Here is a 141,266-nt window from a genome sequence, read left to right on the forward strand (position 1 = left end):
GGTAGTGAGCAGGGGAGTGACGTGGGAGTGTCTGGGGAGGTTGAAGACCAGACGAGCTGCAGCATTCTGAATGAGTTGCAGGGGTCTGATGGCAGATGCCGGTAGTCCAGCCAGAAGAGAGTTGCAGTAGTCCAGGCGGGATAGAACCATTGCTTGGACCAGGAGCTGGGTTGAGTAGGTGGTGAGAAAGGGGCGGATTCTCCGGATGTTATACAGGAAGAATCTGCATGCCCGGCTTACTGCTGCGATGTTCTTGGAGAGGGACAACCTGTTGTCCATCACCACTCCGAGATTCTTGGCACAGGGTGATGATGTCACTAAGGTGTCCCCTAGGGAAATGGAAAAATCGAGGAGGGGAGAGGATAGAGCAGGAATAAAGATTAGCTCCGTCTTTCCCGGGTTGAGCTTCAGGTGGTGATTGTCCATCCAGCTCTGGATGTCCCTCAGGCAAGCGGAGATGCGGGCAGGGACCAGTGTGTCCGATGGGGAGAAGGAGAGAAAGAGTTGCGTGTCATCGGCATAGGAGTGATAGGACAAGCCATGGGCAGAGATTACAGGGCCAAGGGATCTGGTGTATAAGGAGAAGAGAAGGGGTCCGAGGACTGAGCCCTGGGGAACTCCGGTGGCGAGGGGACGGGGTGGTGATACCTTACCCGCCCAGGCAACCTGGAAGGAATGGTCAGAGAGGTAAGACTCAATCCAGTCAAGGACTGTGCCGCAGATCCCTGTTGCTGCCAGGGAGGACAGGAGGATAGAGTGCTCCACAGTGTCAAATGCAGCGGAGAGGTCTAGAAGAATCAGGACAGAGGAGAAAGAGTAGGAGGACGAGAGGGCAGCAGGAGTGGCAGAGTTGTCTGGTGTGATCCAGGTCTCTGTGAGGGCAAGGAACTGCAGGGATAGGAGGGAGGCATAGGCGGAAATGAAGTCCGCCTTGCGCGAAGTTCTCACAGGGGGTCAGCGGGGGGTAGCCGAGGATAGAGAGGTTCCATTGTTGAGGGGGGCCACGTCGGAATGGGGAGCTGGCTCATAAACTAGGAGGGAGCGACGCTAGCGTCGCTCTGAGTGTACCTAATTAGCAACTGAAAACCTGAGTCGAATAACGCGCTGATTACACAAGTTCACAGTCTGTAATAGTACAATAATCGCAATCGCTAAGCCCAAGTAGGCAATCTATCAATTCTAAGAATCAAAAGTGGTAGATAGAAACCTAACACAACCTAAAAACAAAGAACAGTTACCACACAGGGAAAGGTTTAAATCTAACGCGATATGTAATTAGCAAATCAACGCAGATACTTATCCAACTCTAGCAGGACGGATTTTGGCAGTTCTACGCACCTGGACGAATTATACACTTACAGATCATGCTACAATAAAATATTTTTGGAGAAAGGTATTGATATTCATACGTTTATGTCACTATGCATGTTGAATGAAGATGATTTCCATCTGAATAGAGACTAGAGAAAAGACAAATTCACTTTCTTTCAGTTTCTGGAGGTAAGGCTAGTCTTACATATTTTGCTGTTTATCCAGTGAAATAGATTTTCCAACATAAATATCTTCAAATACCTTTTTACTCATTAGGTTCGCTCTGGTTGTCTCTCTGTGTGGGATAATCAGAAATCTAGAATTTCTGCTTTTTTCAGGTTTTAGGTAAGACTATGGATCAGTAATGTTTTGAACATTTCCTTTCTCCGATTTTCAGTTGCATGAAACAACAGACAAGTTTTTGGTATCCTATACAGTTCCCCTTACGCGCCTGATCGCTTCCTTACTGTGAGATGGACGGCGAAGATATGAGAAGACAGGGGTGGAGAATTAAAACCACAATTAGTTTCCTGTGAAGCTTTTATTTGTTCTCGGTTTTATTTGTAATAGTCGAATAATTGTGTTAATATATGGTTTTTATTACACTGCATACTTTATCCTGAGTAGGATAAAGGACTCATACCCTCACTGGCTTCCCAATCGCGAACACTGCCACGTGTGTTTGTAGGAATGTCTGACCTAGCCGCAAGTACTGCTGCCGGGGATGGAACCTGGGTCTTTGCGGTGGTAGGGGAGTGCCCAGACAGCCCCTCCATTGCACCTTTTTAGGTTGCAGTTCAGTTTGTGGCCAACATGCTGGCCTGGTTCCCCAATGTACTGTACCTCCTCACCTGCTTTTTTTCTTTTAAAAAAGAACAATAGATTTAAACAATGTATCAGTCTGGTATTATACTGACTACAACCGCCACAAGCAGTCCGTAATAGCTTGCCGTGATCGTATAGTGGTTAGTACTCTGCGTTGTGGCCGCAGCAACCCCGGTTTGAATCCAGGTCACGGCATTTCTAAAATGGGCCAGCTGAGGACTTTTTATAATAGTTGCATTTGTCCATCTGAAACTATAAATAAATATGTCCATATTTCCTTGCATTAATGCATCTAATTAGCAGGAACTCTTGAAGTCCTGCAATGACCTGGAATTCTGTAGAATTCTGAATTCTGAAACTGATCCAAATATGAATTGGAATTTAAATATAAAAAAACTCCAGGATGGAGAACTTAAATTGGAATTACATGAAATTGGAATTTCATTAAATTGGAATTTAATTCAGTGACATTCAAAGAAATTGTGCTTATATTACAAAAAAGTCTAATTTACTTTGACAATTATGCCTGTAACAGCTTTTAAAGACATTATTTATCATGACATACAGTACTAATACAATAGGTAAGGAATTCTGGCAAATGTGTTTTTAAATATTTAACAAACCTTACATTTTCACAGACTATATACAAACAATTGAAAAAATTTTGCAAAATAAAGGGCTTCTTAAATCAAATTTTAACAGTTTTAAAATTAGACATACTCATTGTAATACTATTGATTTCAAAGTAAAAGTTGTTTAAAGTGATACACTGATTAGGCAATGGAATTAAATTCAATTTCCATTCAAAGTAAAAAAAAAGAAAAACAACAATTTAATAACAAGCATATGAGGTAAAATAAAATAAATAAAAAACTCCCAGTGTGGAAAAACCCTCAAAATGCTGCCAAGAAATCTTGGCAGGAACCGGATAACAACATGCTTTCTGAAGAAAAAGAAAACCTGTTGAATAATGTTCACTGTAAAAGGTTTTCACAAAGCATGCCAAAAGCAGTGTTCAGTGCTGAATGCATAATCCCCAGCGCTTAATTTGTGTCCAGGAAAGGATTTACTTTGTGGAAATAACACGTGCCTCAGATAAAATGGCGTCTATCACGTAACAGTAGGAGGTTGAAGTTCATTTTGATTTACTTTTTTATTTTTTATCTTATTTATTAATATAGGCATACTTTTTCTCTGGAGACCACATTCATAAAACGTATCTGTGTATACACAGTAAGATTGGGCCACCCAGCCACCGACCCACCCACGCACGCGTGTACTCACACACAGAGCATTGAACTCACTGAACTGTGTGAGGGTTCTTGTGCAGTTCATTGGTTGAACCACAGTGACCTGACTGCTTAAACACGCAAGATACCACAAGAGGTTTATTGATCTTCCACTTCTCGACCAGCTGCAAAACCAGGTATGGCATTTTTGAAAACTTCTCTTTAAATAGTGTGTGTGTGTGTGTGTGTTGGAGCACATGGTTGTTTTATTGTTGTAGAAAGCCTTAGACACTACAGAAATCTCATTCATTTCTGCCATGTATTGTTTGGGTTAAATTTGATCAATAATATTAGTTCACTTAACTATAGTTACTGTGAAGGCTATACAACTCACCAAGATCAAACTTGTTATTTACATTACAAACGTAAATGTAAATGCAATGAAAAACATCAACAGAAAAAACTAAGTCCTTGAAGAGCAAAGTCTCTTCTGTTTCCCTGCCTGTGCTCTTTCGTAATGTGCTTAAACCTAATTTCTGCAGTAAATACCACATTTTTAATGGATAACAGCTAAAGGAGCTCAAACCATGGACACAACTCTTAAGTAAACAATAAAACCAGCCATAATTCCAACCTACCACCATATATCAAATAAAAATTAATAATGCATATTTGTATTGCCAGGTCAAATCTAGCCAGAACATGCAGTTGCTCCAACTACCACATACATATTTCAAACTAACAATATATTTCCAAGCTACATACTGTACAGTAATGTTCAGGAAGTCTAATTTATTTGATGCATTAAGGTGGCTAAAACCTATCCTTGCAAATTTGATTGCCAATCAGAACGTTTAACTTACATAAACTAAAACATTGTGGATGTAGTCAGTGTGTTCCCCTTTTGTTCTGCAGGACAGGGGATGGAAAAAAATATTGGTTATGAAATGAAACATGACTGTAAGTAAACAAATACAACAAATGTATAAAAGCTGTTTCTAGCTGCAGGACATTCAGGTTACAGACAGGTGATTATTTCATGACCGTTGTACCTGGGCCAGGAGAGTAATTACGTAAACTGTGGCTGTACCTTTATGGGCAGTCCTGAAAAGAACAAACACATCATTTCTAGTGTTATGGTTATGCCCTTGTGCCCTAGTGGCTGATTGTGGTGTTGCAATATTCTTTTTGATTGTCTTCCTAATAGGAAATTGGTGTCACCTGGAAGGGGTCCTACTTAAGGGGGCCTCTGGCTGATGCTCTCTTTCTCTCTCTCCATTCAGAGGACAACCTGCAGTCTGGCTACACTGCTCATTCATTTTCTTTTGTAGCGTTCTTTAATTAAAAATATTTTTGAATTGCGACTATTTTGTGTGATCTCGTTTATGTTGCGACTGGCCAGGGGCTGATCGTAACATAATTGGGGCTCGTCCGGGATCTGCTGATCCGGTATTTATTCTCTCTAGTTTGTATCTCGCTTGAGCACAGTTTTTATATTAAAGTTCTCCGCGTTTGCGTGGTGCGGCGGTAGGTTGAGTCAACTGACGGTGAAGCCACACTATACGCGGCGACGGCCGCCTGTCGCCGCGCCGCGTCCCCACAGTCGGCTGTTTGTGGGCGTGTCACCTATTTTTGACAGTTGTGTTCGTTAAATGTTGACCGGGTTTAATATCGTGTTTCATATTCATTCTCCTGTCTGAATAAAAATCATTTTGCAGTAACCTAGATCTGAAAGATGTTAGTCAGCTGCCTAGATAGGCTGTTTAATGTCTAGCTAGTGAGTAACAACCAACAACAAAAACATTGTCTGACGAATTAGCCAGATAATTCCTTCAAAGTTGTATCTGATTAGCTAGCTAGGTGGCTGGTAGAAACGAACAACTAGCAACTAATAGGAAGATTTTTTTTGTTTGTTATTGTTTGTTGTTGTCACTATAGCTACACATTAGTTAGACTAGCTAGGCAGCTTATTAACATTTTTCAGCGCTAGATTACTGCAAACATTTTATTTTTTTTCAGACTGGACAGTGATAGTAGCTAACGGCGATAACTAGGCTACATTGCAGAGCCACCGACAATTTTAGAGACTTTTCTCCACGCTGCGTTCCTCTAATCAATGTCTCTGTAGGAGATTTTATTAAGTTGGGAAACCCGATACGGAAACTAAGAGTTAGGTCCTCCATTGTGGAATGATAGAATGTGGAATTAAAATTAGGGACAATTTACTTGACGGATCATTAGATCAAATCAGATTGGTTACCGCGACGCGGCGAGGGGGTCAAAGTTGAATTTTTGTCATCTCCCCCGCGGCCTCGCCGCCTCTCGCCGCGCCGCCGGCAATCCCAACATGCCTTGCGGGGTCTGGCCGCCACCTCTCATTCAAAATCAATGGAGGCGGCGCCGCCGCGCGGCGGGAAAGCGTAGCCTATAGTGTGGCTTCACCGTGAGTGTTATTGGTTTGCTGTGTTTCCCTCAGGCAATTGTAGTCGTCGGGCATGTCCTTCGGGCTTGTCACTTTGTTATTTTGCCTTTCTTATTTTTGGTGTTAACTCTGGGTGGGGGTACGCTCCGGTTCGCCGTGAATGACTGTTCAATTGGTCTCTCATTTGCGTTCACGGGTTTTGCGTTTAAAAGCCGCCACAAGCCCGGTAAATACACTGAAGACTATATTAGGTTTTAGTTAGATTTTCGTTGCTACTAAGTAGTTAGGACCTGGGGGAAGTCAACGTATAGTGACTCAGCTTATTGTTGTAATTAGTGTGATTAGTATCACTTGTGATTTTGCTCAAGCGGAGGACGCTAGGACGAGAGAGCTTGTGGTTGGGTGAGTATGGAAATTTGCTACATTTCTACCTTTGCAGTTTGTTTTTGATTATGCAATCGGTAGCTGTGTTTTCGCATGTTAATTAGTGACATTTCCATGTTCATGGCCGTTCGTTTGTTCGTGCTCGTAATAGTAGCAAACTTAGCATGTTCACATTTCGACTTGCGAACTGTGACGCGTGTTCTTTCAAGCCGTGGTGGCTGTGTACTTATTAACAATCATGTGTGCTGCTACTCGCTTCCCAGAGGCTGTCCCTTTGCGGAAGATTACTGCAAAAGCAGTCATCACAGCTTTAATCAAGTTCTTCTCTGTTTTCGGCCTCCCTAGGGTCATTCAAAGCGACCAGGGAACCAACTTCATGTCACATGTTTTTGCCCAAGTCCTTCAACAGCTCCAAATCAAGCATAATGTCTCCAGTGCTTATCATGCTGAGAGCCAGGGGGCCTTAGAAAGGTTTCTCCAAACCTTTAAGACTATGCTTTGTACTTACTGTTTGGAGCTGGGGAAGGATTGGGAAGAGGGCATCCCCTGGTTGGTTTTTGCATCCAGAGAGGTAGTGCAGGAGTCTTTAGGGTTCAGTCCTGCGGAATTAGTGTTTGGTCACACGGTGCGTGGTCCTCTGGCCCTGTTGAGGGACCAGTGACTTAAGGAAACGCCTCAGCATAATTTGTTGGAGTACGTCAGCAAATTTCGCTCTCAATTACACCAAGCCCGTGACTTGGCTAAGCAGAACCTAGAAGTTGCTCAGAGGAAAATGAAACACTGGTTTGACCGTAAAGCCCAGGTCCCAGTGCCCTCCAAGTTCGACCCCGGTGATGAGGTGTTGGTTCTGCTGCCCATTGCTGGTTCTGCTCTGCAGGCACGGTATAGTGGTCCATACGTGGTGGAACGTAGAGTATCTGAACGTGACTGTTATCATCACCCGATAGGCGACGGCCTACGCAACTGTGTCACATCAACATGTTAAAGCCGTACCATGTGAGGGGGCCTACTGCAAAGCCTGTGTAGACGGGAGTCAAACCGGGACCCAGAAAAGGCTGGCATTTGAACGAGCCTGGGGGCTGGGACTCATCCTGTGCTTCAAAGGACCCGAGAGCCGTGTGATAAAACAATAGGTTACTCGGACTTCCTCTGGATGAGCAGGCCATTGGCTCTCTGGAATGTTACCCTCTGGACAAGACTGAGATAAGGGGAACTGAACTAGTTGTCTATGGTTGTGTGAGCAGGCCATTGGCTCTCTGGAATGTTGCCATCTGGACAAGACTAAAGCCACCGCAGGAACTTTACCCTGGAACTAGGAACCTTTTGAGGAACTCTGTGCGTTTCGACCGCAGGAACTAGGGTCTAAATTAAGTTCTGGGGTCTTTATTTTACCCCCAAAAACGTCCCTGCTCGGGGGGTAGTACTTTCCAAAAGTACCGGAACCTTTGGGGTGGGGCGCAAGCGCTGAAAATTTCTGATTGGTCGACTACTTGCAGTGTTTTATTTCAACCGCCATGTTTAAAAATCTGCAGCCGCAAACCGATTTATTTTCATAATAACTTCAAATCAAACTTGTATGTTATGCGGCGCAGTAGCCTAGTTTTGGTTATAGCCTGCCAACATCTTGGAATTATAACATGTGCTCTTCTGTTCTTTTCTTGCTTTAGTATTCATTTTATAAAATGCTAAGCATTCGTGCTGGGACAGCATATTACATACCAAAACATTCAAACGGATTAATTCGGTTGCTGAATATTTTCTTCCGGATTTTCTTTGTTAGCCCGTTGTAATTGACTCAAAACGTTTGATACAGTTATGTGAGGTATGCGGTAGTTCTGCGTAATTCACATTGGTGATACAGTAAAAGCAAACTGGAAATCACCATCCGCACTTTTTGTCCGGGTAAAATAACAGGTTAATTCTAGTAATCGTCCCTTTTGCTTTTTCAGACTGCCGTAATTTTACTCTGCCATTCTTCGATTCCACAAAAAGACCAGGAAGACTATGGACTAATTTATGGTGCATGGTTCGCATCTGGAGGGCACACTTCGCTGCTCGGCTAGCAGTAACTTGAACTGAAGGAAAGCAAACGGTGGCTGTACCACTGCTAATTTTTAATTTAAAGTCCGAGTTTTCGTTCTATTCTTGTCATTTTGCGATTAGCCTATATGGAATTGATGAGGAGAAAGTAATCAAACAGCAAATTGTTTACTGGCTGTTGTTGCCAGTTATATTGGAAATGTGAATGCATTCTGTCGCCTCGGATGTCAAGACATGAAAGTGAATGTTCGCATAAAAACATAATGAATGTGTTTGAGAGGATATATAAAACAGTTACAATCTGACTATTGGCCTGTTATATCCTATTTGTTGCATAACAACGGTCCAAGTTCAACTACCAATGACAGTTTGGGCATATTTTACCGTTGTCAAGCAAAACGGCTGCGGAAGAATATTTCAATTTCAGGTGATTAAATCGATAAAAATCAATAAATACAAAAGTAACCATATATAGTCATTGTTGGTAACCCGTTGTATATAAGTGGAATAAACCCCTCCGGGCTGTCCCGGTTATTAGAAAATAATGTAGGCTACTTCGGTGGTAGTATGGGGTTACAGAAGAAATCATAGAACAGATGGACCGACGACAACGTCGCTTTTTCATACGTCAGTGGGCTAATTTGCCTAATCTTCGCGGGACTTTAGACCGCAGTGGAAACGCAGACAACAATGGGCTGAAGGAACCTTTTAGTTCCTTGAAAAGTAGTACTTTTGGTGGAAACGCGGCTTAAGATAAGGGGAACTAGTCTCTTTGTCTATGGTTGTGGGTGTGTTTTTTGATGCCATTAAGGGTGAAAAGATCATCAGGCCTCTGGTAAAATGGTGGGGCAACTACTCTTGACAAGTACCACAGTGCCCTTATGTGGGCCCTTCTGTCATTACACTTTTTATTTCTTTTCTGGATCTGGACTCTAAACCATCTGTTTATCGTATTCACAAATCCCGTAGAACCTTACAGACTATGCACATGTTTTCATTATATTGCTGTATTATGCCTTATGTATTAATAATATGGATTGCATGTAAAACGGTTCAACAAAAGGGTATTTTCATGACAACTGCACCATAATATTACATCCCCTTGACATGTTTGGTATGGACGTATCCAGGGAAATTCATAAATTGAATGAAATATGTTTCATACCAAATAAAATGTAATAAAACATAGTTTCTCAACTCAGGGAAAAACCATCACAATGGAATGTCCTCTCTGGTAATCATCTCCTTTTTCCAATCTCCCCACCAATTGTTTTGACAACAGCCTCCAAGTGGTGGGGGCCTAAATTCCAGATTTTATCATTCGTCCAGGTTAATTTATGGCAATGCTGCCTAGATAAAACGCGGGATTTGGCTTAAAAGGCAGGGAGACAATCCGGTCGAGGAAGATCGTAATCGACTTCCCACACTGCACATACTCTGTGTTCTGTGCGTAGCTGAACAGGGAAGATCGTAATAGACTTTCCACACTGCGCATACTATGTGTTCCGTGTGTAGCTGAACAGGCTGGGTAAGAACTTTTTACTCTGTATATATGTTCTAGAAGTTTCGTATTTTATAATTGATTGTGAATTCTAAGCTAATGACCTACCTGCCTGTTAATAAATTCTTATTTTTAACTTGCGTGGTCTTCATGACTCTAAACCATTTAATATTCTTTTCAGCCGAAATTCCTATTAAATACTCAGGGGGACAATTCTGACTAGGACCTACTGATCAGGGGTCTAGTACAAAGTCTTTAGTGAGGTCCTCAAGTTAGATAGGCGACCACGATCTGCCCGCTAATGGGATTGGTGTTGTATTGGTTCTGGAGTTTTGGCTTAAGAGGGCATTATACGTTGGTTCTTGTCAAATTCGCCTTAAAGAGCCCGATAAATGCACACTGTCCTGGGCTCATAACTGTCTATGCAAAAAGGAATGCATGTATTATGGTGGTCAGCCTCCTACCCCTCTGTAGGCTTCACCGAACTGAGATTTAGCAATAGTGCTAATCCCGGGAGCATATATTGAGGAATGATGGCACAAGATAGAGTTGAGTGTAACCACTCCAAGCTCCACGTATAGTTAAAACCAAATTTTTAATTATAATTTCATTTGGAGTCAGATCATTACGAGAGTAAACCATAGTAACTGTTACGCTTATTTGCTGTGGTCATGGATATAGCCTATTTGAGTCCGGCGACAGATCAGATATATCTCTGATGACAACATAGCCCCGTTTGCGAACGGAGAGTAACAAGAATGTTACTGGTCCGTTTCAGGCCAGTCTTAAGCGGGATATGAAGCAGCGCATTCATATCTAACCCGTGGCGACGGATCCAGTGCATTCTTAAGTATAATTGTGCCCTGTTCTTACGAACAGAGGATAAATAAGTAACATCTATGATTTTAACTCACACCAGCCAAGGGAAAAACACGTGGTGCCTTCCCCTCCAGCTACAAACCCTCATTGGTCTAGCTGTGAGGTGTTTACACCTGTATCACTCTCCGCTGTGCTCCCACATTTACCTTCGCCTTCCTGCACCTTCCCAGGGCTGACTGTTGCCTCATCTCCACTCCTGGAGAGGAGTGTTGGGGATGTGACTGTTCATTCCCAGGGTAGGAATGTTGCATTGACCTCACTCTTGGAGGAGAACGAGGAGGGTGTGACTGCTCCATCTCGGTGTGTGATAGAGGGTCGCTTACAGAATTCTGAGTATGTTCTGAGAATGTTTTCTTCTTTTCCTGATCATCTCCCTCACCTGTCAGGTGCTGAGAAGGCTGACATTGTCGCTCTAGTTCAGTCTTACCCTTCTCTTTTTCCTGATGTGCCCAGCTGTACATCTGTCATGGAGCATGACATCGATGTAGGTTCTGCACTCCCCATTAAGCAACATGCTTATCGGGTCAACCCCTTGAAGCGTGAGCTCTTGCAAAAGGAGGTTGATTATATGTTGTCACATGATATTGCTGAACCGAGCTCAAGTCCATGGAGTTCTCCATGTTTGTTAGTCAACAAACCGGATGGATTGTATCGTTTCTGTACAGATTATCGAAGGATTAATTCTGTCCCTAAACCGGATTGCTATCCCCTACCGCGAATGGACGATTGTGTCGATAGGGTGGGATCTGCCAGATTTGTCAGTAAATTTGACCTTCTGAAAGGCTACTGGCAGGGTCCATTGTCCGCTCGCGCTAGGGAGATATCTGCATTTGTTACGCCGGACTCTTTCCTCCAGTACAAGGTAATGCCATTTGGCATGAGAAATGCGCCTGCAACCTCTCAACGTCTTATTAACTACGTTTTGTCTGGTCTTTCCAACTGTGAGGCATATCTGGATGATGTGGTGGTTTTTAGCTCCTCGTGGTCCATGCATTTGGGTCATATACGGGAGCTTTTTGACCGTCTGTTGGCTGCTAACCTTACCATTAACCTTGCCAAGTGTGAGTTTGGTTGAGCTACTGTAACCTACTTAGGTCATTAGCAGGGGGCAAGTGCGTCCCGTAGGAGCAAAGGTTGAGGCTATTTGTCAGTTTCCTGTACCAACCAACTGCCGAGAGGTATGGCGATTCTTAGGTATGGCTGGATATTACAGGAATTTCTGTAAAAACTTCTCTTGTCATCGCCCCTTCGACCGATCTCATTAGCCCCAAGGTTAATTTCCACTGGTCTGACTCCAGCCAGCATGCATTTGAGAATGCCAAAGCTCTGCTAGTTAGTGCCCCAGTATTAGTGGCTACTGACTTCTCGAAGCCTTTCCGTCTTGCTGTGGATGCAAGTGATTTTGGGGCAGGTGCTGTTCTTCTCCAGGTTGCTTCTAATGGCGTTGAACATCCTGTCTGCTACTTCTCTAAGAAGTTTAGTCCGCAGCAGCATGCATACTCAACCGTGGAGGAGGCGGCACTCGCCCTGGTTCTCGCTGTCCAACACTTTGAGGTTTATGTTGGCTCCTCTTCATGCCCGGTTCTAGTATACACAGACTATAATCCGTTGGTCTTCTTGAACCGCATGCGGAATTCAAATCCACTGGTCAGGGGCTGATCGTAACATCTAGGTACTCGCTGTGCTCTACCGGGGGTACCTGCCTGAACTGTGTCACGTTGAATTGCAAATTCTTACATTTACCTTGCGTCTTCCTCCACTTTCCTCCCTCTGCTTCAGAGTTGTGATGGCGCAGGCTGGTGCCATCTTCCCCCATTCTTCCCGACCTGATGGTTTGGTCCTCCTGCTGATTGGCCTGTGCGCGCTCTGTGGGGAGGAGTCTCATGCTGGGCGGATCCTGGTGTACCCGGTGGACGGCAGCCATTGGCTGAACATGGACGTGCTCCTGCGGGAGCTGCACAGAAGGGGACACGTCCTGACTGTGGTGCGCTCCTCCACCAGCTGGTACATCCCCGAAAACTCCGCCCACTTCTCCTCCGTCACCGTGCCCCTCCAGCAAGCCATCAACCTGGAGAACCCCGAGTACATGGCCGACTTCCTGCAGAGGAACCTGGACCTGCGGCGGGGGTCCGTGCTGTCCTTCCTCGGCCTGCAGAGGGAGCTCATGTCCATGCTCTCGGAGGCCCACCGCTCCAGCGCCCAGATGGTGCGCCTCGTCCTGGAGAACTCCACCCTGGTGGAGGAGCTGAAGAGGGCGCGGTTTGACCTCATGCTCACTGACCCCGGCTTCGCGGGCGGGGTGGTGCTGGGACGTTACCTGGGGCTGCCCATGGTGTTTAACGTCCGCTGGATCACCAACGGCGACGGGCACTTCGCCATCGCGCCCTCGCCCCTCTCCTACGTCCCCACCATCGGCTCCCAGGTCTCCGACTGCATGAGCTTCGCCAACAAGCTCAAGAACCTGCTGCATTTCGGGATTGGGGTTTACTTGGACCTTGTGGTCGCCAGACCGCACTACCAGGGCGTGTGCGATGAGTTCCTGGGCGGCAACACCAACGTGTACGAGCTCATCCAGAGCGCCGACCTGTGGCTGATGAGGGTGGATTTTGTCTTCGAGTTCCCGCGCCCCACCATGCCCAACGTGGTGTACATGGGTGGGTTCCAGTGCCGCCCCGCCCAGCCCCTCCCCCCTGAGCTGGAGGAGTTTGTGCAAAGCTCCGGGGAGCACGGGGTGGTGCTCATGTCCCTGGGCACCCTGCTCGGGGGCCTTCAGCCCCACATTTCGGAGGTCATCGCCTCGGCCTTCGCCCGCCTGCCTCAGAAGGTGGTGTGGAGGCACCTGGGGGCGAGGCCATCCACCCTGGGCAACAACACCCTGCTGCTGGACTGGCTTCCCCAAAACGACCTGCTGGGCCACCCCAAGACCCGCGCCTTCGTCACGCACGGGGGCACCAACGGCCTGTACGAGGCCATCTACCACGGCGTGCCCGTGCTAGGCCTCCCGCTCATCTTCGACCAGAAGGACAACATGGTGCGCGTGGAGGCGCGGGGCGCGGGCATCGTGCTGGACGTGACGGCGCTGGAGGTGGACTCTCTGACCCAGGCTCTGCAGGACGTCCTGGACGAGCAGAAGCCCTACAGGGAGAACATGCGCAGGCTGTCCCGGCTACACCACGACCGGCCCCTCGAACCTCTGGACAGCGCCCTCTTCTGGATGGAGTTTGTCATGAGGCACGGGGGGGCGGCGCACCTGCGCACCGAGTCTTACAGGATGCCCTGGTACGCCTACCACAACCTGGACGTGCTGGCCTTGCTGCTGGGCTCCGCCACTGCTCTCCTAGTACTCATCGGCGCCACCTGCAGGTGTCTGTTTCAGAGGCTCTGCAGGACCAGGAAGGTCAAACTGCAGTGAACACACAAGTATGACATTGATGTTTCTACTTGCAGTATATGGGGTATTATTGTCTCAGAAATAAATGCAGCTGGTTCACATTTGTCACAGCGCCTGTCATTGGATTCACAAATAGGTTTTTTTTCCCGCACTGAGTCTAGTACAGCCAATCAGATTTTTTAAGGCTGTATTCAATAAGTGCGCAAATTAGCAAACCATAGACTGATGTCAGGATTGCTTACCCTTTTGCAGCTTGACACAAGTGCTGCAAGTTGCTGGCGAGATTGCTGATTGGGGGCACAAACTTTGGGGGGATGGTGATTGGAGCCCAGTGGCGGGGTTCCCTTTCATCCGGACGGATGACACCCCAGGCCCTCGCCAACTTGAATTTCTACGCCGTTATGTGCTTAAATAATAGGGGCGACATAGCTCAGCAGGTAAGATCGGTTGTCTGGTAGTCGGAGGGTTGCCGGTTCAATCCCCGCCCTGGGCCTGTCGAAGTGTCCCTGAACAAGACCTAACCCCTAACTGCTCTGGTGAATGAGATGTAAAGCGCTTTGGATAAAAGCACTATATAAATGCAGTCCATTTACCATTTAAAAAAAGTTCCTGACACGGTTGTCACGTCCAAGCATGAAAACTTGAGTGGCGGTTTCCAGAATTCGACCGTTGTTGAAGTTTCAATAAAACTCGGTTTCCCGGTTTGGTACACAATAATCTGACCGTTCGCTTGTAATAGAAGATGTTTTATGAAGTAATTGAAAAGCTGCATATCGATCCTTTGCCGATGATGTGGAGCACTGTAATTTTTTGAGGACGATTCGAAGTTCTATTTGCTTATGTGAAACTGTCGCTGTTGCCGTCTATGATTGCATACGCCAGCATAGCATGTAGCTGTGTACCGGAAATGCCTTACAGCGTGACTTCCGCTATACCGGTACGTCCAAGCAGCTCAAAAAATTCACACAAGATTTTAGTGCCAAACTCTGGCCACTAGGTGGCGGTATTGCTCCAGAATAAAGCTGGTTGTCCATCTGTCTGTCCACTCCCATAGGGTTCCACTGATTGGATAAATCACACAACAGCTGCAGGGAGGAAAGCTTTGGGGTTCCAGAGAGCCACACGTTAGCCAACAGCTGTAGCGAGGAAAGCTACAAACAATCAGTTTCAGCCTCAGTCAGGAACTCGATTGTCCAACATTTTTATTAATTTTCTTAGACAATACATGTTTTTTTTTTCTTTTTTGTATCGACATTCAATGCACCTACTATTATACACGTAGAAATAATCACACTGAAATACACAATCTCTCTCAGTCAAAACCATTAAAAATTATATATTTAAAAAAAAAATTGTAAATGTATAAGTGGTAAGGCAAGTATCTTTGAAGGTGATGCTATGATGCAGTTTGAGTCGTGGGCAGGACTGGAGTTGAAATAAAGTGCTCTCCCCTCTTTAGTATCAAGAGGAATGTGTGTGTTTACAGCCTCATAACCACCTTTCCCCACATCCCTCCACGTGACCTTGTCTACGGAGGAAAAAAATATATATTTACAAAATATGTAAGAGGATCATCCTTTAGATCTACAGTTATGGAGACAACAGGTAGAAGTCTGGAGTACAGCTGTTCGTACCACACATTTCACAGTCTCATAAGTACTGTATACTTCACAGACTGGGTTAATCAGCATATACAGCACACACTCACACTCTTATTTATAATTTTTAAAAAGCCTATATAATAGATACCAGTTTTTGCAACTTTTTTGTCATCATATTCCATTAGGAAAACAGGAACTCGCCAAGTTTATCTGTGATTGAGCCTCTTCTTACTGCGCCTTGGGTCTGTAGATTCCCCATCATTATGATTGTACTTTCTTTTTGACTCAGACTTGGAAGCACCTCTCGCTAGTTTCTCCTTGGCTCTGTGCTGGCAACTGCCATTGATACCAGAAATCCAAAGAAAACCGATGCATAACCAGAACACCAAAGCATCACCCAGCCAAGCCGGTGTAACCCTTCTCACGCAACCCTGAACGACTCGTGTTCCCACAATGCAATGCTGTACACACCAGCTGAGCAGGCGGAAACACACGCTCGGGTCAGTGGCACTGCTGATTTCAGAGAGGAAACTGAAACGGGACAGAGCAGTGGAACAGCGTGAGGACTTCAGCATGGATCCTCAGCCTCTTTCCCACACACAGACACATAAACACACACCTGCAAAACAAAGACAAATGCGCACCCCTTCTGAAATTGACCAACAGGCTGCGATTACTTAGTTACAAATGGGAGAGGACTGCAGGACACAAGGAGCACATGGCCACAGCACCGCAGTTTAAAAAAACACTGTGTACAAGTTTGAAAATGAGAGAGTATGTGTGTGTGCGCGCGCGTGTGAGTGAGTGTGTGTGAGAGAATGAGAGTATATGTGTGTGTGTGTGAGAGAATGAGCTTGTGAAAGCGTGAGTGCAAGACTGAGTTTGTGTGTATGTGAAAGAAAATGTGTGAGTGAACATTAGTGTTTATGCATCAGACAGTGTGTGTGTGAAAGACAGAAAAATGGGAACACAGCTGAGGCTCACTGTTTCCTGTCACCACCCAAAACAGCAAAGCTCAGCTTCACTCTTCCTCATCCACACACAAAAACAGGTGAAGAGCGCCCCCTGGTGGAGACGCATCTCTCATACGCTGCTCTGCTCACACACTTGCCTATCCCCTCCTGGTGCCCAAGCCCACGTTTCACCATCATAGTGCCAGGAGAAGAGCACCACATTTTTGGAATAAAGCTGTCATTGGAGTATTTGGCAGTTCTTTGTTCCACACAGAGTGGTTCTTTTTCACATAGTCCTGAAACATTCAGTCTAAAAAAAAAAACCAAACATGCAACATGCCTCCTCTGTTCTGTAACACTAATTGCAGCGAAAATGGTCAGTTTTAGAAAAGCAAGAAAACGCAAAGGTTTCACCAGTTCACCATCAAATCAAAATGACTGTGCTTTATCTCAAATCATGTCCTTGGAAATGGGAAGCAAAATAAGAAACTAGGAAAAAAATGATGGATGTGTATGGGCAAATCAACAGTCAAAAATTATTTGAGCAGCACAATATTCCAGGGCAGGCCTACACAGGACTGCAAAACCAAATGTATCCCTTTTACCTCCACTCTGAGTAAGAGAGGGCTGACAAGATTATTCTGTAAAATCCTTGAAATGAAAAAAGCTTCTGCCATAAAGTATTACAGGTTTGCGCATGTAGCCAGCCAGATAATCCGGAGCACTAATCAACACACTGCAGTCAGATAGCCACTGTGATGTCATAACTGCTACCCGAGCAACAGTGACAGGAAGGCCTTCAAATCCTGCAGGAAGGACACCACCTCCCAGAGGTCACTGCAGTCAGATAGCGCGTGATGTCAAATGCACCGAGCAACAGTGACAGAAGCCTCACCCTGCAGGACACCCTCCAGAGGTCACTGCAGTCAGATAGCCGCTGTGATGTCATAACTGCTACCCGAGCAACAGTGAGAGGAAGGCCTTCAAATCCTGCAGGAAGGACACCACCTCCCAGAGGTCACAAGACAGGAAGGGATCAGCAGTTTCTTTTTCACAGGAGAGGGACTATGACCATGTACTGGATCGTATGACTGCAATTCCTTGCAAGGACAGCTGCCCCCTGGGGCCTCCTATGAGTCACTTGGAAAACAACAACTTGTCAACTAGAATTTCAACTGCTGTTTATAAGTTATCAATAATCAGGTTAACTACATGCTAAGTAACAGCAATGACAGTAGGGTGGCAGACTACTGATTTTCAGTTTTAAGGTGACAGCATCCATGCTTGTCAATCAGTAACATGTGAGCTAGCAAACTAGCTATCACTTCTAAGATGAGTATACTTGCTTGTTTGCCAAGTACTGAAACGATAACCTGCCGTTACTTAGTGCTGCCAGTTTACCCTGGGTCATGCTACCGCCAACTACGCGTCACCCTGCGGGACCCCAGGCCACAGTCAGCACCGACACGGCCGGGGTTTGATCCCAGACTGCAGAGCCCGTCCGCACACCAGAACAGAGCCTCGAGAAGACAAGCAGCAGTCTTAGCATGGCATCATCTTCATAGGAATCAGAAGACACCACACAGTCTCATACAGAATGACAGCACATCCATTTTAACATTTAACATAAGCTTGTGAGATTTTACTGTACGTGGGGGTGTTTTGAAAATGAATGTATTTACAGTAAGCACCACTTTACTGTTCCACAGACCACGAAGACGACCCTAAAGCAAAAAATCTGAAGAGAATATACTGTTAAACATCTCCATAATGCTAAACAGCATTTGAAGGAAATTTACATTAAAAAATGTAATTTACAATCACAACAGCTTAGCCTCTCACCATTGTGTTGAATGTCAACCAATAAGAACAGGAAGCAACCTTTCCACCCGGAAATGATTTCTGTGGTTTGCCCTACCGATTCGGGAGTTGAAAAGGGCAGTCTGAGGTCACAAGAGCCCCGGCCAGAGCTTCATGACATCACAGCCTTGTCGTTCTTTTTGTGACGCACCTACTGCCGGGGTCCGCTACTGTCACCGCCCCAAAGACACAGCCCGCTCTCCTCCCAATAACATCCTCCGCACCTCAGAGGACGCGTGCCGGCACAGGAGGGATTCATCAAACCCCTTAATTGCCGGAGCTAACCATTGTGCTGTCAATCATGAGCTCGTATGAACCTACCAAAATACTTTGCTCTCTGTAGCAAAAATAAATAAATAAAAGACCATTAGTTCAAACCATCCACTGACAACACATGATGACTCCACCCATTTTGGGATTCATGAAGCCTCACTTCACAATTACTTTCCACAAGCTGACCCCCCCCCCCCCCCACTTTTTTTTTTATCTCTGATCCTCGCCCCCGATGGGCTCTGAGGACCACGGCCCACCCTGGGCTTCTCCACGGCTACAAGGACAAAGCAGCACCACAGCCGTACTCTCTGGTGCCCCCTGCTGTCTCCAGGTTACGACGCGGTCTGTCGGCTACCAACAGCGCCCCCTGCTGTCTCCAGGTTACGACGCAACCTCTCTGCTACCTCCAGCGCCCCCTGCTGTCTTCCAGGTGACGACGCAACCTCTCTGCTACCACCAGCGCCCCCTGCTGTCTTCCAGGTGACGAAGCAACCTCTCTGCTACCTCCAGCGCCCCCTGCTGTCTTCCAGGTTACGACGCGGCCTCTCGGCTACCCGCAGCGCCCCCTGCTGTCACCAGGTTGCGGAGCAGCTTGCGCCTCCCGGCCTGGTAGTCCTCCTCGTCCACGTTGACCAGCAGCTTGATGGCCTCGTGGCCCACGGCCTGCTTGAGCGAGTCGGTGATGAAGACGCCCTTCAGCGCCTCCAGCAGGGAGCCGTTGATGTAGTCGCGCCAGAAGGCGTCCAGGTAGGTCAGCTCGGAGAACTTGATGTCGCAGATGATGGAGCCCAAGTCCCGCGACTTGAGGATGGTGTTGGCCTGGTTGAAGCGCTCAAACTGCCTCTCCAGCGCCTCCTGCTTGTTGGAGAAGACGTTGCCCTGCAGCGCAGACTCGTGCTGGCAGTACTCTGCCCGGACTCGGAGTCGGATATCTGCGGGAATGACGGACGGACGGGAGAGGGACGGAGGCAGGAAAGAAGGGAGAGAGGATGGGAGGGAAGGAGAGAGGATGGACGGGAGAGGGAGGGAAGGACAATACAGGGGGATGGGAAAGGGGTGTAAAGTTAAAAAACCAGTTCAAGAAAAGGAAAAAAAAAATAAGGTTCACAGTGCAGGTTCCGCAATATTTAATGAAAACCAAAGGCAAACGGGTAAGATTTTAGCTCCTGGGGCAAGTCTCAGATCTTCTGGAAGCTTGTTCGGGATACATGCAGCAGAGCAGCTTCACAGAGTTTTGTTTCGACTCTCGGAACAGTAAGCACGCCTGTCCCAGGCAGAGACCTGGGGAGGTCTGGGCGGGGGGGTTTGCATTTTAAACGCATATCAGGGGCGTTTTTAGACCCTGAACCACTCAGCGCTTTACGGACGAGAAACAGAATGTTAAAACCAATCGTGTAACACACAGCTATGGAGGGGTGCAGAAGGAAAGGGAATCATTCAGACTGACCTGGGAGAGTGCAGGCAGGCCTGCCACCCACCCCCTCCTCATAGCTCAGTGGGCAAGAGCGGTTGTCTGACAGTCGGAGGGTTGCCGGTTCGATCCCCCGCCCTGGGCGTGTCAAAGTGTCCCTGAGCAAGACACCTAACCCCTTTCACCGTTGGCATGTGAGTGTGTGAATGGATGAATGAGAGGCATCAATTGTAAAGCGCTTTGGACATATATATATATATACACAAAAAAACGCTATATAAATGCAGTCCATTTACCATTTTAGTAGGGCAACTTACATAGCATTTATATTACATCCATATATACTGAAGCAATGTAGGTTAAGCACCTTGCTCAAGGGTACAACGACAGTAGTGTCTTACCCGGGAATTGAACCTGTGACCTTTAGGTTACAAGACCTGATCCATACCCATTACACTACACTGCCGTCAAACAGACACCTGATCAAAGGTTATGGCTAATGACATGCTACCCTGTGGGGCTGCCAGCTAGCTTCTTCACACATTCAGTCTTGGTGTTGCAGAGCTCTTTTCTACTGCCACAAGCCAAGCTTGCACAGACAGGAGCCAGAGGAGGACACGCAGGAGGTCACACGCAGCTTTAGAAAGCAGGCCGCAGGATGCTGATCGACCACCGGGGGTCTCCAGTGAGCAGGCAGTCTGAACCCTCCCTTACCCCGGGCCGTGCTACCGCTCGTTACGGGCGCCAGCGTCTGTCTCTGGGCCCCAGCGAGAGGCCGTTCTTACCGCAGGTCTGCTTCTCCCGGCAGTCCGCTGTGGCGTGCACTCTCCTCCTCTTACGGCTGGAGGGAGGGGGGGCCGGCTTGGTGCGCGGGGGACACACCTGAGGCCCTGACGGGGAGCAATGGATCACAGGCTGCGGTCCTGGGGGGAGGGGGGGGGGGTCACACAGACAGGAACAAAGGAGTGAGCGGGTGGGGGTGGGGGATGGAAAGTATTAATGGTGATGAAGGACTTCCATTAAACTGTCAAAAAACACTCCCAACACTGACAGGATGTGGTCTCTCACTCCTCTCCACCTCCACACTGCGCACTCACTCACTCCTCTCCACCTCCACACTGCGCACTCACTCACTCCTCTCCACCTCCACACCGTGCACTCACTCACTCACTCCTCTCCACCTCCACACTGCACACTCACTCACTCCTCTCCACCTCCATACTGCTCACTCACTCACTCCTCTCCACCTCCACACTGCTCACTCACTCACTCCTCTCCACCTCCACACTGCTCACTCACTCACTCCTCTCCACCTCCACACTGCTCACTCACTCACTCACTCCTCTCCACCTCCACACTGTGCACTCACTCACTCACTCCTCTCCACCTCCACACTGCACACTCACTCACTCCTCTCCACCTCCATACTGCTCACTCACTCACTCTCTCCACTCCACACTGCTCACTCACTCACTCCTCTCACTCCACACTGCGCACTCACTCACTCCTCTCCACCTCCACACTGCGCACTCACTCACTCCTCTCCACCTCCACACCGCGCACTCACTCACTCCTCTCCACCTCCACACTGCTCACTCACTCACTCCTCTCCACCTCCACACTGTGCACTCACTCACTCCTCTCCACCTCCACACTGCTCACTCACTCCTCCTCTTTCACCTCCAGTGCACTCATCACACTCTCCACCTCCACCTGTGCACTCACTCACTCCTCTCACCTCCACACTGCTCACTCACTCACTCCTGTCCACCTCCACACTGCTCATCACTCACTCCTCTCCACCCAACGACTGCTCACTCACTACTCTCCACCTCCACACTGCTCCATCACTCACCTCTCCACCTGCACACTGTCTCACTCACTCCTCTCCACCTCCACAGTGCACTCACTCACTCCTCTCCACCTCCACACTGCTCACTCACTCACTCCTCTCCACCTCCACACTGCTCACTCACTACTCTCCACCTCCACACTGCTCACTCACTCACTCCTCTCCACCTCCACACTGCTCACTCACTACTCTCCACCTCCACAGTGGGGGTGAAGGCTGGGAGGCGCGTGCCATGTGAGGAACTCCACATGTAAAAGGTGAATGTTTACCTGTGCGACCCCACCCCTCGCCTGCCCTCCTGTGGGGCGGGACCCCACTGCTCTCCCCCAACCCCCGGGGGGACACATAACGCACCGACGTCTCCTCCAAGTACTTATCCACGGGGTCAGGACACACTGGAGGGAGGGGGAGCGAGACGGAGAGAGAGAGAGAAATCACAACATGAATTATCTACATGATATCTACAACAATAGGACTACAAAGCTCAACACTGCACTGGTGTTACAGGAGCCGTGTGCTTGGTCTCTGCTCAAAGGGAACGGCACATATACCTACCTGTCCTCCACGGAAACCCTTCAGCACTGTCACACCCAACCATCAGTACACTACATGTCCACTCTACCATTTCACTTTCTTTCCAAAATAATTAAAACCATTTCCACACACCAACGGCCTCATCCAGGACTGAACTCTCTCTAACTCCAACATTTCATATGAAAAGCATATTGCACAAATATGCCATACGTAACAAAATATCCACATTTTAATAAATATCCTCCCAAGACAACTATTGTTTCAGAAACTGCTGCACATAATTTAATTTATTATCACACAAAAATGGACCGATGAGGTTTTCTTTGGCTGTTATATCACCTTGAATTTCTACATTGAATTCAATGGGCAGCAAAGCACTTTTGCCATCACTTTTGCCATGAAGCACGAGGCCGTTTCCCACTACTTTCTAGGTTTCACCACCTGGCCCCTCCTACCCTCTCCAGTTCCTATGTACACTCTATGTTGCCACCCTTGCCATCCTCTAACATTTCCTCATGCAGACGTCCTTCCACATGAAACAACTGCATTCCTATACCGCCTCCAGCTGTCTATCATCCTGCAAGCTCGCTGAACTAAGCAAATGCATACAAATGGAATCTGGATACATTTGAATGAATGTATACAAAAATAAATATGCATTGTGCATCTAGTAATACCCAAAATGTGAAAGAATTCAGAGTCGGAAATAAGTGGCTTAACTTTGATGGTCTTGATCAACAGAAGCAGGCTACCAAAGTGTTCTGATTTGGGAAAAGGCTGTACTTTGTGGCTCTGAGCAATTCCCCAAATAAAGGCTCCAGTTACAAAGTTTTAATAGACAAGGCTCACGATTTCAGTAATTGGCTTGAAAATTGGAGAAAAGCACTTTTGCACTAACAATCTACTATATACCAACCTAACACCACTGAATATACCAACCTAACGCAGCTGTATACACCAACCTAACACTGCTGTAAATACCAACCTAACATCACTGTATATCCCAAGCCAACGCTGCTGTATACACCAACCTAACACTGCTGTGTATACCAACCTAACGCCGCTGTATACACCAACCTAACACCTCTGTATATACCAACCTAACACTGCTGTATATACCAACCTAACACCGCTGTGTATACCAACCTAACACCGCTGTATATACCAACCTAACACCGCTGTGTATACCAACCTAACACTGCTGTATATACCAACCTAACACTGCTGTGTATACCAACCTAACACCGCTGTGTATACCAACCTAACACCGCTGTATATACCAACCTAACACCGCTGTGTATACCAACCTAACACTGCTGTATATACCAACCTAACACTGCTGTGTATACCAACCTAACACCGCTGTATATACCAACCTAACACCGCTGTGTATACCAACCTAACACAGCTGTATACACCAACCTAACACTGCTGTAAATACCAACCTAACATCACTGTATATCCCAAGCCAACGCTGCTGTATACACCAACCTAATACTGCTGTGTATACCAACCTAACGCGGCTGTATACACCAACATAACACCGCTGTATATACCAACCTAACACCGTTGTATATACCAACCTAACACCGCTGTGTATACCAACCTAACACCGCTGTATATACCAACCTAACACCGCTGTATATACCAACCTAACACCGCTGTGTATACCAACCTAACACTGCTGTATATACCAACCTAACACTGAAGTATATACCAACCTAACACCGCTGTATATACCAACCTAAGACCGAAGTACGCCAACCTAACACCGCTGGATATACCAACCTAACACCGCCGGATATACCAACCTAACACCCCTGTCTATACCAACCTAACACCCCAGTCTATACCAACCTAACACCGCTGTGTATACCAACCTAACACCGCTGTATATACCAACCTAACACCGCTGTGTATACCAACCTAACACTGCTGTATATACCAACCTAACACTGCTGTGTATACCAACCTAACACCGCTGTATATACCAACCTAACACCGCTGTGTATACCAACCTAACACAGCTGTATACACCAACCTAACACTGCTGTAAATACCAACCTAACATCACTGTATATCCCAAGCCAATGCTGCTGTATACACCAACCTAACACTGCTGTGTATACCAACCTAACGCGGCTGTATACACCAACATAACACCGCTGTATATACCAACCTAACACCGTTGTATATACCAACCTAACACCGCTGTGTATACCAACCTAACACCGCTGTATATACCAACCTAACACCGCTGTATATACCAACCTAACACCGCTGTGTATACCAACCTAACACTGCTGTATATACCAACCTAACACTGAAGTATATACCAACCTAACACCGCTGTATATACCAACCTAAGACCGAAGTACGCCAACCTAACACCGCTGGATATACCAACCTAACACCGCCGGATATACCAACCTAACACCCCTGTCTATACCAACCTAACACCCCAGTCTATACCAACCTAACACCGCCGGATATACCAACCTAACACCGCCGTATATACCGACCTAACACCGCTGTATATACCAACCTAAGACCAAAGTACGCCAACCTAACACCACTGTATATACCAACCTAACACCCCCGTCTATACCAACCTAACACCCCTGTCTATACCAACCTAACACCGCCGGATATACCAACCTAACACCGCCGGATATACCAACCTAACACCGCCGTATATACCAACCTAACACCGCTGTATATACCAACCTAACACCGCTGGATATACCAACCTAACACCGCTGAATATACCAACCTAACACCGCTGTGTATACTAACCTAACACCGCTGTATATATCAACCTAACACCACTGTGTATACTAACCTAACACCGCTGTATATATCAACCTCACACCGCTGTATATACGAACCTAACACTGCCGCATACACCAACCTAACACCGCAGTACACACCAACCTAACATCGCTGTATACACCAACCTAACACCGCTGTGTATACCAACCTAACACTGCTGTGTATACCAACCTAACACCGCTGTAAATACCAACCTAACACCGCTGTATATACCAACCTAACACTGCTGTATGTACCAACCTAACCTTTGTTTCTGGCGCAGCTAATTTAAGCAAAAACTTTTTTTTTTAAATTAGCGGCTCATCTTAATATAAACCAAACCTGTTTATCTTGCTTGTTCTGTAACCTCCAACGTATAGTCCTCCTACTTCTAAACGCTAGGACATTTATAAAAATAAAAAACACTAGGACAATGTACCCAAGAGACTGGATTTTACTTTAGCTACATCAAAATACACATACACAGGTACTCACTATTATTATTCTGTTCCTATGTACAGAATAATACAATCACATGTACCATAATATATGACAAAGCACAGCTTAACCAGTGTATGACTGACATGGCCAAAGTATTTCATGTGGGTGGGTCCCATCAAGCCTGAATCAGGACATGATAAATGCATAAAATGAGCAGTCTGCAAAAAGTCTGCACTTAATTCTCCAAGCCAGGACTCCCCCTGTATTATGAAAATGTCTAGAAAATGACTAGTAAGATACTAGTAACAGAATAGTTAAGTGAACTGTTACCCAGCCATATAGTGTTTTATTTACAATATACATACGGTCACATGCCATAGTTCACCATAGAATATTAAATATATTAAATTATTTATATATTTTCCATCATATACTAATATTGAAAAAAAATTTCACAATATTACTGGACCCCGTTCAGCAGACTCTCAGTACAGCAGAACCATAAGTGCGTTCGCCGAGCCGTTTGCGGGGGGCTCACCGGTCAGCCTCCTGCGCAGCGTGACGTAGGGCAGCAGGTCGTGCCGCGTGATGATGCGCAGCAGCTGCAGGACGTGCCTGAAGTTGGTCTCGTCGCAGCGCCCCTGCCGCTCCAGCGCCAGCAGGAAGTCCCGCCCGCTCCGGATCCCGCCCCGCTCGTACTCGTCGATCACGTCCACGAACAGGAAGGAGAGCACGCGCACGTCGCGGTGCGTGAGCTGCGCCCCCACCACCTCGAACATGCGGTGCAGCGAGTACAGGCCGTACGCGCCGTCCGCGGCCTCCTCCGGCCAGGGCTCAGAGCGGCCCGCCGCGCATCGCCGCGGCAACGCCGAGGCGGCGGCGGCAGTGGCCACGCCCCTGTTTGCAGTAGTCGCTCCGCCGGAGCCTCCAGGGGAGGAGGAGGACGAGGCCACGCCCCCCATGGCAATGCCCTGGCTGGGGGCGGAGCCAGCCGAGCTGCCGTGGGAGGAGTCCGCCGGGCCGGGCTGCGGGGGGAGCCTGCCCTGGTTGGCTGACGACGTCCGGGGGATGAGCAGGGGAGGGTTGGTGTTGGCGTGGGGGAGAGAGTGTTGCTGTGAGGTCATCACTCTGCACCAGCGCGAGAGGTGTGAGTGAGGGGGGAGAGCACGGACACGCCGCAGCACCAAAGAAACCCGTCTGGCCCTCCTCAGAGTCAGTCGCACTCATGGACTGCCTGTGTCAGTCCTTTCCCTGACGTTCAGCTCCACACTGCCCCTGCAACAGAGAAAAACACAAGCAATTTCCAACAAGAGAATCTGTGGACTTTATTCTGCTGAATTATCCTATGTTTTATGCATACAACATAACCAGAAGTCCAATGCTTACAGTATTTTAAATTGCAAAAATACATTTTTGAACCATTTTCTTGGTAAAAATTTTTTTATTTCAAGACCTAACCTGAGCCTATCATAAAATTATTCAAGACTGCACTCAAAATATGAATTGCCTAAACCAAGAGAATCATTACTAAATAGCTTTGTATTACTTCATGAACACGTACTGTATGTAAAAATAGTAAAATTCGTAAAAAATGGGACAGACGGCTAGACTAGACAGCAGTCTGATTCTATCACAGTCAGGATGTTAACAGTTGTCTCCAGCCAAATTAATCGTAACGTTAGCTGTAAAAACATGGTTACTGTCAACTAGACCGTTAGCTACCCTACTCACTGGATAGCACAATTTCGCATAACTTATCTACAAGAATATCAACAATTACAAGGCCATAGTCAAACAGTAAAATGGAAGCTAAAACTGCATGAAGCTAATACTTACATGTACATGCATCCAGCCCTCAGACCAGCCTTGCTTCGTTTTGATTTTTCCGCCGTGGATATATTATATAGCTGGTTTCAGCTAAACTTTCACTAACTGCCGTTGACTATTTTTTTAGCTAGAAAGCACTAGCCAGCAATCCAACTAGGACCTGGGCGTTATTCCCTGACTGGGTTCCAGTATCGCGATAACAAACTACCTAGCTGGCTGGCTGGCTAACGTTGCCTGAAAACTGCAATAAACTCAAATAGAACAAATTTAAGGTAACACTGCCTAGTGGAAAAACATCAGCTCCAAACGTATCAAACGTATGCACCGCGACAGTGTAAAACGCGCAACTGTATCTGGCACAACAAAGTCCTAGCTTCTTAGCACATAATCTTTTTATTTCGAAACAGCTACCTAACCTAGCTAATGCTCGCTACGTAAACAGTAACTATGTAGTTAGTGTACTCTCGGCACTTGTGTACTTAACCTCTAGGAAGTCCTACAGTCTCAGCTGGTTTCCAGTTTTTCGTTGCCTTTTCCGTATTTTAAACGTTCTGAAAACATTATGCGGCTATGTTTGTGTCTGTTTACCAATATTCTAAACCCCTCTACACGCGACCATTTTTGTTCTTCGGCAAAGATGAAGGAACATCCGGGATATGGTCATACGTGCATCATCCGGGGAATGATCGGAAACGTTTCCAGACAAACTGCAAAGTTGTTTGCGGTGTTCTGCGGATTTCACTCATCTGTGATACGCTTTATGGTTCATTGATCATTGGTCATTAAATTCCATTTGTTAGAGATGAGGAATACAGAATAGAACATGGAACTTGATCTTAAATACCATTAGGGTATTCAATTATTATTAAATACCACAAAATAAATATAAAAACACTACCTATCTGTTTATTTGATTGCCAGCTAGTTGGTGGGCATATTATTATTATTATTATTATTATGAAGAATAAAAATAGGTCTAATAGCTGTCCAAGCTAATAATTCTATATTGCATTTGCTTAGCTATGTGAATGCTTTAGTTCTTTTGGTAGATACATAGGCCAATGGATTGGTTCACAAGGAATTTATACTTGAAATATCAGCCCAACAGACACACACACAGGGAGACTTAGAGCCAGCAATCCCATTGTACATTGCTCCATTGTATGTTTAAACAAAAAAGCTTGCACTGTTCTTAAAACTGAGAAATTAAAAAATAATCTGTTTTGAAATGGGAACCAAATGACAGATATTCTTAATTTCTCATTCTCTGCATTTTCAGGTCATGTGTTTTTCCCCAGTACTTCCTTTTGATGTACAGCAGGCCAATTATATAGCCACTCATATGAATACATGATGCAATGGCAGAACAGAATAGTACTCAACAGATGTATCGCAATACATAGGAAATAAATTCTAACGGAGCGCTTGTGATATTACATTTTGAAATGGAACATTTATGCTGAAAGAGAGAGACTGAAGAGAGGGAAATGGTGACCTGCAGGGTGAGGTCTTGCATCAGGACATCTCTATGGCATCTGTTTCATGGTTGTTCAGTCTGTCACACAGGTACAAAGGAATGAGAAAACCACGTTTACTGCCTCGAAGAACAAAAAACACCAATAATAATTTTTAAAAATCCAAACTGGCTCTTAAAAAGAACCATTTTTTAAAATCTTACCCTTTTAAATTCATTCCTTTGGACATTTGGATGTCTGAGGAGCTCTGTTTTTGTATGTTCAAATCTGACCCCAGACCGACCCCCCCTCCCCCCACAACAAAACCACAACTACAGACCAAAGTGTTTTCATTGTGTATTGTTAACATAAGAAGGGGTAAATGTACATTTTTACAGCAAGGAAAACAGCATACTATGAAAAACGATCATTTCTGCTCTTTTCAGGACACAGTAGACACAATGTCTTGGAACACCTCCGTCGCCTCCTTACACTCCACGTTCTTACTCTTTCCTGGAATCTGAATACAAGACACAAAAAAGTGCAGTAAATACTTTTTTTTGCACTAGTGCATCTGAACCTCAGTCATTGTGATGGGGCCAACTACTGCAGGGTCATTTTGTACACTCTCAGAAGAAAGGGGTCCACAAAACTCCTCTGTGTCACCATAGAGGAATCCTGTCTACTTCAAGGGTTCATTTGCAGGAAAATTGGGATCTTCACCAACCATAGAGGGCTCAATAAAAAACTAAAAAAGGTTCCCCAACACAGTAAAATGCCCACTGTTAATTCAACTTTGTAGATGAGTCAAATAGGGACAATATGTACTCCAAAACAGTTAACTTAACACTGAACATGTCACTGTGTATGAAGACAGGCCATGTAATCTTTTTTTCTGAAAGTATGCGGGAATGAAACCAACTCGCTCTTGAATTCATGGTTCAGTATAAACGCTGAACACAATTTATTTTTAGTACGACTTGTGTAGAAAATTTGTCATTTGGTTGTTATTTTAACAAGCCAATGGCAAACTATACCACGCACAGTCATATAGCCTATACAGCATAGCCTCCTTACCTGGTTGCACACGGCTTGGCCGAATCGCACAAAAGTGGCGAAGTGTTCACAGTTCAGGGTGAAGAGCTTATACGTCAGCTCCCGTTCCAGTAGCGCGTCCCGACGGCGCCGTATTTCTTCCTCAGAAGACTTGTGACGCGCGTGACGGTTGTTGGTGATCATAACATTAGACCCGCTGGGTACGTTAACATCGGCGACGAGCTGTCGCCTTATCTTTGTCTCACCAAGCAGTAGGTCACCGCACACCGGGAACACGGTCTGGATGTAGCCGCGGACAACGCTCTTCAGGCGTCCCTCGTCTATAAGGAGCACAATTCAGAAAATTGGAGGTTAGATCAGACCATCTGCAACCATTTAACCTCAAATTCAGTTCGCGAAACCAGTGAACTCAACAGCTATACATGTAGCCCTATCTGCAAAGTGCAAACTGTGGGAAACCCTAAAAAGTGCAGGCTTCGTTGGTGCTGGAGGCTACATATTGGGCATCCTCCGCCAAGGCGTAACTTAGCGGACGGCATAGGCTGCCTGCCACCCAACTTGTCTGGTGATTGCCTTCTGATAAAATCGTGGCTGTGCTTGACTGGTAAATAAGGGAAGCATTTAGACCTACAGACACCATGGACTTAAGGTTCTGACTAATTGCCATCATCACAAGTTTCCACTATTGTCAATAACTGGCAATAGGCTACTTACCTGCCACAGCAAAATGGATCACGTGCCCGTCATCATCGTACACGCCCCAATGTGAATATCCAATCGGATACGAGAATTCGATTAGATCTCCAAACTGGGCGTTGGACACAACTTCTCTAACCTGCCAAATGATAACATTTTGTTTAGCTTGTACTCCTCCCAAACCCGTCACATACTTCCAGACCGGTTTCGGAGCAAGTTTGGTAGGATAGCACGTTCACCTGCTCTGCGCGCCGGGTGAGCGAAACTATTTGTGTAGATACTAGATTTCAATAATGACAACATAAACAATGATTTTATCACAGTCAACGTCAAATGAATTAATTTGTCTCTAAACTGTGTTTGGGTTTTTTTTCTGCGAATATGAACGCATCTATAGCTTCAGTTACTCTACTGCGGTCTTGTAAACAAATATAACCTGTACTACTGTATAGATTTTAATAAATAAAAAAACCATACAGGCAGTCATATAGTCTCAGCATATCTTGCTTCAGAAATTATCTTTGCCCAAACTCAATCACATTTTGTTGATGTAGTTGCACTTGAAATGCATAGCCTATTACACAATGGGACCATACAATAGCCTACACCTACTCTAAATATTTGGCACCAACCGAGATTATAATAGCCTATTACAATAACATATATCCACTTTTACAAACACTTTAGGTGTTATCTCCTATAAAGATAATAACAAAAATCTAAATGTTATAATATGGAGTTAGTTACATTACCTGATCCTCGTAGTCCATTGTCTGGCGTATAGTCGCACAAAAGGACAAAGAATCAAATGAGTTACTCGCGCAGAAAGTTCACGGTTGTCATCAGTGGGCGGACTCATTAACGCATTGGAATGTCTGATTCATTAAAACAATGTCGTTGCATATGATGACAAATGTATACATACACATAAACGTAATAAATGTATATTACCACCTTTAAAGATAGATCCTTTGGCTTAAGATGCTATGTCCCGATTGCAAGACATACCCCCAGCACAATCCTACCCTACCCTACCACACCTCCCTCCCCACACATTTACAATTATAATTTCTTTACTGTATTAGCTGCTGTATACATGAGCAAAATGGCGCCGACCACTGGAATTTAATATCATGTCTTATCAAGGCATCATGATTTTGACGAACAATTAACCTGAAATAAGACACAAAATAAATTTCCTCAACACAGAAAAACTTTCTTTAACAAGTACATCTTGAATTACAAGGTTGGCATGAAACTTTGGTTAATATTCCAAATTTCTGAAGCTAGATCTTGATATAACTTGTTGAATCCGAGAGGAGATCTTTTTATGGCCATAAATGGTATTACAAATGACTTTCGTTATAATTATTTAATGTTTTAGACACGGTCGTTCAGAGTTCGACAGGTTAGTGCAGCAGCGCTCCGCTGTGAAGGGAAACTCCAGTGCAGCTTTATAGTGCCCTCTACCGTCAACGCCATCTTACTGCAGGCAGACGCCTCCAAGTAGGTATAGGTGTAGGTATAGTTATAGTTATAAAATAACCGTGCTAAGGCATATCTACAATGCACTGGCAATCTCTGTCTTAACGCACTCTGGCTGAATTTTTTCCTGCACCTAAACCGGCATTTGTTATTCTAAAATGTGCGGGATATAATATAATGTGCAGATAGAGCGAAGGAAAAACGACAAGCCGACAGGGCTCGTTCAAGAACTACAGTTAACCTTGGTATTTTCCTCGGTGAAGTCGACTGAAGTTCGCCAAGGCCGGGGGATGAAAAGTGATGCAAAGTCGGCTTGTATTCTGTTGAAACTGTAAGTCACGTTACCTCTAGCTATCTAGCTAGGGTTACCAGATGTCTTGTTTTTGATTGGAAGACCCGGTTTTCAGATTATTTGTATATGTCCGGTTCATGGTCCTGAAAAGACAATGTAATGTCTCGTCCAAGTAATTGATGGGAGAAATTTACAGTCTCTAATGAGTTCACGTGTCTGTGACTTGGTCATGTACACTGGGGTGAGTGGGCAGGGTTGAAGATGGATGAGGAGACTTCTTTGATTGTAAACACCAGCCACAGCAATATTAACAAATCCTGCTCATCAGTCTTCAAGGGCCCCAAACAACTACTGCTACAGATTTCCTACTCTAACCAGATGAAACTCTCTCCTGTAACATATTTCACCGGATGGGCCTCAATACCATACATGCCCGAGACACTGCCAAGCAGAAGGTCAGCAGCATATTAACATTAACTGTCTGCCTACCATTGAAGTTGAAATGTTCCAATTTGTTAAATATTACAAATGCTCACAGAGGGGCTTCAGCGAAGTCAACACCGGTGTCAGTGGAAGCTCTGTCTCTGGGCGTGTCTCTGAGCATTCCCAACCATAATGTTCTACAAGAATGAAGTGCAGACAATGGAAGGAATGCAGTTTCCCAAGCTCGGTCCTGGACCTCTGCTCGTTTTCATTCCGTCCGTAACAGAAATTCCTTACGTATGGTGGGCTGTTAATTGTTTTCCCTGAAATGCTCCGAATGTTTAAGGAGGGAGGATTTATTCTTACAGCCACATATCAGAAACAAATATGTTACACAGAATAAATTTAGCTGGTGTGGGATATATACATATATATATATATAAAACCCTTTTAATCCTTGAAAACCCCTGTTCTAGAAGGTTCTATGGTTAAGTGACTCACTCTGTAGAATGTTCTATGACACACCCCCAAAAGTGTATATATGTGTGTGTACGCTTCTGTTTGTATGAGTGTGCCTTGAGATGTGTTGGCTATTACTCCAGCAGAAAAGTTTGGAGAAAGCTTTGTGTAGAAAACTCATATTTTGAGCATTCTTGTAGAAGAATTACAAGTAGTGGCAGTCAATTGGGGTGACCATTGTTTTCAAGTGACCTTAAATAAGGACTTGGTGACTATTCTGCGTTATCAAAGTAACGTATGCCTGTGAGAAGACCGAAAGAGCAAGTCATTTCTCCCAGTGCTCACAGTGAGGGTAATGTTGGCCTGGGATTGTCTCCCTCGCTGCCGCTTATGAGGCCTACATTGGAGGATGTATTTGTCTTAAAGAACGATGTCCTATGCTGGGGCGGCTGTCCTGCTTGGCAGGCCGATTAAATGACGTGGTGGAAGACCGGGCGTGATGGCGAGCAGGCCTGGCCGTGCCATCCTCCCCTGGCAGCGTGTGGCACGGTGATAATGTGTGGGGCCACAACGAGTCTCCTACTCACAGGGACTTAGCTACTCATGGCCTCCTATGACAGCCGACTGGGAGAGACCAGAGACCAGAGCCCGGCTAACACCTCTACTGGATCTCTACTGGGCCGCAGTGTAGCACAGAGGGTAAGGAACTTGGCTTGTAACCAAAAGGTCTTGGGTTCGATTCGTGGGTAGGACACTGCCGTTGTACCCTTGAGCAAGGTACGTAACCTGCATTGCTTCAGTATGTATCCAGCTGTGTAAATGGATAAAAATGTAAAAATCCTATGTAAAAGTTGTGTCAGTCGCTCTGGATAAGAGCGTCTGCTAAATGCCTGTAATGAAATGTAATCTCAACAAAATTGTGAGGGCCTGAGACACTGTTCCATGTTTAATCAGCTTCTAAGAAGGGGGTACATGTACATTTTCATAATAAGACACACATTATATTATCAAAAGAAAATGTGTATTGAACTCCGCCCTTTTCAGGATTAGGAGTCAAATGCTTCGGAACATCTCTGTTGCCTTCTTGCACTCCACGTCAGTCCTTCCTGGAAACTAAACACAAAAAGTGCAGTAAATAAATGCTTAGCACTGGTGGAACTCTACTGGTCCTCACCATCTCAGTAATTGAGGCAGGGACATCTTCAGTCCTTTTATATACACTACATTTCCAGAAGTATGTGGACACCCCTTCTAATTAGTGGTTTCGGCTATTTCAGCCACACCCATTGCTAACAGGTGCATGAAATCAAGCATACAGTTAGGGGAAGACCCTTTCCTGTTTAAGCATGACAGTACCCCCACGCACAAAGCAAGGTCCATATAGAAATAGTTTGCTGAGATTGGTGGGGAAGAATCTGACTGGCCCGCACAGAGCCCTGACTTCAACCCCATCGAACACCTTTGGGATGAATTGGAATGCCAACTGTGAGCCAGGGCTTATCGCCCAACATCAGCGCCCAACCTCACTAATGCTCTTGTGGCTGGATGAGATTGAATCCCCGCAGCCATGTTCCAACATCTACTGGAAAGCCTCCCCAGAAGAGTGGAGGCAGTAACAGCAGTAAAGCGGGATTCAACTCCATATTAATGCCCATGGTTTTGGAATGAGATGTTCAAAAAGTTTGGAAATGTAGTGCATTTATTACATTATGGGGTTAATGGAGCTCACTCACTCTTAAATTCATGGTTCAGTATAAACGCTAAACACAATTTAGGTTTTTGTGTGGGTCTTGTGCAGACATAAGTTTAACAAGCAGATGGCAAATTATGTCTGCATTGATACTATTAAATTACAGTCCTCCAGTATAGCCTACGACAGCAATAGCCTCCTACTCATGCACTCACCTGGTTGCACACGGCTTTGCCGAACCGCACAAAAGTGGCGAAGTGTTCACAGTTGAGGCCGAAGAGATCGTACTGAAACTCCCGTCCCAGCAGCGCGTCCCGACGCCGCCGCATTTCCACCACGGGAGACGGGCGGAACGCGTGACGGCGGTTGCTGATCATAACGTGAGCCCCGCTGGGTACGTTAACATCGGCGACGCGCTGCCGTCTTATCTGGGTCCTGCCGATTAGTATATCCCCGGAAAAGGGAACCACTTTCTGGAGTTTGTAGCGGAACCAACTCCAACCTGAAGGTTCCTCATCTGCAAGGAAATTAGAGGTTAGGCCAGTTCCGACGATTTAACCTCCAAATTAATTTCACTAAACCAGTGAACTCAACGGCTGTGTAGACCTATCTGCAAACTGTGGGGAAACCCTAAAAAGAGCAGTCTCCGTTGGTGCTGGAGGCTACATATTGGGCATCCTCCGCCAAGGCGTAACTTGGCGGCCGGCATATGCTACCTGCAACCCCCCAATTGTCTGGTGATTGCCTTCTGATAAAATTGTGGCTGTGCTTGGCTGGTAAATAAGGGAAGCATTCAGACCTACAGTCACCAGGGACTTAAGGTTCTGACTGCTATCATCACCAGGCACGTGCACAGATAGACACCAGCATATCCTGGAGCATATGTCCCTGCCCCGAGACAGCAAAGGTGCTCTTTTGGCAGCAGCAATTTTTGTTAAATGGCAGGTGCTCTGCGATTGCAATCTCTCCAAACCAACCCCCTCCCCAGTTTGTGATAGCAATCCCCCCCGTCCCCATCCCTGGTCCCAATCACAATCTACCCTTTAACCCCCCAGGCCAGATTTTCAGCATATAATGTCCAAAACGTCTGTGCCGTGACTCAAAAGTGTGCCCATTGCCTCTACTCTACTCTATTACTGATTACCTGGCAGTCTTACCTGGCACAGCAAAATGGATCACGTGTCCGTCACCATCGTACACGCCCCAATGCGAGAATCCAATCGGGTACGAGAATTCGATTAAATCTCCAAACCGGGCCTTGGACACAACTTCTCTCACCTGTCAAATTATAACACGCTGTTTAGCGAATCTCATTGTGGCAGTCCAGAGACTGTTCAGCATGTTATGTTTACATGTGAAACATACAAAGCAGAGAGAGAACAACTGTTTAAAGAATTAGCTGACATGGGGATTTCTGATTGGCTGGAGTCCACCATAGAGAAAGTGCATCCACCCAACTCTATGAATGCTTCAAATTAAAAGACAAAGACATTCCAACATTGCAAAGATAATTTCTTGTTTCACCATGTTCAAGGTGCGCTGCAACGTGGATATGTTTATATGCATATATTATAGAAACCTAAACATTAATACAACTGACTTCTGAACAGAGGCCGGAATTAGCTGGGAGATGCTGGTAAGAGAAATACACACCCATAAAATGATCCAAGACATTCATCCTCTTAAGAGGCAGCAAATCATTTGACCATTTCAAGATCTGGCTTCTCAGTGCAAAAATGCTGGCAATACAATTCATTCTGCCACTATCAAACCAACCCTTAATAATCCCTTTTTATGAAATTCTTAAACATATTCTCTGAAAAATAGACTTCTAACTATACACAGCAAAATCAAGTATATGTCCAAAAGCAAAGATAAAATTAACAGACTTGGACTGTATTATCACGTTAGATGTAGTATATAATGGTCAGTTTTGTCTTTGATCCAGGAGATCAATGTTTTTTCAAATTGTACTTTTGAAAACTTGAGTACATTAAAACTCAGATACTTGATTTGAGTATTTCTTTAAATAGGTGACTTGTACTTCTGCTAGAGTAATTATTTAATGGTGGTATCTTTCCATTAACTCAAGTATATTTGAGTACTTTTACCACCACTGCTAACACTTTAGATAAGTTATCTCCTATAAAGGCAATAACAAAAATATTAATATTATAATATGGAGTTTGTTGGATTACCTGTTCCTTGTAGTCCATTGACTTTTGTATGTCCACACAAAATGACACCAAAACGAATGTGGGCTGACGATTTCACTGCTGTTCTCCTTTTATTTGGCCAAAAGGCCAACTTTAGCAAACTTAAGCAAACTTTCAGTTTCTGCTTGAGTCTCCACGATAACACCTCGCTTTGCATGATCATAATTTGCAGTTTACAACTGACGCATGACCCTCAGCTTAACGACAGGAGTTATTTGAAATGTATAATGTTTAACTCTCTCTAACTCTGACCCTCACAGATGAATACACATTGAAGGAAAGTGGAACACCACCTGCAGGGCAGGGGGAGTGAAGTCCAAGAACATACTGCTGCTGTTGCTGTAGTGAAAGTGGAAAAAGGAACTTCTCTGAAGATAAGACATGTCCAAAACGTCTGTGCCGTGACTCAAAAGTGTGCCCATTGCCTCTACTCTACTCATTACTGATTACCTGGCAGTCTTACCTGGCACAGCAAAATGGATCACGTGTCCGTCACCATCGTACACGCCCCAATGTGAGAATCCAATCGGGTACGAGAATTCAATTAAATCTCCAAACTGAGCCTTGGACACAACTTCTCTAACCTGCCAAATTATAACACATTGTTTAGCGAATCTCATTCTGTGTCAGTTTATCAGCTAAAAGTCACTGATTGTAGCTATACGCCTAAAGTGAGTAGCCAGAAACCTTGAAATGGCAGTAGCAGAGATGGCTGCTGAGAGCGATGACGAACCCAACATTTCCAGTACCAGTGCAATGACGACCATCCATGGCCTTATTTAAAAGAAATGTTTACCTTTGTTGGAGAACAAAACAACTCAAACAAGATGAAGACTGTCTACTTTGTTTGCCACAACCCAGGGAAATAAGTGCCATCAAATTTGAGGAAGCACATCGAAGTAAGCTAAATAACATTGGCTACAGCAACTGCATATTCAAACCAAGATTAACGAGACTAGCTAGCTAGCTAGTGAACGTTAGCTTGCTGTTATTAGCCAAGCAGGAAAGTGTTTGCTGTAACCATTAAAATCTTTCTGAATGGAGATTCCTTTGGGATTTGGATGTGACGACACCAGGCAATCTCAAGTGACATTAGCTAGCTAACATTAGGCTTGCGTGGACTCAATAAAGGAATGAAACAATATTGTCACAACCCGCCTTACCTCGTTACAGGGCATGTAAAGAGTGAATGTGCAGGCAGTGGCTAGGGTCAGACACGCATATGACGGTCATTCCAATTCATTTAGCTATGATGAGTTTGTCTTGTTAAATTATTTATCACTGTGTTTAGATCGTTTTCTTTTTGAAATAAGACTCCCCTTACAAAAAACTAGGAAACAAAGTTGACTTTTATTAGGTATACTTACGTTTACAATATACAATTGTATTTGTGTATTGTTAGTCACGTGCAGCTATAAAGAGCAGAGCCTGGAGCATTATCTACTACAGTAAGTGAAGGCACTTTTTTCCCATCTCGGGGTAAACAAGGTACTAGAGAATTCAAACATGCCTGCCCTTTATTGGCACCTTATGCCATCACACTATACAGAGATGTTAGATGTTGTATATAATGGTCGGTTTTGTCTTTGATCCAGGAGATCAATGTTTTTTCAAATTATACTTTTGAAAACATGAGTACATTAAAACTCAGATACTTGATTTGAGTATTTCTTTAAATAGGTGACTTGTACTTCTGCTAGAGTAATTATTTAATGGTGGTATCTTTACATTAACTCAAGCATGTTTGAGTACTTTTACCACCACTGCTAACACTTTTGGGAAGTTGTCTCCTATAAAGACAGTAACAAAAATATTATTATAATGTGGAGTTTGTTGGATTATCTGTTCCTTGTTGTCCATTGTCTTGTGTATGTCCACACAAAATGACTCCGAATCGAATGTGGGCTGACGATTTCACTGCTGTCCTCAGTGGGCAGTCAGAAAGTTTACATTTTGTTACAGATTTTATTTGCTCAATTTCTTAAGCAAACTTTCAGTTTCAGCTTGAGTCTCCATGATAACGCCTCGCTTTGCATGATAATAATTTGCAGTTTATAACTGACACATGACCCTCAGCTTAAGGACAGGAGTTATTTGAAATGTATAATGTTTAACTCTCTCTAACTCTGACCCTCACAGATGAATACACATTGAAGGAAAGTGGAACACCACCTGCAGGGCAGGGGGAGTGCAGTCCAAGAACACACTGCTGCTGTTGCTGCAGTGAAAGTGGAAAAAGGAACTTCTCTGAAGATAAGAAACACACAGAGATGCCTGCTGGTCTTCAAACAACTACTGCTACAGATTTCATACTCTAACCAGATGAAACTCTCTCCTGTAACTTATTTCATGAGATGGGCCTCAATACCATGCATGCCCGAGACACTGCCAAGCAGAAGGTCAGCAGCATATTAACATTAACTGTCTCTGTCTGCCTACCATTGAAGCTGAAATGTTCCAATTTGTTAAATATTACAGATGCTCACAAAGGGGCTTCAGCGAAGTCAACACCGGTGTCAGTGGAAGCTCTGTCCCTGGGCGTGCCTCTGAGCATTCCCAACCATAATCTATTACAAGAATGAAGTGCAGACAATGGAAGGAATGCAGTTTCCCAAGCTCGGTCCTGGACCTCTGCTCGTTTTCATTCCGTCCGTAACAGAAATTCCTTACATATGGTGGGCTGTTAATTGTTTTCCCTGAAATGCTCCTAATGTTTAAGGAGGGATGATTTATTCTTACAGCCACATATCAGAAACAAATATGTTACACAGAATAAATTTAGCTGGTGTGGGATATATATATATATATATATATATATACATATATATATATAAAACCCTTTTAATCCTTGAAAACCCCTGTTCTAGAAGGTTCTATGGTTAAGTGACTCACTCTGTAGAATGTTCTATGACACACCCCCCAAAGTGTATATATGTGTGTGTACGCTTCTGTTTGTATGAGTGTGCCTTGAGATGTGTTGGCTATTACTCCAGCAGAAAAGTTTGGAGAAAGCTTTGTGTAGAAAACTCATATTTTGAGCATTCTTGTAGAAGAATTACAAGTAGTGGCGGTCAATTAGGGTGACCATTGTTTTCAAGTGACCTTAAATAAGGACTTGGTGACTATTCTGCAATATCAAAGTAATGTATGCCTGTGAGAAGACCGAAAGAGCAAGTCATTTCTCCCAGTGCTCACAGTGAGGGTAATGTTGGCCTGGGATTGTCTCCCTCGCTGCCGCTTATGAGGCCTACATTGGAGGACGTATTAGTCTTAAAGAACGATGTCCTATGCTGGGGCGGCTGTCCTGCTTGGCAGGCCGATTAAATGACATGGTGGAAGACCGGGCGTGATGGCGAGCAGGCCTGGCCGTGCCATCCTCCCCTGGCAGCGTGTGGCACGGTGATAATGTGTGGGGCCACAACGAGTCTCCTACTCACAGGGACTTAGCTACTCATGGCCTCCTATGACAGCCGACTGGGAGAGACCAGAGCCCGGCTAACACCTCTACTGGATCTCTACTGGGCCGCAGTGTAGCACAGAGGGTAAGGAACTTGGCTTGTAACCAAAAGGTCATAGGTTCGATTCCTGGGTAGGACACTGCCGTTGTACCCTTGAGCAAGGTACGTAACCTGCATTGCTTCAGTATGTATCCAGCTGTGTAAATGGATAAAAATGTAAAAATCCTATGTAAAAGTTGTGTCAGTCGCTCTGGATAAGAGCATCTGCTAAATGGCTGTAATGAAATGTAATCTCAACAAAACTGTGAGGGCCTGAGACACTGTTCCATGTTTAATCAGCTTCTAAGAAGGGGGAACATGTACATTTTTATTATAAGACACACATTATATTATCAAAAGAAAACGTGTATTGAACTCCGCCCTTTTTCCGCCCTTTTCAGGATTAGGAGTCAAATGCTTCGGAACATCTCTGTTGCCTCCTTGCACTCCACGTCAGTCCTTCCTGGAAACTAAACACAAAAAGTGCAGTAAATAAATGCTTAGCACTGGTGGAACTCTGCTGGTCCTCACCATCTCAGTAATTGAGGCAGGGACATCTTCAGTCCTTTTATATACACTACATTTCCAGAAGTATGTGGACACCTCTTCTAATTAGTGGTTTCGGCTATTTCAGCCACACGCTTTGCTAACAGGTGCATGAAATCAAGCTTACAGTTAGGTGAAGATCCTTTCCTGTTTAAGCATGACGGTACCCCCACGCACAAAGCAAGGTCCATATAGAAATAGTTTGCTGAGATTGGTGGGGAAGAACCTGACTGGCCCGCACAGAGCCCTGACTTCAACCCCATCGAACACCTTTGGGATGAATTGGAATGCCAACTGTGAGCCAGGGCTTATCGCCCAACATCAGCGCCCAACCTCACTAATGCTCTTGTGGCTGGATGAGATTGAATCCCCGCAGCCATGTTCCAACATCTACTGGAAAGCCTCCCCAGAAGAGCGGAGGCAGTAACAGCAGTAAAGCGGGGTCCAACTCCATATTAATGCCCATGGTTTTGGAATGAGATGTTCAAAAAGTTTGGAAATGTAGTGCATTTATTACATTATGGGGTTAATGGAGCTCACTCACTCTTAAATTCATGGTTCAGTATAAACGCTAAACACAATTTAGGTTTTTGTGTGGGTCTTGTGCAGACATAAGTTTAACAAGCAGATGGCAAATTATGTCTGCATTGACACTATTAAATTACAGTCATCCAGTATAGCCTACGACAGCAATAGCCTCCTACTCATGCACTCACCTGGTTGCACACGGCTTTGCCGAACCGCACGAAAGTGGCGAAGTGTTCACAGTTGAGGCCGAAGAGATCGTACTGAAACTCCCGTCCCAGCAGCGCGTCCCGACGGTGCCGCATTTCCACCACGGGAGACGGGCGGAACGCGTGACGGTGGTTGCTGATCATAACGTGAGCCCCGCTGGGTACGTTAACATCGGCGACGCGCTGCCGTCTTATCTGGGTCCTGCCGATTAGTATATCCCCGGAAAAGGGAACCACTTTCTGGAGTATATCGCGGAACCAACTCGTCAGTTGTTCCTCATCTGCAAGGAAATTAGAGGTTAGGCCAGTTCCGACGATTTAACCTCCAAATTTATTTCACTAAACCAGTGAACTCAACGGCTGTGTAGACCTATCTGCAAACTGTGGGGAAACCCTAAAAAGTGCAGTCTCCGTTGGTGTTGGAGGCTACATATTGGGCATCCTCAGCCAAGGCGTAACTTGGCGGACGGCATAGGCTACCTGCAACCCCCCAATTGTCTTGGTGATTGCCTCCTGATAAAATTGTGGCTGTGCTTGGCCGGTAAATAAGGGAAGCATTCAGACCTACAGTCACCAGGGACTTAAGGTTCTGACTGCTATCATCACCAGGCACGTGCACAGATAGACACCAGCATATCCTGGAGCATATGTCCCTGCCCCGAGACAGCAAAGGTGCTCTTTTGGCAGCAGCAATTTTTGTTAAATGGCAGGTGCTCTGCGATTGCAATCTCTCCAAACCAACCCCCCTCCCCAGTTTGTGATAGCAATCCCCCCCCGTCCCCCATCCCTGGTCCCAATCACAATCTACCCCTTTAACCCCCCAGGCCAGATTTTCAGCATATAATGTCCAAAACGTCTGTGCCGTGACTCAAAAGTGTGCCCATTGCCTCTACTCTACTCATTACTGATTACCTGGCAGTCTTACCTGGCACAGCAAAATGGATCACGTGTCCGTCACCATCGTACACGCCCCAATGTGAATATCCAATCGGATACGAGAATTCGATTAAATCTCCAAACTGGGCCTTGGACACAACTTCTCTCACCTGTCAAATTATAACACACTGTTTAGCGAATCTCATTGTGGCAGTCCAGAGACTGTTCAGCATGTTATGTTTACATGTGAAACATACAAAGCAGAGAGAGAACAACTGTTTAAAGAATTAGCTGATATGGGGATTTCTGATTGGCTGGAGTCCACCATAGAGAAAGTGCATCCACCCAACTCTATGAATGCTTCAAATTAAAAGACAAAGACATTCCAACATTGCAAAGATAATTTCTTGTTTCACCATGTTCAAGGTGCGCTGCAACGTGGATATGTTTATATGCATATATTATAGAAACCTAAACATTAATACAACTGACTTCTGAACAGAGGCCAGAATTAGCTGGGAGATGCTGGTAAGAGAAATATACACCCATAAAATGATCCAAGACATTTATCCTTTTAAGAGGCAGCAAATCATTTGACCACTTCAAGATCTGGCTTCTCAGTACAAAAATGCTGGCAATACAATTCATTCTGCCACTATCAAACCAACCCTTAATAATCCCTTTTTATGAAAATCTTAAACATATTCTCTGAAAAATAGACTTCTAACTATACACAGCAAAATCAAGTATATGTCCAAAAGCAAAGATAATACAGTCCAAGTCTGTTAATTTTATCACGTTAGATGTTGTATATAATGGTCAGTTTTGTCTTTGATCCAGGAGATCAATGTTTTTTCAAATTATACTTTTGAAAACTTGAATACATTAAAACTCAGATACTTGATTTGAGTATTTCTTTAAATAGGTGACTTGTACTTCTGTTAGAGTAATTATTTAATGGTGGTATCTTTCCATTAACTCAAGTATATTTGAGTACTTTTACCACCACTGCTAACACTTTAGATAAGTTATCTCCTATAAAGGCAATAACAAAAATATTAATATTATAATATGGAGTTTGTTGGATTACCTGTTCCTTGTAGTCCATTGACTTTTGTATGTCCACACAAAATGACACCGAAACGAATGTGGGCTGACGATTTCACTGCTGTTCTCCTTTTATTTGGCCAAAAGGCCAATTTCTTAAGCAAACTTTCAGTTTCGGCTTGAGTCTCCACGATAACACCTCGCTTTGCATGATCATAATTTGCAGTTTATGACTGACGCATGACCCTCAGCTTAACGACAGGAGTTATTTGAAATGTATAATGTTTAACTCTCTCTAACTCTGACCCTCACAGATGAATACACATTGAAGGAAAGTCGAACACCACCTGCAAGGCAGGGGGAGTGCAGTCCAAGAACACACTGCTGCTGTTGCTGCAGTGAAAGTGGAAAAAGGAACTTCTCTGAAGATAAGAAACACACAGAGATGCCTGCTGGTCTTCAAGGGCCCCAAACAACTATTACTACAGATTTCATACTCTAACCAGATGAAACTCTCTCCTGTAACATATTTCACGAGATGGGCCTCAATACCATGCATGCCCGAGACACTGCTAAGCAGAAGGTCAGCAGCATATTAACATTAACTGTCTGCCTACCATTGAAGCTGAAATGTTCCAATTTGTTAAATATTACAAATGCTCACAGAGGGGCTTCAGCGAAGTCAACACCGGTGTCAGTGGAAGCTCTGTCTCTGGGCGTGTCTCTGAGCATTCCCAACCATAATGTTCTACAAGAATGAAGTGCAGACAATGGAAGGAATGCAGTTTCCCAAGCTCGGTCCTGGACCTCTGCTCGTTTTCATTCCGTCCGTAACAGAAATTCCTTACGTATGGTGGGCTGTTAATTGTTTTCCCTGAAATGCTCCTAATGTTTATGGAGGGAGGATTTATTCTTACAGCCACACATCACAAATATGTTAATACAGAGTGAATTTAACACTGTCCTGCCTTACAACTTTGTATGCTTGAATATCTTTAAACGCATTTAACGCTGTTGGTACACAGCAGGAGCCGTGTTTGTGCTGAAACTGCAATAACGAAGTGAGAGCAGCCAGCGGGGGGATTTCTCAATCACCGAAGCTGCTCGAAGGTTCTGTGACCCACTCTGTTCTCTGACACGCCCCCAGAAGTACACGTTTGCACGACTGTTTGCTGTGTGAATGTGTAATGAGATGTGGGCGGCAGTGTAGTACAATGGGCAAGGAGCTGGTCTTGTAACCTAAAGTTCGTCAAGCGCCAGGTAGGAACCAGGTCTCTCTCAGACACCACGGTGTCTTCTACCCGTTCGGGCTGTAGGTCTGCCCTCAGCTAGAGCCCGCTGATCACGGAGACCTCAAAGTCCGGTGACACAATGGCACCAGCAAGGCACAGGGGAGGACGAGGTACTCGGGACCATCCCGGCGACCAGATACATTCCCCGGGTCTGCCCTCACGTTGTAGGGTATTCAAACCAGGACAGTGGCCAGCCCCGTCTCTGTGACGGCCAGGACAGGTTCTGGGTACACTGATGCACGTTTGTTTGCTTTCCACGAATGGCATATGATATTTACAATCAGTAGTTCAGTTCCGCGCTGGTGTTGCTCCACTGGACTGGTGTCAGGTTGCTGGCAGGACACATTTCTGAGACGATGCCTGGCCTGAACTCGCTGTGGCATGGGGCCCTGGCATTGACAGACCTCACCCCAGCGCTCGAAGGAATGACTTGTTCCATCGGTCGTCTTCTTGCAGGCATAGGTTCTTTGAAAGGGGTCCTACGTATCCCACTCTGACACCAAACTGTTACCGTGGAGCAGTGGTTCTCAAACTCCCGGGGACCCCATGTGCATGCTGGTCTTCGTTCCAACCACAGACCCAGGGGAGGGTGGGGGGGTCAGGTGTGTGTGTGTGTGTGGAGACGCAAGGAGTTAATTTTTCTTAATTAGATGCTTTTCATGTTTTGAAGGATTAATATTTACCCTCTTAAGCCAAATCATGTAAAAAAAAAAAAAACAGCTATGCATACCATGAAGCATAAAATTCACATATTCAAACTGTGCTTATTGTGCTACATTGCAAACAATTAAATATAAAGGGGCAAAACATTTTTACCTGATCAAAGTAAAAGCTGACGAATCAACAGGCTGCAAGTATGCATGTGCGCTTGTCGCAGCCGGTTGCCAGGTTGGCACCACATGCTCCTCGTCACCCACACGCATGCAGATCACTGCAGCAAGACAGGCTTCCTTCATAGTGTCCATGGATACTGCAGTTCCCATAGAAACAGAATTTAGTCAGGCTAACTGCCGAAAGGGTCAAAACATGACTAGCATCGCATGTTAATTATGACAAAAAAACGAATGAATCTGTTGGTCAATGGCACTCAGACATTCAAGAATTTGAAATCAACAATGGGCAAATATATATGTATGCATATTTTAATGACAATGATACAATTCATCTGTAAAAATAGGAAATGTGTAGGTATTTTCAAGTAAAAAAAAAAGAAGAAGAAAAAAGTGTCCATAGCCCTGACCTTTAGACATCCCACGATGATTTTGGTCCACCAACCTTAATATTAATTAAAAGGTATGTTATTACACATATGAAGATCTAACAGGCAGAAGAGAGTGAATTTCATTTACTGAACTGTGATTATGACTTCTACCAAAAAGACATACAATAGTTTTAACAATGAAAACCCTCCCACTGCTATCCTCTTCATTCATACTGTCAACTGTATCCCATTAGTGGTTAAACAGATAAATAATATTGACCAAAAATGTCTGAGGCCTGACCCCAAAAGCAATTATTTACTTGGAAAACATGATTTCATAAGTATTTGAACTAACCATCCACCTCTGATAAAAGTTTTTGGAACAGAATTTCAGTTCACACTTCTATATTGTGAATATACAGGCCTAAGCATTGCTTCTGGGAAAAGCCACATTGATTCAGGCTGCATATGAACTATGGTTTCAGCTATGTCCAATTTAAGCACATGCACACAGAATTAGACATTCTGGATGGCCAACACTGCAGGGCTTCTGATTGGCTGCCACAGATACAGTATCCACCCAACTCTATGAATGCTTCAAATTAAAAGACAAAGACATTCCAACATTGCAAAGATAATTTCTTGTTTCACCATGTTCACGGTGCGCTGCAACGTGGATATGTGTATATGGATACATTACAGAAACCTAAACATTAATACAACTGACTTCTGAACAGAGGCCATAATTAGCTGGGAGATGCTGATAAGAGAAATATACACCCATAAAATGATCCAAGACATTCATCCTCTTAAGAGGCAGCAAATCATTTGACCATTTCAAGATCTGGCTTCTCAGTGCAAAAATGCTGGCAGTACAATTCATTCTGCCACTATCAAACCAACCCTTAATAATCCCTTTTTATGAAATTCTTAAACAAAAAAATAGACTTCTAACTATATACAGCAAAATCAACTATATGCCCAAAAGCAAAGATAATACAGTCCCAGTCTGTTCATTTTATCACATGATATATATAACAAAATCGCATAAATCACGCACAAAAGCACATTATTTGAAGACCCAGCATCAACAATAAGTTATTCCATGAATCCTGTGCGCAAGCTTTAAGATTTAACCTGAATGATCCATTTCTAAATGTAATTATTTTTTTAATTATCATATTCAATTAATAAATACTTTGATCTTTAAATAAATACCTTAAAATCACAGCAATTTGCTTTAAGTAGAGACACCCTTAAAAAAAAAGGCAAATCAAAAATATACAAATATAACTACTAGTCTGAGGAGGACAAAAATAATAAATCTTCACTCACAAAAACCATGGACCTAGAAAAGCTAGGAGAAAAGGCACATATAGAAACTAGAAAAATAAACTTTGTTTTCAGTTTGGAATTGTTTCAGCATACCATCCCAGACTGCGGGCACAAACATAGGGGCCTTTGGCAACCAGCAAGAGTAGAGAGACAGCTCACCTTCTGGGGTGTGTTTGAAAAAATAATATTTCCATTTTAATGTACGCCGTCGATTGGCTCAAACTGCGTGCGTGTGCAATGAAGAATGTTCTAGATGTTTAGACAAGTTTCTGACAGCCTGCCGGTCTTTACAATAGCAGTTAAAGGCTATTTGTGGTCTGAAGCTTGTGGTCAAGAGCAATGGCCTTTGCATGTGCCATATGAATATATATAAATATACACTATAAGACCAAAATTACCTGGACACCCCTTGGTCTGGGGCTGTTTTTATGGCTTAGACTAGGCCCCTTAGTTCCAGTGAAGACAAATCTTAGTTACAGCATGCAATCACATTCTAGATGATTCTGTGCTTCCCCAACAGTTTTGGGAAGACCCTTTCCTGTTTTAGCATGACACTGCCCCCAGGCATACAGCAAGGTCCTATAGAAATGTTTTTTTTTGAGAACAGTGTGGAAGAACTTGACTGGCCTGCAGAGAGCCTTGACCTCAACCCCATCCAACACCTTTGGGATCAATTGGAAAGCTAACTGAGAGCCAGGCCTAATCACCCAATCAGTGCCCAACCTCACTAGTGTTTGTCTGGCTGAATGGAAGCAAATCCCTGCAGCAATGCTCCAATATCCAATATAAAGCCTTCCCAGAAGAGTGGAGGTTGTTACAGCAGCAAAGGGTGGACCGACTCCATATTCATAGGGATAATTTTGGAAGAGATGTTGGATGTCAGGCATCCTCATACTTTTGGCCATGTAGTGTATATTTTTATTTATGTTTTTTGCTTTAGAACACATACACCTGAATGCCCTGTACCTGCCACTGTAAAGGTAAGCACTGAAGCGGAGATAGAATTTTAAAAGCTCAGAAAGTGAACTGTCCCTTTAAGCAGAGAGGGGCTCTGCTTGCCATGGGTCTCCCCTGAAAGGCATCGGGGGTCCGTTAGCCACGGGCACGTTAGCCTACGGGCGCGGGTCAATTAGCCACGGGCACGAGTCCGTTAGCCTACGGGCGCGGGTCCATTAGCCATGGGCACGAGTGCGTTAGCACGAGCACGTTAGCCTACGGGCGCGGGTCCGTTAGCCATGGGCACGAGTCCGTTAGCACGAGCACGTTAGCCTACGGGCGCGGGTCCGTTAGCACAAGCACGTTAGCCTACGGGCGCGGGCCCGTTAGCACGAGCACGAGTCAGTTAGCCAGGGGCAAGGGTCCGTTAGCCAGGGGCGCGGTCCTTCACACAGCACCAGATCAGGTTATACCTGAATTCTTTGACACAGGTTTAGCCGGAAGGGGCGGGGCTTTCCTGCGGGGGTCGTCCCCGATGCTGACGGACAGGTTGGTGTACAGGGGCTCCAGCTCCTTGGACAGAAGGGTGTAGGTCAGAGAGTTCAGCCCATCTGTGCGCCAGCTCCTCCTGGTCTTCATCAGCAAGTCAAACCTGCCCCCAAGCGGGGAGGGTGGGGGGGTCAGTGTGGGGGGGGGGAGGGTGTATGTGTGGGGAGGGGGGGGGGTCAGGTGTGTGTGTGGGGAGGGGGGTGGGGTCAGGTGTGTGTGTGTGGGGGATGGTGGGGGGGTCAGGTGTGTGTGTGTGTGTGGTGGTGGGGGGGGTCGGTGGGTGTGTGTGTGTGCGGGGAGGGTGGGGGGGTCAGGTGTGTGTGTGAGGGGAGGGTGGGGGGTCAGGTGTGTGTGTGCGGGGAGGGTGGGGGTGGTAGGATGAGAGAATGAGTGAAAAATAAATTAGTTATGAGGAACTCATTTTGCTTGGCCAACCTCAAGTCACAGCGCTTCCCAAGAGCTTAGTGTCAGCGTGAAACAGTTGGTGCAACTCTTGCCCCTTGAGGCGATTCCTTTTAATGCATAACATTACAGCTGTCAGCCGGTTCAGAAAAAGGTTTCCTGTCCTGCGCTTGCAGGCTAACACCCAGCATGCTCTTCGGTCCTTTACCTGTGAGGGTTCTCCTCATTGCCCTTGTCTCCGTGGTGTTTGATCATCTTGTAGTGTCCCACCTCTACGGACGGCCGAACAATCTTCATCCCGGAGAGCCGCACTCTGTGGGAAGGGGGGAGGGCAAAACACCAAAAAAAGGAGGACAGTTCAAAAATGACAGTTTTTGCGGTCGTGCAGTTTAAAGTTTCCGCTTCGTAAAAATCTATTTGCGCTGTAATAACAGACAAAGCTCTTTACAGCTGCACAACGTCTTACAGAACCGGACGGTGCATTCACAGAAAAACCCAGCAGTGAAGACGGGTGCTGAGGAATCAGGACTGAGAAACATAGCAGGCCTCAGGCCTGAAGGCCACACACTAACTCACCAACGTCTACTGGATCTAAAGCAGCTAGACCAGTGGTCTCCAACCCTGGTCCCGGAGAGCTGCAGGGTCTGCTGGTTTTCATAGTGACTCTGCACTTCATAAATCAATTAGAGCAGTTGATTACACAGTTAACTCAACTCACCTGGTTGGGTGCTGATTTTAAGGTGAAAACAAAAACCACCAGACCCTGTAGCTCTCCAGGACCAGGGTTGGAGACCACTGGTCTAGACACTCCTGCTCTACGGTCTGGGCTTACACTTTTATCATGGTGCGTGTTGCCTGTCCAGTTCCAAAACCCGAATTTGAGATTTCACTCTGTATCATTATCCACACTTTGACAAAGTGACAAGTATCCTGGACAGGAGCTCCGCCTCAGTGTTTAAAAGGGCGAAACACTGACAGCGAAGAAGTTTAAGCCCCGAGGAGGAATCTTCAACATTCCACACTTACAGGTTTACTGACCTTTCAGAAGGCTGGGACCCAGAGAGGAACAGCATGGCGACAGTGAGAAGATCAGAGATTATACCGGGTGTGTAACAGACACTGGGTTAAGGAGGAGTAATACAGGGTGTGTAACAGACACTGGGTGTAGGAGGAGTAATACAGGGTGTGTAACAGACACTGGGTGTAGGAGGAGTAACACAGGGCGTGTAACAGACACTCGGTGTAGGAGGAGTAACACAGGGCGTGTAACAGACACTGGGTGTAGGAGGAGTAATACAGGGTGTGTAACAGACACTGGGTGTAGGAGGAGTAATACAGGGTGTGTAACAGACACTGGGTGTAGGAGGAGTAATACAGGGTGTGTAACAGACACTGGGTGTAGGAGGAGTAATACAGGGTGTGTAACAGACACTGGGTGTAGGAGGAGTAATACAGGGTGTGTAACAGACACTGGGTTAAGGAGGAGTAATACAGGGTGTGTAACAGACACTGGGTGTAGGAGGAGTAATACAGGGTGTGTAACAGACACTGGGTGTAGGAGGAGTAATACAGGGTGTGTAACAGACACTGGGTGTAGGAGGAGTAATACAGGGTGTGTAACAGACACTGGGTTTAGGAGGAGTAATACAGGGTGTGTAACAGACACTGGGTGTAGGAGGAGTAACACAGGGTGTGTAACAGACACTGGGTTTATATAGAGATTGTAGCAGACGCTGTCTTAGCAGCTACAGTTACACGACAGGAAGAAATGATTCCAGAAACAATTTATCTTTCAGTTCTCCACCCAAGTCGTGTTTTCCACTCCTGTTTGTGTCTTACAGATATTTTCTCTCCCATATTTTCGTATGGTCTCACAAACACGCGTGCATGCACACACACACAAACGAACACAAACAGACACAAACAGACACACACACACACAAACGAACACAAACAGATACAAAGAGAGACACACACACACACACGCAAACAAATATATGCAAATGCATACATGCCAAAATGAGCGGAGGGAAAAAAAAAACAAAACAAAAAAAAAAAAACAGTAAAGATCACCTGGCAGCGATGTCATCATCCTCCCCGCCCCACCCCCAGTACTCATTGGGAAAGCCATTCATTCGCAGGTACTGGTCAGGTGTCACCGCGGACACGCCCCCGAAGTACTGCGGGTATGGCAACCTGTGGGCATTGGGAGGTGAGGTTACAGCAGGAGCAGGGTAAGGCCAGGGCTGGCGGCCATCTTGCACACTCTGACTGCAAATCCAGTGCCTCCATAAAAACCCTCTACATATCCAGGAAGAGACACAGCAGCATCATAACAATCTGCAGAGAGTCCAGCACACCGCCAGTCAAACGCCAGTCAAACCCAACAAGCTAATCTGCACTTTCTACCACTCCTGCCCCGGACTCCTACTTTAACAACTGTACAATCAAGGGAAGTGTACAGTTCCTCAATGTACACAACAACCAACAGTGGCACACTCTTACAGCTGTGTTAACACGACCGATAGATTTGTGAGTCAGCTTGTTAGCCAGCTAGCTAGTCAGTCTTTGCATTTGTTCACAGCACTGGCTGGCAACAGCTGTACAGCTGTAGGGACCATATTTGCGGAGCCAAGTTAAAAACAAGACCACGCTTTGCTATTTTATATCATTTTTAATGCAGTGTAAAGCTGCTGCATAAAAACGGCTGACTGCAGCACACTCGTGCGGATACACACCATAACAGCAGCTACCCTCTCGTGTGTGTGTGTGTGTGAGTGTGTGTGTGTGTGTGAGTGTGTGTGTGTGTGTGTGTGTGTGTGTGTGTGTGTGTGTGTGACTGCAGCACACCGGTGCGGATACACACCATAACAGCAGCTACCCTCTCATGTGTGCGTGTGTGTGTGCGTGTGCGTGTGCGTGTGTGTGACTGCAGCACACCCGTGCAGATACACACCATAACAGCAGGTACCCTCTCATGTGTGTGTGTGTGTGTGTGACTGCAGCACACCGGTGCGGATACACACCATAACAGCAGGTACCCTCTCGTGTGGTGCTGCTTAAAAGGCGTCAGTATAACCTTTAAGGTGCTGATGATGGATTTGCGACTTGTTTGTACGCCATTTTTTTAATAAAATGCGGATCTTTCCTTTATCCCCATTCTGTGGGGATAAAGGAAAAAAAATTTAAATTCAGCGGGTAATTGCCACTCAGAATAAATTACAGTAAAATTCACTGATAGGCGTTTAATCCCTTTGCTCCATCGTCCTGTAATTCAACAGACCGTGGTTAGAAAGCGAGCACGCTCAAGCGGCACGCAGATCACCTGTAGCGGAACTTGTCCATGGCCACGGACAGGTGGGTGGGGGACTGGGCGTGGCAGGTGTACGTGTTGTGGTCGTTCTCCGGCAGCAGGTCCACGTCGTGCAGGAACAGGCAGTCCCAGTCCCCGTCCCTCAGAGCCTCGCGCACCCCAACGTTCAGCAGCTTCGCCCGGTTAAAAGTGGAGTTCCCCACCTGCAGAGAGAGAGAGAGAGGGGGAGAGAGGGAGGGAGAGGGAGGGGTAGTGAGAGATAGAGGGAGGAGGAGAGGGAGAGAGAGATAGAGGGAGGGGGAGAGGGAGAGAGAGAGAGAGAGGGGGGAGAGAGGGAGCGGAGAGGGAGAGAGAGGGAGGGAGGGAGTGAAGGAAAGAGAGTGAAAGAGAATGAGGGGGGGAAGGAGGAAGAGAGATGGAAGAAATGCAGGAATGTACAAATAATATGTAAAACACATGCATGTACCATACCTGGCTCAAATACATATAGGTTTTCGATTCAACTAATTTTCCACATGCTATTGAGCCATGAAATAATAATAACAAAGTGTAAGCCCAGCCTGCTGATGCTTTGGCTCAGTTGCACCAGGCAAGACCAATAGAGCACAGAAAAGTATTTGAATCCAAAACACAGTTAAATTACAGGCATTTATCAGATGCTCTTATCCAGAGCGACTTACACAACTTTATTCTTTTTTTTTTCTCAAGAAAAAACAGTTGCAAGAAAACGTTTGGGAAGCCTTTAGTATTGCTAGGATTTCTCCATTAATTACACACTAAATGTGCTCTGATCTTCAAATCACAATAACAGACAAACACAATCTGCTTAAACTAATAACAAACAAATAACTGCACTTATTGTCCATACTGAATGCACCATTTAAACATTCAAAAGTATGTGAACCTCTAGGCTAATGACTTCTCCAAAAGCTACTTGGAGTCAGGTGTTCCGATCAACGAGGTGAGATAGGAGAGGTGTGTTGGAGGTGCCCTGCCCTATAAAAAAAAAAAGGCACACAAAGTTTGGTTACTGACAGAGTCTGCTCTTCTCAAGAAACATCTGTCCACATGAACCATGCCCTGATCAAAAATATTTTCAGGGGACCCTAGAAAAAGAACTGTAGAAATGCATAAACTAGGAAAAAGGCTACAAAAGTATTTATAAATGCTTGGCTGCTCATCAATGGACAAGACAAGTTGTCTACAAATGGAGGAAATTCTGTGCTGTTGCTACTCTCCCTAGAATTTGGCCATCCGAGATCATAGCAAGAGCGCAGTGTGCGATGCTGTGTGCAGTGCAGTGTGCTGAAGGAGGTCAAAAAGAACCCTGGGCTAACAGCAAAGGACCTGCAGAACTCTTACTAAAATCTCTGTTCACGTGTCCACTATATAAAAAAAAAAACACTAAACAAGAATGGTATTCACAGGGACGATACCACAGAGGAAACCACAGCTCTTCAAAAAGAACATTGCTGCACATCTCAAGTTTGCAAAAGACCACCTGGATGTTCCACAACGCTTCTGGGACAGAGTTCTATGGATGGCTGAGACAAAAGTCGAACTTTATTTTTTTTAGCAGAAACGCACAATGCTATGTTTGGAGGGGAAAAGCCCAGCTCACCAACACCAAAACCAAAACCTCATCCCAACAGTGAAGCATGGTGTGGGGAGCAACTGTGGGGAATTGTAAAGTTCCATATAGAAAAACTTCTTTTGGCCAGACAGCCTTTTCTATTAAGGGAGTTAGCATCTGGAATTCTTTACCTGTGCAGTTTGAAACCAACCATAATTTTGAGCATTTTAAGTATAAACTGAAGCAATTTTTAAAATGCATTCAGTCGTGTAATCATATGTGATTATGAACTGCTAGGTTTTCATCAAATTTTATGATATCTTTACTCAATTTGAATGTATATAATAATGCTCTAGTAGTTTATTGTATGCATTTTATTATATGATTTTGTGCTGTATGTGTGTGTGTTTGAAAAGCCCATCTAGGGACAAGCATCAGAAATTAGCATATGCTATAAGTGCTGTGATACATTGCATTGGATATTGTTTGACAATAATCTATGTTTAAATGTATCTGTCCCTAACAAATAAACATTTAAAAAATTTAAAATGGTTTTAGGGCTGCTTTGCTGCCTCAGGACCTGAGCAGCTTGCAATCATTGAGGGAACAAAGAATTCAAAACTGTATCAAGATATTCTACAAGAGAATGTCAGGGTAGCGGTCCGTCACCTGAAGCTTAATCAAAGTTGGGCGATGCCACAAGACAATGACCCAAGACACGCAAGTAAATCAACGACAAAATGCTTTAAAAAGAAGAAAATTCATGTTTTGGAATGGCCTAGTCAGAGTCCGGACCTTAACCCAATTGAGATGTTGTAGCATGACCTGAAGAGGGCTGTTCATGTAAAAATATCTGAGAAATGCCAATGAACTGAAGCAGTTTTGTAAGGAGGAATGGTCTAAAATTCCTCCAAACCATTGTACAAGTCTGATCGGCAGCTATAGCAAACATTTGTTGGAGGTTATTGCTGCTGAAGAGGTCCTACCAGATACTAAATACAAGGGTTCACAAAATGTTTCCAGTCTGAACTCTGAATGTTTTGGCAATGTGTTCAATAAAGACATGAAAGGCGCTATTTATTGTGTATTTATTAGTTTAAACAGAATTGGCCTCATTCACAAAACTTTTCCTATATTATTCTTACTTTTGTTCGTTTTTTCCTACAATTTCATGACACGTGTAGACCTTCGTTTTGTTTATCCCAGGTGTATGTGATGATGAATGCTGACTGTTAGAAAATTGTATACGCAATCCTGTTTGTGTGATCTGCATAAGGAAATAGCCACTAACAGATAAGGAAAAAGATGAATGCCGATATGTTCTTGGAAACATTCTTACACGATCAAATGCGATCATACACATTTAATGAGTAATGAATTCAGAAATCCAGGTAATTCCAAAGGATTCACAAACCTTTTCTTGCAACTGTATGCATCAGACTCAGGTGTGGTATGCACAGTACGAAGGGGTATTAGGCAGCCAGGCAGGAGCTTGTGTTTTACGGGTACTGGTGGCCCCTTCAGGCTGGAGTTGTGTGTTTTAAGGGAGGGCGGGGGTACCTGGTGGACCCCCTCAGGCTGGAGCTCTCTGTATTTTACAGAGGGGAGGGGTACCTGGCGGACCCCCCAGGCTGGAGCTCTCTGTGTTTTACAGATGGGAGGGGAAACTGGCGGACCCCCCAGGCTGGAGCTGTGCGTTTTGGGGAGGGGGTACCTGGCGGACCCCCCAGGCTGGAGCTGTGTGTTTTAAGGGGGGATGGGGGTACCTGGCGGACCCCCCAGGCTGGAGCTGTGTGTTTCAAGGGGGGGGGGGGTACCCGGCAGACCCCCAGGCTGGAGCTGTGTGTGTTAAGGGGGGGGGGGGTACCTGGTGGACGATGTAGATGGCGTAATGCAGCTGCTGTCTCTGCAGGAAGGGGTGCAGGTGGTACAGCAGGGAGCGCAGGTGGGCCAGCCGGTCCCGGTACGGGATGATGATGGCCGTGTGGTGGCGGGACTCGCAGCTGGGGGGGCGGCAGTGGCCCCCGGGAGACACCAGGGGGTTCCTCTTCCGAATTTCATCCATGGAGGGGGGTGAAGAAAGGCGCACTGACACAGGACCCACTGCAGGGGGCGCAAGAATAACGTCACTGAGCAGTAGCGGTCATCAAGGACGGGAGACAGCGAATAATGGAGAAAAACTATATTAATGCTGATTAATGATACTACAAAACGTAAACGTCACAAAAGTACACTCTCCTTGTGAAATAATCTCATTTTCTTTTGAACTCCATGTGAAAATAAACTCAGCAAGCAGACCAGAGAAGTCATTGTGATTATCGCACTGGAGGTAGATTAAGGAACAAGAGGCTGAGGTGCACCATGAACAGCCGCACAGTCTACAGGAGTACTACAGTACTTACAGAACCACACACACACAGATATCACATGCACACACAGAAAAACATACACACGTACACATACACACGTGTGCACTCACGGTCATGGGAAAGCACGCGTACACACATGCACACATAGACACAGGCACATACAGATGCGTACACACACAGAAACACACACAGACAAATGCGCTCACACACGCGCACGCACGCACGCACACACACACAGACACACGCGCACGCACGCACGCACACACACACAGACACACGCGCACGTGCACGCACGCACACACACACAGACACACGCGCACGCACGCACGCACACACACACAGACACACGCGCACGTGCACGCACGCACACACACACAGACACACACACAGACACACGTACATACAGACGCATACACACACACACAAACACGCACACACACACACACGTACACACATACAGACGCATACACACAGACACAGACACACGCACATACAGACGCATACACACACACACAAACACGCACACACGCACCCAGCAGAGGGGAGAGCAGGGGGCAGTACTCCAGTGCCCTGGCGTCCGGTGAGGGCAGCGCCCCCAGCTGGCTGAGGTTGGTGTAGACGTCGTGAGGGCGCGAGTAGTCAAACTCCTGCTGGGCGGAGCGCACCAGCACCGAGGCCAGGCCGCCGACGCCACCGAAGCCGCCCAGGGAGAAGTAGAGCAGGAAGGCCAGCTGCAGCCCCACCAGCAGGACCAGCGCGCAGCGGGAGTCCAGCCCCCGCCCGAACTGCATGGCCCCCGCACACAGAGCCCAGCAGGGAGCTGAATGGCAAACGGACAGCATTTATGTAGCGCTTTTATCCAAAGCGCTTTACAATCGATGCCTCTCATTCACCCATTCACACACACACACTCACACGCCAACAGTGAAAGGCTGTCATGCAAGGTACCAATCAGCTCGTTGGGAGCAATTAGGCGATAGGTGTCTTGCTCAGGGACACCTCGACATGCCCAGGGCGGGGGATCGAACCGGCAACCCTCCGACTGCCGGACAACCGCTCTTACCTCCTGAGCTATGTCGCCCCAAGCTGGACTGCGAGCGGGCGAGCGGGAGGGTGGGCGGAGGGACGGGCAGGAAGAGAGGGGCGGGGTCATTAAAAAGAACGCAGAACGGGGGAAATGGAGAACATACAGGCTGAATATTGACCACTGCTGATACCTGCATTTTCCCCAAATGAAAAAAAGGACTCGCACATACAAAAACATATGACTTCAGGTGCGATAGAAGATAATTACAACGATAACTAAAAGATCCACGCACACTGAATACTTGCACAATGTCACCCCATTTCAGTGTAAAAACAAGCTGAGCTTTCGGTCAGTGGGCCTTCGTCTTAGCTTTTCCAAAAGTTGCATTTCCCACAGGATGGATATTTAGTGTCAACACTGGGGACCCGATGTGACTGGCAGATTTGGGAACTGAAAGAACGCACTGTAGCTTAGCGAAGGTCATAGCACAGCACGAACCCACTGGAGTGACACACTCTGTGGCCGAGTCGGTGCTGTGCTGTGGAACCGTACGTGCGATACCATCCCAGCCCAGAGCAGCACTGCGCTCGTACCTCGATCCCGGGTCCGGCGGGACGGGGTGGAGTCGGGGCCAGTTTGGGGTCAAGGGTCAAGGCCTGCCGTCCCGGAACCCGGTCGCTCGCACCCACGCGGTCATGGCCCCATCTGCAGGAACACAGCAGTCACCCCTAAAAACCGGGCCTCCTCCGGGGAACGCAGACGCCCCGTTCCCAATCGCAAACACACTCACCCGGCCACCATCAGCTCCAGCTTTCAGATCCATCACGGCTCCTCAGGACCTTCAAATGACCTCCATGCGGCTTTTTTTAAAGACTTTGTTATGCCTTTAGGCATTTACAGTTACACAGAGGACCTTCTCATTTGAACTGTCTGCCCCAACATCAGAAACACTACAACAGTCTTGTCACCTTCAAAAAATCGGCCGAAATCCATTTCCTGTCACAATAACCAATCAATGTCCTACTTCAGTCAATTTCCTCCCACCATTATCAACCTTTTAATACATCACCCCTTTTTACTTTTCTTTTTTCTTTTGTTGATATGTCTGTGATAACTGCTTCAGAAGTTCATTTCTTTAAGTACCTCGTACAAACCGATTTGGACTTTTTTCCCTTTTTTTTTTTTTTTTTTAATTTTCCCTGCACGTTTTTTTTTCTCCCTAAGTTCAAGTTTATGTTTGCTGCTTTTAAATTTTGTTCCTGAGCAAAATAAAATAAATAATAAAAGAAATACAGGCTGTCATCAGAATGTACTCTTTACAAATCAACTGACTGAGTCCAGAATTTAAAATTATAACCTAATGATGTGGATCCCTATTAAAGCCATGTTAAGACTCGATAGGTGTATTACACTGCAACACCAACTTAAATAAACACTGTTTGCACTGAGTGATCATGCTAACTCTCATGTGAATTCCCATCAGCAACCTCTATGCTACCAACTTAGTCTAAATGTAATCCTAAAGTACAACCACAAAAATAAGGTTTGTTGCAAACTGACCTGTTGTCTTGGTGACACAACTGACGCTTTATACACCAGCAAAGATTTAAAGTGTGAACTGGATGATATTCTGGCGAACACCCCACAACAAGGGCCGATCCGTTTCAGGATTTTGTGCCAACCTCGGCTCTTAATTATTTATTTAGCTGAATCATATCTTCATCTGATGTTTGTATAAGCACCAGCAACAGCCGCAGACTGTGGGGTGTGTCCAACTGCACTCATTTACAGGAGTGAATCAGCGTAGTTCACAGAGTGGTCAGAAAAACGAAAACTACTCCCTAACCACTGCCACCCTCCATTTGTATTTATTGCAAAGCAGTATGTGCACATGTAGATTTGATCAAATCTCTCCTGCACTTCATACGAGGAGTACGAATGGATAATGACCTTGAGCAAAACCAGTCGGGCCTCCAACAGAGATTCCGCTTTCAGCTGGAATTGCCCACACCTGTTTCACCCGCCACTTCTCTCTTATTTATCTTGATGCAATCACGCGTAACGGGGAAAGCAACCATTTCCCTCTTATTACAGGGAAGAGAGAAGGGTTTCCACATTGGAAGATTCTCCCCAAATTAAGGGGATTTTGAAAATATAGGGGAAATAATGATAGATTGTGAAACTTTAAATGGAGGTATGGTAAAAAAAAAAAAAGTATTTTGTAAATTTTGTAAGGAAGCCAATTGATGATGCGGGAATTTGAGCCTTTTGGATATTAAGGTGAATTAGATAGCCTACTAGGCACCTGCTGACAACACGTGCTAAGACTCCAATGAACTTAGGGGTCTGTGATCATGCCGGAGGTCCTGAAACTGAACCACGGGCAGTTAAGTCTAAATGTTGTAGGCTGCTTAACTAACCTCAATCGGTTCATTATAGACAAGACATCAAATGTATTAAAGGCGATAGAGAAAACAAATAAAAGACTCATTTCTGAAAACAAAATATTTGGTGTGCGGTGGCACCCAGCGTAGCTGAATACAGACAGCTGTAACGTCAGCAGACTTATTTTTCATCCAGCTTTAGATACAGTCCTAAAATAAGCTATGATCTTCGAAAGATAAAATTGTTGCGAAAATGACTAGTCTACGGATGATTAACTTTCTATAGCTTTACCTGGCGCTGTGTACGTAACGTATTTGGCAATAGAGCAAATTAATGTTAGCTAGGCATTCTTGAAGGATGATTCTGAATATTACTTAGCTTGCTAGCTAGCTAACGAGGTGCTGTGTCCAACTCTTTATGTTGTAATTAGTGAAGTCTACTAACAATCTAGCTAGTTCTACTGAAATGGCATTTATAAGGTTTTGTGTCGCTGAGTATTTGGAAACCTGTTTGATGTTCTGACGTTACCCAACAGTTGTTAGCTCTCACTTTCTTCCTTCAACGTTCGCAACATTTCAGTCGCTACCAACGGGAAACTCACCGTTACGTTCTGATGCCAAACTGTTGAATCACGTCTGAAAAAATCACATCGTTTCGCTGCACAAAACACGTCTGTTCTTGTAGCAAGGACACAGATGTTTCGACTCCACCACCCAAGCCCCGACGTAGCTGTTCCTGCTTCTGACTAAAAGTAGTTGCAGTACCCTGCGGCCGCCATCTTACTGAGGGGCAAATTGAAGGGTGTGCTAAGTGAATGCCAGAAAGTATAAAGTAGTTCCCCCTTTCTAAAGTCTAGCACAGGACGTGAATCGTTCCAACTTATTAACTCATCTGTTTATCTGTTACACCTGCTTCTTTAAAGTATATGGGGGAAAGACTTGCCTTGGACTAGACATGTACGCGCAGGGATAAGATGCGTCACATAAATTCGCGGTGAAGTGGTCACTTTTGTGACCTGCATGCACAATGACTCGACTGCCAAGACAGCACAATGCCATTCCTGAAATAGCCTTTTGCGCTGTGTTTGAAAAAAACGCTCCAGTGAACAAAAATAAGCCCACATCTCAGTTACAATTAATTCAAACATTCCTTTCTGAAAGATAAATTCAAGCTGAAAGTAAAACAGAGGTGGAAAGCCAGGTTCAGAAAGTAAAAGTCCCCCCCAATATTTTTTTCCAGTCACCTGGACTTGCTAATTAACACAATACGTCAGCCAGGAAGTAGGACTAATTGAAGAAAAACATGGCAGGACTTACTTTCTTCTCCCATACGCACCTCTGGTAAATAGTTTTGCTTTCAAAAAATTTATAAATAAAATAAATGTTCATAATCAGAAGTGAGATAAATGTTTCTGTTGATAATCAGAGGGCTCAATAGTTGAAGTTAAATGTTTCGTGGCATTGGCAGTGATCAGCGACCCATCTCCAATGAATCGCGTTTTGTTTTTTTTTTCTACCTAAAAAGAATTGAGTGTACCAAATGACAACATAAACCCAGGGTGTTCACACAGCAAGCAACTGTCATCTGTTCTGTTTACCGATTTATCATTGCATTCACATTTTAAATATTCTTTGGAGATTCAGAAAGTTAAATGAACAAGGAGTTTTGGAAGTTTACTGATTATTGATCAGTGTTGGGTCTACTATTCACATATCTGTATGTATGTATGTTTCATGAATAGTATGGAAATTAGTGAGTGAACGCAAAAAAAAAACCTGTCTAAAATTCAAATTGTTTTCATGTTTGCCTAAATATTAAACGATTTGTTGAAAACGTTTAAAATGCAAATCGTAGTTTTGGTAGTGCACAGTGGTCGAGGACAGTTATGGTCCACTGGGATCTCAGGCCATTGTTTATATGTGTATGTGAGTGTATGTTGCCCGTACTAGAGGGCTGGTATGACTGAACATCCTTAAGCACCTTGCTCTGGCTTCTATTAGACAAATGACATTAAGTGTGAAGATAGGTCTGGAATCCAATGATGTCATCAAGACTGGGATACAACCTCTAACCTCATTCCATTCACTAAAGAGTATTCATTGTTCTGTTTTGTCTTTCTCCAAGCAGGCAGATCCCTTCATTCTGCTGCTGAATTGAAGCTGAATCTTTATTTTCACATGCAACAGAAAAGACAAACATTGAAAACATGGCAGGGTACAGGGTTTGCAGAAAGGTCTGTGATCCTCAACATAAAAAAGCGTACAGCCAGTCATCCACAACGGAAAAGCATTTTCAGCAAATTAATGAAAAAGATGTATCTGCTACTTTCATTACAGCACAAGTCAGGCATTATTTTCTGCAATTCTGCAGTACTTAAAAGCAAATGAGTCCTGGGAGATGAGTCTCGCTGCTTAGTCCCAGGACATCGGATGTTAGCCTAGCTATTAATTCCATTCCTTCAGCTAGGAGCTGACACTCCCTACCCCGGACCCCTCTCTGAAATAAATTTGTTTGCAAAAATAAAAAATGAAGTCATTTTCAAAGTGCTTCACCAAAACACAATGCTTTAAGAAAAGCTGACAGTAATAGTGATGAAATGCTTTTTTTTCGAGCACTCCTTTTCATGAGAGTTCCTCGATGAGCAAAATTTTGCCATAACAAAATAATGAATAACAATTGTGCTGTTTATAATTCTAATAACAATGGTGATCATTTCAAGACTATAACAACAGTGACAAAAACGAACACAACAGCAACAGTATTCATTAAAAGGTTTATGGGGGAAAAAAGTGTCACAGCATCAGAATTTGTTAAATGAATAAATCTGTAATGCTTTTCTGGAATGACAAGTTTCTGAATGTTGTGTGTGGTTGTCAGTTTGATTAGGTGGAACAGGGAATCACAAATGCAGTTTTCACGGGGTATGACTGCATTGACCAAAAGAAAATAATCATTTAAAAAAAGTTATTTAAAGGATGGAGAGGACACAAGTTCTCATGACCCCCATAATTGGTGGAGCCACCATAAGTTGTACACCACTGATTTCTTTGGACAAATCAAAATGATTTTCTCTCTATAACAGAACACAATCATTGATTGATTGTTCATATCATTGAGCATTTGGTACATCCTCCCATTTTTGTTTAGTTAAACATCTCTGCCCCATCCCAATTTCCTCACGTTTCTGTTTTTCTGTAAATTTCACAGAAATGGATAAAAAATCACAAGACACTAGTTCTTCCTCCATCACCAATACTCCCTCTGTGAGGCTTGACACGTGTGTTTTTAAACCTTGAATTGTGGAAATTTAGTTTCTCCTCTCTCGCTTGTCTCTGTCTTTTGCTCTCCCTCCCTTTCTTCTGTCTTTTGCACTCTTTCCTGCTCTCTCTCTCTCTCTCTCTCTCTCTCTCTCTCTCTCTCTCTCTCTCTCTCTCCCCCCCTCCCCCTCTACTTCCTGTTGTTGCCGAACTGAATGGCGAGGCTGTCGCTAACGCAGCGGAAGGTGGCGGGCTGCACCTCCCAGTAGTTAATGGGGTTGGAGAAGAGACTGATGCCGTTGTAGAAAGTCCTCTTCATGCCAAACCCCAGGGGGCAGAAGTCGTTGATGTCGATGCGGCTGATGTTGTTGGCATGGAGATACACCACCTGCAGCCAGGTAAGACGCAATAAGTGGGAGCCAGAGAACACAAGACAAACTGTTAACGGCTGCCCCACCCAGCACACCGACTGCCCCACCCAGCTCACCGACTGCCCCACCCAGCTCACCGACTGCCCCACCCAGCACACCGACAGCCCCGCCCAGCTCACTAACTGCCCTGCCCAGCACACCGACAGCCCCGCCCAGCTCACCGACTGCCCCACCCAGCTCACCAGCTGCTCTGCCCAGCTCACCGACAGCCCCGCCCAGCTCACCGACAGCCCCACCCAGCTCACCGACTGCCCCACCCAGCTCACCAGCTGCTCTGCCCAGCTCACCACCAGCCCCGCCCAGCTCACCTACTTGCTGCCTCAGCCACCAAATCTAACCTGCTACCCCACCCAGCTCACCTGGAGGTACTTCATTTCTGGCAGGCCTGCAGGGACGTTGTTGAGTCGGTTGTTGTCCAGGTGCAGTTCTCTCAGGTAAGGCAGGTAATGCAAACTGCCGGCTTCAATATTCCGAATATGGTTAAAGCCCAGGCCCAGTCTGAGGCACACAAACACACACAAACATGGGCATGAAAGATTTGGTCAGGGAACTATACAGGCAGCAGTGTAGTATAATGGGTAAGGAACTGTTCTTCTAACCCAAAGGTCACAGGTTCGATTCCTGGGCAGGACACTGCTGTTGTACCCTTGAGCAGGGTACTTAACCTGCATTGCTTCAGTGTAACGTAAATGCTATGTAAGAAGTTGTGTAAGTCGCTCTGGATAGGAGCGTCTGCTAAATGCCTGTAAAGTAATGTAATGGAACTGGGCCTATCACGTGGGCCTATCACGTTGCAGGCTGGATTCCCAGAGGGGGTGCCACTGCTGTATCCCAGAGCAAGGCTGTCTACCAGAGTTACTATAGTAAATATCCAGCTGCATAAATGGGTTGTATGTGAAATGCTAAATGCAGAAATGTAAAACATAAATGATTGAATTTCCTGTGTTATTCAACATTCCTGCTCACCGAATCACCAAAATAAATTTTCTGGATTTTGCTACCTTATTCTTATTATTATTTAATTTCTGTTAACTGTCTGAATTATGTTTCTTTAGCTTTGCCTCTTTTTTCCTAAACCACTAGTCTGGTAGACTCACCAGACGGTCAGTTTCAAGCAGCTTTCTAAACTAAATGTTCCTGTAGGCGTCACTGTTGTAACAGCAGCCATTCACAAATCAAAACTCCAAACTCACCTTTTCCACATAGTACAAGCCAAAAAGACATGAGATGTAAAAAAAAAAACATTGTTTCCTTTTATCTATTAATTCATGAATAATTCATGACTAATCATAACTCATGGCCTTGAATATGAAGGCAGTGATAATCAGATACCAAGACTTTAGGTTTTGTCAGAAGTAAAATTCAGCTTGGGTGATTCAAAAAACATGGTTGGTAAAATGGCATTTTTTTAATACAGGCATTTTAAGGTTCACTTGACAGTATTTCCCCTGGTTCTCTAGCATGTCATGATGGAACACGGTACACCTGGACCCGGACATGCCTGTTCAGGTTTCTGTAGCGGCTCAAGTCCTCCAGCTCTATGGCTTGAATCTGGTTGTGGTCCAAATGAAGCTCATTCAGACTTTCAGGGAGGTCTGTGGAGAGAGGCAGAAAGAGAGGAAAAATGGGCACCTATATTTTACAAGTGACCTTTCTAGACAATGTATCATTAACAGCAGATGTTCTAATTATCAAGTAATTATCTTGGTGGAGGCAGTGTGTATGTTGTGGGGAATGTTGATGTCGTACCAGAAGGTTGCCATCAGAGAGAGGATGTATAAATAAATAAATGAGGGAATCAGCAAATGGATAAATGGGTGAGCCACTGTCCTTTAGCCCCAGGAGGTGAGCAAAGTACCTTTGGGAACCCCAGTCAGTTTAGCCTCAGAGATGCGAAGGTAGCTCAGCTTGAGTCCTTTAAAAGCTCCAGGTTCGAAGCCACTGTTCTGAAGAGGGTTTCCTCCCATTTCTTCAAAAGACAAAACATGCACAATAAAAACTTCTGTGTGATGTTTAAACCTTTTTACTCAATCAGAGATGAGGTTCTAGTGATGATGAGGTTAAAGTGATGATGAGATTAGGATGATGATGAGGTCAGAGTGATGATGAGGTCAGAGTGATGATGAGGTTAGAGTGATGATGAGGTAAGAGTGATGATGAGGTCAGAGGGATGATGAGCTTAGAGTGATGATGAGGTTAGTGTGATGATGAGGTCAGAGAGATGGTGAGGTTAGAGTGATGATGAGGTTAGTGTGATGATGAGGTTAAGGTGATGATGAGGTTATTGTGATGATGAGATTAGGATAATGATGAGGTTAGGATGATGAGGTCAGAGTATGGAGGACAGAGTGCTTCTGGGAGCAGAGATTCATTTAGAGACATGACAAGTATAGACACATACAGTTAGAGTGATGATGAGGGGAATCAACACAAACAGCTGTTTCTGTAATATAGTAAAACATATGTGCATGAAATAAAAGCTGGTTGTCTGTACTTTTGTCTCATATTCATTTTGAAATGCCTTTAGTTTACAGCAAAAATAAGAAAGTTCACCACTGTCACCATACTTCTGGAGGGCTGTGCATATAAAGAGGAGGTTAAGAGTGGTGACGAGGTTCCTAACCAATGCAGTTCATGTTCCTCAGGTTGCCAAAGGCGCCCTCGGGGACCTTCCGGATGTGGTTGTCATGGATACGCAGCTCCTCCAGGGAAGCGGGCAGGTTTTTGGGCACGGCCGTCAGGTGGTTGTGGGAGAAGTAGAGCTTCTGCATACGCTGGAGGGGGGCGAAGGCCCGGGGGTGGACCCTGGAGATCTGATTATTCCTCAGAACCAGGGCCTGTGAGAGAGAGAGAGAGAGAGAGAGAGAGAGAGAGAGAGAGAGAGAGAGAGAGAGAGAGAGAGAGAGAGAGAGAGAGAGAGAGAGAGAGAGAGAGAGAGAGAGAGAGAGAGAGAGAGAGAGAGAGAGAGAGAGAGAGAGAGAGAGAGATTGAAACAAAAAACTGTCCAGTTACCTAAAAAACCAACCCCAACCCCCTATTTATAAAAACCCAAATGCCACCCCTACCCACCCCCAACAACAAAAAAGAAGCAAAAAAAAACAATAAGAGAGAGAGAGATAATGACAATGAATAGAGTGCCTACAAAAAGACATCATCACTGTAACACTCTATTGAGAGAGCGAGAAATGACCTGAACAAGGGAGGACATGGAATTAGGTGGACAAAGGGAAGTGTGAATGTGTGAACACAAAGGGGAGTGTATGTTTATTGTTTGTTGTACCCATGCCTTGGCAATATGTATATATATAAACGTCATGCCAATAAATCTTATTTGAATTGAATTGAATTGAATTGAGTGAATGTACAAGGGTGTGAAGAAGGGAGTAGAAGGGAGTCTCTCTCTCACTCTCTCTCTTCTCGTCTCTTACATAGAGGTTGCTGAGTCCCTTGAAGTCATTCTCTCTCAGCTCAGTGATGTAGTTGTTCTGCAGATCCAGCAGCCTGGTGTCGGAGGGGATATCATACGGGACAGCAGTGAGACCTGAACAGGAATACACACAGTCACAATCACCACACTGTCTGTGCACAGTCACAATCACCATATTGTCTGTGCACAGTCACAATCACCACACTGTCTGTGCAGTCACAATCACTATACTGTCTGTGCAGTCACAATCAACACACCGTCTGTGCACAGTCACAATCACCACACTTCTTTGCACAGTCACAATAACCATACTGTCTGTGCAGTCACAATCACCATACTGTCTGTGCACACTCACAATCACAACACTATCTGTGCACACTCACAATCACAACACTATCTGTGCAGTCACAGTCATCACACTATCTGTGCACAGTCACAATCACCACACTTCTTTGCACAGTCATAATCACCATACTGTCTGTGCACACTCACAATCACCATACTGTCTGTGCACACTCACAATCACCACACTGTCTGTGCACAGTCACAATCACCATACAGCCTGTGCAGTCACAATCAACACACTGTCTGTGCAGTCACAATCATCACACTGTCTGTGCACAGACACAATCACCATACTGTCAGCACACCCTCACAAAGACATACTCACAATCCACATAATGTCTACACACACTCATAATCGCATGCTCAAAATCGCAATATTGTTACAATTAGCCAAATCTATCAATCAAAAGAAATGTGTGTACATACGTGTAGCTTTAAGGAGAGAAAGGGAGACATGTCACCCTCTGTGTTTTCATATGAAGCAATTACTAGACAAGCTGGTATGCTTCTGAGACTTGACGTTTGACTATCTATACTATATATGACAAAGAGAAAGGCTACACGTGCTGAAGTAAGCGTGACGATGTCACTGACGATGTCACTGCCGTTGTCTTCTGATTGGACAGCACTCCGGCTTATATTCGGCTGGACTGGGTAGCCTGTTCAGAGTCAGTGAGTCAGTGCACTGGGCACAGAACTCCAGCGGGAGCAGCAGGAGCCCGATTCACAGCCGCACCCGTGCCTCCTGCTGCCCCGTGACCGTGCCACACACACAGCCATGACACGTCTGCGTCTCCCTCTCAAATTAACAACACAGGCTCCGCCCTCTCTGTCTATAAATACAGCACGACCGTCTGCATCTGAGTCTCTCCTGCATCAAAGAAAATGGCCCAGCTTCTAAGACTGTGACATATATGATTTACATCCCGTACATAGTATGCAGAAAATGACCAGTTTCAAAGGAAAATAGAGTCATACACTTTAAAATCTGCACACGTATTATAAAATCACATTCATTCACAGGAGATCAGATTTGAATTTATGTTAGTGTATCAAAATAATTAAAATATTGTAACACAGATTACACTATTTGTAGGCTAGTAGGTAGTTGGCCATGAATACTATTTGTACTAATTGTACTAAATACTATTTTTACTAATGAAAAATATGTTGTTTTTTAAGTTCACAGTGTCTGTAACTTATTGCATGATTATTATAATTAACTTTTTATTGATTTAGTTAAGTTCTAAAATGAGTCATTTTGTAACAAAGAGGAAAAATAAGCATTTGTTTTCCTGAGTTCTATTTGAGGTTTACAACTGTTTAAATTGTGAAGTTTTTTCCAAAGGCTGCAATTTTGGGGAATGCTTGGCAATTCACTGCTGCAATTCACCGTGCGAGTATGTGTGCGTGTGTGTGTGTGTGTGTGTGTCTGAGTGTGTACGTGCACGTTTTTCTGCACGAGTGTGTTTGTGCACAAATGTGCGCGTTACCTGAGTTTGTCCATCTGTTTGTGTGTAGATATGTCTTTTTTGAGTGCCCATGTATGCATCTAGGTATTATGCATGTATGCAGTTGTTTTTCTGCGAGGGTCCGTGTGCACAGGAGCGTGTGCACATGCGCTTCCGCGTGTGTGAGTGTGCGTTAGCGTTCCCGTATATAATTAAGGTGGTGCCAGTTGACTCGGAGTCCACACAGCCACGTGGAAGGGAGGGTGTGGCAGGGCTACTGTGTACTCACTGAACTGTAGGGTGGACTTCTGCTCAGTTACACAGTATTAACTTTTAATGTCAATGAAGCACCCACTCACTCATATATACACACACACTCACACAGACACACACACACACGCACGCACGCACACACGCACGCACACATAAACACACACACATGCACACACTCACACACGTACTCAAGTCAGAGCACTGCACCACACGCAGGTGACACTGGCACCCAAAGGGGCAGGTGGACTCGTGTTTCGGATGGGGCAGTTCCTCCACGGCAGACCCTTCCTCTTCATCCCTCATCATCTTCATTAGCTCCCCGATGTCACTGTCCATCCCAAAGTCCCAGAATCCCTTCTGCTCAAAGGGCAGGGCAGGGCAGGGGGTAAGCAGTCGGGTCACACACAGCAGCAGGAGGAGCACAGAGTGGGGCAGCATGGCTACACTTACACACACTGACCTGCAGGGCGGAGACAGACGCACATTATAAAACATCACACACAGGCAACCTGCACTTACACACACTGACCTGCAGGGTGGAGACAGACGCACATTATAAAACATCACACACAGGCAACCTGCACTTACACACACTGACCTGCAGGGCGGAGACAGACACACATTATAAAACATCACTGTTCTTCAGTGATTTAAACAATTACATGCAGTATTATTATAAATATTCCCCAGTCAAAATGAAAGCTTCAAGACAGGTTTACTGAGAATTCTAGCACAATTTGATGGATGCATTGGGACTTAGAGCTTGCAGTCTGGTTTCAGGATTGCATTAGTATTTTCAGCAAAACACTTTCAGGCAGAAATGTCCCATCTACCATGCCCAATCATCTTGTGAAAACAAAGACTAGTCCATGCGGGAGGAAAGAAAGTTTCTGTCAGAAATATAAATAATGAAAACAATAATGTATTGCCTTCAAATGGAAGATGTGTTTTAAACAAAATCCAAAAACCAGTAATAAAAACCAGTCCACTGTAAACTCAGGCTCAGTGAACAGGAAGGTAAACACCTATCTGCAACACTTATGTGTGACCCCTGATTTCCTATTAGCCTCTGATGACAATAATGGAAAATATATTAATAAGTTTAGAGATAATAATGGACTGAATGTATAGCTTTTGTATCCCAACACGTGGCACAAAGTTAGAAAGGGAACCAAAAACCAACTCCACAGGCTCTCTGTAATCTGTGATCTCAAACCACACACTGCTTCTGGGAAACTGCACCCCCTACACACACACACATGCACATGCATACACACACACACACATTCAGAGACACATGCACACACACACACACTGCTTCTGGGAAACTGCACCCCCCCTCCCCCCACACACACACTCACCCGCGCACATACATACACACACACATTCAGAGACACATGCACACACACACACACTCACACACATGCACATACATACACACACACATTCAGAGACACATGCGCACACACACACACCTACACACACTCTTATCACACACACACGCACATACATACACACACACATTCAGAGACACATGCACACACACAAACATTCAGAGACACATGCACACACACACACACACACACACATACATTCAGAGTCGCATTTTGTCTGATTCTGATTAGGCAAATGTGATTTCAGTGCTAGTTTGTACTTGGAAGGATTGTTTGTTTGTTTGCTGAACAGGTTACTCTACAGGGTTGGAGTCCTGATCTATGTGGTCACTTCTGGCACTACGATCTTTACTTCACTCTAGTGTGTTTCTTTTGCACCTCTGCACCTTGGACTAATGCACTTGTTATACGTCGCTTTGGATAAGAGCGTCTGCTAAATGCCTGTAATGTAATGTAATGTAATGCATACACACAAACACATGCACACTGCTCTCATATAAAGAGCGTCAGGGTTGCTCAAATTGTTGGAGAGATGGAGAAAGGATGTCAGTTACTGAAAGACTGAGTCCAAAATTAAAAACACAGCGAGCCTTTCCTAATCAGTAAACCTGAACGACGGCCTGCATACCGGTTTAGAACACGGTCACTGAGAGGCCATAAGTCCTGAACAACATGGGAAAAACAGGACGGACCTCACATGGTATGGGCTCGTCAGACAGCAGAAGAGAAGAAGGGAGAGGGGGAGAGGGGGAGAGAGGGAGAGAGGGACAGGGTGGAACGAGGGACAGGGCAGAATGAGGGAGCAGCGCTGTGTTTACGTGTGCGCTGGATGTGGGTGGGGTTTAAGTGCAGGGGACAGATACTCGCACAGTCACGTGAGCGCTGCAGGGTTTATGTAATTATGATGTCACCACGTGATGAGGGCGCCGCTATGCTACACAGCTGATGGTGATCCGTAGGACACAATCATCACAACGTTTCTCTGCGTGCAGACAAAAACCCAGGAAGTACTTTTCCACACATAAACTGCAATAACTATAAGGCCAAAATTACACAAAATGTGCTTTGACAGCAACAGCATAGGGTTAAATAGGGTTTTTGTTTTTAACTGTAAACACCCTTAATCCCATGGAACCAGTAAACTTGTCACCACTGACTGAAATGTGATCACCCTTAATCCCGTGGAAACAGTAAACTTGTAAGTGTGCACTAGGCACCAGTATGAATTTATTCAACGTGAATGAAGTAGGGGTCTCTGCTGACATGTCCAGCAAAAGCACTCCCGGTGCAATGACACATCTGACCGGCCGCACCTCGGGGAGGAGGGGTGCATTATTACCTGTGCCCTCGCTCAGTTGGCGCGGAACTCCCTACTTCACCACGCAACAGGGACTGGCCAATCACATGCCTGCATGCAGCCTGTGCAGCTGCAGCCGTGCGTGACATGTGATGCTCCAGCGCAGCGACTGCGCAGCTCAGCTGGCCGACTGCAGAGCGAGAGGAAGTGGCAGTGTAGCATAGCGGACAGGGAGAGCATAACGGGCGGGGACCTGGGCTTGCAACCTCAGCTTCAGGTTCAAGTCACAGGTAGGTCACTGCAACTCTACCCCACAGCAAGGTACTTCACCTAAATTACTGCAGTATATATATATAGCTACGTTTTTAAAAAATGCAAGAAAGTTCTGTAAGAGGATCTGCTAAATGGCAGTAATTACATTACGTAAACGCAGTGGCTGGCAGACCAATCTGTAGATAGGAAAAAAACAGGAAACGATACTGAGCCTGAGTTCATCTGCGATAATGCGCAAACTGCCGTTTGGACGTGTGGCTGCAGCGGGTTTCTATAAGCGACCGTTTCTTTATAAATAAATCTCTCTGAATTACGTGCTGTCAGCTCGCGGCAATGGAAGAGCTCTCCCGCCACCTCGCCCTAATCACTGCACTGAGGTTCACCATAACTGCACCGCACGGGCCCGATAGCTGCACCCGCCGCTCCAGAGATCTGACCTGCGCAGATCCGTAGCTCCGGTCGCCATCGCCGCCGTCCGCCCAAAACCCGCCTCCGGCTCCAACGCAGGGCAGGACGCGTTCCGAAAACACGCCGCAGCCGAACGACCGCTCTCGCACGGATGCGAACATGATCGCGCGGCCGGTCAGATTCGAACTGACACATTACTGGGGCGGGCACCCGCTGCTCTGCACCATTTTAAGTAATTTAAATGCCCCTCGGTGTCCGTTAGTCACTCACACACACAGCAGCCCAAGCGGGGTAGCTATCACAGACATAAAGTGGCAGTCAGGGTCGGCCCGTGGCATAAACGCTCTATGCGCTTGTTTAGGGCCACAACCGCTGGATGTTGTGGGGGGGGGGTGGCCACACGACCATTAGGGGGGGCCACATGATCCAATGTTTATCTAAGGTAAATAACGTTATTTTCGCAATTACGTTATTCATCCCCTATCGCAGAACTAGCGGTATAAATTTAAAATGGAATGGCAACAGAACATTTCTGTTCTGTTGCCATTCCATTTTAAATTTATACCGCTAGTTCTGCGATATAATGGACGACATAGCTCAGGAGGTAAGACCGATTGTCTGGCAGTCGGAGGGTTTCAGGTTCAAAACCGCCTGCATGTCGAAGTGTCCTTGACAAGACACCTAACCTCACCCCTAATGCTCTGGCGAATGAGAGGCATCAATTGTAAAGCGCTTTGGATAAAAGCGCTATATAAATGCAGTCCATTTACCATTTCATAACAATGTAATGTAAGAAGGATTTTACCAAGCGAACCACCCCCCCCCCCTCGACAGAATCCAACAGCACCCCCCCCCCAAGCAGTCTTTGTGACTGAAGCTCCTGCCATCCATGCCCCAATAATGAACCCTCACTTAGATCTTTTCCTCTTGCCATCTTGATCCAAAATCGAGGTCAGCTGGGCCTGCTCAGCATTTTTATACATGCCACAGAGCATGATAGTATGTTACTTGCTTAATTGTATCATCCAGTACACCTGTAACGAAGCATCTGCATTTGTTATGTTTCTCCACTCATTTATCCAGAGTTTTACTTTAATTTGTCACCCGTCTGTACATATCTCACAGTACACAACAGCCCCTCAAACACACACAGGACTCACACGCACATATGCAAGGTAACATTATAGTTATATAATAGTTACATAGTTATAGTTATAACACTACAGTTTCATAATTTGATAAGTTATTAACTAAAACACTACATCCACGTCAAACCATTTTGGCCAAAAAATGTTGCCAATCTAAACACACACATACGCAAAGACATACAGTGGACACATATACAGACTACAGACAGGTACACACAGGCACACACACACACACACACACACACAGTTTAGTCGGCACAACTTTCACAGTCAGCCCTTCGTAGATCACTTTACTTCACGGGTTACGTATAAATCTTGAGAACTGGCTGAAATACAGGAGTAAACATCCAGCGCACATCAGGTATGCACCGAAGAGCGAGCAGCACTGAGGGACTGAGCTCCAGGAGCTGTGTGTGTCTTCTCAGGTGAGATAGCACTCACATGGGACGGGCGCTTTGAAACAAAACGTCCCCGCTTAAAAAGAGAGAGCAGGCAAAGTATGGCCGCGAAGTTTCAGACACATCATCATTCCCTGTTCTGCCCCATTACCGCTGGTTTCCGCTGATGTACTTTAATGGCTAACTCTAACTGTTGACTTTTAACCTGTACACTGTTTCCTGTGAAACACAGAACAAATACACGTGAATTATATACGAGCGTGTCGGGAGTTCAGACTCTCTGAGGTGCACCTGTCCCTCCTGCAGGGTGCAGGGTTTAGGGTTCGGTCCCTGCGGTCTCTGGACTGGCTTGCTCTGTCCGTCTCTTTCACGTGGTTTTCGTAAAACCACGGAGACCGCGAGTCAAAGTGCTCTTCCTCTGCCGTAATCGGTCTCCACGTCCAACCATGATACATGACATTAAACCCAATTACGGCCAGCAGCGCCCCCTCATCCGCCCGCACCGCAGGATTCGTGAATTAGAAGACGAAACTCGACGGGTGGAAAAAGGGAATAACGTCAGGAAGGCCCAGACGAAATCAGGGCTTTCCGAGGTCTCTTAAAATAAACCCGAAGGGAGATTGGCCATGTAACCAGGCCCTGCCCGTATTTACACAGCAGCGGCAGCCATGTTAAGTATACCCTGCAAAACGCAGATTATTTCTCAAGACAAGGCACTGAGCAGAGTTGTCGACCACATCAAAAGAAGTCAACGTAGCTGACAAGCCATGGCAACTGTGTCAGGGATATTTATAACAGTAAAATCAAACTGAATGACGATTTTTGAAAAACCACTTAAATTAAGTCATAGTTACACCAGAGGTAATCCTCCCAAAATAAGAATTGGGGGGGGGGGGGGGTAATATTAATCATAATAAGATTGTTTTAGTAGTTATAAGCTGAAGTTCACATCATTTAACCACGCAGTAATTCTCAACTCGACAGGAAGCTGGAAAGGGGGAGGTCGCTACCATGGTGCCACACCCACCAGTTCACACAGCCAATCAGGTGAGAGCTGCTTCTTTCCTCTACAAAGATGGAAGACAACTTGTAAATATGAGAAAGGCAAACAGAAGAAATTATTATTGTCATTCTGTTGTTCGCTTCAAATGTAAAATTCTTGTTTGTTTGACTGCACCAGTTGCCTGCTGGGAGATATATTGTTTTTCTGTTGCTCCCAAAAGTCATTGAGTCCCCACCGACCCAAGCCAGCCCTCCCACTCATCAGGATAAATGAGCCATTTAGGCTCATTAATTCAGGACCGACACACTGCATCTCCACACACACAGCCCTAAATAGTTCCCCAATAACGTTTAGACCACAGGAAGAAAACGCACACACAGGAATACAAGGCTGATTTGTACATTGTACATCAGTCTTTCCCTAAGACAAGTCCTTCCTTTTAACAAGAAAATACAAATTTAACACAGAATACAAATTTGATTAAATTAAATTTTGAATGAGGGAATTGAATAATTTCCCATTATTTTTCCATTAGCCTATGGCACTAGCCAATCAGGTCCCAGCCACAGAGTCACATGGTGCCTTGGTGTGCCCGAGACACCCCCCACATCCCCCCTTCCTTCCCCCCAGCAGAAGCCAGGACAGGTAAAGACATGGCAATGATTCCAAGCGAAGGTATGACCTGAACACAGCCTTTATGATCCACTCCACAAAGTGCTGCTTCACAGCGAGCGTACCAGACCCTGTGAACTCTGAACCCAAACGCCGCTCCAGCCTATCAGACCCTGTGAACTCTGAACCCAAACGCCACTCCAGCCTATCAGACCCTGTGAACTCTGAACCCAAACGCCACTCCAGCCTACCACACCCTGTGAACTCTGAACCCAAACGCCACTTCAGCCAATCACACCCTGTGAACTCTGAACCCAAACGCCGCTCCAGCCAATCAGACCCTGTGAACTCTGAACCCAAACACCACTTCAGCCAATCAGACCCTGTGAACTCTGAACCCAAACACCACTCCAGCCTATTAGACCCTGTGGACTCTGAACCCAAACGCCGCTCCAGCCTACCACACCCTGTGAACTCTGAACCCAAACGCCACTTCAGCCAATCACACCCTGTGAACTCTGAACCCAAACGCCACTCCAGCCAATCAGACCCTGTGAACTCTGAACGCAAACGCCACTCCAGCATACCACACCCTGTGAACTCTGAACCCAAATGCCGCTCCAGCCAATCAGACCCTGTGAACTCTGAACCCAAACGCCACTCCAGCCAATCAGACCCTGTGAACTCTGAACCCAAACGCCACTCCAGCCAATCAGACCCTGTGAACTCTGAACCCAAACGCCACTCCAGCCAATCACACCCTGTGAACTCTGAACCCAAACACCACTTCAGCCAATCAGACCCAGTGAACTCTGAACCCAAACGCCACTCCAGCCTATCAGACCCTGTGAACTCTGAACCCAAACGCCACTTCAGCCAATCAGACCCTGTGAACTCTGAACCCAAATGCCACTCCAGCCAATCAGACCCTGTGAACTCTGAACCCAAACGCCACTTCAGCCAATCAGACCCTGTGAACTCGGAACCCAAACACCACTCCAGCGTTCCACACCCTGTGAACTCTGAACCCAAACGCCACTCCAGCGTACCACACCCTGTGAACTCTGAACCCAAACACCACTCCAGCGTTCCACACCCTGTGAACTCTGAACCCAAACACCACTCCAGCGTTCCACACCCTGTGAACTCTGAACCCAAACGCTGCTCCAGCCTACCACACCCTGTGAACTCTGAACCCAAACACCACTCCAGCGTTCCACACCCTGTGAACTCTGAACCCAAACACCGCTCCAGCGTTCCACACCCTGTGAACTCTGAACCCAAACGCCACTTCAGCCAATCAGACCCTGTGAACTCTGAACCCAAACGCCACTTCAGCCAATCAGACCCTGTGAACTCTGAACCCAAACGCCACTCCAGCCAATCACACCCTGTGAACTCTGAACCCAAACGCCACTTCAGCCAATCACACCCTGTGAACTCTGAACCCAAACGCCACTCCAGCCAATCACACCCTGTGAACTCTGAACCCAAACGCCACTTCAGCCAATCAGACCCTGTGAACTCTGAACCCAAATGCCGCTCCAGCCAATTAGACCCTGTGAACTCTGAACCCAAACGCCACTTCAGCCAATCAGACCCTGTGAACTCGGAACCCAAACACCACTCCAGCGTTCCACACCCTGTGAACTCTGAACCCAAACGCCACTCCAGCGTACCACACCCTGTGAACTCTGAACCCAAACACCACTCCAGCGTTCCACACCCTGTGAACTCTGAACCCAAACACCACTCCAGCGTACCACACCCTGTGAACTCTGAACCCAAACGCCGCTCCAGCCTACCACACCCTGTGAACTCTGAACCCAAACACCACTCCAGCGTTCCACACCCTGTGAACTCTGAACCCAAGCGCCACTCCAGCGTTCCACACCCTGTGAACTCTGAACCCAAACGCCGCTCCAGCCAATCAGACCCTGTGAACTCTGAACCCAAACGCCGCTCCATGACGGCACAACCGAGACGATTCCCTCGGCCCCAGGGGAGAAATTACAGCTCGCGTCCTGGCTGCAGAAGAGTGGCTGTCACATCCGTGAAATAGAATACGGTTTCTTTTTAAAATCAAAACCACTCACTGTAGGATATGGGCTGGAACTGACAGCTAAAACCGGCTCCACACTGGGGCCTTTTTAAAGCAAAAATAACTACTAAATTATATCAAATTATACCCAGAAAAGCCTGGTTTTGGCTGGGAACATGCGGGGAGTATGAGGTCGGCAGTTGCACCGGCCGTCCAACTATAAGTAATACCAGCTTGTACACTGCTCATTACACACAATACACACACACACACACACTAGCACTCATACACACACACTAGCACACACTACACAATGACCTTTCAGCTAAATTTAATGCAAGCTTATGTATTCACTGCAAGCAAAAAGTCAGATATGTTTCTTGCACTGAATGTCGAATCTCTTTCAATCTGACACCAATGTGCTTCAGACAGGTTTTCTGAACAGCTGAGGAAATACATCAAGTACACAAAGACCCAAGCTTTGGCAGAAAAACCTGAAACCTGAAACCTTTCTAACATCAATCACATGACAAAGGCTTTGCCATAATAAGAAACAAACAGGACAATGCACACATTAAAGATGAAGTCTGTAAGTTTGTTTCAAAAAACACATTTGGTTAAATTTCCTTCACATCCCGACAGATAAATTAAAAGCTCTTAAAATCTTAATCTTAAAAACCAAGGAGGACAGCTCTCTGCAAGGAGGCTTCCCCACCTGCCTGTCAATCCTGTTGTGCATTCACAGAGCAGCCAAGAGCAGGCAGGACACGGGCGACACAGATGAGAGTAGAGCAGAGATACTGCAGAGATGGTGCTAACGCTAGCTAGCTAGTAGGAAAATAGTAGGTTGAGATATTCTGGAAAGGTTACACAACTACCACAAGAATGGCAGAGAAAAATCCGCCCAAATCACTAGTTCCGCCTTTGCCTACAATGGCTTATACTGATTTAAAAGAAGCAAAAAAGAAAGACTGGAGAAGAAAAGGTTTTCACCAAAAAGAAACTGAAAAAGGAACTGAACTGAGCAAGAGACAAGAGAAGAGTAAACATCAGTTTGGTTTTTCAGCGATGGTGAGAGCTGAGATGTTTCATGGGCTTCATCAAATGTGTGTGTCCGCATGAGAGTAATTTTTTGGGAGTTTACTAGGTAGCTTAGTTACTTGCAGCTGATTCGTTGACAAACGTTATGGGTGGAATGTGCTACAGCAAAAATATTTAACTGAAAATAAAGTTTGGTTGAGCAGTATCGCTAACTTCCTCTCTTTTTTTAAAGCTTTGATACTGCAGCCAGTTAATGCTAACTCTACCACTACCTAGCCAGCAGCACTGCCAATGATATCATGCTTGCTATAGCCCATTTCTGTAAATAAAAACTATAGCTATGTTTGTTGTTTATGTTCATTATGATAACATTATGTGTTTTGTTTTATACCTGTGAGATGTGATGCGCTGCACTCCTCTGTCCAGTACTCCGATCAGCACACGTGCATGTGTTTGGAGGGAGGGCCTTTGGAGGGAGTGCTGAGGGGAGGGGGGTGGAAGGTTTTAAAAAAAAAATCTAGCTCTCTCTTGCTCATTTCTCCAAACTTACAAACTGCACTCTACAGTTTTGAAACCACAATCTCTGCGTGTCCCCTCCTGCGTGTCCCCTCCTGTGCCTCCCCCCCCCCAGGCATGTACTTCCAGCATACCCCATCCCCCCACCCATCCCCAAACCGTATAGAAACACACTCCTCACCCTTAACCGCAAGAAGGCTAGGACCCAGTGCCAATTTCAAGCATCACTTTCACACAGCTAACGTCTCTGATGCACATACCAGAGAGCATTCTGAAAATCTCCTGGAACATCTTCACTGGACAAAACCTGGCAACCCACTAAGCAATGACAATGTATAAATAAATATTCCCCTACCAACCCCGTTTTCTCCAAAAACTTTTCCCTACCATTTTTTCAACAATTACAGGACAGCTGTAGGCCAGAGGCCTGAATGAGAGAGTAAAACTGGAAGAAAACTAAGTACATGTCCTTCTTACCCGGGGGTTGCTTTGTCCCAGGCTGCTGGTGTCTGTACCAGGTGGTGTCTGTACCCAGGGCTGTTGGTCGACTGGGTGGTGTGTCTGTACCCCGGTTGGTGTCTGTCCGGCTGGTGTGTCTGTATCCAGGGTTGTTGTGTCTGTACCCAGGGCTGGTGTGTCTGTATCCAGGGCTGGGCTGGTGTGTCTGTACTCAGGGCTGGGTTTGGTGTGTCTGTACCCAGGGCTGGGTTGGTGTCTGTACCCAGGGCTGGGTTTGGTGTGTCTGTACCCAGGGCTGGGCTCTACAGGGCTGGGGTCTACCCAGGCTTGGTGTACCAGGGCTCATGGGACTCATGTCAGCAGGGTTAGGGACTCAGGGACCCAGAGGATGGAAACACTCGCCTATAATTTGGTGCCTTTGGTCCCTCAAAGGAGAGACTGAAACAGAGGGCCATGTGGTAGTGTACTGGAATGTGTGTGTGTGTGTGCAGCTGTGGATGTGGCATTCTCTATAAACACTGAGTGTATGAGTGCAAAGAAAGCAGCTCTTGCCGTGCATGCTGGGTATTTATAGTGACCAGTCAGTATCCATCTTCCTCTGTTGTTTTGATGAGGTTGGAGGTTTTACAGAGATCTTTTTTAACATTATTTATTAAAATACCATTTACTACCACATGCCCTTTTAAACCAATGGAATTATGGAAATTATACTTTATGCATATACAGTGTAATTTAAAATATCGAACTGTCCCAATACCATACTCTTTGCAGCTGTGTTCTACACACCCATATTTGACATTTTAAGAAACGGCCCCCAACTCCTTGATACCCCGTTTCCATAAGGAATGGAATCCATTATCACTTTCATCAGGTGCAAAAAATGACAACCCATTACACACACTTTATACGCAGTTGCTATTGCGTTATAAACTGTCATCTGCACATAACAGACACTATGTAAAATATTAATCTACGGAAGTTTAAGTAGGCTAGAGAAAAATACTTCTGCAGCGTATAGCACAAGCTGTGCACAAATTGATGTTGTGCCCTGCGCCTAATTTGTTTCATGAACGTACTGAAGCCAATACAATTGAATTAAATAAATAAACAATTCTGAACAGACTCTGAAAACCATTTTATCTAACGACGTAAATACAATGAACAACGTTTGGTATATTTCATAGCATATTTAGATTATTGTCGTAATACATCTGCATACATTATGGAAAATGTTTTAAAATGCATCTAAAAATACACTCGGAAGTTAGGTTTATTACTAAACACCAAACTATTATTATCTGAACCAGCGTCTAGCGTTCGTTCTATTTGTTTGAATCTGCATATACATTAGTAGGGGTAATGATGCAACAAAAATAAATAAATACATTTATAAATAAGTAAATAAATGCATATGCAATTTAAACAGTAGTGAGGTTACATCAAATTAGTAGTAAAGAAAATTAGCTCTGCAAAGGCTGAATTTCTGCAAAAATATACAAATATATCTACAAACCTACCTTTTTGCAGAATTTCAAGAATTTCCCGGATTGACGTGGACTGCAAGTTTTGGGTGTTTTTCTTTGAAGATGTTATTTCGTTTCAACCTGTCCTTTTATGTTTACTTATTTAAATGTATTATCTTTGCACCTTAAGATGTACTGGTGGTGCCCCTTGGCGTCGTCTCCTACGAGCCCCTTTCTGCCAGCGGAACGGGAGCCCTAACCTGCTTTTGCATACCACGGAAATACCGCGAGTGTCAAGGGTTTTTTAAAAAGACATATTTAAAGTCAAGCCCAAATACTTAAACCACCCCCCTTTAAGAGAGAGAGCGAGAGAGAGAGAGAGAGAGAGAGAGAGAGATTGTGTGTCCAATTGGTACTGAATTAGTAGTTTAAAAAAATGTTCTTTCCATATTGAGATCTAAATAAAAGCCATCTGGAGGTGTGGGGTGGGTGTGAAAATATTTTTTGTACACGTGTGTAAAAACGGTTAAAAGATTGGCCTGACCTCCATCGCTAAAGTTTATCCGTTGTTTGTAAGCATATATATGTGTACTTATTTAGCTGTCGGAGTCAGAGTTGTTTCACAGCTTAGGTTATCAGTGCTAGATGAATAGAGCGTATAGACACTGGTGGACAGGTGATGACCTGAAGAATCTCTGTTCTTTCTGTTTATTATTTTATTTATTATTCACAGGGTGGAGTACTGACAGACAGAAACGCAGAGAACAGTGAGAGTGGGTCTGTGCTGAGGCTTTGACCACCGCGATAATGACACGGTGTATTTTAAACCCGAAGTCTTCCCTCGAGCTCATCCACCAAGTGCAACTGCGACTCTGTTTAGCACCGAAGTCAGCACTTTTTAAACAAGCACACGGTGTTCCATCCTTTTAAAACCAGAAGCTCTCCGTTCCATAGGACAGTTCTCACCAAACCAAGCTATTCTCTTTCATTCTACTAAACATGAGAATATCCGCAATGGTATGACACTCACTCTAGAAAATGAAAATTTCTCGACCAAAATACCAAAATATTAACCAAGTGTCCAATAACTGTCCAGTATAGTACCACCAGCTACTGGAGGAGAAATATGTCTGTTCGCGGCTTACCGACTGCATGTGTATAATGGTTTGTGTACTTGTCAAGGTGTTACACTGTATGTAAGATGGATGATATCCCAACTTTAGCCCATGGATTCTGGCTCCTGATTCTCAGATAATAGTTGTGCTGACCGATTCCAGTAGACCGTAATGTGGTCATAAATAGCTTGGTCATTACTTATGTTTCATTTTCTTTGCACATAATTCAGGAAATTAAAGAGGACTGGCGCGTGTTCTGTACATGGTGCAGGGAATGAGACAGACTGTTCATAATTCCTTCTTCTCTAAGAGTTCAGAGAAACTCTGTACCTCTCTTGCCCAGACGCCTCAACAAAACAAACGCATACATCGTTCTCAGAATTCATCATGCTCTTTATTATTTTAAAAAAGAATGTATTAATGAGTCCAACCTTCTGTTCTTATTTCACTTAAATAAACTTTCCGATTCCAAACACATCCCCCTGTTCTAACTGGCACCCAATTCTCGTCTGAAACAGGGATAAACCATGTTTATGGTCAATAACCAAGCCATCCTCTCAAACATGCTTATGGTCTTTAACCAGTCATTCCTGTAAAACTGTTAACTTTCTCTCACAAAGAGTGATCGTTGGTAAGCCACAAACCTAAACGAATGCTACTCCAGGTCATTCAGAGGAGGAAACAAAGTTCAATTTCTAAAAAATCAAACGGGTTATTCACAGTTTAAAGTTATCAGCCTCTGAAAGAACCGGACTGTTTTGCATCCATATACACGAGGTGCCCGCTGTATACACTGGACTGGATTGTGTTTTTCGGCACATGAAGCAGGATAGACGTAATGATACAGTAAGCGTCTGTCAGTGCCACCTACACTAAAAAGGATACAGACAGTAAATTGACCATTATGGTCAAAGTGAGTTTACATTTTATTGCAAGACGTCTCAAATACAGGTTTAATCTGCAGTGCTCTTGCGTCTGCCTGGTGACAGACATGCGCATGCAGACATAAACATGCCTCTGAGTAAACTACCACAGCGCTCAGGGGTCCAGAACGTTTTACACGTACCGACATCTACAAGCTTGCCTCGTCAGGCTGTCTAAAAGCCCTGAACACAAAACGCAGGCCCCGCTGTGCTCAGAATTAACTGTCTCTCTGAAGAAAAGGAACGGCGTCGAGTAGCCAGGTCAGGAGCCAAACCCTCCCTCATCGCACCCGGGCTCCTGAACAGAGGAAAATGGCGGAGCTAGTTTTCAGCAGAGAGAGACGAGCAGGAGAACAGCAGAAGGGAACAGACCAGGGTACTGATGGACACTAACACCACAGCGAGGGGGTGGGCGGAGGCGGGAGGTAAAGGATTCAGGAAAAAACACAAGAGAGGCAGGTAGAGGGGGGTGGAGTCTGTGAGGAGGGGGTGGAGTTAGAGTCAAGGGGAGGGGCCTGGGACGAGAAAGCGTGAGGATTCTGGAGGGGTGGGGCTGAGGAGGAGGGGCAGTGTGGACGCGGGGTGGGAATGAGAGGGGGCGGAGTCTACGCTCGCTGCTGCTCGGCGGCCTGCGGTTCCAGCAGGACGCTGTCCGGGGACCTCAGGCAGGAGAACGCGGAGGGCGGGATCAGGCGCCGATCGATCAGGTTGTGCTCCAGGTGGAGAACTTCCAGGGGAGAATCCTCACCGACCCGCGAGTCACACAACCCGCTCTCAGGCACGGACCTGCGGGACAGGGGGAGGGGCTTAGCACACACACACGCTACACTCACACACACACACACACACACACACACACACACACACGCTTACACTCACACACACACACACACACACACACACACACGCTTACACTCACACACACACACACACACACACACACACACACACACCACACACACACACCACAAACACACATGCTTACACTCACACACACACACACACACACACACACACACACACACGCTTACACTCACACACACACACCTGATGAGATTGTTGTCGAGTCTCAGCAGCTCCAGGGCTTTGAAGCGTGGCAGGCCGAGGGGGAGGGAGCGCAGCTGGTTGGAATCCAGGTACAGCTTGGTGAGCGAGCGGTACAGGCCGAGGAAGGAGAAGGCCGTCACCCCGTCGTCCCGCAGGTGGTTGTGGGACAGGCTCAGGGCGTCCAGGCCGGGCTTCATGTGGCCGAAGACGTTGGCGGGAACGCGCTGGATCTGGTTGCGGTGCAGGGACAGCAGGCGCAGGGTGGGGGGCAGCAGCGGGGGCGCCAGGAGCAGCTTATTGTGGGACAGGTCCAGCACCTCCAGCTTCCTGCAGCCAAACGCAAACAACTAATCTAACTGTTCATCAATTAATCAATCAAGCACTCCTCTCATCACTGCAGGTCATGTGACTTAGCTCGCCACCCTGCTGCAGGTCATGTGACTTAGCTCTCCACCCTGCTGCAGGTCATGTGACTTAGCTCACCACCCTGCCGCAGGTCATGTGACTTAGCTCACCACCCTGCTGCAGGTCATGTGACTCCTCTCACAGCTGTAAGCTACGACAGCCCTCTCCCCGTTTGTCGTTTTTATTTCTCTGCGCAGTAAATACTTGCCCCTCTTTGAAAGCAATTTTCTATTTACTTTATTGGCAGCTCTTATTTGCAGGTCACTAAACTTGCCGGCATCTGATTAAAGGTTTTTACATTCTAAAAATAAGCTCTGAGAAGCAGTAATTCACTTATATGCTAAAACGTTATCTCTCACTATGATAAATCAAACACAGGTAGGACATGGCTATGCATGTGCTTGTGGCACGCGTAAATATGAGCTGCTGGACCTAAAGGACTGCAAACTGAAAGACTGCAGGTTCAAATCCAGTGTAGCATAGCTATTGTATTCTGAACTAGTTCAGTACACAGGAAAAGTTGTACAAATGGATGAAAGTGTGAGAGCGTGACCTGAACATGACCTTGTGAGTGAACGTGTAGCACATAACACGATTTGGCCTGAAAGACGGAGAGTTCCCAGCACAGACCACCAGCCCACAGAGCTCACAGTACAGACCACCAGCCCACTGAGCTAACAGCACAGACCACCAGCCCACTGAGCTCACGACACAGAACACCACACCAGCCCACAGAGCTCACAGCACAGACCAACAGCCCACTGAGCTCACAGCACAGACCACCGGCCCACTGAGCTCACAGCACAGACCACCAGCACACTGAGCTCATAACACAGACCACCAGCCCGCAAATTTCACAGCACAGACCACCAGCCCACTGAGCTCACAGCACAGACCACCAGCCCACTGATCTCATAACACAGACCACCAGCCCGCAATGTCACAGCACAGACCACCAGCCCACTGAGCTCAACACAGACACAGACCCAACTCAAGCAACCACCAGCCCACTGAGCTCACAGCACAGACCACCAGCCCACTGAGCTCACAGTACAGACCACCAGCTCACTGAGCTCACAGCACAGACCACCAGCCCACTGAGCTCTCAGCACAGACCACCAGCCCACTGAGCTCACAGCGCAGACCACCAGCCCACTGAGCTCACAGCGCAGACCACCAGCCCACTGAGCTCACAGCACAGACCACCAGCGGGAAATTAGGAACAGCTGTGCCTGTCTCAACGGGGCTGAGCGCTTCGCAGCCCTAACACAGAGTCAGACACCAGATGGCTCCGCTATAACTTTACCTTATACTACGCATGTGCTACATCATCGCCCCACGGATTTCTGTTTTTCTTCTTTACAAACAATTTAGCCAATACTCACATCCAGTCATATTTAACATGCCGACGGCTTATATGCGAATATGAGCACACAGTGCAATGCGCAGCACAGTACTGGCCGTTCTTTCTGTCACACCAATCATAATAAAGAGGTTCCAAATGTGCGGCTCTTCATCGTTAATTTTATTTTCGTTTTTTTGACGTATGCTTAAAAGTTTAGAATTTTAATTACTACCATCAGTTCCACGTTTTAAAAACTTATTTTTGTTTTGTAGCTCCAGGCCCAGGAGACAGTATCTGTCACAGCAGGAATATGAGAAGCATGGCTGTGGGTTCCTTCAATTTTATTTTTTATTTTACTTTTATTTTTTTACAAACCTGCCATCTTGTGGCCATTCAAAGAATGAAATAGGAACTATTTAACCGGCACAGAATTTCTGTACACAGACAACGTCATGCTGAAGAACACAGTACACTCATGTTATCAATGACAGTGTAAAAGAACAATCGATACAATAAATAATAACATACATTTGTTGATGAATACGAATTGGCAATGATGATGTAAGCGGAAGGTTGATTCTTCAGTTCCCGAGTGGGCCTGATTTGCTCTTCAGTGAAATGTTTAATCTCTATACAAATGCAGGATTGTAAATTCATCAGAGATAAGTCTCTGCTAAGCACGTATAGAACATAACCAGCTGCAGAGTGGAAAGTGGATAGCAGAGGATCAATAATATTGAATTGTGGCTGTAGTGCGATCAAAAACAAACTGCACAATCTGACCACAGTCCATCTGCAATCTAATGGCAGTCTGGATACATCCTGACCACAGACTGACCGCAGTGTAGCTGCAGACTGATCTCAGTGTAACAGCAGTTCCACTTACTTCAGTGGTTTCCAGACTTTGGGGCCGATGAGGTCCTCGCGGATGTGATTGTGGCTGAGGTCCAGAGCTCTGAGTTTGGGGGTCCGGTTCAGAGCCCCGTTTTGCAGTTTCTCCAGTTTGTTCTCGGACAGACGCAGCTCCTGCACACACAGGTAGAGGTCAGTGCTCACGCTACACCCTATCACCTCCTCTACCTCACCCAACACCCAATCACCTCCCCAAACTCACCCAACACCCTCTCGCCTCCTCTAACTCACCCAACACCCTCTCACCTCCTCTACCTCACCCAACACCCAATCACCTCCCCAAACTCACCCAACACCCAATCACCTCCTCTAACTCACCCAACACCCAATCACCTCCCCAAACTCACCCAACACCCTATCACCTCCCCAAACTCACCCAACACCCAATCACCTCCTCTAACTCACCCAACACCCAATCACCTCCCCAAACTCACCCAACACCCTCTCACCTCCTCTAACTCACCCAACACCCTATCACCACCCCAAACTCACCCAACACCCTCTCACCTCCTCTAACTCACCCAACACCCTATCACCACCCCAACTCACCCAACACCTTCACTCCTCTAACTCACCCACACCCAATCACCTCCCCAAACTCACCCAACACCCTATCACCTCCTCTAACTCACCCAACACCCTATCACCTCCTCTAACTCACCCAACACCCTATCACCTCCTCTACCTCATCCAACACCCAATCACCTTCTCTATTTATGTGTGTGTGTGTGTCTGTGTGTGCGTGTACGTGCGTGTGTGTGTGTCTGTGTGCGTGTGTGTGTGTGTGTGTGTGTGTCTGTGTGTGCGTGTGTGTGTGTGTGTGTCTGTGTAAGCGTGTGTGTGTGTGTGTGTGTCTGTGTGTGCGTGTGTGTGTGTGTGTGTGCGTTTGTGTGTGTGTGTGCGTGTACGTGCGTGTGTGTGTGTCTGTGTGTGTGTGTGTGTGTGTCTGTGTGTGCGTGTGTGTGTGTGTCTGTGTGTGTGTGTGTGTGTGTGTGTGTGTGTGTGTGTGTGTGAGTGTGTGTGTGTGTGTGTGCGTGCAGGGAGGACCCTTTCTCCTATTTTAGGTCTTAGATCCATCCACTTGAGCCCCTCCTACCGCGGGACGGGGCGTGTTCTCACCTGCAGGGACGGGGGCAGTCCCCGCGGGACGGAGCGCAGTTTGTTCTCGTCCAGTTTGAGGAAGAGGAGCTGGCGAAGGGGGCGGAATGCGGCAGGAGAGATGCTCCCCTCCAGCAGCCGATTATCCTCCAGCTCCAGCCTCAGCAGCCGTGACTGACCTGGGAACAGCCACACGCAGCTCAGTCTCTAATCATTACAGCACTCTGGACTGACCTGGGAACAGCCACACGCAGCTCAGTCTCTAATCATTACAGCGGCCGTGACTGACCTGGGAACAGCCACACGCAGCTCAGTCTCTAATCATTACAGCGGCTGTGACTGACCTGGGAACAGCTCGTAGTGCCGTCACGTGTGTGAACATGTCAGGTGCAGATCTGTTAGCACATTAGTACAATGCCTTCAGCTAATATTAAGGAGCTACAGAAGAGAAAGGAATTACAGCTGAAAAATGGCATGCTAAACATAATAAAATACAGAGCTATATGAACTGTAACAGAGTTTAAATGAGCACAATAGGGATTCAATGCATTCACTCTGTTAGTTTACACCAGTGTTTTGTAAGCTATGGGTTGGGTTGGGAGTGTATGAAGTGGGTCCTGGAATGTGTCTGTAGTCCACTAGGCTGTGCTCATGTGTGAATTTAAGAGGACCCTGAAAGATACTAAATTTATAATTTGGGTCCGATATCAAAAAATATTTCTACTTTGGGTCCCAATTTTAAAAAGTTTAAGAACCAGTTGTTTACAGTTTCTGTTGGGTGTCCCTTAGGGTAAGTAAAGTTCAGTAAAGGTTCAGTGAAGGTCATTACATTCAGAATATTACAGTTATATCGCACCAGTATGAAACAGAATTAAAATTCAGTGCACATACGAGCACATGGACTTGTGCGCACGTAACACTCAAACAGCACACACACACACACACACACACGCACACCAACCTGCAAAGCTTTGTGGCGTCAAAGCAACGATTTTGTTGTCGTTCATTTTGAGCTCCTCCAGGGATGGGGGCAGAGCGGGTATTTTGGTCAGGCTGTTCCCATCCAGGTTCAGCCTCGTCAGCTTCGTCAGCCGCTGTCAGAGGCCAAGAGCGTCTCAAATACTACGATTTACCAAACGCGTTCGAAATGCGACAACATACCACCAAAGACCGCGGATTCGTTTAGACAATAAACCTGACCTCAACGAGACGTGTTTGCATCTGTGTGTGTGTTTACTAGCGAGTGATTAATGAGCTCCAGCAGGGCTCTCGGTGTTCTGCCACATTCTGCGCGCTCTTCAGGAGTCTTTACGGCCCTTTAAGGCAGCCATGCTGTGGTTCACAGAGCAGCCGGACTGAACAGCCATTCCCACAGAGCTGGCTGAAGAACATGGCGTTCGTGTCTCAGAAGCAGAGCTCTGCGCTGGGATCCTGGCCTCCTAGCGCCTCACACTGCACTGTGAGCGCCGGGAATGTGACCCAACACCGGAGCGGTTTCTGAAACTGAGCCTTTTTTCTTCTGTTGACTGATGATATTTTCAAATTAAAAGCGCGGACTGAGCTCGGTCAGATTGACTCTGTCAGCGCGGGGTTCTGCCCTGTGGCAGTAGTGTGTGTGTGTTTATGTGTGTGTGTGTGTGGTTGTGCGTGTGCGTGTGGTGTGTGCATGTGTTGTGTGTGTGTGTGCGTGGTGTGTTGTGTGTTGTGTATGTTGTGTGATGTGTGTGTGTGTGTATTGTGTGTGATGGCGTGCGTGTGTGTGTATTTATGTGTGTGCATGTGTGTGTGTGTGTGTGTGTGTGTGCATGTGCGTGTGTGTGTGTGTGTGTGTGTGTTTATGTGTGTGCATGTGCGTGGTTGTGTGTTGTTTGTGTGTGCATGTGCGTGTGTGTGTGTGTGCTTGTGCATGTGTGTGTGCACTACATTGCGCTCTTACGTTGAACAGGTCTGGGCTCAGTGAAGAGTCAGTCAGCTTGTTCTCACTGAGGTCCAGCCACTCCAGGTTGGGGAGGCCAGCCAGGCTCTCGGGGGGGACGTGCCGGATCTTGTTCTCTGGGCGGGAGAAAAAACAGCCGGTCTGGACCCCCGTCTGAACAGCCAATATGAAGAGACTGTCATCTGCACCGATTATAGGACTGAGACTGTATCCCGATCATCCCCACACTGATCTCATTTTTCACTGTAATATAGGGCTCTGATTTACCACGCTGCTCTAATCCAGCACTTTAAACTGATGCTCTAATCCAGCACTTTAATCTGATGCTCTAATCCAGCATTGTAATACAGCAGTCTAATCTCAACTCCAACTCTAGTCTAAACTCCAATCTCAGCTCTCCATCATTCTGATCATTTCCAGGCCACTCACTTGACAGGTAGAGCACTCTGATGTTGGGGTCTGTGAGGATGGGCATGTGCGTCAGGCCGGCCTTCCTGCAGGCGATTACGGACTCCGACAGCAGACAGCCAATGGGCATGGACTCTGTCAGGCCCCGCCCCTCAGCGGGCGGAGCTAAGGAGTGAGCTCCAGCAGCGGGGTGACTGCCCGCCCCGTCTTCGCCACCTCCCTCCACAACCAACGCCTCCTCACCATCATCATCATCATCATCATCATCGTCATTGTCGTCTTCATCATCGTCATCGTCGTCGTCATCCTTGTCATCATCAACATCATCATCATCATCATCATCATCATCACCATCATCCTCATCCTCATCTTCATCTTCAGAATCATTGCCATCCCCCACAAGCTCATTCCTGTCCCTGTTAAACTTCCCCTCCTTCGCCATCGTCTCATTTTCTCGCCCCCCTCCCTCTATAAAAGACGGGCTCTCCTCCTCCTCCTCCGCCTCCCTGAACGCTCTCGTTACGCGCCTCGCGGCCGACAGCGCCTGAGCCAGCTGGCGAACAGATTCACAGAGACGGTGAGAAACTCTCAGCTCCTCGCCGAAACTGCTGAGCCAACATGGCGCTGAGTGAGAAGAAGCGTTAAATCAAGCAACACAAACACATCTGTCTGCTGACTAAAGCTATACCAATAATTCATAACTGAAATTAATTACATGAACTAATGAACTAACAAATTGACTCGGATGAGGCTACGACTATCTGAGGCAAAAGGAACAGGTGCCACTGTCACCTCAGTTAATTAATCAACAGTGAATCCAACAACTCAACAGTTGAACAATCTTCAACTGATAAATCAGCAAATCTATCAATCAATCAATCAATCAATTGGTAGGGCTGCATGTTACATCAAATCGCAGTCTTTTTAAGCGCTATAAGAAGAACCGTCATCGTGGGGCGTATAAGCGATCTTTCAACTTCTTCTTCTTTAATACCTAATGCGGCGGTAAGCAACACAACGCCAGAGGCCGTGTGAAATGCTTCCAGGAAAAAAAAACACCACTGATATGGGTTGGGTGCTGATAAGACGGCCAATCAGGAGCAAGGCCTTTGCAGCTTCCATGTGATTGAAAAAACAAATCACACGATCACATGGAAGCTGTACGAATCGTTGCTGATTGGCTGTCTGATGAACTCCCAGTACATATCGGTGACAAAGTTCTTTCCCAGAAACCCTTTCACCGGGCCTCTGATGTGTGGTTGTTGACTAACGCATCAGGCATGACTGAAGAATAAACGAACGAAAGATCGCCCATACCCCCTTGTGGAGGCGGTTACTCTTATAACTGGCTCTGCTCGTGATCACTCACGGGTCTGAATCTGGAGGGGTTCCACGCCCTCCTGGTCGAACGTCCAGGCGACATCCTGTCCCTGTGACCCGGAGACGAATTCCGGCGTCTGGCTGAAAGGTCAGAGGTTAAAGGGCGTATGTCAGGCATGGGGCGCAGATTCTGTAAAGTAACCAGATCGTCACCTCCTACCTTTGATCCTGTGTGCATAGTCAGAATGCTGACTCCTGTACCTATGTTAGGCTTGCAGGTGAGTTTTGAACTCTGTCAGAACAGGGGAAAGGTCAGCAGATTGTTATGTACCTGTGTTAGGACAGGGAAGAGTCTCACAGGTGAGTTTGGTACCTGTGTTAGGACAAGGAAGAGTCTCGCAGGTGAGTTTGGTACCTGTGTTAGCACAGGGAAGAGTCCCGCAGGTGAGTTTGGTACCTGTGTTAGGACAGAGAAGAGTCTCGCAGGTGAGTTTGGTACCTGTGTTGGAACAGGGAAGAGGTTCACAGGTGACGGCTCCTCTCTCACAGAGACACACTGAGCAGGGTTGAGGAGACCACAGCGCCCCCTCCTGGTGAGACAGACCATCGACCACACATTTCCCCCTGCCACGCCCTCTGCTGCGCCCTATAACACACACACACACACACACACACATACGCATATACAAACACACACACCCACATGCACACACACACACACACACACACACAAACACACACACACGCACACACATGCACACACACACACACACATACACACAAACACACACGCACACACATGCACACACACACACACACACACACACACACAAGCATGATAACATTGTATTCACAAGTAAGGGTCGAATAACAGTACACTTTTGCACTACACACAAACACAAGACACACACAAAATGGACACACAATACACAACAAATGATAATTTTAACATTCCTGTGAAAATTAATATTTTCTCCCAGGTTGAACAAGGTTAAATACATTTGCAAACCAAGTTCATTGGTTCACCTTCTTCTGTCACAGTGGGGGAGTAAAGACACACACAATGCTCAGACAGACACTATGCTCAGTAACACACTGTTCTCTCACACACACACACACACACAAGCCTCAGAAACACACTATGCTCACACACACACTATGCTCAGAAACATACACACACACACAATGCTCAGAAACACACTATTCTCTCTCTCACACACACACACACAAGGCTCAGAAACACACTATGCTCACACACACACTATGCTCAGACACACACACACACAATGCACAGAAACACACTATGCTCACACACACACTATACTCAGATACACACTACACTCACACACACTATACTCAGATACACACTATGCTCAGACACACACACACACACACACATAATGCTCAGAAACACACTATGCTCACACACACTATACTCAGATACACACTATGCTCAGACAAACACACACACACAATGCTCAGAAACACACTATGCTCACACACACTATACTCAGATACACACTATGCTCAGACAAACGCACACACAATGCTCAGATACACACTATGCTCAGATACACACTATGCTCAGACACACACACAATGCTCACACACACACTATGCTCAGAAACACACTATTCTCTCTCTCTCTCTCTCACACACACACACACACACAATGCTCACACACACTATACTCACACACACACTATGCTCAGAAACACACTATTCTCTCACACACACAATGCTCAGACACACACACATACTATGCTCAGACACACACTCCAGTTCCCCAGTTTGCCAGTAATGTTCACAGACATTTCCCGACAGAAGGACACTTCATGAGCATCTCGTGTGGACTACGGGTGCCCAGTTGGCCACAGCGGGTTTCTGGTGTGCAATGAGGCACGGCTGGTCCTGCTGGATGTCCTACATTTCCATCCTCCCTGGGCAATGCCGGGCCCAATATGGGCTGCTCTGTGGAGCTGTGAGCCACAGTAATCACGGGCGAGGTCCTGATTCTAAACCGGACCATACACACACAACAGCATGAGCCACCCAGGGGCCTATGAGTCATTATAAACGCTCGCGGTTCACAGGTGATAGAAAGCGAGATGAAGACAGATTAGCACTGAGAATCCGCCTCCTCCACCGACCTTTGACCCCGTCTCTGACCCAATATAATCTGGCCCTTACCTGGAACGGGGACTCCGCCACGCGCAGCAGGTGCATCCACGGCAACAGTTGCATCCGCGGCAACAGTTGCCGGATTACGGGAGCTCTTAGTCTTCTGTGCCTTTCTGGCCTGCAGCGCCCCGTCCGTGAGATAGAGGGCAGCAAAGAGGGCGAGAGACAGCAGCACAGTCCTACACATGGTGCCAGAGAACCCTCAGTCCACAACTCTGCAGCCCCCAGGCTGGCGCTGCCTTAAATCCCCTCTGCCTCCCCCCCCCCCCCCCCAAACCCTGCCCCCCACCCCCTCTTCGCACAGCAGAAGAGGGAGAGAGAAAACACCTCCAACAAAGCCCCTCTTTCATTCCCACGAAGACCGAGGAAGGGAGGGTCCCCTGTGGGCGGAGTCGTGGGAAGGTGGCGCTTTCCGGACGGCGTCAGACAGACAGCAACGACGGCGGGGGAACGGTTACCGGCGGAAACGGCCCGTTCAGCAACATGCGGGGGTGCGAGGCTCAGGACCAAGAAGCTCAAAGACTAAAAACGGAAGTCTGGGGGCCGCCTCTCAGCGTTCGGCGGGTGGGGGGCTGTTGGCACCTCACGGGGGCGCAGCACAGGAAGAAAGGGCCCTTTATCCCGCCCACACAGAGACCACGCCCCTCAGAGGTGACCCCACCTGACCGCCCATCACCGCTTCCATAATGCCTGGTGATGACATCACACTATGCCATGGTAACAGCAGCAATGTGTGTTCAGAATTACGCTCCTATACGTTTAATCACTTTCACCCACCTTGATTTTAAGACTGACTTTTTTTAACCGTCAGCTTCCACATACCTAGAAAAAACGGCAGAAATACATATACATATTCCCCATCCCCTTGCCCGCAAACAAACTCCTCGCACCCGTCTCCCACACTGCAAAACTATTTACTCACTTATTATTTTTTACCCGAGGACAAAAATAAGAAACAGGAAAATTTAGCCTGTGTGACTGTTGTATTATCAGAGCATGTCCGGTTTATGAAACATAAAAAGGCAGCGGGGAAAGGGGAATTTTTAACTCTGTAAATATCGATCCTCCCCCTCCTGTCTGTCCTGGGGACAGAGAGGTGGACAAACGTTGACTCAGGGAAATAGCCAATGCTGATCTCCCATTTTAGCATGATCAAATCCCACCCATACTCAGTGTTACCCAGAACTATCAATACCCAGTGTTACACAGAACTATCCATACCCAGTGTTACACAGAACTATCCATACCCAGTGTTACACAGAACTATCCATACCCAGTGTTACACAGAACTATCCATACCCAGTGTTACACAGAACTATCCACACCCAGTGTTACACAGAACTATCCATACCCAGTGTTACACAGAACTATCTACACCTAGTGTTATACAGAACTATCCATACCCAGTGTTACACAGAACTATCCATACCCAGTGTAAGTTTATACACAGAACTATCCATACCCAGTGTTACACAGAACTATCCACACCCAGTGTTACACAGAACTATCCACACCTAGTGTTACACAGAACTATCCATACCCAGTGTTACACAGAACTATCCACACCTAGTGTTACACAGAACTATCCATACCCAGTGTTACACAGAACTATTCATACCCAGTGTTACACAGAACTATCCACACCCAGTGTTACACAGAACTATCCACACCCAGTGTTACACAGAACTATCCATACCCAGTGTTACACAGAACTATCCATACCCAGTGTTACACAGAACTATTCATACCCAGTGTTACACAGAACTATCCACACCCAGTGTTACACAGAACTATCCACACCTAGTGTTACACAGAACTATCCATACCCAGTGTTACACAGAACTATCCATACCCAGTGTTACACAGAACTATCCACACCCAGTGTTACACAGAACTATCCACACCTAGTGTTACACAGAACTATCCATACCCAGTGTTACACAGAACTATCCACACCTAGTGTTATACAGAACTATCCATACCCAGTGTTACACAGAACTATCCATACCCAGTGTTACACAGAACTATCCACACCTAGTGTTACACAGAACTATCCATACTCAGTGTTACACAGAACTATTCATACCCAGTGTTACACAGAACTATTCATACCCAGTGTTACACAGAACTATCCATACTCAGTGTTACACAGAACTATCCATACCCAGCATTAAACAGAACCATCCATACCCAGTGTTAGTAGTTCACCAGCTCAGCTGCACAGTCCACGGTCAGGGCTGCGCAGTCTACCAGCTCAGCTGCGCAGTCCGTGGTCACGGCTGCGCAGCTCATGCAGCTGAAGCAGACGGACACACGCAGGCCCTTTAGCCTCCTACGTCTCATTCCATGCACTTCATATCATAGTACGTGAGCCTGCGGTTTACTGAAAGTTTGAGTATTATACACGTACCTAGTCTCATGGAACTAGTATCGTATAACTAATCAACAATAAAATGTCTCATATCGCCTTGAATATTCCCACCGGCTTTTTAGACATTCTATCAATAATCCATCATATTTATTCCCCAAGAAAGAAATGAACAAAACAGGCCAGTCAGTGCTCGTGTTCTCCATTTCTCTCACTCTCTCTCTCTCTCTGTCACGTTCTCTTTCTTATTTTCCCCAATTTTTCTCGTTTGCCGTTACTCCAAATGTTATTTATCGGACAGATACGACAACGTAAGAGTTACGAGGCAGAAATGACAGCGCTAAAGTTATGCGATCGTGATTAGGTGAGACTTGTTCAGCAGCAGATCTCGCTGGACACAGAGAAGAAATAACGTGCCAGTTTTCAGGAGAGGAGAACCGTTTCTCCGAACGGCCTGGGGCTGCGGTTTGGGAACCGCGCCAGCAATGTGACGTGAGATTTCAGCACGGCTCCGTCTGCGTGAGACTTCAGCATGGCTCCGTCTGCATGTTTGCGTAAGTGCGGAATCTGCGAAAGTCGAGGAGGAGGACCGCTCTGGGTACGGGGGGTCTGTGAGGACATCGCTCGTGCCAAGGCTGCAGAACAGTCGCAGTTTGGTGAAAATGCTGTCGGTGGAGAGTCAAGCGGAGATTCTGTGCCAAGCGCGTCTTTCCCCACTAATCTTAAAGCCAGGCAGCCGAACATCCCTGGCACTGAGATACCTCATCCTCAGGTGTAACCACATGCCCTCGATGCTTGTTACACAAGTATGGTGGCCTGTTGTATCATATCTCCCGCAAGATTCTTTTAGACTCACTTTATGGCTGCCAAAATAGGACATCCCATGGACACCTTTGCCTAGAGATATGATTTGTCTATTTAAAATTGGGGAATTTGGGCATAAAATCTTTAATAAACAGTGAAAAAATGTAAATAATACATGTAAATAAATGTTACTGCAACACCACCCAAGCAGGGATGGAAAAGGGGGAGAATCTTACACTTGTTGTTGCACTCTATGTCCAGTAGAGGGTACTTTATATGGAGGTTACAGGACTATTTAGGTTTAAGCCTAGCCAAACTCACCTCAGTAATACTTTATTAACAGTTTGAGCAATTTCAGTGGGTTGTTGTGACAGAGTTTAATGTCCATGGTTAAGAAAATTTGGCCAGGTTACTATTGAGTGTGGCCTTACATTTATTTTATAATTTTTTATACCTCCGCGACGGCATGGCCGTGGCCAAAGGCATTAAGTTTTCGGGTTGTCCGTCCGTCCGTCCGTCCGTCCGTCCCGATCCTCATGAACGGGATATCTCAGGAACGCCTTGAAAGAATTTCTTCAAATTTGGCACAAACATCCACTTGGGCTCAAGGATGAACTGACTAGATTTTGGTAGTCAAAGGTCAAGGTCACTGTGACCGCACAGAACACATTTTTGCCTTGAGGGAATTTCTTCACATTTGGCACACACGTCCACTTGGACTCAAGGATGAACTGATTCGATTTTAGTGGTCAAAGGTCAATGTCACTGTGACCTCACGTCCGTCCCATTCTCCCGTGAACGCGATATCTCAGGAACATCTTGAGGGAATTTCTTCAAATTTGGCACAAACGTCCACCTGGACTCACGGATTAACCGATTAGATTTTGTGGTCAAAGGTCAATGTCACTGTGACCTCACAAAAAACGTTTTTGGCCATAACTCAAGAATTCATACGCTAATTATGACAAAGTTTCACACAAATGTCTAATTGGATAAAATGATGAAGTGATGCCATTTTATATCCAAACTGGCTACAGGTTGGCAGAGGCATACAACCACAAGGCGGTATTTCTAGTTTTAAATGTTGTTTTTTTTTTTATCACAACCCTAAGCTCAATATGGATTTATGAACCATCCATCCTAAGTCATTTTACAACTATTAACTTTTAAAAAATAAGCATATGAAATGACTGTGATCCCACTGCATAACCTCTCTCAACCATAGAATCAAGCTCAGTAAAACTGTTTTGAAGCACAATACTGACCTCTAGTGCCTACAAAAAAGGATTAAAATACTCATAAAACATCAACACTATCAGAATACACTGTCATACTGTATATATTTAACTGTACTGCTTATGTGGACAAAGTTGTAAATTGCTCAGTTTCAGAATAACTAAATACATTTCTTTTGTAAAGGCTAGCATCTTTCTGACCTTCGGGCCCATTTTACTCTATGGTAAAAGGTTTATCTATGGTATCTCTCCAATCTATTTTAGGCCAATATAACAGGGAAGTGAATGACCTTTAACATGGAGGTTCTTCAGTACAACAAGATTGGGGCGCGGGAGTGGGGGTGGGACTGAGCAGCCTCACTGGGAGTCACGTTCCCTCGTTCCCGGAGACAGCCAAGCGAGAGAGTCTGACGCGTTCGCACTGGGGCTGGGTTTGCACGCGCTCACTCACAGGAAGTTCACAGAACGCAGGGCGCTCTAGGCGGCAGGCCAGAGACACTCGGTCGTAGTCTAGCTCATGGGAGAGTATTCAGTACTGCATTCACAGCCAAGTACCTCAGACTTCCAGGTTGTAGTAAGCACTAACAGTCGTCAAGCCACAAGTCTCCAGTTCCAAATCAGGGTCCAAGCTCAATCATCCGAGACCAAGTCCAAGTCACTCAATCAGCAGCCAAGTCCCACTCTAAGTTCTCTCTACAGCACTCATTAGTGTCCTGAAGCGATTAACACAAAAAAAGAATCAGATTTTACAGCTATTACAAACGTGATTACAAGTACACAGGGCCAGAGACATCGAATGGCCCTTTTTTATTTAGGCAGGATGAACAGCCCATTACACGATAATTACTACACAAAAAAGTCCAAGTGCAAGTCAAGTCACAAGTCGCCGTTATTGTGACCCGTGTCAGACCAAGTCCTGGACTAAAAAACTGACACTTTCACACAAACACACACACACATCTCCCGAAACAGACAGACACACACACCGTAGAAGACAACACTTAGCCTGCACCAGTAAGTCTGCCTCTTCGTTATTCCAAAAAAGACAGACAAATTAATTGGGAGTTTCCGCACAGTTTAATTCATCACTCACAAGCTGTAACTACGGCAACGCAAGTGTGACATGTTTCTGCAACGGGAGCTGCTCACAGTGTTTCAGAAACATCTGATCATGCCCTAGCTTCTACACATTTTCCCTACGAGCCTCAGAGGCAGTGTCATTTCAAACCAGGAAGCTGGAAAGGTTAAAGATCCTAGGTGATGGAAAGGTTTAAGATTCACACGCTGCCACCGGGAAGCAACTCCAGGAATTCAAAAGCGAGTGTTTGCTATTATTCAGCCTTGCCGTGTCCTGCCATTGAACCAGAGGATATGAGATCTCCAAACAGCCTCAGCAAAGCCAGTAAGTACAGGGAAATATCAAACACACAGGCAAGGTCACGGCAAGGTCACACACTGTAGCCATAGAACGTTCCGGAAGGAAACGGGCAGAGGAATTTGGGAGTACAGAGGCTCCTGATTTTCTCACACTAAAGCAAAACAGCTGCAGAAAAGGAATGTTACATTTAAGCACAAGAGGAATGTTACATTTAAGCAGAAGAGGAATGTTAAAATCAGACAAACCACTACATTACTGCTGACACGTACACAGACTGTAAGAGAAGCTGGATTAGGCCTGACCAATGAGACGCAGTCAGGAGGCTAAGCTCCTCCCACGTCTCTGAGGTCACAGCCGATGCCGCCGCCCCCACTGGCCCACCCCCTCTCCCTGACTCCACTCGGCCCGGTCACACAAGTTAGGCATAATTCCATTTCTGCAAAAGAGGTCAAGAGATGCTTATTCGTACTGGTCAAACCCAATTAAGTAGATTTACCCAAATGTTCATGTTAGAGTGGAGGGAATGCATTGTCACGTAGAGGACATGCTTGGGAATATAAACAGGAACAGGAATGCAGGGTTCAAACTCGACAAGCTTTAAGTAAAGGGTGGGGTGAAGTGGAAACTGCTCCACCCACGCAGGGTTATGTTGTTACGATGTTGCTATGATGTCACAGGGTTATGATGTCACCGCTGCAGCTCGCTGAAGTGGGGCTCCTGTCCTGACACGCTCCCCGCTTTGGGGAGGAAAGGGGACACGACTGTAACGACCAGGCCGAAAACAGGGCTGCCGGGGGAGAGGGTGCGCGGTGGGGGGGGGGGGGGCTGGGCGCGCACCCCATCAGTTGGCGAAGGCGGACCGGACGGCGGCCACGATGTTCTGGGCGCTGATGCCGTACATCTCCAGCAGCTCCTGCGGCTTCCCGCTCCGCGGAACGCCGGAGACAGCCAATCGCTGCACTACAATGCCAGGCTCCTCCCCCAGAGCGGAACACACTGCTTCACCGAGTCCACCTGAGAGGGGGAGGGAGCGGGGGGGTGAGAGAGATAGAGAGAGAGAGGGAGCGGGGGTGAGAGAGATAGAGAGAGAGAGAGAGAGAGAGAGAGGGAGTGGGGGGTGAGACGTCATCTTTGTGGAAAACATGGGGAACGCATGCTGCTTGACCAACCTCAAGTCACTGTGCTAAATGATATTCTAAAAAAAACCTGATGTTAGGAAAGCAAACACAACCACACAGGAGAGTGTGCCGCCCTTGCACATGCACACGGCACTTCCTGATCGATGTCGCACTTTGTGTGGAGAAAAATATCATACAGTGCTCATGCCAAAAAAGGACATATGAACAGTTAAAAAGAGGAAGGAATGGCAAAAGAGAGAGAGATGAGTAGGAGAGAGACAGAGGAAGGAACGAGAGAGAGAGAATGGGTGCAGAGAGAAAAGAGGAGGACGGTGCGGTATGGAGGAGAAAAGGCTGTGACCCCTCTCACCCTCTCCGTAAAAGGTCGTGACCTCTCTCACTAAAAGCTTGTGACCGCTCTCACCCTCTCTGTAAAAGCTTGTGACCCCTCTCACCCTCTCCGTAAAAGCTTGTGACCCCTCTCACCCTCTCTGTAAAAGCTTGTGACCCCTCTCACCCTCTCTGTAAAAGCTTGTGACCCTCTCACCCTCTCTGTAAAAGCTTGTGACCCCTCTCACCCTCTCTGTGAAAGCTTGTGACCCCTCTCACCCTCTCTGTGAAAGCTTGTGACCCCTCTCACCCTCTCTGTAAAAGCTTGTGACCCCTCTCACCCTCTCTGTAAAAGCCTGTGACCCCTCTCACCCTCTCTGTAAAAGCTTGTGACCCCTCTCACCTCTCCGTAAAAGCTTGTGACCCCTCTCAGCCTCTCTGTAAAAGCTTGTGACCCTCTCACCTCTCTGTAAAAGCTTGTGACCCTCTCACCCTCTCTGTAAAAGCTTGTGACCCCTCTCACCCTCTCTGTAAAAGCTTGTGACCCCTCTCGCCCTCTCTGTAAAAGCTTGTGACCCCTCTCGCCCTCTCTATAACAGCTTGTGACCCCTCTCACCCTCTCTGTAAAAGCCTGTGACCCCTCTCACCCTCTCTGTAAAAGCTTGTGACCCCTCTCACCCTCTCTGTAAAAGCTTGTGACCCCTCTCACCCTCTCTGTAAAAGCTTGTGACCCCTCTCACCCTCTCTGTAAAAGCTTGTGACCCCTCTCACCCTCTCTGTAAAAGCTTGTGACCCCTCTCACCCTCTCTGTAAAAGCTTGTGACCCCTCTCACCCTCTCTGTAAAAGCTTGTGACCCCTCTCACCCTCTCTGTAAAAGCTGTGACCCCTCTCACCCTCTCTGTAAAAGCTTGTGACCCCTCTCACCCTCTCTGTAAAAGCCTGCTTGTGACCCCTCCTGCTTGACCCTCTCTGTAAAAGCTTGTGACCCCTCTCACCCTCTCTGTAAAAGCTTGTGACTCCCCTCGTACTACCCTCCTCTCTGTAAAAGCTTGTGACCCCTCTCACCCTCTCTGTAAAAGCTTGTGACCCCTCTCACCCTCTCTGTAAAAGCTTGTGACCCTCTCACCCTCTCTGTAAAAGCTTGTGACCCTCTCACCTCTCTGTAAAAGCTTGTGACCCCTCTCCCCTCTCTGTAAAAGCTTGTGACCCCTCTCACCCTCTCTGTAAAAGCTTGTGACCCTCTCCCTCTCTGTAAAAGCTTGTGACCCCTCTCACCCTCTCTGTAAAAGCTTGTGACCCCTCTCACCCTCTCTGTGAAAGCTTGTGACCCCTCTCACCCTCTCTGTAAAAGCTTGTGATCCCCCTCACCCTCTCTGTAAAAGCTTGTGACCCCTCTCACCCTCTCTGTAAAAGCTTGTGACCCCTCTCACCCTCTCTGTAAAAGCTTGTGACCCCTCTCACCCTCTCTGTAAAAGCTTGTGACCCCTCTCACCCTCTCTGTAAAAGCTTGTGACCCCTCTCACCCTCTCTGTAAAAGCTTGTGACCCCTCTCACCCTCTCTGTAAAAGCTTGTGACCCCTCTCACCCTCTCTGTAGTGGTCTTCCACAGTGATGACTCGGCCTCCGGTTGCTCTGGCGCTCAGGAGGATGGTGGCCGTGTCCAGGGGTTTGATGGTGAATGGGTCAATGACCCGGATATTCACACCTGGAGAGAGCAAAGCAGGGGCGGGGCAGAGAAGAGGCGGGCAGAGAGGGGGAGGGGCAGAATTAGAAAAGCCTAGATACATCTGCATCCCTGGTGACCAAAAATCAGCAACCAATTAATACCAAAGAACACCTTGGTCCTGGATGGAAAAGGGAACGCCCAAATGCTGAATGTAACCCCCGGGGCTGAGCCTAACCAGCGTGTGCGTGTGCTGCAGTGAAGCAAACCGATCGATCAAGGCCCTCCACCACCGAGTGGAATGCAGAGGAGAAGCAGACTCACCCAGTCTGTCTCCAACACCCATCTCACTGCTAGCTTACTCTTCCCACCTCTATGAAGGGCCAGGTCTGCACTGGACAACCGTTACTCACTCATTTTATTTTTTGGTAGGCAAGTCGTTGTACTGATCTAGTAAGGCTGTCGCACCTCAGAACCAGGAAAGCTAAACCAGGGGACCAGGCCCAAAAACCAAAAGTTCCCAAACTCCTCCTCCCTCTACGATCCTCTCAGTCATTGCCCATCTTCCGCCGTGGTCTGAAGACGCATCTCTTCAGGCTGTATCAGGACCAACTCTGTCACTACTCTGCAGGGCACTCCCAGTCTAGGATCGTTCTTATCACTTCAATCCTCCTAATTTGTTCCTGTACCCCAGAACCCCCTGCTTGACCCCACCTTCTCCGGCCAGCTGATTGGCTGCAGTCAGGGCCTCGTGCAGTGTCACTCCAGCGCCAATGACTGTCACCCTGTCACTGTCCGACTGCCGCACTACCTGGAGAGAGGAGAGAGAGAGGGAGAGAGAGAGTGATGAAAAGACAGTCTCATGAAGCACGCACACCTGTAGACACACAGTATGGGTGCCCCCTCCCTTGGGCCCGGTGCCTGACCTTGGCCTGTCCAACGGCAAACTTCTCCTCTGAGCGGTAGATCACTGGAGTGTCCGGCCTGCTCGTCCTGATGAAGCAGATTCCCTGCAGGAGGAAGAGAAGATTCCAGCAAGAGGCATACACACGCACACTTACACACACTCATACACTCACACTTACACACACACACACACTTACACACACTCACACACACACACTCTCACACACACACACACACACTTACACACTTACACACACACTTACACACACACACACACACACACACACACACACACACACACACACACACACTTGAACACTTACACACACTCACACACACACACACTCTCACACACACACTTACACACACTCACACACACACTCACGCACACTTACACACACTCACACACACGCACACACACACTCACGCACACTTACACACACTCACACACAAACTCCCTCACACACACACACGCACACTTACACACACACACACTCTCTCACACACACACAGACACACTCTCTCACACACGCTCTCTCTCTCTCTCTCACACACACACACACTCTGTCTCTCTCTCACACACACACACACACACACACACACACACACACTCTCTCTCTCTCTCACACACACACACACACACACACACACACACACACGCACACACCTTTGTGTTGGCTGCCAGCTCCACAGCTCTCTCAGTGGAGACTCCGTCTGAGGGGTAGAAGACGGTGCAGGTGGGGACCGCCCTGAACATGGCCAAGTCCTCCAGGGCCATCTGAGACGGCCCATCCTCCCCTGAACATAGGACAATACACCAGTCAATCAGAACCCAGTGTCTCATCCCTCCCTGAACAGGACAATACACCAGCCAATCAGAACCCAGTGTCTCATCCCTCCCTGAACAGGACAGTACACCAGCCAATCAGAACCCAGGGTCCCATCCTCCCCTGAACACAGGACCGTACACACCAGCCAATCAGAACCCAGTGTCTCATCCTCCCCTGAACACAGGACCGTAAACCAGCCAATCAGAACACAGTGTCCCATCCTCGCCTGAACACAGGATAGTACACCAGCCAATCAGAACACAGTTAAGAGGGTGTGTGGTGATGTGTTGCTGTGTTGTAGGGGTGTGTGTTGTTGTGCTGTAGAGGTCTGTGTTTCTGTGTTGATGTACTGTAGGGGTTTGTGTTGCTGTGCTGTAGGGGTGTGTGTTGATGTGCTGTAGGGGTTTGTGTTGCTGTGCTGTACGAGTGTGTGTTGATGTGTTGCTGTGTTGTAGGGGTGTGTGTTGCTGTGTTGTAGGAGTGTGTGTTGCTGTGTTGTAGGGGTGCATGTTGCTGTGTTGTAGGGATGTGTGTTGCTGTGTTGTAGGGGTGTCTGTTGCTGTGTTGTAGAGGTGTGCGTTGCTGTGTTGTAGGGGTGTCTGTTGCTGTACTGTAGGGGTGTGCGTTGCTGTGTTTTAGTGGTGTCTGTTGCTGTGTTGTAGGGTTGTGCGTTGCTGTGTTGTAGGGTTGTGCGTTGCCGTGTTGTAGGGGCGCGTGTTGCTGTGTTGTAGGGTAGTGCGTTGCCGTGTTGTAGGGGTGTAGGGGTGTGCGTTGCTGTGTTGTAGGGGTGTAGGGGTGTGCGTTGCCGTGTTGTAGGGGTGTAGGGGTGTGCGTTGCCGTGTTGTAGGGGTGTAGGGGTGTGTGTTGTAGGGGTGTGTGTTGCCATGTTGTAGGGGTGTAGGGTTGTGCGTTGCCGTGTTGTAGGGGTGTAGGGGTGTGTGTTGTAGGGTTGTGCGTTGCCGTGTTGTAGGGGTGTAGGGGTGTGCGTTGCCGTGTTGTAGGGGTGTAGGGGTGTGTGTTGTAGGGGTGTGGTGTGCTGTTGTAGGGGTGTAGGGTTGTGCGTTGCCGTGTTGTAGGGGTGTAGGGTTGTGCGTTGCCGTGTTGTAGGGGTGTAGGGGTGTGCGTTGCTGTGTTGTAGGGGTTTGCGTTGCCGTGTTGTCGGGGTGTACGGGTGTGTGTTGTAGGGGTGTAGGGGTGTGTGTTGCTGTGTTGTAGGGTTGTGCGTTGCCGTGTTGTCGGGGTGTAGGGGTGTCCGTTGCCGTGTTGTAGGGCTGTGCGTTGCCGTGTTGTCGGGGTGTAGGGGTGTGTGTTGCTGTGTTGTAGGGCTGTGCGTTGCCGTGTTGTAGGGGTGTGTGTTGCCGTGTTTTCGGGGTGTAGGGGTGTGCGTTGCCGTGTTGTAGGGCTGTGCGTTGCCGTGTTGTCGGGGTGTAGGGGTGTGCGTTGCCGTGTTGTCGGGGTGTGTGTTGTCTCACCGATGGAAACCCCGCAGTGGGAGCCCACCAGGTTGACGTTGGACTGCGAGATGGCCGCCATGCGGATCTGGTCGTAGGCCCGCGACATGAAGGCGGCGAACGTGCTGGCGAACGCGACCGTGCGGTCCCGCGTGGCGCACCCGATCGCCACGCTCACCTGCAGGGGCGAGAGGGAGCGTCAGGGTCTGATCACAGCGCCCCCTCACCCCCCGGAGGAGGAAACGCAAGTGCTGGAGGCTCGGACTGAGAAAACCGGTAGCAGTTTCAATCTAAAGCGGTGATAGCCAGCCCTGTTTCTGGAGATCTACCGTCCTGTAGGCTTTCACTCCAACCCTAATTTAGCACACCTGACTCTGCTAACGAGCAGCTCAGTGAGATCTCTAGCTGCTGAATGAGGTGTGCTTTGCAGTAGATCTCCCAGAACAGCGTTGGTTACCACTGCATCTAAACCAATCAGCTCTTTGCATTGTACAACATGATTATTCAAAACCAATCAGCATTCATTGTTTATCATGATTGTACATTCACACGAGCAATTAAAGCATTTGGCAGCGTCACCCAGGGTGAACAGTGATTGTATGGCACAGGCGAGCAGGGAGTATAAACTGCAGCGGGTCACAGTACCACCGCGGTGGTGAACAGTGTGAGGTCAGAATGTGATGGCTCTGTGTGCTCCTCTTCCTCACCATGTTCTGCTCAGCGATGAAGCACTCGATGTAGCGCTCGGGGTGGGCCTTCTTGAAGGTCTCGGAGAAGGTGGAGTTCTTGGTGTCTCCATCCAGAGCCACCACCCGGGAGCTGGCCTGACCCAGCCGAGCCAGAGCCACTCCGTACGCCCGGCGAGTGGAAATCTGTGCCGTGATCACGCACACACACACACATACACACACGCACATGCACACGCACACGCGCGCACACGCACACACACACGCACACACGCACGCATACACACACACGCACGCATACACACACACACGCACAAACACACACACAGAATGTATAAGCCAGCCATTTGCACATTTTGGTAAACAGATTAATAACTAATGAATACAATGCATATAACCTATAAATACAAATACGATATACAGTATATAGTGTACGTATTCCAGACAAAAGACTAGGTTTTAAGCAACAGTAAGTATTGACAATGTAGATAAAAAGAGAGGAATTTGAGACAAGTACTCTTACATGGACACGTCATGACAGGAGTACCATTCCCTTATAATATATAGTCATGCAGCTACTTATTTAACAGAAACTCACATAAACAAGCTTATCTACATGAAAGCATTTGTTAAATTTCTTTCCAAGTTTGGAATCTATAAATATATTGGTAATATGTCAAATACTGAAGTAAAAATGCATTTCAAGGCAAGTCAAGTCAATGTGATTTCAGTCAAGTCAAGAGGCTGAACAAAAAAGAAAAAAAATGCAAAAATGGGTTTGTTGAACAGGATGTTTTGCATATTGACATTCTGAAAGCAGCTTGTTTTCATTTTTACCGGTTTATCCAACCTCCCGAGTCCCTTCCTCTGGTCCCGCTACGGACAGCTTTGCGTGAGGTCGCTGGACCACATGACTCAGATTACTGCTTTTCAAAACCGACCTTGACCTGACAGCTAACTTTATTAGGTTCTGCATGTTAAGCATTGCTAAATGGAGTATACCGATCTCTGCATCAACACTGTAAAATTACAAAAAAATATTTCTGTTTTATAAAAGGTATTCACATATGACAGTGATATAAATGTCTATTTCATTTCCATTGTTCAATAAAACTGGATTTTTCCTTTAATCGGCATAATAGTTTAAAATATCGCATCATTCATGGTGGGGGGGGGTGGATATCATATGAACCCTATATTGATATGCAAATTGTATCGTAGGCAGAGAGTATGATCTCAGGCCTAGAAACCAGAGAGGACGTCTACCAATCACAGAACAACAAAAGAATGACAGAAGTAGACGGATAGCTTCTGTCCAGACTGGATACCATAAGGGATCCTAGAAAGTATCCACCAATCACTGCTGGCATTGTTCCGTTTCTTATCACCAATGCGTCCTGTGATTGGTGGAGCTCCTGTCTGATATCTATGCAAAAGGTGATAACAGCAACATCCTACCCCTATATTATCACCCCGGGCGACAGCAGGCCAGGTGGCTCACCTTGTCCCCCTTTTTGTGGGCAGGTGGGGAGGGCAGGCGGATGGGGGACAGGTCGAGGTGGGGGACGTCATCGTCGGGCTGATCTGGGTACAGCGGCTTGTTGGTCTGGATCTGCCCCTTAAGGTCAGCGAGCAGGGCATCGACGCGGTCCTTGGGAATGGGCTTCCCGTGCCAGTTATCCTCATTCTCAATCCCTGTGGAGGACACGCCGGCCACGTGATTTAAAGTGACGCACACCACCACCACCACCACCAGGGGGAGACAGATCTCACCAAAGAGATCATGAAATGCCACCTTCGAGTCAACACATTCAGAAATTAAATGCGGTGAAAAGGAAACACCATAGATATTGGATTTGCAGATATTCAGCTGTGCGTACAAACCTTCTTATCACAGAGGAGTGTTTCCCTATATAATAGACCAATAAAAACCTCTTTAAATTGACCCAGAAATTGGTCTGGGGACATCCCTGATTATGCTCGTTTCTGTTTCAACTGAAGTTGCAAACAGTGAATTTTAACAACCAGTTAGTTAATTGTTCCCAATAAACACTTTAAATGTAAACTGAGGAACAGAGTTGAGCCTTATTGAGAGAAATAGCTAGCTATGCCATGAAGAATATATGTCCCATATTCACAGCCCAGGGACACTTAGCCAGTAAGCCAGTCAGTACCTAACTCTTTCACTTTGTCACTGAAACTACACCTATTTGCACAATGCAGACTTTGGCTTGCTGCCATTTGCTTGTCGGTGAACTCTTCACTTTCCACAGACAAGCAAATGGCAGCAAGCCAAGTCTGCATTGTGTAAATGGGAAACATTTATGAAAGAACTTAACTTGTGAAAAAAGTTCACTTTTCTGAATTAAAAAGGAGACGCATCAGGACCCCTGAATTTAGCAACTCGCCCGAACATAAAAAGACTTAAGCAGATACACATATGCATGTAGATATAGATCCTGAGGGGCAGCTGAGGTTTAACCAATAATAAGCTCCCTTCATGCTGCTTTGACCCAACCTTTGATCCCATCACGGGGGCTAAGATTAGGGCAGGAGCAGTCAATCATTATTAAAGCAGTAAGCTGAAACAGCTAAAGCTCCTGACCCCAGAGTCTGAGTGTGCAGAACCGCCACCTGTGCGGGCTTTCTGCCCTCAGAACCTACAGGAGGTGTAGGAGGTGCGGTCGAGTCGTCAGGGGGACGGAGCGGGAGGTGTAGGAGGTGCGGTCCAGTCGTCAGGGGGACGGAGCGGGAGGTGTAGGAGGTGCGGTCCAGTCGTCAGGGGGACGGAGCGGGAGGTGTAGGAGGTGCGGTCCAGTCGCAGGGTAAGCGAGCAAGCGAGCGGTGAGTGTAGAACCGCACTGTGCGGCTTCTGCCCTCAGAACTACGGAGGTGTAGGAGGTGGGTCCAGTCGTCAGGGGACGGAGCGGGAGGTGGAGGTGCGGTCCAGTCGTCAGGGGACGGAGCGGAGGTGTAGGAGGTGCGGTGCAGTCGTCAGGGGGACGGAGCGGGAGGTGTAGGAGGTGCGGTCCAGTCGTCAGGGGGACGGAGCGGGAGGTGTAGGAGGTGCGGTGCAGTCGTCAGGGGGACGGAGCGGGAGGTGTAGGAGGTGCGGTCCAGTCGTCAGGGGGACAGAGCGGGAGGTGGAGGTGCAGTCCAGTCGTCAGGGTGACGGAGCGGGAGGTGTAGGAGGTGCGGTGCAGTCGTCAGGGGGACGGAGCGGGAGGTGTAGGAGGTGCGGTCCAGTCGTCAGGGGGACGGAGCGGTGTCGCTCACCTCGGAGCCCTTTGCCCTTGAACGTTTTGGCGACGATGGCAGTAGGCTTGCCCTTCTGCTGCTGCGCCTGCCACAGGGCCTTGCACAGCTCCTCCACGTCATGCCCGTCCACCACGTAGGTGTTCCACCTGAGACAGCGCACAGTCAGTACCAGCCTGCCCAACCAATCACAGGGCTCCCTGCTTACGCTGGGGGAAGCAGCGGACCCATCGTTCTGCTAAGGAAAGTTCAGTCATTTATCTGAAGTAAAATAACTACTAAACCTCTGCGTGGATGTATGACGCTGTATTGGATGGCTATGTTGCTGGATAATATTCTGAATGAGCTCTGTAGATAATATCCTCATTAGAGGACAATAAAGCAGTCTGATCTAATCTCATCAGACCTAAACGCATACGAGGGAGGACTTCCTGTGGTGATTACGAGAGTTACGAGTACAAAAAGTAAATATTAACACTGAAACACACATGACAGTGTAATTGACCCTTTGAAGAGCAGGTTTTTTCAAAACTGTAAGTCAGTGTTCTAGAACTCCACTGCTTTCAGTTACCAGTGGCGACCGTTACATCAGCATTAGAATGTTCAGGTAAGAACATTCTAATCATCTATTTGTGACCTCACACTCTAAAGAGGAAACAGCACAGGGCTGTAAGCACAGGTTTTTCTCCCTCAGACTGCAGTGAGGTCCGAGCCTTGAGCACCCGTACCGGGGTCCGGAGTTCAGAGGTCAGAGTTGAGGGGTTAAGCCGTACCCGAACGCCTCGCAGCGGCGGCGGTAAGCGTCGACGTCGTGCTGCAGCGGGGCGGGCTCACTCTGCCCCAGGCGGTTCACGTCCAGGATGGCCACCAGGTTGTCCAGGCCGTAGTAGGAGGCGAAGGCCATGGCCTCCCACACGGCTCCCTCCGAGCACTCCCCATCTCCCAGCATGCAGTACACCCGGTAACTATGACATCACAGGGCGGAAGAGACACGGGGCATCACTGGGGATCCACCCAAATAAGAGAGCATTTCCATTTTACTGATGTTTTACCGATGAATGCCAGGAGGGGACATTTCCACAGTGTGCTATGGTCCCAGCTGGCACAGGTAAAATTTCTTTGAATACAAAAAAAAAAAGACGTTTTAAAAGACGTTCATAACCATCATGTTATGATTAAATATAACGTTTACATAATTCATATTTATTGAGCTTTTGTCCTGAGCCAGATTACAAGAATTGAAGACCATTTTTGACAGACGACAGATCAGGCAGTAAATACTCTGTGTAAATTCTGAAGTTATTGGTGGGGGTGTGTGGGAGTACCCAGACTCCGAGTATAAAGTGTAAATTAAGCCGGCACAGTTTGTGTGGAGGTGAGACGATGCTTGGCTTGTTAATATGCGATGCATTTGGAAGAGGGATTCAGGGCAAGTACCTGGCCTTGTCAAAGTGTTTCCCAGTGTAGGCCATCCCACAGGCAGCTCCCAGTCCCTGTCCCAGGGACCCCGTTGCCACGTCAACGAACGCCAGCTTCTGCGGACGGCACACAGCAGAAACCCACTCAACAGGACCGCAAACCTTGGGGTGCTGCCCTACCTCAACTCAACCGAGAATAATTAACTACCAGTATCTAAAAAACGTAAACATTTATTTTAATGTGCAGAAGTCATACCAGCACTCATTGCACACTACGGCATCACACTTTAGGCCATATTGCCATTGCAGTGCTGTGATGCAAGTGCACAACTGTCAGCATTTCAGCGGTCACTGTGTGTGTGTGAACACGGGCGTGGGCGGTCAAGGTGCGGGCGACTCACGGGGGTGGGGTGTCCCTCCAGATCGGAGTCGATCTTGCGCAGGTTCAGAATGTCCGCCTCTTTCACAAACCCCGCCTCTACCCAGGCGGCGTACAGGACCGGAGCAGCGTGACCCTGGGACAAGAGTGGAACCCGTTAACCGTCTGAAGAGTGGGACCCAGTAACCATCTGAAGAGTGGGACCTATTAACCGTCTAAGAGTGGGACCCATTAACCGTCTGAAGAGTGGGACCTATTAACCGTCTGAAGAGTGGGACCCGTTAACCGTCTAAGAGTGGGACCCGTTAACCGTCTAAGAGTGGGACCCATTAACCATCTGAAGAGTGGGACCCATTAACCGTCTAAGAGTGGGACCCATTAACCGTCTGAAGAGTGGGACCTATTAACTGTCTGAAGAGTGGGACCCATTAACTGTCTGAAGAGTGGGACCCATTAACCGCCTGAAGAGTGGGACCTGTTAACCGTCTAAGAGTGGGACCTATTAACTGTCTGAAGAGTGGGACCCATTAACCGCCTGAAGAGTGGGACCTGTTAACCGTCTAAGAGTGGGACCCGTTAACCGTCTGAAGAGTGGGACCCGTTAACCATCTGAAGAGTGGGACCCATTATCCGTCTGAAGAGTGGGACCTATTAACCGTCTGAAGAGTGGGACCTATTAACCGTCTGAAGAGTGGGACCCGTTAACCGTCTAAGAGTGGGACCCATTAACCATCTGAAGAGTGGGACCTATTAACCGTCTGAAGAGTGGGACCTATTAACCGTCTGAAGAGTGGGACCCGTTAACCGTCTAAGAGTGGGACCCGTTAACTGTCTAAGAGTGGGACCCGTTAACCGTCTAAGAGTGGGACCCGTTAACCATCTGAAGAGTGGGACCTATTAACCGTCTGAAGAGTGGGACCTATTAACTGTCTGAAGAGTGGGACCCATTAACCGCCTGAAGAGTGGGACCTGTTAACCGTCTAAGAGTGGGACCTATTAACTGTCTGAAGAGTGGGACCCATTAACCGCCTGAAGAGTGGGACCTATTAACCGTCTAAGAGTGGGACCCATTAACCGTCTAAGAGTGGGACCCGTTAACCGTCTGAAGAGTGGGACACATTAGCCTTTTGAAGAGTGGCTTTTTACTAAATAAGTCGGCGTTCTAGAGCTCCACTGCTTTCAGTGACCAGTGGTGATTGTTACATCAGCGTTGGAATGTTCAGTTAAGAACATTCTAATCTCACATTTGTGACCTCACACCTCAAAGGGTTAAACTCGCCGTTTCATCAAGTACTTGAATAATCCCTCTGAACGTGAAAAGCACCTAATTAAGAAAAATGAACAGCTTCTTAAATACTGAGATTGTGGTTGGAACGAAAACCAACATAAACAGGAGTACTCCAGGACCAAGGCTGGGAACACTGTATTAGACAATACGAGCTGCATGCTAACTGCGTTAGCTCCATCAGTGGCTGCAGATGGATGGAATTAGCTAGCATAGCTCCTACCTTTGAATCTACTCCAGTCATTGATTGTATATAAACGGACGACAGGACGCCATTACTTTCAATGGACGAGATCGGAAGCCGATCATATCACTTCCTGATTGGCCTGATCCGGTTTGTGGCAAAAGATGTACTCCTTGTTGTAGCTGCACTGTTGAATTAGTTAGATTACAGCATCAAGGAGAGGGCGCAAAATCATCAGGATTCACAAATCATCCTTGACATTTTGATGTATGAAATTATTCCTCATGTCGTCAAAATAACTTGCTATTCTTTTTATTTTTATAATAGTTCTAAGAGAAATCCTGGCCCCCTCCTGACTCTAATCAACCTCTAGCGAGCGAATTACCATCATATGTCAATTTAACTCGCTTTCCAGTAGCGTTGTCGCAATAACTTCCTTATCCGCGTCAAGCATAGGATAACTCCTTAAAAGGGCTTGCTATAGCTAGCTAAATTCAAAGTATCACCTTTTTGTATCACAAAATATGATGTGGGTGATCATCCTGGGGATTGCAGAAAAAGGGGGGCGGGGCAAAAATAGTAAGTAATTATTTTATTTCTTGCCTTTATTTCAATAAAATTATGTTTCTTTTAACACTGCAAATCATGAAACAGGACAAATTCTTCCACTTGGCTTGTGTACTTAATTTTTTTAATTATATCCTGGTGCGTACCCTTTAATTTTAGATCAGTTCAAACGCGCAGTATTACACACAGACCGGTGTGTGTGTGCAGTATTATGTGGGGACCGTTGTGTGTGTGCAGTATTACGTGGGGACCGTTGTGTGTGTGCAGTATTACGTGGGGACCGTTGTGTGTGTGCAGTATTACGTGGGGACCGTTGTGTGTGCAGTATATGTGGACGTGTGTGTGTGCAGTTATTGACCGTGTGGGACAGTTTATGGATGTGTGCAGTATTATGGGGACCGTTGTGTGTGCAGTATTACGTGGGGACCGTTGTGTGTGTGCAGTATTATGTGGGGACCGTAGTGTGTGTGTGCGGTATTACGTGGGGACCGTTGTGTGTGCGTATTACGTGGGGACCGTTGTGTGTGTGCGTATTAGTGGGGACCGTTGTGTGGTGCGGTATTACTGGGGACCGTTGTGTTGTGCGGTATTACGTGGGGACCGTTGTGTGTGTGCAGTATTATGTGGGGACCGTAGTGTGTGTGTGCGGTATTACGTGGGGACCGTTGTGTTCGTGCGGTATTACGTGGGGACCGTTGTGTGTGTGCGGTATTACGTGGGGACCGTTGTGTGCGTGCGGTATTACGTGGGGACCGTTGTGTTCGTGCGGTATTACGTGGGGACCGGTGTGTGTGTGCAGTATTACGTGGGGACCGTTGTGTGTGTGCAGTATTACGTGGGGACCGTTGTGTGTGTGCAGTATTACGTGGGGACCGGTGTGTGTGTGCAGTATTACGTGGGGACCGTTGTGGCGCCGGAGGACACACCTTGCTCATGATGAAGCGGTCGTTGCAGGCGTTGCGCGGGTCGCTGGCCTTGTAGCGCATGGTGTGGAAGAACAGCACAGACATGATCTCAGCCGCACTGCAGCAGGAGGTGGGGTGTCTGGGCGGAGTCAGCGCAAAAAAAAAAAACAATTAACACATTTCTAAAAAATCAGTGCAGTGAGTTTCATGGATCCTCCTGTCCATTTCAGTTCGGTCAATTCAAGAAATGAACTGAAATTCAACGAATGGATTACAGAAAGGCCCGCAGAACATTCTGGGCACTTTCCCACGTCATGAACTGAGTATCTGTTCATTTCCTGAATTGACATGAAACTGACCCCGACCCGGACAGTTACCATGACGTCAGTGACCCTGCAGTCACTCCAGGGTGTGAATTCATTTCCCGTGCGGGACAATCCTACAGCCCCTTTCTGACTGAGTATGAACAGCCTGATCATCTCTGCGATACAGCGTAACACACAGTGCTATGGTCTGTACGGGAACACATACCTGAACCCGGTACCAAAGTCCTGCTGTAGTGATATCAACTGCAATATTTACACAGCTTAAACACTTTGGGTTGAAGATGGACTCTCGGCTGGGGCTTAGAGCAGTGATAAAGCTTCAGTTTCAGACATCGGTCCTTTAAAATTTACCTTCAATCAGGATATGTGGTTCTACTAAAACAGTTGGGTAGATTAGTGTCAGTGTTAGTGAAACAGCAGGCTGATAGGCCCTAATCAATCTGATTTCAGTGGGGCATAACGGGAGAGGTCTGGAAACTAATGCCGTTTTGCCTTGAAATTCAGGCAACAATTTTGAGAAAATATCACATTTTTCAGATGTTTTTGCACTCACATAAATTAATGTGAGGATATGCAAATTTGTACACACGCAAATACTCACTACTCAGAATTGAGGCAAAGGCACCATCATAACTGTATTTTTTAAAAGCACCCCCCCCCCCCCAAATGACTGTTACAGAAGAGTAAGTATTACCAGGCAAAATCTACAGCTACCATCCAAGTGCAGAATTCACACCAAGCACAGTGCACAGTCAGGATTGGGACACACACACACACACACACAGACCACATGCACCACACAGACACACACACACACACACACACACACACACTACACAGACACACACCACACAAACACAAACACACGGCCACAATTGGGACAGACCGAGAGAATCTGTTATTTCACCAGCTGCAGGCATAGCTGAGTATATATGTCACCGTGGTTACACCACCACACTGACACATTGGACAGGGACAATTGACACTCATACCATTTCCCCTAACAGGGAACTTGTTTTATTTTACTGAAACTGTTTAGTTTTAAGCACGTTTGTTAGGTCTGTCACATGCACTACCGCCTGTGGGGCAGGTCCTGGTGCTGTTGACCCAAAGGGCAGAGGTCAGGATTCAGGGTGAGTTAGGTGGGCTTCTGTGCTAAGACATGCACAGCTTTTATGCCAGGGAAACCCCAGGCTTACACTTACTATCAGGCTCCAGATACACTGGATTACTGGGGTCATGTGGAGGTCAGCAAGGGTCTTCTTCAGAGTCACACATACAGTAACTCTTCCAGCCCTGAGACACTCAAAACGTTTCAACTATTAAACCGCAGAATCACACCAAAAAAACAAGGAGAGCTGCATCCAAATACACTGAAAGGCAAAGAAAATTGGTCATCCATAACATTTAGCAACATTTTACTATGAATTCATTCAACTGGAGAATATGAACAATACCCATTTCAATAATAAACCTATACAGAATGTGCCATTGCATGGTAACCGTGCAAGTGATTTAGCACGTGGCACGTGACAGCTTTCGTTGTTAGATTCCGATTATTCTACAATGACAACCTTTCAGGAAACACACCAACGTTATACGTCCGTTTTACTCATTCTTGAAAACACGTTTTTCCAGATATCCTTTCCATTAAAAAAAGGCTTTACGCTGTGTCAACATTTCCAAAAAGAAAATATGAAGGCTCGGTTCACTGAAACCTATCAGGAAGTAGGAAGCATAATTCATTTCAGGGATGTACATGATTTCTCAAACTGGGACAACCATGCAGCAAAATATCAAAAGTTTAAACAAACAGCACAGATTATTTTAACGCTTTAAATAATTATGGCTATTATTTGCGTTGTAAGTCAAGAAAACGCGTTTTTTTTTATCGTAGCGACCATCCATTCAACAGAAAGGACAGCAGGTGCAATGTGGCTCTGGGCTAAAGTCCAAGTCCGGTATTCAGCGCTTTCTACTTTTCGGAAAACCTTGCAGCTGCATAACGACAGACGAGTGTGGAAAAACTGCACGAGGACCCCCATGTGACTTCTGTCAGTGTCATCTTAAAGTTACATTATTCAAGTTTAAACATAACGTTGTTGTGATTGCAAAACACATTGTCATTTTTTGCCCCGTAACTGCAAAATTTAGTCGTAACGGTCAACGAAATAAAATGCAACGACAGACGTGCATCCAATTCCGTTCATGGTTCCTGCAGAAAATATGGAACCGCCCACTGAGACTGAACGTTGATACACTGTATGCTCGTACCATGGCTCGTACACGTCGTTCAGTATATTCGTCCAGTCAAACGAATATGAAAATAACTTGCAGCACACGGTAACTTGTCGTCTACGTAGTTATGCATTCGACCAACTTATATCCATATCCCTAGTCAGCTAGTGGGACAAGCCACTAATAATTACAGTGGCTACATTATGAAAGTAAACTGGACGTGATGTGACGCTGCACGAACATGTCCTCTCGCATTCAACAATTCAGCGTCTGCCAGCTAGGCACAGGCTACATTTATGACGTTATTTGAATGTTAACAGGAATACAGTATAGTTTAACGGATTTATTTACCCAGAGTTGGAAGCACATGTCGCCCTAATGGAGTGGATCCTCAACTTGTTCGCAATATCCTTCAGGCCTTGCAGTTTTTTCTCGTCGGGTTTATGATAGTTAGCCATTTTCTTATTTTCTCTTCAGTCGTCTAACAGTATAGAATGCGATTAGCATGCAAGAGCCCCACAAATCCGTAAACCTTAATCTTGTCCGAAAGCTTACAGACCCGGCGCGTGCTTTAACCAGGGCAGTGCTGCAGAGAGGAAGACTCCGATCAGCGACAGGCGTTTTAACGCAGGACCTCCCCGTAGCCCGACCCTCTCTTTCAACATGTTTGGATGGGCGGAGTCTGCAGTGGTCTGCGGAATCACACCACTAATACGACGAAAGCGGGAGAAATTACTTCAGTTTCAGCGACAATGAAGGTTGTGATGGTCGTGCAATTTGACTATTATATGTGGGCTGGAGAATTTTTTTGATTATAATGTAACTGAAACCAGTAATTTAATTCAAGTTCACACACGAGCGTAACGTGTCCCGTAGGCCAAATGCTCTAAATCGAAGATAGTCAAATTTCCTCCCCGAAATCTTTTGTTTTGTTGACAGAATTCTGATCCTTTCTGTATCAGAATTTAACTCGACTTTGGTTGTATAATGAACTTTGGCTCTATAATGAACTTAAACCGTGAATAGCCTATTATTCACGGCACTGCCGTTTACTACACCCTATCACGCACTGGCTGCTCTGCACACAGGGAACAGTGTGAAGTGAACTCAGCACTGTGCAGCGATAACGCTACTCGTACAGCTGGACTGTCGACCAACAAACGTTAAGTGTTGGATTGTGTCCCTTTAATTTGTGATGAGAATGCGTTACTTTGACTTGTGTTTTGTATTAAATTACGAGAGGGCTGCAATCTAATTGATACATGAAGACTATGAAAGTTATGTATTAAAATGAACAGGTGCCATGAATTTATCGGTTATAATCAGTAATCAAACCATCACAACACGCTCTCTTCCTGTCCTCCTCCAGTCATATACCCACACCTACCATTTGCTCCCAGCAAAAGCAACGCCTCCTTACAGCCGTGTCAGGACTTTCATCCTGCCGTGACCCGGATTCGAACCGGGGTTGCTGCGGCCACAACGCAGAGTACTAACCACTATACGATCACGGCGAGCTACTGGGGGCTGATTCGAGACGGCAGTCCCAAGAGGAACTGTCCCACAGAGTGTTGTGCAAATTGCGGATTGACGCAGAGTGGCTAATCAATGAGCAGATTTTCTACCTCGAAAATAAGAAAGGTGCCAGGTAAAATCTCCCATTGAGTAATCTAGATGTTTGAAACAATGAAAGCAAAGTTTCTTTTGTTAAAATTGCTGTGAATTATTAAAATAGTGATTGTGCTGATATGTGCATAAACTACTTTTATTAAACTCATGACATTTCAAACTGGTTGCTTGACTCAGCTGCACCAAGCTTGTCCCAGCTTTCTAGTTTTCTACAGAAGAACAGCAAGAAGCACCACCAGCTAGCACAACAAGGTGCCGCTTATGGTTTAGCACTGTAATGGACCCGTTCCAACATCCTCTTTCAGCGTACTTCCCAGGTCCTAATGCCACAGTTACAGTCGCCAACCTGAAAAATGTAATCTAGGGACAGTACAGTCCCTACAGTACCTGTCCCAAAGCAATGTGCTAACAAATATATCCAGACGCATCATGCCCACTCAAGCTGGGGGGGCACGTGCCCCACCAGATTTTTGATATCTGGATTTTTATATATTTTTTTAATATACTTTTTATATTTTTATTTTATTTTATTACTATTATTTTTTATAATATGTAGTTATGATCATTTTATATTATGAGTCAAACGTATTCTTCTAATTATGTCATAGATCATACCTCAAAACGTCTCACACCTTTTCCCTATGGTATTGGTTTCTTCCAAAAGTTGCAGGATGAAATCAGTTCGCAACAGCAGGTAAGCATGCACACAGCACTCTGTTGCGCACCAGTGCTGGAGGAGATGTAGACTACAGCTTCGTTGTGTTGCTGAAGTGGTTAGTAGAGCATCGATCCCTTTTTCAAACATGTGAAAATGAAATGCAATTAGTTATACGCACTTAATTGCATTTGAGAAATATAGGCATAGTTTGCTTTGCAAGATAGTGGACAATCACCACCTGAAGCTCAACCTGGGAAAGACGGAGCTAATCTATATTCCTGCTCTAACCTCTCCCCTCGATTTTTCCATTTCCCTCGGGAACACCTTAGTGACATCATCACCCTGTGCCAAGAATCTTGGAGTGGTGATGGACAACAGGTTGTCCCTCTCCAAGAACATCGCAGCAGTAAGCCGGGCGTGCAGATTTTTCCTGTATAACATCCGGAGAATCCGCCCCTTTCTCACCACCTACTCAACCCAGCTCCTGGTCCAAGCAATGGTACTACCCCCCCTAGACTACTGCAACTCCCTTCTGGTTGGACTACCGGCATCGGCCATCAGACCCCTGCAACTCATTCAGAATGCTGCAGCTCGTCTGGTCTTCAACTTCCCCAGACACTCCCACATCACTCCCCTGCCCACTACCCTCCACTGGCTGCCTGTTATAGCTCGCATCAAATTTAAAACATTGGTCCTAGCATACCAGGCAGTCAAGGGATCACCCCCAGCATACCTCCACAAGATATTCAAACCCTACATGCCAGCCCGATCCCTCCGTTCTGCTACCTCAGGACGCCTGGCACCTCCACCTCTTCGCACCTGCGCTTCCCGAACACGTCTCCTGTCTGTTCTGGCCCCACGATGGTGGAATGACCTCCCCGTGGAGGTCAGAAAAGCTGAGACACTGACCCACTTCAAGAGACGACTGAAGACTCACCTCTTCAGGCTGCACCTCTCCCCATCCCCCCTTACCTCCCTGTAATCTCTTAAATGACTGTAAGCTTAGGGTTGTAACTAGGTAGCTGTTTTGTAGGTGACTTAGTTAATGCACCTGTCTTAACTACTGCTTGTATTTTTGCATAGACTGCGTTGTTGCTGTTCTCGTTTGTGTTAGTGCTAAACAGTTTAACCTTCAGGGCCCAAGTTGAACTATGCGGTTGTTCCCTGCACTTGGACCGGTACATCTCTCTAGGGTTTTCGTCATACTTGTTCCTGGTTATGGTTATACACTTTGTTGTACGTCGCTCTGGATAAGAGCGTCTGCCAAATGCCTGTAATGTAATGTAATGCTAGTACCAGCTAAAGTTAGTAGCCATCCCTCAATCCGGTTATTTAGCCTTCTGGCTCGTTAGCTAGTCGTGACTTGTGATAGCATAGCATCCCATTTAATATTGGTAAAGGAGAGCTGTGTGAATCTTATGGCAGTGAGCTGATAGTTTTTACCACCACTATCACAGGTTTTAGTTAGCAAAACACTGATTTCCATTTGATATCTCCAGGTCAAGATGCAGAGGAAAATTTTGTCATTCTTTAAAAAAACGTTAGGGATTCCTTTTGGAGTCTTGCAGACAGATGTTAAGGCATGAAAATCCTACACTTGGCTATTATTGCTTCTCTCCCTCCTGCCCCCCTCCCCTCTCTCTTGTATCAGTGTGTGTAGGTGTGGTTACAGGTTATATGTACTTAGGCTAGTGGTTATGATGGATCTTTCAAGGAGGCTGAGCAGTTTGGAAAATAGGTTACTACTGCTCAGTCTGAGCTTTTATTGGCAATGGAGCAGGCACTGCTATGTGGTGTCAGCACAGTCATCTGTACTCATGCTGCTTCCTATGCATTGTGTTTGAAAATACAGCTATTACCATGTTGGCAGGTTCCTTTCATCTGTGGCTTTATTATCTATGCTCTCTAAATTAATTAGCATTGTGGATATAGTCTTTTTGTGTGAATTTATGCCCCTTAAAAATTTTGGGTAAAGCAGACAAAATTTAGCTCTTTTTCAAGAAAAGTGGCAGCAGTGTAGATGCTAGTGTAGAAGGGAGTGAGTAAGTGTCATTTTCAGTAACCACAACAGCTCAACTAATTGACATGAAAATCTCAAAATAAATATATAGTATTTACCCTAATATAAAGTGGGAGATTACTGAGCTACAAAGACTGATTTAGTGAAGTTTTAAAATAATCCCCCAAAGTCTTTGAATATATATATATATGTCAAGTTGCAGAAAATTTCGTCATTATTTTTTTTCTGGGGAAGGACCCCCATCCCCCCCCCCCAGAATTTTGGCTTGCATGACGCCCCTGAATATACCTGGCGAGTAGGTGAGGGGCAGTGTGTGAAATTAGTGTCAGAATATATGTTGGGGACAATAGGCAGCATGGTTGAAGTAGGCCCAGTGTCCAGGTGGGGGTTCTCCTTGTACCCGTTTGTTGAGTGGCTTCTGTGATGTCAATCTCACATTGTTCCCTTAACTGCAAACTGAGCCAAATAGCCAGGCTATTTAGCAAAATTATTCTCTCTCATTTTAGGTGCTGCTCCATACAGTGATGAATGTGTTTGAACCCCTTCAAGCAGATGCCAAATCCGAGCAACCCTCACCCAATTAGGCCATGTTCTCTTTAAGGCTTTATAACTCCATATGTGAGCATCACATAGACTTGGAAAGTGGCTTAAATAAAGCAAGACATTTACACCATTTATAATCCTAATTTACAGATTGCATTCGCTGATTACATTCACAATTTAAGTGCCACAAATGTTATCTTGTATTTAGACATTCCAGCATCCTCTCTCTCTGGTGCTTCTCAGGTCCTGGTCACTCTGGGATAGTGAGCGTCGGGACACCGTGCGAGAACAGGTCCCCAGTAGATCGCCGTGATCGTATAGTGGTTAGTACTCTGCGTTGTGGCCGCAGCAACCCCGGTTCGAATCCGGGTCACGGCAGGATAAGAATCCTGAGACGGCAGCGGGGGCGAAGTTTTGCAGGGTACAGACACACTTGTAGTTATACTTGGGGGGTTGGGGCTGAAAAGCACACTAAAGCTAAATTCAGATTACAGGCCTTAATGCTCAATGACGGGTTTTCGCTCATATCTGCATTGATTGATCACATTCATGTTTTAAGTGACCGACATCTGACGTAAGAGTGAACCATAGACCGTCGGTTTAATCAGACCTCTGCCCTGAAATAACTCGCATGTAGCCTACGCATTAACAACCACAAAAAACGTAATATGCGAGACAAATGCGTGATTTGAAAACAGTATTTACCCTAGAAAATGGGTTCATCGGACCGCGGTAAACGAGTAGTGTCGACCTGAATCAGAGGTGACAGCAGCTTTTCAGTGCGCCTAATGCTCAAAGAAAATATGAGTGAAGTTAAAACACGATGCTAGATCTAGGTCCATGCAAAGCTGTGCGTAGGCTCCGTGTACCAGGCGCTGAACCACTTGTGGCCGCCTCCAAGGGCTGGATGTTCAGCTCTTAGGAAGCCTTGGTTTTATTAGCAGCAGGGGAGAGCGGGCAAATAACATACGGTTTTCGTATAATTCCGAAAATAATATTAAATATTTTTAAATACAAACATCCTACATCCTTTGGCTATGATTTCACACCACAATTACATTTCTGGAACAGACAGTTCACTAGCAATCAGATGGAAAATACCGATAGTGAAATGTTACATTTAACCCCAAGTTTATTGGGTAAAAACGTAACGCGGCGCGGGGTAGGCTACACGTAACCGTACTAATAGATTTAAAAGTTAACACAAAGTAAGACTATTAAATACAGTTCCATGTTGTATGATACGGTCTTTGATTTATTGTTTGATTAAATTTGTTTTTCGCGTCCTACCTGTATCGGCGAAAATCAATCCCAAGACTGTAGGCCTAAGGTTCTATTCTCCGGTTCCCTTCTAATGCCTGTTCGTTCCAAACAGCTGTCTCAGTCGATGTCACGTTGCCTAAAGTTGAGTTAGACCAGTGGTTCTCAAACTCGGTCCTGGGGGACCCCTGTGTATGCTCGTTTTCATTCCAACCTCAACAGCAATCCCAGAATTTTAACAAGCTGTTAATTTTTCTTAATTGGGTGCTTTTCATGTTTTAGAGCTGGGGTCCCCAGTCTTATCCAGAAAGGGCCAGTGTGGGTGCACACGCCTGATCCTGATTCTACTAATCAAGGTGCTTAGCAATGACTCTAGTGATTGATTAGTAGAATCAGGTGTGTGCACCCACACTGGCCCTTTCTGGAACCCTGAAATACGTAGTTCAAGCTCGATGCATCGGCCTAAAAAGTCCGCGTTTATTGCCCCACTGTCCCTTACATTTAACTGCAATATGGTAATTTGCTGAAAATAAGGAGTAAAAAGGCAAAATTGTTACAAGGCACCTGACATTAACTTTAATTTGAAAATACACTAATCTAAATTTAACCACACGAGGGCGCCAGCCTCCTACAAATACGGGGAACGCTCAACACTAGAGACCAACACGATTAAATGGACAATAAAACAGGGAGCTTTGAATGATCAAGTAGGTACATCTGACTCATCTTTCCACATATTTAATTAATGAGCATTTTGATGTTGTTCGCTATGGCGGTTAAAAACAGGGATGAATTTCACCACCAGGGACCTAAATTCTGCATGAGTGAGATTTATGACAGTGTCTGTTGTGACATTATTTAGGTGTAGAAAGGATGATTTGTCCACTTATCAAAGTTGTCAAAAATGTTAAGGTGTGGACGAGATTGAAATATGTTTACAAATACTAACACATCATCTGGTTAAAGAGAATTGTAAGGCTTAGTTTTGTATATGAAACTGAGTGTAGTGGCTTAATAGACACAAATTTATAGTTTCATACGCGCTTTTTTAACAAACAATTATTGACAAAGTAGGGTGGGCATACCTCGTTTTGAGCTGATGTTGAAGGAGCTCGGTAGTCGGAACAGTCAGTGTAGGCTAGTTAGTTCACTCCAAAGCAGTCAAAAAAAAAGAAAATAGCGGTATTGCCACGCAATCAAAAGGAAAACAAAAGGGCAATGCATTGCATTCAAAGTATAAAACAAGAAAGGCTCAAAAATATTAAAATAAAGTAAAGCCTTCCAAACTACATCGCTTGGCTTCCTGCACTGATGTGACCTGATTGTACAAAAACTTGCACAGGTGTGCGGTCAGTGCATCAGGCCTTCAACATAAAAGCACCAATGACGGTGTCCTCAAAACAGGCCAATCACACTGTCCATAACTTACAATAATAATAAACAAAAATATATAGATATTCCACCTTTTCTATTTAAATTCAAATATGGCTCCTACACTGAGTAAACCAACAAAATCACAATGTTCACTATATTCACTATGTTCAGTAAGCGGACTACATCAATTTGCAGTTCATGAAGGATGTCAAAGGATTTCAGGCTCATAATTTGGCACTGTTGGGGCAAGTGCAAGAAGTTTCATAGGAGCCCAGTTAGCTTGCCGTGATCGTATAGTGGTTAGTACTCTGCGTTGTGGCCGCAGCAACCCCGGTTCGAATCCGGGTCACGGCAGGATGTCAGCCCTGACACTGCAAAGGGGAAGAAGTTTTGCTGAGTACAGATTCAAGTGAACCAGTAATGGTAGGATCAGGACCGGAAAAGCAGAGAGAGAGAGCATGTTGGAGCTGGTTCATCGCGGTACTTCCTCTAATCGAGTGCATCAGCAATAAGGAAGCTAATAGGCGCTTGATTTTATTTTATGAAATGGAGGTGCAGTGATAGTCCATGTACAGTATTTTCAAACACTCTGCTGGATATTCAGTACAGATGCCCTCAGGATGCCAGCACTTCATTGTGTTCATTTTAAATGAAATGCAATGGTCAGACTGTGATGCAATGTAATGTTCAGACTGTGATGTAATTTAATGTACAGACTGTGATGTGATGCAATGTTCAGACTGTGATGTAATGCAATGTTCAGACTGATGTAATGTTCAGACTGATGTGATGTAATGTTCTGACTGTGATGTAGATTGTGATGTGATGCAATGTTTTGACTGAGATGTAATGCAATGTTCAGACTGTGATGTAATGTAATGTTCAGACTGATATAATGCAATGTTCAGACTGTGATGTAATGTAATGTTCAGACTGATATAATGCAATGTTCAGACTGTGATGTAATGTAATGTTCAGACTGTGATGTGATGCAATGTTCTGACCATGATGTAATGTACAGACTGTGATGTAGTGTTCAGACTGCGATGTAATGTAATGTTCTGACTGTGATGTAATGTAATGTTCAGACTGTAGTTTGAACCTGCAGCCCAACCCTGTCTGCTTGTGATCAAGTGAGTGAAAAGTCAAACCAGAAATGACAACCTTTAAAGAACTGTTCCTAAAAGCCCCCAAGATTGTTATATATGGGAAAAAGTGCTCTCCCTTGCAATTTTATTATTTTTGTGTAGAAAATGTTTGTTTTTCTAAATGTCTCTAGAGAAGTTACATTTTTTAAAATGATTGTGCAATGTGGTTTTTTTATTATTATTTTTTATTTTTTTTTAAAGAATTCAGTCAATATGTGCATTTATTGAATAAAAACCAAAAGTATAAACACATTTCCTCTCATACATATATAAACCTACGTATGCATAATACAGAGGTTACTCCCGCCGCGCCTTGAAGGCTAGGCTCCATGCCTTGTGTTTCCAAAGGCCAATTCATGGTCCAGACGTAGCATACACGGACCGGACTCCGCTGGGGTCCGCGCGGTCAAAATGACAAAATAGCGGACCTCAGTGTACGGCCGCCTGGGCATGTCCGCGCGAAGCTCAATTTTTGTGACCGCGCGTGCCTAGCGTACGCGTACCTGCGTCACACAAATCATGGCTCGGTATGAAACTGTTTCACATCGACATGCATTTCATGTGGCACCGGAAACACGCGGTGATGCGGAATACACAAAATAGACATAGGGTGGACATCTGAAGAGAGACTGGCTGAAGAGGTGAGAAGGTACAGGCACCTATGCGATTCATCCCAACGAGATTATAAATATTTTCAGAAGAACAACAATTCATGGAGAGCACAACGCTGGGCAGGGACGAGGCCATGTTGTTTACAGTCTGTAACTTCCGGCAGAAAAGGAAAACGACGCGTAGAGATTGTGGGAAATGTAGGGCTTAGGTATGCGGTGGTACGACTGGAGTATGAAAAGGGCGAACGACTGCGGACTGTCCGTCCGCACAGCGTATGCGCCCTGTACTTACAGACTACGTAAAAGCCTTAATTCACTTCGCTGTCCCCATTCACGTAAGCAGAGTTCTCGTAGTCCGGCTCACTGTCGCTGTCACCGTAGCCGACGGGCGCATTGCCGATCTGCATTGTCTCCGTGTTTACGTAATCGTCCTCGCACTCGCTCTCTTCCTCCTCGGGAATCTCCACATTGACGTAGCTCGCGTTGCTGTCCTCTGATGGTGCATCTGCGGAAGTGCATCCTTTCCCAAAACCCTGCATCTCCACGTTCAGGTAGTTGGTTCCACTGCCCTCCGATGGCGTGTCCACGTAATCAGGCTCTGAATCCAGGCCTTCCCGGTCCAGAGGCTGGCTGTGGTATGTACTACGGGCAACTGGTGGAAGGGTAAATGTTTAACACCTGCAAAATTCTTCATTATTCATCGCAGTACTTTTAAAGAAAAACACTGCCAGAGTCTTAGAGACACAATCACAGTCAGTGCCTCAGTGAATAGTATTGAGTTTGAGCCAAATGTGGGTAAAAATGAAATGCAACCTACTAATGCAGTGATACTAGTATGAGGAGATCTCTGAGTTCACAATAGCTGAAACAGAAAGTGTTGTCTGGTAAAAATGGAGAAGTGTTCATGAATGGCATCTCTCACTGATAGAAGTTCTGCTTATGAACTTCCACAAAATGTGTCCCCTCCTTCTGGCACATGCATACTGCTAAGTGACTGAGGAGGCACCATCACAAACCCCTGAAGTGATCTGGAGTGTCTCGCCAGGGTTCTGGAATGCTTTGGTAATACCTCCAGCATCACAGAGAATTTGAATAATTGAATATGTCATCCAATCAGAAAGGGTCCAGTGAGCGAGAGCCAATTGGCAAGAAGATGATTTAGCGAAGCTTTGAAGCTTCTCCAGGCTGGCAAAGTCAGCTAAAGATATAGGAAAAGCAAAAACACAAAGAGCAGCAGCTGGAAGGAGTTTTGGTGAGAATTTTTTGTGAGGTACACACCCCTTCATGGGTGTCCGGGGGGAGGGGGGCGGGTAGTTTCTCACCGAGTGTTGGCCTGCTCTTACCTGATTCCGAATGGGTCCTGCACTTACAGGTAAGACAGACACTGAGAAGGATGAGGAGGAGCAGAAACACAGCTCCCCCTGCTGATCCTGCCACAATCAGCACCAAGGGAAACTCTGCAATTAGAGACATACGGCCACAGTCACACCGTCCCACCAACGCACTGCACATGAAAACCAAACACATGCCCAACTGCCACCAACTATGCATTTATCTTATTTTACATGTTGTTAAAGGAAGACAGGCCATCCACCCTGCTTTGGTATTCTCTTTTTCACTTTAGTCAGGCAGGGGGGAAGCAGAGGGCGGTCACAGGTAGAGCTTCTATTACAGTACAGGAAGTGTTTCATGGCTAAGAATGAACCACTTGCCACACAGGGGATTCATATATGGGTTTGAGCAAGCCACTATACGACATACCTCTCATGCCCAGCTGTGTATTTAAAGCTAACTCAGACCTACCCACAGCCAACTGTGCATTTAAACCTGACTCTGGCCCCATAGCCAACTATGTATTTAAAACTAACTCAGGCCTACCCACAGCCAACTGTGCATTTAAACCTAACTCAGGCCTACCCACAGCCAACTGTGCATTTAAACCTAACTCAGGCCTACCCACAGCCAACTGTGCATTTAAACCTAACTAAATCCTACCCACAGCCAACTGTGCATTTAAACCTAACTCAGGCATACCCACAGCCAACTGTGCCTTTAAACCTAACTCAGACCTACCCACAGCCAACTGTAACTTTAAACCTAACTCAGGCCCCACAGTCAACTGTGCATTTAAACCTAACTCAAGCATCACAGCCAACTGTGCCTTTAAACCTAACTCAGACCCACCCACAGCCAACTGTGCCTTTAAACCTAACTCTGGCCCCACAGTCAACTGTGCATTTAAACCTAACTCAGACCCACCCACAGCCAACTGTGCCTTTAAACCTAACTCTGGCCCCACAGTCAACTGTGCATTTAAACCTAACTCAGACCCACCCACAGCCAACTGTAACTTTAAACCTAACTCTGGCCCCACAGCCAACTGTGCATTTAAACCTAACTCAGACCCACCCACAGCCAACTGTGCCTTTAAACCTAACTCTGGCCCCACAGTCAACTGTGCATTTAAACCTAACTCAGGCCTACCCACAGCCAACTGTGCCTTTAAACCTAACTCAGGCCCCACAGTCAACTGTGCATTTAAACCTAACTCAAGCATCACAGCCAACTGTGCATTTAAACCTAACTCAGGCCTACCCACAGCCAACTGTGCCTTTAAACCTAACTCAGGCCCCACAGTCAACTGTGCATTTAAACCTAACTCAAGCATCACAGCCAACTGTGCATTTAAACCTAACTCAGACCCACCCACAGCCAACTGTGCCTTTAAACCTAACTCTGGCACCACAGCCAACTGCATTTAAACCTAACTCAGGCCTACCCACAGCCAACTGTGCGTTTAAACCTAACCCTGGCCTACCCACAGCCAACTCAAGCCTACTCACAGCCAACTGTGCTTTTAGACCAAAGTGAACACAAAGTGAAGGCCACTCACCAGATTTCACTGTAACCTTAACAATCACCATGTCACTCCTGGAAATGTTGTGGTGGCCATTGGAAAATGTAGACACATAGACGCAGCTGTAGTTTCCTGAGTTGGATGAGTTGGCAGATGCAACCGAGAAGGAGTTGGGGTAAGATAAGGTGGTAAGGTTGACGCCATTGAATTCCAGGTGGAAATGCCCTCCTGTATACTGAGAGTGGCAAGTGATGGTGAAGTTTTGGCCCTCGATCACCTCACCAGTGGGAGGCCGTAGTGTGATGTTTGGCCTCTCTGTAGAAGAGCAATATTGAAAAATATTAGAATAGAAAATATAAAGCAGACTCGCTGAGCTACAATGAGTCAAATCACTTAAGACAGGAAGGATCATACATAGTCAATTACAAGATGACTGTGTTTTCTGTTCATAGTTATTGCTTATCTCTATTTTGGGCATCAGATGTACACATTCAATATCATGGTGGTGGACATGCTTTCCTAGCTCTCAGCCTTTCCTTCAGTCACATAAACAATATGCAACTGACAGATAACCGACAGCCTTACCTCCAACCACAGGCTCCATGAAGAACAAACAGATTTGACCTGCAGGGGAATGGTAGAACACTTTCATTGTTTTCAGCACATTAACAGATGATACAGCAACAGAGACTCCTCCCATCGCCACTACCCCTCCCCGTAATCTCACCACAGGAATGATGGATAGTCTGACTGGCTCCTCCCCTTTAAGGTCAAGTGGTTTTTAAATGTCTCCAATGGTTTGGATGATCTCAGTAATGTTCTTAAATGACCTAGTTACTGGCCCTCAGAAAAACAGGCAACATACAGTGAATATCTTCACTAATAATTCAGCCTTGGTCCAATTAACACAAACAGTAACAATATACTGTGACTTGTTCACAACCACTCGCTAAACTTTTTTTTATTGCTGAATCTGGTAAATTTTAAGATATAACCCAGAGCCAGGAACACGGCTGTTGAGGTAGTTAACACAGGAAACAATGAGGCTAAGTAGTCCGAAAGTGTTTTTAGTTTGAATGTGGCTACCTAGCAATTTACTCTGATCTGGAATTTAGATAGCTTATTAGCTGGCTGTATTTCTGATTTAGGAGTAATATATAGAAAAATTTACAAAAATCATCATAGTCTGTTAATTTAAATAAGGTCACGGTAGTGATCTTGAGTCAGCTTCAGTCTGTTAATTTAAATAAGGTCCCAGTACTGATCTAGAGCCAGCTTCAGTTTGTTAATTTGAATAAGGTCCCAATACTGATCTAGAGCCAGCTTCAGTCTGTTAATTTGAATAAGGTCATGGTACTGATCCAGAGCCAGCTTCAGTCTGTTAATAGGAATAAGGTCACGGTACTGATCCAGAGTCAGCTTCAGTCTGTTAATTTGAATAAGGTCACGGTACTGATCCAGAGCCAGCTTCAGTCTGTTAATTTGAATAAGGTCACGGTATTGATCTAGAATCAGCTTCATTCTTCATTTGAATAAGGTCCCGGTACTGATCTAGAGCCAGCTTCAGTCTGTTCATTTGAATAAGATCACGGTACTGATCCAGAGCCAGCTTCAGTCTGTTAATTTGAATAAGATCACGGTACTGATCTAGAATCAGCTTCAACCTTCATTTGAATAATGTCACAGTACTGATCTAGAATCAGCTTCAGTCTTCATTTGAATAAAGTCACAGTACTGATCTAGAATCAGCTTCAATCTTCATTTAAAGAAGGTCCCAGTACTGATCTAGAGCTAGCTTGAGTCTGTTTCATTTGCTAAGGAGCAACAAACCTCATTGAAAAGAAGGGAGACTCTCTTTTTTATACTAACCCAAAATATGAAGAGAGAACGCGTTTAAAAATAGCTTGTGAGCAGCTTTAACTTCTCTATACTTACACAATAACTGTATGTACTGGCTTCAGTAATGAAAGCATCAGCTATACAACCAAAGGCTACTATATCACATGAGCTGTTGACCGGTCAGTTAGGCTGCTTGTTTTCTTAGATTTCAGTTCTTGTGTCATGCAAGAAGAGGAAGTGTCTAAACACAAACGGACCACTCCTTCATGTTCCCATTACTGATTACTTTCTTTTTTTGCCACAGCAGTGATAAAGACACTAGACACCAGTGACATCTGTAAATGTGCTTTTTTATTAACAAGTAATATTTCTGGAAAGTTAACAAATTTCACAACCTAGGATGAATTACGTAAAACATCAATATGTTTGCTTTGTAGTTATGGCAAATTCATACAGAAATAAGTTTTTTTAAACTCCTTATGACAAAGCTGTGGTTATGGTATAAACTGTTTTCTTAAAAGTGACTACCATTGTGGTGTCTAAAAGCCTGGATTGGACCCATACACACTAATATTGTACACAACATACAGTAAATTCATTGATTGTGCACACTGTACATCCATGAAACATTTGAAAACTAATAACTGATTATACAAAGAAAGAAAGAAAGAAAAACATGAAAGGAAATAATGTAGGAAAAAATGGATGAATATAGAAAAATGTCAAGTATGATCACTTACCACTTAGAAGCAGCAGCATATAGATACAGAACATGATACAGAGTGGTGCAGTCTGCGTACGTGTGAGGAGCGAACGAGAGAGAGAGAGAGAGAGAGAGAGAGAGAGAGAGAGGGGAAGGAACTCAAGTTTTCACGCATACATTACATTTTTTTTCACACATACACATACCCTCACACAGTAAGAATCTACGAGGATGTAAGTGTAACATAATGAGATCTTTAATATTAAGACCGAAAAAGGACGTTTGTAATCTTTACATGAATATATCTAGTTCTGAACTTAATTTACATTTGTGCCAAACACATGACATTTTAGATTATTCCCTTAACAAGAGATCCTACATAATCCCAAGATATTCTCTTGGGCACATCCATTGAACAAATGAATATTTTATTTTATTTACTCTCTCTTCCAATATCTCCCCACACGAAGCATTCTGGCCACTTTGTAGATGACTGCACTGCACTGCGTGTGGAGCAGGCCAGTTTTTTCAGGATCAGGACCAAAATGACAGTCACACTCAGAAAAATAAGATGCTTGTCTTACATAACCCAGTTATGTCAACACTTTCCATGAGCTGAGTAGCACCAACAGTATTACAGTAAAAAATCACAAACATTCTGTTGCTAATTAGACAATGTGAGTAATTGTAACTAAAATGACAGTTCAACTTTAGAAAAACAAAGTAGATCCCGCTCTAAGTAATGATCGTGCAGATGACAAAATTAAATTGGTTTGACTTATAAATAGACTTGAAACTCTGATAGCTAAGTAGATCACACATTCAAAATAATGACTGCAGAACTGTTAAAATTAAGTTGGCTGAATTATACATTTATTTTTTACAAAATTGAAGTTACTTATGCAAAGAGTTGTCGCTCAAACTACATACAAATGTCATGCCAAAAGTTGCCTTCATTTGATAAAAGTAGCGACAGCAAGTTTTTATTTTATTTTATCAGTGCACACAGTGTTAAATATACACACTTACTAAGAATGAAACTACAGTTGGTGGCTTCCCACGCTCTTACAATCAATTGAATATTCAATTATTTTGAAAAACCTGTCCATAGTTCCTCTGAGACTTGGCATACACATGTCCCTGGCCATAATGAACTGCCTTTCAGTAAGATGGTGGGGTGTATTTCCTTGCTTTAGACCACAAAGCCCATGAAGTCCCTCTCTGAAACATACACTGAAACTGAAAAAATACCAAAAACTGAACTATTCTCTTTTTAACACGCTACAGACTACATGGTACTACAGGAGAGCCAGGGACTATTTAACACGCTACAGACTACACAGTGCTGCAGGAGAGCCAGGGACTATTTAACACGCTACAGACTACACAGTGCTGCAGGAGAGCCAGGGACTATTTAACACGCTACAGACTACACAGTGCTGCAGGAGAGCCAGGGACTATTTAACACGCTACAGACTACACAGTGCTGCAGGAGAGCCAGGGACTATTTAACACTACAGACTACACAGTGCTGCAGGAGAGCCAGGGACTGTTTAACACGCTACAGACTACACAGTGCTGCAGGAGAGCCAGGGACTGTTTAACCCTACAGACTACACAGTGCCAGAAGAGCCTGGACTATTAACACTACAGATACACAGTGCTGCAGGAGAGCCAGGGACTATTTAACACGCTACAGACTACACAGTGCTGCAGGAGAGCCTGGGACTATTTAACACTACAGACTACACAGTGCTACAGAAGAGCCTGGGACTATTTAACACTACAGACTACACAGTGCTGCAGGAGAGCCTGGGACTATTTAACACTACAGACTACACAGTGCTACAGAAGAGCCTGGGACTATTTAACACTACAGACTACACAGTGCTGCAGGAGAGCCTGGGACTATTTAACACTACAGACTACACAGTGCTGCAGGAGAGCCTGGGACTATTTAACACTACAGACTACACAGTGCTGCAGGAGAGCCTGGGACTATTTAACACTACAGACTACACAGTGCTACAGAAGAGCCTGGGACTGTTTAACACTACAGACTACACAGTGCTGCAGGAGAGCCTGGTACTATTTAACACTACAGACTACACAGTGCTGCAGGAGAGCCTGGGACTATTTAACACTACAGACTACACAGTGCTACAGAAGAGCCTGGGACTGTTTAACACTACAGACTACACAGTGCTGCAGGAGAGCCTGGTACTATTTAACACTACAGACTACACAGTGCTACAGAAGAGCCTGGGACTGTTTAACACTACAGACTACACAGTGCTGCAGAAGAGCCAGGGACTGTTTAACACGCTCCCCCCATACTGCAGAGAACCATCAACTGGCTGAAGACCTGAATGTGTATTACTGCAGGTTTGATCAGCCCACTTTCACACCCCTCACCCACCTCAACTCAAGCATTATACAACCAACTGCACCCCCTGCTACCACCTCCTCCCTCCCCCCTGACTCCCCACCGGCACTGACGGTCTGTGAAGAGAACGTGTATCAGCTCTTTCAGAGACAGAAGATCAGGAAGGCGCCAGGCCCACACGGCGTGTCACCCTCCTGTCTGAAAGTCTGCGCTGACCGGCTGGCCCACATCTTCACACGGATCTTCAACAGATCGCTGGAGCTTTGTGTAGTCCCCTCCTGCTTCAAACACTCCACTATCATCCCGGTCCCCAAGAAACCCTCCATCACTGGACTGAATGACAACAGGCCTGTTGCCCTGACGTCTGTGGTCATGAAGTCCTTCGAGAGACTGGTGCTGACCCACCTGACGGACATCACAGGCCCCCTGCTGGACCCCCTACAGTTTGCCTATCGGGAAAACAGGTCAGTAGATGATGCAGTGAACATAGGACTGCACCACATCCTGCAACACCTCGACTCCCCAGGGACGTACGCAAGGATCCTGCTCAGCATTCAGCTCGGCATTCAATACCATCATCCCAGAACTCCTCCTCACCAAACTCACCCAGCTCACTGTGCCTCCATCTGCCAGTGGGTCACAAACTTCCTGATAGACAGGAAGCAGCAGGTGAGGCTTGGAAAAATCACATCCAGCACCCGAACAGTCAGCACTGGCGCCCCTCAGGGATGTGTGCTCTCCCCGCTGCTCTTCTCCCTCTACACTAACGACTGCACCTCAGGAGACCCGTCTGTTCAACTCCTGAAATTTGAAGATGACACAACAGTCATCGGCCTCATTTGAGATGGAGAAGAGTCAGCATACAGACGGGAGGTCGAACAGCTGGCCCTGTGGTGCGGTCGCAACAACCTGGAGCTGAACACGCTCAAAACTGTGAAGATGACAGTGGACTTCAGGAGGAGCCCCCCATTGCTGCCCCCCCTCACCATATTCAACAGCACTGTGTCGGCTGTGGAATCCTTCAGGTCTCTGGGACCTACAATCTCCCAGGACCTGAAGTGGGAGTCTAACATCAACACAATCATCAAAAAGGCCCAGCAGAGGATGTACTTCCTGCGCCAGCCTCAAATGCAACCTGCCTCAGGAGCTGCTGATCCAGTTTTACACTGCAGTCATTGAGTCTGTTCTCTGCACATCCATCACTATCTGGTTTGGATCGGCCACTAAACAGGACAGGAACAGACTACAACGGACAATCAGCGAACACTGCACACCAAAACCACCAGACACAGGAACAGTTTCTTTCCCCTCGCCGTCACACTTATGAACAGTTAACTCACTGCGGCACTGTGCAATAACCCTGGAACACTATTTAATATTTATCTCTTCACTCCTTGCACTCTTCACTTCTTTGCACTATTTGTATCCTGTACTATCCTGTACACTGTATATAGTCATTCCTTGTGTATGTCTCTGAAGATTGTTGTTGTTGTGTTGTTACTCTTTTTTTTTCTTTGTGTAAGGCCTTTAAACTGGAGTCAAATTCCTTGCATGTGTAAACATACTTGGCAAATAAAAAAATACGATTCTGACTACACAGTGCTGCAGGAGAGCCAGGGACTATTTAACATGCTACAGACTACACAGTGCTGCAGGAGAGCCTTTGACTAAATTACCAGTCTCTCCAGCAGGTGGTGGGCCCAGGCCCAGTCGTGTCCTGTAACTGCAGTTCCAGTCATAGTTTACTCAGACTAAGTTAAGTTAAGAGTAAGGTTTACTTAGGCTGAGGCTCAAACTTTTGGCCTCTGGGTCCAGTCTGCAGTCAAAGTGAATGCATTTATTAGCTTTGCTGGCCACTCAGGCTGCCTAAAATTAGCTTTTTACTTCAGTTTTCTGGACATCAATTCCTCAGTTATTTAGTATTGTATGTTTATTTAAAGTAGACTGTCTGGTGGCATAGTGGACTACCTGTCTCTTCTCAACAAAAAGCCCTTCTTCAAATTATTCAACTTACTTTTAGGACTGAATTTACTCTTTACAATCAGGAAGCTATGCCCTTCTTTCTATTTCCTGTGTGATGTTTACCAGTAAAGACACTAGAAATAACACACAGTACAACCAACATATGAGAAATACCACAAAATTATCATTCTAAGCTTTAGTAGCCAGATAACACAAGGCCTATGACCTTAACTATGCCAAATCTACTTATTAATAGATGTTTGTAGCATACACTCACTGCATTCAGTTGTTGAATTATATTTGAAGTCTTGCCGTGTCACCTTCTCACTTTTGGTCTTAAGCAGAATGGGTAGCTATATGTCCTGCCGTTTCATGTCAGACCAGAGATGCCACCCAGCAGTGGGAAAGCTGAACATCGACACAGTGTTCAGCAACCACCGGGACAGGGCACCACGACCTCAACTCCTGAAAGACCTGAGTGTAATATTATCCTTCTGGGTAAGCAAAATAGATCTAGCCTTAATTCCTCAATATATAACTTCTGTAAATTATTTGAAAATAAACGTTTTGTATTTTTGTAAAAAACGCGTTGTATTTTTATTTGGATACACGGGCTCCACTGATTAATCTCTAATTGAAAGTGTTGGTTGTTTCCTCCTAAATTTTTATAAATAGTTAGTGACCCATTATTGAAACTCTTTATCACCACCAGGGGGAAAAAATCCAAGGGGAGGAATAGTGTTTTAACCCTCGGGCTGTGTTCATGCCATATTTCTGTTGTTTGTGTTCCCATCCTAAATTGGCAGTCCTTTGTAATTATTTATACAGCAATCATAATGTATAAATGATCACCACATTTTACACCATTTAAGCAACTTCATTCTCAGTCATTATCACAAGTTCTATCATTCTTTTTGGAATTTTGGCCTATAGACCTAATTTATCTAAAATTATACCATTCATTTTTTAGTAAAATAAGCATAATTCATGTATTTATGTATTTTAAGTTTTGTAAGGACCAGTAGAAAGCATGTTGAATGATTATCCCAGGATGCTGTGTGTCAACATTTAGCCAGAATATGTCTTGAAACCATTTCAGATTCTATTACTGTTCCCCTCACACTACAAGATTTTGAGTTGTAAATATCAAAAATGTTTCATATTAAGACAAAAAAGGCCCCGACTGACAGAGGCCCTCAAAAGAAATATTAGGATGCAGGATTTTTCAGGGGTGGTGGGGACCAATGTGAGATCTTTTCATGGGACACAGAATCCCTGGTGGCACTCCTCCCTCTCACTACAGGATACAGGATCTGGGCGGCCCAGGACCAGCTTCAAATCTGGAACACCCCAGCTATTGGCAGGAGAGGTGTATCTGGCTCAAAATCGACCCAATTATGCTGCAATGTGCACCAGACATTAGAATCACTGTAATGTTGGAGTCTCAAACAAAACATTTGCACGATCAAAGACATTTGAAGTTGGTGTGGTCTTGCAGATGGAGATCATACTTTATCGAAGTTTTTTTGCAGTGTTTCTCACCTCTGCTGTGAATTGTTGAGTGTGAGACCTGTATCTCAAGCCCGATCAGCTGGGTCACATTTATTTTGGAACATCACAAAACAGATTATAGGATAACATGAACAGCCCCATTTTGTGTGTCAGCGTCTGTGTGTGTGCGTGCATGTGGGTGTGCGGGTGAGTGTTTCTGTCTGATGAATGTACTGATATAGACTCATCCATCCATTTCCTATGGCCAGCCATATTTGACTAGAAACACTACAGATGCACAAAATTTGAAGTTGTAAATTGGTCATATTTGACGGGAACACAACCTAAAATATTAACAACAAATTTTACAAATAACAATGGCATGAGACATTTACAAAAGTATAATTCCAAACCTGGCTAGAAGTATTTAAAATAAATAAATAATAAATACAATTATTTTTAATTTTGAACAGATTCAACAGTTTCTTGGCATTCTTCAATTTTTTTTACATAGTTACTTATGAAGGATTGTTGCGTTTTCAGGAATCTTGCCTTATGTGAAAAGAATTTCACTGATATAATAATCGAATTATTGGCTAGTTCAATTTATTTGTCCTTCTGGTTAATGGTTAATATCGTTACTCCTTTCAAAAGTACGAATGTCACCTTAAATATCACGCATAAAACGCTGGGTTTTATTTTTAAACGGCGTTACATCGGGAATATCCTTGGGCATACCGGATCTCGGGGTCGGGAGCTTGAAGAGTTTGGTTACGGTAACTGGAGCAAGACCTGTTTTTATACGGTCTATCAGCAAGACCCATAGCCCACAGTCCTATCAGTCAAATAAATTTTAAGGTGGTTTTACTTTTGTTCTAGTTGCCAAATATTTTCTGAACTACATTAGTAAATACATAATGTAAATATACTTAGTAACAAAATAACAAAGTACAGTGTTAAAGATATAGGTTTAAATATAAGTATATAATGTGCAATTATATCCAACTCTATTAGTCACAAGAAGAAAAACGTCAAAATCGCACTTAAGAAATAATTGCATTTACCAAGCTTTTATTTTGAAATACTCTAACCGGAAAGCTCCAATAATTTGCAGCAACGGGGCTTTTTGCAGCAGCCGGCTGTCTTACTCGTATAAGGCAGGCTAGTTGGCTATTTTCTGTCCTAAGAGACAGTTTTGCATTATTTTTAATGACGGCGCCTTTGCTTTCCTGGTCGGAGAAAGCGCTTCGGCTGCTTCGGAAAATGGACAACTTTAATCTCCCAGGTTTGACGAACAAGATGTCGTTTAAATGGTTTCTCTTCAGAGTCGCATTTTGGTCGGCCCAAGTTTCTATGTGGTGCCACTCAAAAATAATGCAATCGCCCCCCATATGTTGCATGCCATATAACACTGTAGACGAGGTGTACCTATTTTACACCCGTCGGTTATTTTATCATCTAGAACAACATGCTCTGTTCAGTGCATCTCTTTCTGGAAACGTTGTAGCATCGGACAGGGTTTCGGGTCGTCCTCAAATTTTCGATAACTGTTCCCGAAGAGCGCAGTTCTGTTGTACGTATGTGCAGTGCTGAGTAGAAAAGTGAATTGCCTACTAGTTGCTTAAATAGATCTGTGGAATACTACAGCTGGTGTTTATGGAGTCTTTCGTAACACATGTCCGGAAATTGGTTTCTGTGAGGTTCAGCATATTCCTGGCTGTCAGATTCTCCCTTTTGTGTGTCTTGTGTGCGCAGGTTCCAGTCGTGCACAGTGTCTAAAGTTTGAAGTAGACGGGGTGCAGGTGGGGTGGATACCTGCAACTGTGGTGCCTGTGCTGAGCAGGTTTCCCCAAGTATTCACCCTGCCACAGCGGGGCGCTGTAGCACTGTGCCCCAGCCTGGACACCTACAGCAGCAGGTCTGAAGCTGTGCATGATGTCATCAAGGCACTGAGGGAGGAGAACCATTTTACCTGTCTGAGGGGGTGGAGAGAGGAGGTGAGACATACCTTTTACCTGTCTGAGGGGGTGGAGAGAGGAGGTGAGGCATACCTTTTACCTGTCTGAGGGGTGGAGAGAGGAGGTGAGACATACCTTTTACCTGTCTGAGGGGTGGAGAGAGGAGGTGAGGCATACCTTTTACCTGTCTGAAGGGGGTGGAGAGAGGTGAGGCATACCTTTTACCTGTCTGAAGGGTGGAGAGGAGGTGAGACATACCTTTTACCTGTCTGAGTGGGTGGAGAGATGAAGGTGAGACATACCTTTTACCTGTCCAATGCAGTGAGACAGAAGTGAGGCATCATTATTTCTGTGTGTGCTTTTTTCCATCAGAAGTATGAAGTAAGGGCAAGATACTGTGACAGTCCATTACTGTGTATGGAGAGAGCAGCAACCAGTAAGTCCTGAGTACAGTGTGTGTGTTCTGTGTGTGTGTGTGTATGTATGTATGTATGGAGAGAGCAACAACCAGTCCTGAATACAGCTTCTTTTATGTGCTGTATGCACATACAGCTGGCTGAAACTTTCATAGATTTAACAAGGCGTGTGTGCGTGCATGGTTATGTTGTGTGTGCGTTCTGTGTGTGTGCGATTGTGTGCGTGTGTGTGCGCGCGTGTTCTGTGTGTGTGTGTGTCTGTGCGTCTGTCTGTCCATCTGCAGGCCTCTTTGGGGTGAAGCGCTACGGTGTCCATGTGAATGGTTATACTCGAGGAGCGGATGGGGCGCTAAGCATTTGGTTGGCACGACGCTCCCCCACCAAACAGACCTACCCTGGGAAACTGGACAACCTGGTACTGCCAGCCTGGTTTACCCATTACATTACATTACAGGCATTTAGCAGACGCTCTTATCCAGAGCGACTTGCATAACTTTTTTTTTTTTTACATAGCATAACCTTCTGCCTGGTGAACACTTGATCTGTGTTATTTGAGAGACTTAATGCATTCATAGGTATTTCTGTGGTGAAAGGTTTGTGTGCTGACTTATTTTCTCACTGGCTCACTGGACACATTCTTGATGGGATATGCAGTCCATATTGCCAGAAGGTCTGAGAACCACTGTTACCACTGTTCACCCTACATACTACATATACACAAAGTAAACTGGTCAAGTCACATGCTGCATGTGCAAGACA

General features: G+C 45.9%; 10 protein-coding genes, 1 long non-coding RNA gene and 3 other non-coding genes across 37 annotated transcripts in view; 5 read left to right on the forward strand and 9 right to left on the reverse strand.

Annotated features, from left to right (window-relative positions):
• Positions 1-3,335: 3,335 nt before the first annotated feature.
• ugt5e1 (UDP glucuronosyltransferase 5 family, polypeptide E1) lies at positions 3,336-14,090 on the forward strand. Of its 5 annotated transcripts, XM_064299724.1 has the most exons (3): positions 3,336-3,562; positions 4,281-4,325; positions 12,371-14,090. In XM_064299724.1, the coding sequence occupies exon 3, from the start codon at positions 12,378-12,380 to the stop codon at positions 14,001-14,003; it is 1,626 nt and encodes a 541-aa protein (XP_064155794.1). In that variant the 5' UTR covers positions 3,336-3,562; positions 4,281-4,325; positions 12,371-12,377; the 3' UTR covers positions 14,004-14,090. The 5 variants fall into 5 exon arrangements, with proteins under 5 accessions (XP_064155794.1, XP_064155792.1, XP_064155795.1 ...); XM_064299722.1 differs by lacking the exon at positions 4,281-4,325; XM_064299725.1 differs by lacking the exons at positions 3,336-3,562; positions 4,281-4,325 and adding an exon at positions 4,384-4,814.
• A 4,816-nt stretch (positions 14,091-18,906) lies between these two features.
• dedd (death effector domain containing) lies at positions 18,907-28,303 on the reverse strand. 3 transcript variants are annotated; one of them, XM_064299732.1, is made up of 5 exons: positions 27,555-28,303; positions 26,257-26,993; positions 22,223-22,327; positions 20,866-21,003; positions 18,907-19,601 (listed from the first exon to the last, which is right to left on the reverse strand). In XM_064299732.1, the coding sequence occupies exons 2-5, from the start codon at positions 26,840-26,842 to the stop codon at positions 19,201-19,203; spliced, it is 1,230 nt and encodes a 409-aa protein (XP_064155802.1). In that variant the 5' UTR covers positions 26,843-26,993; positions 27,555-28,303; the 3' UTR covers positions 18,907-19,200. The 3 variants fall into 3 exon arrangements, with proteins under 3 accessions (XP_064155802.1, XP_064155801.1, XP_064155800.1); XM_064299731.1 differs by having other exon boundaries at positions 22,202-22,327; positions 28,030-28,301; XM_064299730.1 differs by having other exon boundaries at positions 22,202-22,327; positions 27,555-28,301.
• A 1,040-nt stretch (positions 28,304-29,343) lies between these two features.
• Positions 29,344-31,790, reverse strand: si:ch211-229n2.7 (uncharacterized protein LOC100002243 homolog). 2 transcript variants are annotated; one of them, XM_064299743.1, is made up of 5 exons: positions 31,706-31,790; positions 31,504-31,524; positions 30,770-30,890; positions 30,077-30,375; positions 29,344-29,519 (listed from the first exon to the last, which is right to left on the reverse strand). In XM_064299743.1, the coding sequence occupies exons 2-5, from the start codon at positions 31,519-31,521 to the stop codon at positions 29,442-29,444; spliced, it is 516 nt and encodes a 171-aa protein (XP_064155813.1). In that variant the 5' UTR covers positions 31,522-31,524; positions 31,706-31,790; the 3' UTR covers positions 29,344-29,441. The 2 variants fall into 2 exon arrangements, with proteins under 2 accessions (XP_064155813.1, XP_064155812.1); XM_064299742.1 differs by lacking the exon at positions 31,706-31,790 and having other exon boundaries at positions 31,504-31,659.
• A 2,652-nt stretch (positions 31,791-34,442) lies between these two features.
• Positions 34,443-38,294, reverse strand: LOC135234801 (phospholipase A and acyltransferase 4-like). Its single transcript, XM_064299751.1, has 4 exons — positions 37,299-38,294; positions 36,258-36,378; positions 35,316-35,617; positions 34,443-34,523 (listed from the first exon to the last, which is right to left on the reverse strand). The coding sequence occupies exons 1-4, from the start codon at positions 37,314-37,316 to the stop codon at positions 34,464-34,466; spliced, it is 501 nt and encodes a 166-aa protein (XP_064155821.1). The 5' UTR covers positions 37,317-38,294; the 3' UTR covers positions 34,443-34,463.
• Positions 38,295-43,018: 4,724 nt separating this feature from the next.
• Positions 43,019-61,525, reverse strand: LOC135234800 (beta-1,4-galactosyltransferase 3-like). Of its 6 annotated transcripts, none has more exons than XM_064299747.1 (11): positions 61,000-61,506; positions 58,607-58,718; positions 57,519-57,806; positions 56,485-56,720; positions 53,057-53,247; positions 51,805-51,927; positions 49,940-50,044; positions 49,254-49,432; positions 46,549-46,583; positions 46,125-46,278; positions 43,019-43,139 (listed from the first exon to the last, which is right to left on the reverse strand). In XM_064299747.1, the coding sequence occupies exons 3-10, from the start codon at positions 57,775-57,777 to the stop codon at positions 46,261-46,263; spliced, it is 1,146 nt and encodes a 381-aa protein (XP_064155817.1). In that variant the 5' UTR covers positions 57,778-57,806; positions 58,607-58,718; positions 61,000-61,506; the 3' UTR covers positions 43,019-43,139; positions 46,125-46,260. The 6 variants fall into 6 exon arrangements, with proteins under 6 accessions (XP_064155817.1, XP_064155818.1, XP_064155816.1 ...); XM_064299748.1 differs by lacking the exon at positions 43,019-43,139 and adding an exon at positions 44,079-45,863; XM_064299746.1 differs by lacking the exons at positions 43,019-43,139; positions 46,125-46,278 and adding an exon at positions 58,804-58,943 and having other exon boundaries at positions 46,335-46,583; positions 61,000-61,525.
• A 1,022-nt stretch (positions 61,526-62,547) lies between these two features.
• Positions 62,548-81,943, reverse strand: bgna (biglycan a). 3 transcript variants are annotated; one of them, XM_064299753.1, is made up of 9 exons: positions 81,690-81,943; positions 79,589-79,677; positions 69,771-70,042; positions 67,515-67,627; positions 66,710-66,923; positions 65,945-66,055; positions 65,588-65,681; positions 64,446-64,584; positions 62,548-64,043 (listed from the first exon to the last, which is right to left on the reverse strand). In XM_064299753.1, exons 3-9 carry the CDS (start codon positions 70,018-70,020, stop codon positions 63,846-63,848), a joined length of 1,119 nt encoding a protein of 372 aa, XP_064155823.1. In that variant the 5' UTR covers positions 70,021-70,042; positions 79,589-79,677; positions 81,690-81,943; the 3' UTR covers positions 62,548-63,845. The 3 variants fall into 3 exon arrangements, with proteins under 3 accessions (XP_064155823.1, XP_064155822.1, XP_064155824.1); XM_064299752.1 differs by lacking the exon at positions 79,589-79,677 and having other exon boundaries at positions 81,690-81,942; XM_064299754.1 differs by lacking the exons at positions 79,589-79,677; positions 81,690-81,943 and adding an exon at positions 74,792-74,858.
• Positions 81,944-83,130: 1,187 nt separating this feature from the next.
• On the reverse strand, positions 83,131-94,549 carry si:dkey-6n6.1 (uncharacterized protein LOC100170811 homolog). 2 transcript variants are annotated; one of them, XM_064299756.1, is made up of 10 exons: positions 94,335-94,549; positions 92,644-92,790; positions 92,194-92,285; positions 90,846-91,131; positions 90,417-90,532; positions 89,442-89,574; positions 88,502-88,659; positions 87,357-87,496; positions 84,721-85,047; positions 83,131-84,459 (listed from the first exon to the last, which is right to left on the reverse strand). In XM_064299756.1, the coding sequence occupies exons 1-10, from the start codon at positions 94,510-94,512 to the stop codon at positions 84,279-84,281; spliced, it is 1,758 nt and encodes a 585-aa protein (XP_064155826.1). In that variant the 5' UTR covers positions 94,513-94,549; the 3' UTR covers positions 83,131-84,278. The 2 variants fall into 2 exon arrangements, with proteins under 2 accessions (XP_064155826.1, XP_064155825.1); XM_064299755.1 differs by having other exon boundaries at positions 90,846-91,377.
• Positions 94,550-99,790: 5,241 nt separating this feature from the next.
• LOC135234805 (transketolase-like) lies at positions 99,791-125,027 on the reverse strand. Of its 3 annotated transcripts, none has more exons than XM_064299759.1 (14): positions 124,848-125,027; positions 115,110-115,227; positions 112,170-112,283; positions 111,788-111,885; positions 111,124-111,315; positions 110,372-110,499; positions 108,597-108,790; positions 107,117-107,281; positions 106,431-106,587; positions 104,796-104,926; positions 104,149-104,232; positions 103,937-104,033; positions 103,145-103,264; positions 99,791-101,124 (listed from the first exon to the last, which is right to left on the reverse strand). In XM_064299759.1, exons 2-14 carry the CDS (start codon positions 115,191-115,193, stop codon positions 100,952-100,954), a joined length of 1,737 nt encoding a protein of 578 aa, XP_064155829.1. In that variant the 5' UTR covers positions 115,194-115,227; positions 124,848-125,027; the 3' UTR covers positions 99,791-100,951. The 3 variants fall into 3 exon arrangements, with proteins under 3 accessions (XP_064155829.1, XP_064155830.1, XP_064155827.1); XM_064299760.1 differs by lacking the exon at positions 124,848-125,027 and adding an exon at positions 123,793-123,938; XM_064299757.1 differs by lacking the exon at positions 124,848-125,027 and adding an exon at positions 118,004-118,305.
• Positions 119,095-119,166, reverse strand: trnah-gug (transfer RNA histidin (anticodon GUG)). The gene has a single exon. It is a non-coding gene; the product is annotated as a tRNA-His (tRNA).
• Positions 122,809-122,880, forward strand: trnah-gug (transfer RNA histidin (anticodon GUG)). Its single transcript has one exon. It is a non-coding gene; the product is annotated as a tRNA-His (tRNA).
• A 391-nt stretch (positions 125,028-125,418) lies between the features above and the next one.
• trnah-gug (transfer RNA histidin (anticodon GUG)) lies at positions 125,419-125,490 on the forward strand. Its single transcript has one exon. It is a non-coding gene; the product is annotated as a tRNA-His (tRNA).
• Positions 125,491-126,487: 997 nt separating this feature from the next.
• LOC135234806 (uncharacterized) lies at positions 126,488-132,403 on the reverse strand. Of its 2 annotated transcripts, none has more exons than XM_064299762.1 (5): positions 132,332-132,403; positions 130,338-130,376; positions 129,789-130,067; positions 128,239-128,352; positions 126,488-127,547 (listed from the first exon to the last, which is right to left on the reverse strand). In XM_064299762.1, the coding sequence occupies exons 1-5, from the start codon at positions 132,363-132,365 to the stop codon at positions 127,204-127,206; spliced, it is 810 nt and encodes a 269-aa protein (XP_064155832.1). In that variant the 5' UTR covers positions 132,366-132,403; the 3' UTR covers positions 126,488-127,203. The 2 variants fall into 2 exon arrangements, with proteins under 2 accessions (XP_064155832.1, XP_064155831.1); XM_064299761.1 differs by having other exon boundaries at positions 129,789-130,065; positions 130,330-130,376.
• Positions 132,404-133,973: 1,570 nt separating this feature from the next.
• On the forward strand, positions 133,974-138,545 carry LOC135234807 (uncharacterized). Its single transcript, XR_010324204.1, has 3 exons — positions 133,974-135,412; positions 136,292-137,140; positions 137,946-138,545. It is a non-coding gene; the product is annotated as an uncharacterized LOC135234807 (long non-coding RNA).
• A 673-nt stretch (positions 138,546-139,218) lies between these two features.
• Positions 139,219-141,266, forward strand: part of tpk2 (thiamin pyrophosphokinase 2) — a 7,570-nt gene continuing 5,522 nt past the window's right edge. For 5 of the 6 annotated variants that reach the window (XR_010324207.1, XR_010324211.1, XR_010324208.1 and 2 more), the window contains exons 1-4: positions 139,219-139,418; positions 139,889-140,130; positions 140,464-140,527; positions 140,792-140,922. Coding sequence is in view for 1 of the 6 variants with exons in the window: in XM_064299779.1 (XP_064155849.1) it covers positions 139,343-139,418; positions 139,889-140,130; positions 140,464-140,527; positions 140,792-140,922 (513 nt within the window). In the remaining 5 variants the exon portion in view is untranslated. The remainder of the gene's footprint in view (positions 139,419-139,888; positions 140,131-140,463; positions 140,528-140,791; positions 140,923-141,266) is intronic. The other variant, XM_064299779.1, reaches the window with a different exon arrangement.

Source organism: Anguilla rostrata, chromosome 11, assembly GCF_018555375.3.
Source record: "Anguilla rostrata isolate EN2019 chromosome 11, ASM1855537v3, whole genome shotgun sequence".
Lineage (NCBI taxonomy): Eukaryota > Metazoa > Chordata > Actinopteri > Anguilliformes > Anguillidae > Anguilla > Anguilla rostrata.

Excerpts from the sequence above, each read along its gene's own strand:
- ugt5e1 (XM_064299724.1), top strand. The coding sequence starts at position 12,378 with ATGGCGCAGGCTGGTGCCATCTTCCCCCATTCTTCCCGACCTGATGGT.
- dedd (XM_064299731.1), bottom strand. The coding sequence starts at position 26,842 with ATGACCTCACAGCAACACTCTCTCCCCCACGCCAACACCAACCCTCCC. Across the intron at positions 22,328-26,256 it reads GCTGCGCAGGAGGCTGACCG|TGTGTCCTGACCCCGTGGAT; the intron begins GTGAGCCCCCCG and ends CCCTCCCTCCAG. Across the intron at positions 21,004-22,201 it reads CGAGGGGTGGGGTCGCACAG|GACCGCAGCCTGTGATCCAT; the intron begins GTAAACATTCAC and ends CCCTCCCCCCAG.
- si:ch211-229n2.7 (XM_064299743.1), bottom strand. Across the intron at positions 30,376-30,769 it reads GATCCATTTTGCTGTGGCAG|ACGAGGGACGCCTGAAGAGC; the intron begins GTAAGTAGCCTA and ends TGCTCCTTATAG. Across the intron at positions 29,520-30,076 it reads GCCAAGCCGTGTGCAACCAG|ATTCCAGGAAAGAGTAAGAA; the intron begins GTAAGGAGGCTA and ends TCTTGTATTCAG.
- LOC135234801 (XM_064299751.1), bottom strand. Across the intron at positions 35,618-36,257 it reads GATCCATTTTGCTGTGCCAG|ATGAGGAACCTTCAGGTTGG; the intron begins GTAAGACTGCCA and ends ATTTCCTTGCAG. Across the intron at positions 34,524-35,315 it reads GCAAAGCCGTGTGCAACCAG|TTTCCAGGAAGGACTGACGT; the intron begins GTGAGTGCATGA and ends TTTTGTGTTTAG.
- LOC135234800 (XM_064299745.1), bottom strand. The coding sequence starts at position 57,777 with ATGCAGTTCGGGCGGGGGCTGGACTCCCGCTGCGCGCTGGTCCTGCTG. Across the intron at positions 51,928-53,056 it reads ATGGACAAGTTCCGCTACAG|GTTGCCATACCCGCAGTACT; the intron begins GTGATCTGCGTG and ends CAATGCCCACAG. Across the intron at positions 49,433-49,939 it reads AATGAGGAGAACCCTCACAG|GTTTGACTTGCTGATGAAGA; the intron begins GTAAAGGACCGA and ends GCTTGGGGGCAG.
- bgna (XM_064299753.1), bottom strand. The coding sequence starts at position 70,020 with ATGCTGCCCCACTCTGTGCTCCTCCTGCTGCTGTGTGTGACCCGACTG. Across the intron at positions 66,924-67,514 it reads AGGGACTCAGCAACCTCTAT|GCCCTGGTTCTGAGGAATAA; the intron begins GTAAGAGACGAG and ends TCTCTCTCACAG. Across the intron at positions 66,056-66,709 it reads GAGGAACATGAACTGCATTG|AAATGGGAGGAAACCCTCTT; the intron begins GTTAGGAACCTC and ends TGTCTTTTGAAG.
- si:dkey-6n6.1 (XM_064299755.1), bottom strand. The coding sequence starts at position 94,512 with ATGTGTAGGACTGTGCTGCTGTCTCTCGCCCTCTTTGCTGCCCTCTAT. Across the intron at positions 92,791-94,334 it reads TGGCGGAGTCCCCGTTCCAG|GGCGCAGCAGAGGGCGTGGC; the intron begins GTAAGGGCCAGA and ends TGTGTGTTATAG. Across the intron at positions 89,575-90,416 it reads TGAGCCCAGACCTGTTCAAC|CGGCTGACGAAGCTGACGAG; the intron begins GTAAGAGCGCAA and ends GGCCTCTGACAG.
- LOC135234805 (XM_064299757.1), bottom strand. The coding sequence starts at position 118,110 with ATGGCTAACTATCATAAACCCGACGAGAAAAAACTGCAAGGCCTGAAG. Across the intron at positions 112,284-115,109 it reads ACCGCTTCATCATGAGCAAG|GGTCACGCTGCTCCGGTCCT; the intron begins GTGTGTCCTCCG and ends CTCTTGTCCCAG. Across the intron at positions 107,282-108,596 it reads CCCACAAAAAGGGGGACAAG|ATTTCCACTCGCCGGGCGTA; the intron begins GTGAGCCACCTG and ends ATCACGGCACAG.
- LOC135234806 (XM_064299761.1), bottom strand. The coding sequence starts at position 132,365 with ATGTTCTGTATCTATATGCTGCTGCTTCTAAGTG. Across the intron at positions 130,066-130,329 it reads CTGTGGTTGGAGGTAAGGCT|AGGCCAAACATCACACTACG; the intron begins GTCGGTTATCTG and ends TCTTCTACAGAG. Across the intron at positions 127,548-128,238 it reads CAGGACCCATTCGGAATCAG|TTGCCCGTAGTACATACCAC; the intron begins GTAAGAGCAGGC and ends CCCTTCCACCAG.